The sequence below is a fragment of the Vanellus vanellus genome (assembly GCF_965231255.1).
Source record: "Vanellus vanellus genome assembly, chromosome: 22".
In the NCBI taxonomy this organism is placed as follows: Eukaryota; Metazoa; Chordata; class Aves; order Charadriiformes; family Charadriidae; genus Vanellus; species Vanellus vanellus.
The window spans coordinates 5,426,924-5,561,927 of record NC_138927.1 but is presented as its reverse complement, the minus strand read 5'-3'; the positions used below and the strand labels follow the sequence as shown (position 1 = coordinate 5,561,927).

Genomic DNA, 135,004 nt, shown 5'->3' with positions numbered 1-135,004 from the left:
TGGTGGTGGTGGGGGGTGTCTCACCGATTTGGGTTTCTTCTTGGGGGCAAGGTTGTCGTAGAAAGCCTTGGCCTCCTCCCAGGGTCGCCCCGCCGCGCCCGGTGCCCCGGCGGTACCCGGAGGCTCCATAGTGCGGCGGCTCCGGGGCACCGGCGGCTCCGGGCTCCGCTCCCGCTGTGGTGGTGGTGGCGGTGCTGCTGCTGCTACCGCCGCTCCTCCTCCTCCTCCCGCCGCTGCTGCCGCCGGTCCGTGCGCGGCGGCAGCAGGTCCGTGCGTACCGGGAGCTCCTGGAGCCGCTGCCGGGCCGGCGGAGCGCCCTTTATAAGGCATCCCATGAAGCTCCGGGGTTTCAGCCCATCGGGACACGGATTAACCTCTTCGGGATCGGGACCGAGCCCGCCCCGCCGCCTTCCAACCCCTCCCCCCCCCCCGCCCATCTCCCCTAAATCCCGGGGTGGGGGAGGCGGGAGCGCTCGGCGGCCGCTCCGGGGCAGAGTCAGCCCCGGGGGCAGCAAACCAGCGGGGAGCGAAGGAAGGGGCTGGGGGAGAAAGGTGCCATCAGCAGAGAGCCCGGGGAGCGCACGGGAGCGGGTACCCACGGGAGACAGCAGCTCACTCGCGGCCCGAGAGCCGTTGGGGTTTGCCCATCCTCGCAGAGCAGAGTGGCACCCATGGCAGGGGAGCGGGTGGCTGGAAGGGCACTAAAGGTGGTCAGCAACCAGGAGCAGGAGGGGAAGGAGCAGCCACAGCCGCTTTTGGCTGGGGGGTGGGTCAGAGGCATGCACTGTGCACTAGTTAATGGTGTGAGTGTGGATATTAATTAAGGCTCTTCACTACACGTTCTCCCATGAGTGGTGGTGGGATTGAGTCAAGCCAGAGCCCAGCTTTCAGCTCAGGTTGAAAACTGCACCATGACCAGCAGACCCCCAGAGGCCCTCAGGGAGCGGGGACTATGTCCCAGAGACCAAAACTCAGCAGGCAGGAAGGGCCAAGTGGTGGAGGGTCCCACCTCGTCTCACCTGGCACAGGGCAGCGCCTGGGAGCGGGTCACAGAGCCCCAGCACCCCGGCCAGAAACAGGGTTTTGCCCGAAACTCTGTGCTAAATGCTGACCCTCCCTACAGACCACAGTCTCACAGACACTCGTGTCCCTTCCCTGGAGACTGAGCAAACACACCCTCACTTGCACTGGGGTTCAATCAGGAGAGCAGTCAGGGGGAGCCAGGCACTGGTGAATAGGGCTGGTTCCAAGGCTCACCCAGCTGCCTGGATCCCGAACCCTTTGGGATGCCCTTCTGGGAGTTTAATATCATTTCAGCCTCAAAGACACCCTTTTCTGGTCCCTCCTGGGAAATACCTGACCTTCCTTTGGGGTGGCCCCAAAGGAAGCAGGAGCTTTGAGTGCCCTGGGATCACCGAGGCTGTTCCAAGTCCCTTCTTGAGCTTGAGTCGCTGCCTCGTCAGACAGCAGCCCTGGCGTGTCCCCGGGCTCCCACACAGTGGGGACAACCTGCCCCATATGTCCCTCCTTCGCCAGGCACCGCTGAGCTGCAAACGCACATGCACAGTCCCAGACAGCCCCAGGTGAGCACAGCAGCCAAACCCAAAGTGCACAGAGCTCTTCCTCAGCAGCACTCCTAATACCCACACTGCCACAGTTTTGGCATCCTCCCATCTCTACGCTCAGGTGCTGGCTGCTGCAGGACGGATGAGATGCTGGTGATTTGCAGGGTGGAAGCCGAGCCACGCACCTCCCCGCACACTGGAGCCAGGCGGGACGGGGTGAGCGACACCACAGAGCGGGAGCCAGCCCTGCCTGGTTAACTACAGAGAAGTATTTAAAGTCGGTGAGAGCTCCTTAGCAACAGGCACGGTCTCTGCAGGCTGCTGATGGAGAAGACCAGAGGAAAATACGTGCAGAGAAGATGGGGTTGGAGAAGAGGAGGCTGAGAAGAAGGACAAAGATACAGTGATAACTGGTCCTAACTGCTGATGGTGCTGGGATTGATCCTGGAACAAAGCCACCAGGTCCTCTAGATGTGCCCAGCCCTGAATGAAGGAGACAGCCAGGGTCCAACTCCTGGTTGACAAATGAAACCTATTTCCAGCACAGACTGAGGATGTCTGGTCCTACCCAGCCCCAAGAGATAACATCCCCTTCCCCAAAGCTGCCTGCACGGCTGAGGGGTTACGCTTTCAACCAGTCTTCAAGGCTCCCCAGACTGAGCCCCACTATGCTGTCCCCTTGGAGTGTCACAGGCTCAGATGAGACCCAAAAACAATGCTCAGGATTGCATTGTTGTCATCTCACTCTCCCCATAGCTGCAGCAGCCAGCTGCCCCCCAATAAGCCATTTGGGGGAACACCGCACATGGGGGACCATTTATTTTTCCATTAAAAAAATAGATAGCGACTTCACCATCTCCTAACAGATATTACAGTCATCAACACCACAACGTGCAGACTACATACCAATCTGTGACAATATTCCTGTCCTGGGGCAGGAGGGATGGAGGCAGCAGGCTGGGATGGGGGGAGAAAGGAGACAGACATGTTTCTTGTGGCCTCAGAGGCCTTCCAGGAGGCTCAGCAGGTACAGGACCCATCCACACCTCTCCACACCCCCAAACCAATACCCACCAGTCCCCACAGCAGTGCCACACACCAGGAGCAGCACCAGGACATGCCTTCAACACCTACACTCCTGACCTTGCCCCAGGGCAGCCCACAGAGGAGTCAGGCAGCCCTTGCCTTCGATTTGGGACCCCAGGCATCACCTCAACACCCAGGAAGGCCAGAAACTCCACAAAGCATCCAAGATACTGCTGGGGTAGTTGTGGAGGTCACCCACTTGCTCTGCCAGCTCACACAGGTGATGTGGTAGAAGGTGGCTTCAGGGATCGGACAATGGCCACATCCAGGTGTGGCCTTGGACACTTCTGCTCTCCCCTAAAGTCCCCTGAGCAACCCTGGCCGTTCCCAGCAGCAAAAGCAGAGGTGGAAAAGCTAAAGCTGGGCAGAGGGAGCCAAGGCAGCGAGCCCTCAGGGAGGGTGCAGCACCCTGCCCGAACACCCTAGGGCCAGCCCTGCAGGGAATTACCAGTGAAGGAGAGACCAGGGCCAGGGCTTGGGACTTCTAAGCCTCCCTGGAGGCACCACAAGCAATGACGGGAGATGAGCGGAAAGGGGAAAGAGCTGGTTTCAGTTAGGATCAGGGAACAGGCCAGGCAGAGCAGTGGAGGAAAGCAGGGAGGATGCAGCAGGGACATGGGAGCAGTTGGCCCTGGGGAACAAGGATGCTCACCATCAGCTGCAGGGAGTCCAGCTCCAGGATGGGAGAGGGTTGATTTGGGGGTAACCTCAAGCCCACAATACCCAGAGGAGACTCTGCCCTTTGAGGGAGACCAGCCCATGGACTGCAGGCTGCCCAGGACACAGCCAGGAGCAGGTGGGATGGGTGGCAGGAAGGATAGAGTGTGGCTCACACCTTGGGTCAAGCAGGTACAGGGGGGACTCGGCAGAAAACGGGGATGAAAACCATCACAGGGAGCAGAGGTTGGCTGCAGCCAGTCCAGCAATGAGCCCCCAGAGCTCTATTTCTGCATGTCACACTGCAGGAGGAGGACGATGGAGGGGTCGCTCTTCGCTGCCTCCTTGAACTCCTCCAGGGAGATCTGGTCATCCTTGTCCTTGTCCATCTTTGTGAAGATCTTGTCAACACGCTGCTGGGGTGTCAGCCCATCTTGGTTCATCCTCATCATGATCACAGTCCCCACCATCTTGTAAATGGCCTGGAGCAAGAAGAGAAGCAAAATACCAGAGCAGGAATGTTGGATGAGCGGAAGGTCCCAGGACAAGGCAGGGGACAGGACTGCTGCTCTGCTAGAACCCAGTTAGCTGCTGGTATAAGCTATGCTGCTGTACAGCTACAACCAGGTACACACCGAGTACCTTTCAAACAAGGCTCTGAGCAGGGAAATCCATTCTTTGGTGCCAAAAAGGGACCCAATAGATGTAAAAAGTCTGGAAAAAACAAGTTATCCCTCCTGATTTTAAGCACTGGTACCTCAATGATCTCCAGCATCTCCAAGCGTGTGATCTTCCCATCCCCATCCAGGTCATACATCTCAAAGGCCCAGTTGAGTTTCTGCTCAAAGGTGCCCCTGGAGGTGACAGACAGGGCACAGATGAACTCCCTGAAGTCAATGGTCCCGTCACCGTTCTTGTCAAAGGTGCGGAAAGCGTGCTGGGCAAACTTGGAGGCATCTCCGTAGGGGAAGAACTGCAGGGAGGAGAGAAGAGAGATCAAAACGGGGAGAAGGAGCTCAGTGTAGAGGCTGCACCCAAAGCAGCACCCTTGCCCTGGTAGGAGCAGGATGCTCCAGCCCTACAGGCAGTGCTTGGGCCCCCAGCCGGAACCCACCTTGATGTAGAGCTGCTGGAATTCCTCCAGGTTGAGGATGCCGGTGGGACAGTCCTTGAGGAAGCCCTTATACCACTGCTTCAGCTCTTGCTCGCTGAACTCCGTGCTCCTCACCAGGTCATCCAGCATCTCCGGGGCCAGCTTGCTGCTGTGCTTGCCCATGGCTGCCCCTGGGAGGGAAAACGCACAGCTCCTACAAACCAGGCACAGGGAGGGCTGGTGCTCCCCAGCCCTGCTCCACCCCAGAGGCTGGCCAACCCCACATGCCTCTTCCCTACGCCAGAGCCAATCCACCTGGCTGGCAGGTGTCCATGCACTGTCAAATGCCAGGACAGCAACTGTGGCACTGGGGACAAGCTCGATGCCCGTGCTCAGCTGTGGCCTTTGCCACTGGAGCCGCGCAGGAGCTGGCCCCGAGGCAGCCTGCTAGCGCAGCCAGCAGCATCACCTCAATCCCCCCTGTCTTCTAGGCTGGCTCCCTTTGGGCTGCAGAAAACCACTCAAAAGCCAACTGAAGACCCAGAACACCTCCTCATGTGGCCTTTACCATGCCACGATGTCCAGCTGCCCCCGTAAGGATGGGACAAAGAACAGGTAACATGAGTCTACCATTAAAGCAGGGAAAAACCTCACTGGCACCATTTTACTTGCAGCATGCAGCCGGCTGCAGCAATGCCCGACCCCGCTCCTGGCCAGCTCTTGGTGAGGATGGGGTCACAGCCAGGCACCCCTCTGCCGCGGGGCTGCCTGCAGCACAGCGCCCTGGAGTGCTGGCAAACCCGCAGCTGCGTGGGCAGGACGCGGAGCTGCTCCGATACACGCCGTGCCCGCTCCCACGCAGCCTTGGCTGCCGGCTTCGCTCAGCCTGAGCAGCAGATGGTTTGCTGAGAGCTCCTGGAGCTTCTCTCTCCATAGAGAAAGTTGAGTAGAAGTTCACCTGGAGCCCGACCAAGCACCACCTCCCTTCCAAGCATCTGATTTCCTGGCCATGTGGGCTTGGGGGACATGGGGGTACCCTGGGATGGGCACAAGCCTCCCCCACCCAGCGAAGCAGGGCTCCTCGTGCTGCCAGCCAGCCCCGCTCCCAGCTAATCCCACAGGCAGAGGCTGCTTCCTGCCCCATCATCCCACCAGCATCTGTCGCCGTCTGCCGCGGCAGCACTTAACCCACCACCCCTCAGCAGCCAGAGCCGAGGAAATGTCCGGACGCCCACAGAGCACAACATTTCCCCAGCTCAGCTGCGGAGATACACGAGCCCTCCCGGCGCTGCAGCCTGGCTCTAACCCACAGGGAACGATAAATCCCCACCATGTACCATGCTCATGTCCTCCAGCATCTCCCATCAGCCGCGTTGGCAGGTGGGTGCAGCCTCTCACTGGCACAAGGGGCAGCTTTTCCCATAACGGAACAGCAATGAGGACCTTTGCTACAAGCACCGCACCTTATCCTGCAAATGAAGCCCTCAAAGAGGCCACGACCCAGGAAGAGCATCCTTTGGTCCACAGACCTCGATTCTCTTTTCTGAGCAGGACACAACACAGGCCATGCCAGGGCAGGGGACAGCAGGGACGGCTGCTGGGCGCAGCAGCCAGAAGGGCCATCGCACTCTCTGACTCGAACCCCTCATCTCAAAGCACAAATATCATCACTGGTCACTGGCTGCTGGTCCCAAAACAGGACAAAGGGGGGTCGCTAAGGGTGTCCCCCCCGGGTCTGCACCCCGGGCAGCGCAGGACACCCAGCCCCCAGCACCGCCCGGACGTATCGGCGCCCCGGGAGCAGGGAAGGGGCGCAGGTCCCAGCCCCGGGGGATGGATGGGGCGGGCGGGCTGGGGGCAGCAGCACTGGCGGGGGTTGCTCTGCCCATCCCGGGGCGGGGGGGTGCAGCTCCGGGGCACCGGCCCCGCCACCCGCTGCAACCGGTTCCCGGGGAACAGCGCGGCCCCGGGCACCTGCCCCGACGGCAGCTCAGCACCGGGGAACCGGGTCCCAGCCCCGACGGCCCTTACCTGTCGCGCGGCGCGGGCAGACGGCGGCGGCTCGGCGGGTCCGGGCGCGGAGCCAGTGCCGGTACCGGAGGGGCCGCGGTCCAGCCCGCCAGCTCTGCCCGCGCCGCTCCCGCCCCTCTTGTAGCCGCGGGCCGCCCGCCCCCTCGGCGGCAACGTGCGCCCATTGGCTGGGAGCGCTGTCAATCATCAGGGAGGGGCCGCTGGAGGGGCGAAGGTGGGATACTGGGGGGGTACTGGGGTGTTGGGAGGCAAACTGGGACGCTAGGGGATGCTGGAGAGGAAGCTGGGACCGGGATGCAGGGAGGGATGCTGGCAGTGGGATAGTGGGATGCAGGGAGGGATGCTGGCAGTGGGATGCAGGGAGGGATGCTGGCGGTGGGATGCAGGAGGGAGACGCTGGCAGTGGGATGCAGGGGGGGATGCAGGCAGGGGGATGCAGGAGGGGGACGCTGGCAGTGGGATGCAGCAGGGATGGTGTCAGTGGGCTGCAGGAGGGGGATGCTGGCAGTGGGATGCAGGGGGTGCTGGGTTCAGCATGAGGGGTGCCGCTGGCCCTGCCTGCCTGGAGGTGTCTGCCTGGTCCCCAGCCTTCAGCACAGCTGCCCTGTGCTCCCTGCCCCTCCTGCCACTCTGCTCCTGCTTCCTCCTCCTCACCCACTTCTAGTTCCTGTCCCTGGGGGTGGCTGGTCCCAAAGCACCACAAAATCCCCTTCCTATGGTGTGCTTCAGGGCTGGAATGGGCCAGCAGGGGCCATGCTGCCTGCATCCCCCTGCCAGGCACCCAGCAAAGGGCCCCGCACTGCCTGTGCTGAGGGGACACTGGGACACTCGGTCCTCCTTGCTGGGCAGAGCCACGGCTGAAGCGCAGAGGGGAAAGGGCCGAGAAAACTGCTCTGGTTTCCAGAACCAAACAGAGCGTTTCCATGGCGATTGCTGGCGGCTCTTCCCAGTGACCTTGGCCATCCCGCTGCGATCCCAGTGCCACCTGGGCCTGGCTGCAGCAGCCCTTCTGCAGCTGGTGGCCACTGAGCCTGGATGAAGTCTCCAGCCAGCCAGGGCTGGTCCCCATCTCAGTCCCCAGTGGGGCTGTGGGGTGCCATGGGGTGCTCTGCTCTTCCCAATGTCTCAGCACCCCCCGGCCCAGCCCTGCTCTCTGGTGCACCCACCCTTACTGCAGGAGAGGACTGCATGAAGCTGCAGAATCTGCCCCAACTGGAGGCGAGAGGTTTGGAAAAAAAAAAAAAACCAACACAAATATTTGCAGCTGTGTATTTGCATCAGGGCTGCAGGGATTCATATCACCCGTCCGTCCCGGGGGCAGGAGTGCTGGGACACCCCCCAGGAGATATGACATCTCCGAGCTGTGCCTGTGCCTGGGGCTGGATCCCCACCCGCGGTGGGGGGTTTCAGCCCCACGGCTTTTTAGGTCACTCCAGCAGCCTCCACCAGGCGCATGGTTCTGTCTGGCCCCAAAGCCTCTCCATGAGCCACCCCGAGAGTGTGGGGGGATGAGCCCCCCCGCCCCATGCCGACAGGGCAACCTGCTGCCGGTTTTTACATGCTTAAGTAGAGAAGACATCAATTAGCACCACTGCAAACCGCCCGCGCTCAGGGGGACTGAAAAATTAATGAGGGCTTAATTGAAGCAGCATGGCTGCCAGGGCTGAGACCGGCGCAGCTCAGCTCATGGGATGGGGTGTGCTGAAGGGTCACGGGGCGGCTGGAGGAGGAGGGGGAGCGCCAGGCTGGGGGTGCGACAGGGACACCCTGGGGACAGGGACAAGGGTGGCTGTGGGGTACTGGGGTGTCCACATTTTTGGGGCTGCGACACCCCGAGTACTGGTGCCGGGGAGGTGTCTGGGCTCATGCGGGGCTGGTGGCACTGGCGTCCCTGAGCACATGGGCTGGAGCACCCGGCTGAGCCCAGCACCCAGAGCAGGGCACCCCGAGCCCTAACGTGAAGCCTGGGCTCACCTGGAACGTTCGCCCCGGGATCGCAGCGGGGGCACCAGGCTGTGCGGCGGAGGGGACCGGCTCTGCAGACAGCGCTGGCTCCGTGGCCGCCCTTTGCTCCCCGCTGCCACGGCGGTGTCACCCCAGCTCCCGGCCCCGGGGTCCCCGGGGTGCAGAGCTGCGGGGGCCTCACCAGTTCCTAAAAACCTCATTATCCAGCCACGCAGCGGAATGCAAAGGGCTGCAGCTTCCCCCAGTGGCTACGGGCTGCACCAGCACGGCTTGGGGGGGCCGTGCCCCACGGGGGGACCCCGCAGCCACAGCCCCCTGCTGCCCTGGGCTGCTGCAGCCACATCAGCCCCCCCCCCCAAAAAAAAAATGCTGGGAGCCGTGGGGTCACCACTGCTCGCCCTGGCCTCCCAACAGCCCTCGTCCCGCTGCACTGTGAGATCGTCCGCCTGCGGCACCGGCGGTGCTCAGGGCATCGGTAGCTCAGCCAGACCCTCTGTGACCCCCCAGCGCTCCTCTCCCATGAGTGTCCCCACAACACAGTCCTGGGCAGGACCCGTCATGTCAGGTGGGGTGAGCCGGGCAGGGCTGGGGACAGGAACAGACACTGTCCCATCAGGACAGTTCACAGTGCTCAAGACCAGTGCGACCCCACAAAATCCCCCATTTTCCAGTGACACACCAGGCAGCAGCCACATAGCCCGAGCACGGGGTTGGTGGGCCATGGGCACACACTGGGACAGCGGGATGGGCTCCGAATAGTTTTTCCCCTGGCACAGCCCCACCGGGGGGGGACACATCCATCCACAGGCAACTGTGCCCAGGGAGAATCCAGTGCCAGCCCCGCTGTGCGCAGCGTTTGGGGATGAGCTGTGGTTTGCAGAGAGTTTTGGAGTGAGATGGGGATTCCTCACTCACTTGCTCATTTCTTCTGCCGCTCCCTCTCTTGGAGCCGTGTTTCCTCGCCGGCGGGCTCAGCCTTACCCCAGCCTTGCGCCATCCCAGAGCAGGTCTGGTCCCTGCCCACTGCGCCCCAGAGCCGAGGCTTCGTGCCGGGTGCCCTGGATGGTATTGGGGTGCTGTAGGGTGGGCACCCATGGCATGATTTGCTGTGCAGAAATGCCCTTATAAAGGAGCAAAGAGCTGCTGTCACCCACGCTGCGTCCCTGGGGGGCATCTCTGGGTGCTGCTGGACCTGGGGTGACCACAACGCTGGGGGTCCCTCTTGATATCGCTACTGTGATGCCCAGCACTGGCTTGGGAAAAGTGGGGGGAAAGGGTGAAAAAGCCAAAATATTCCAATTTGGGGGTTCCCCACCTGCTTCCCACCTCCTTGGTCAGAGAACCCCCCACCCTCCATGGGAACAGCTCTGCACTGGCAAAAGCTCTCCAAACCCCTCTTGGCCCTGTTCCAGGGGGGGGCGAGGGGGGGTGGATGGCATTGCCTTGCCAAAATGGGGCTTCCAGGGCACATATCTGCTTTGGCCCCATGGAAGTGGCACTGGGTGGGTTTGGTGGCTGTCCCCCTCCCTGGAGGGGTGGAGGGGGGAGGGGCTGGAGGGAAGCAGCGCCGTCCATGATCTGGGGCAGGAGCAAAAGAAAATTTAGGGCTTCCCTCCCCCTGCTCAGAGTGGGATGCTGGGCTGAGCCGGGCTGGATCCATGGGGGCCGGGGAGGAGGCGGGGGGGCTGCTGGGGCATGCACTCACTGAGTCACCAAGTCCCCCAAAACCGGGGAGCAGCACCCCAGCAGTACCCAGAGCCCACACCCCGGCAGGCTGCAGAGGTTTGCCGGCCGGCACGCAGGGAGTTAAGCATCCCCGTCTCCCTCACACTTGAGACGTCACCGTCACCAGTGGCGTGGGGGGGGCCGGGGGGCTATGGTGGTCTTTGTGGTGCATTCGGCAGCTGGCGCAGGGCGGCTCACGCACGCGGCGGGTGGCTCGTCCCCGACACCCCACGCTCCGGCAGCATCCGCAGACAACCGGCAGCGGCCACCGCCTGCCCACGCCTCGAGCTCCCCACCGCCACGGTGAGCGAGGGCCGCCACGGGGGGGGGGGGACGGGGACAGGGATGCCACCAGGCCTGAGAGCAGGGTGGGGGGCTGTGGCAGCCGCTGGCTGCCTCCCCTGGGGACCCAAACCGGTAGCGACCCCTCACAGGGGTCCCTCTCTCCCTTTGCACCCCCACTCCGGTGCACCCAAACGCTTGCTGGGTGCCCCCAGGACTGGGGGTGATGGGGTGGATGCAGCCCTGACCCCCCCCTTGGGATGCTGCAGCCCCACGGTGGCCCTGGGTGGGTGCGGGGGCATGGCTGGGTGCTCACCCGCGCCGGCTGGGTGCCGCAGCTCAGCTCCCCGGCAGCCCTGCAGTAAATCCTGCTGCTCGCCCGCAGCCGCAGCAAGGCAGAGGGGAGGCCCCCCCCGGCACCCCGTCGGTCCCACTTGAGGGGGGCTCAGCCCCATGGGGGGACTCGTGCCTCCCTCCAGCCGGGGAGGTGCCCAAAACCGGGGGGGTGAAAGCCTCGGGGAGTCCTAACCCCACCCTGGGCACGGCTGGGGGTGCCCCGGCTCATCCTGGGGCAGGATCTGGCCCCGGTACCCTGATCACCGGGGTAAGGTGTGTCCCCCCCCGAAAAATCCTTCAGGCACCGTGCGTCTGACCCTGCAATGGCTGCGGCGATGCCAGTGCGGCCACGGGCGGGGGGCAGCAGCAGGAGGGCTCTGTGGCAGCGGTGGGTGCCCAGCGGGCACCCAGTGGGCACCCAGTGGGCAGGGGGGGGCCGTGGGGTGCAGAGCCACACCAAGGGGAAGGGGCACCCAGCCCCCAGCCGGGGATGCGGCGCTGCACCAGGCTGCGGTGCCCACAGCAATGCTGCACCAGCAGCAAAGAGGCACAGCCCCAAAACGGTCCTGGGTGACACGGGGATGGCCTGATCCGGGGGCATTGCTGCCCCTTTGGCATGACCAGCCTGGGCACCACCGCCTGGGGGGGGAGCGGTGCTCCTGGGTGCAGGATTTGGCCCTGCCTGGAGCAGGAGGGGGGTTTCGCCCCGTCGGCTGGGATGTCCCCATGGAGGTGTCACCCGCCACTGGGTCCCCGTGGGGCAGGATGCTCGGGGGGGAGCGGGCAGAGGCGGCAGAGCAGGGAGAGGAGCGGGTGCCGGAGCAGGGCTGGGGCACAGGGAGGCCACTGCAGGGAGGGACAAAACCCGGGGCCACCTCAGGTGTGGTGGGGGGGACACCCCGCTGCCTCCAGCCCCTCGTGAGCAGCCGTCCTCCAGCAGCACTCCTCCGCGAGAGCGATCCCGGGATGAAGTGACTTTCGCGGTGGAATTGGGGCACGCGGTTCCCCCAGTTCAGCCTCGTAGCGATGGGCAGCCCACGATGGAGCCACCCGGGGGGGACGTGCCGTGACTCCCAGGGCCAAGGGCCACCGCGGGTGTAGGGACTCGGGCCAAGGAAACAGTGCAAATCAGGGACTGAGCACCAAGCGGAGCCGTCCCTCCAGGCCGGGGGGGCTGCAGCGATCCCCGTCTCCCACCCGGCACCAAACCCCCGTGCCATGGCTCAGACCTCGTGCCGGGGTGTCCCCGCACCAGGTACTGTGGGGACCCATCCGTGCCCCCTCCCTGGGCACAGGCAGAGCTCAGCGGTGACAAATCCCAGCCCCAAGCCGCCCGTCAAGGACAACCGCGGCGCGGGCACGAGGACGCCCGCACGCCGATCACAGCATTTATGCAAATGCCTGAGCAGAGCGGGTGCGAGTCTCCCACCCCACCGGCTGCCTGGGGCACCCCAGGGTCCCCCCCCTGCATCACCCTGCGGGGCCCAGCACCCCTCCAAAACACCCCCAGGGCCCTGTGGGACAAACCCTGGGGTCAGTGCGCTGGGGCAGCGCTGGGTGTCTATACCCCCACTGTGGGGTACGAGCACCCACCACACATGGGGAAACTGAGGCAGGGGTGCACGGTGGGGAACCTGGGCGCCCTGCCTCCCCCACGGCACCTCGCGTTTCGGCGTCAGGCTGGTGCATCCCATGGAGCCCGTGTAAAGCTACTGCTTAATGCCCCCAGGAGGAGGAGGAGGAGGAGGAAGAGGAAGGCAGAGCCGTCGCTGTGGATGCCGCGGGGCTGCGCTGGGGTTGAGGGGAGAACAGCAGCCCCATCCCAGGCATGAGGCTGCCACATCCCTCCCCGCCACTGCCGCCTCCTCCGGCTCTCCCTCTCCCCTCCCCAGCCACGTTAATTAAACCCAAGCGCTTAATTACAACCTGCTGAATCCCGCGGCTGCTTCCCAGAGCCCACTAACACCGTGGGGCCAACCCCAACCCCCCCATATCCCTGTAGGAAACATGGGGGGTGGGAGAACCAGGGGAGCATCCCGGCACCGGTGGGATTTGGGTTGTGGCTCAGCAGCAGCATAAAGGGATCATCACGCAACGCGCAGAAAAGAGCAAACCCAACCAGCGGCGCCGGAAAGGCATCCCAGGGGGTCTTGGCCTCTCCAAGGAAAAATGGGGACAGATGGCTCAGCCCCAGGGTTGTCCCCGAGCCGCTGGCAGGTCCCCCAAGGGGTGCGGGGGGAAGGGGATGCTCAGCTGGTGCCTGGCGAGCTCCCAGTGACACCGGCTGCTGGCAGTAAAAAAATAATCGAGGCAAATAAGGTGAAGGGTGGCGGCAGCACGGGGGTCTGCAAGCCGGGGCAGGGGGCAGCCGGTGTCCCACCGCGCCTCCCCACCTGGTCCCCCACCGGTGGGTGCCCGGGGTGGGGAGATGCCCAGCGGGGCGGCCTGACCCTCTCACCCTCCTGCCCGCAGGTCCCCGCCGGCCCATGAAGTGATTCAGGCGGGTGGCACAGCCCCTGCTCCTGCCGTAGCCGCCGTCACCGCACCGGGCACCGAGGTAAGGACCCAGCACCGCAGCTGTGGGGTGGGGTGGGATGCTCCGGCGCAGGCAGCAGACCCCCAAACCAGGTCTGTGGGGCAGAAGTCCCAATTGGGGTCTTCCCCTGTCCATGGGGGATGCCCAGCTCCGTCAACTGGGGAAACTGTCACGACCCCGTGGGGGTCACCCGGGGGCAGCCGCCCCTTCCCCGGCCGAGCGTGGGGGAACCGGGGTGCCTTGGGGGAGGCGGCGCAGCCAGGGGCGCCCACAGGAAGCACGCTGCTTGCAAACCCGCACCCCGCTTCCCTCCCCGCCTCGGCAAACGGCAGCGGCAGAAGTGCCGGGGAGAGCCGCCACGTTTCGGCGGATGCTCACACCCGTGCGTCCCGGCCGGGAGGGTGCGGGCTGGGGACGGCGGGGCCACGGGGTGCAGAGCCCGGCAGGACGGGCACAGGTAGGTGCCATGGCAGCGGCGGCGGGGGCTCGGGCATGCTGGGGCGGCCGGCCGGCGGCGCCGGTGCTGTTCCACTCTGTTCTGTTTCTCTCGCTCAGGTCTGCTGGCCATGGGCAACCTGATAAAGGTATTGGGCAAAGATTTAGAAAACTGTCCTCATTTTTTCCTGGATTTTGAAAGTAAGTCCTGTGAGCAGGGTGGGCACGGGGAGGGGGCCGGGGCCGCCGCCACGGCTGCTCTCTGGAAGATGGGGACAGGCACGATGTCCCCGAGCAGCCCCGTGTCCCCAGGCGCCTCGGGGCAGCGCTGGACATGCCCTGCAAATGGCTGAGTGGGGCAGGGGAGCGGGACCCCAAGAGATGCCTCATCTCTGAAATTGCGGGGAGACATCCCTGGCTGAGTGGCGGGGATGCAGGATACGTCCCGGCAGCAGGATGTGGCTCATGAGGACCTCAGGCACATGCCTGCTGCTGATAGTCGATGGCACCAGGTGGCCATGTGGCATGTCCCCTGCCACCGCCACGGCAGGGACAGCCTGGGGGCCAGGGGTGCTGGGGAGGGAGGAGGGAAGGATCCGTGCCGCCTGCCCTGCCGGGAGGGACAACACGGTGATCACAGCCTGTGCCTGAGGGACGGGGATCGGGGACACCGGTTCAGCCCGGGGGGATCTGCCCCAGCTTTCCACTGGCCTGGGCTAACTGGGACAGGAGAGCATCGCTCTCGGAACTCCCAGGCTGGACACGGGAGTGTATGGAAGATGGTGGCCACCATGGCCCGCCCTTCCTCCCTCTCTCCCCCTTCCTCCCCGGGGCTCGGCTCAGAGCAAGAGTGAAGAGGGTAAAAATAGTGCAGCAGCAACCGCTCGCCCCGGCCCCGGCGGGGAGAGACCGTGCGCAGCTCACCACACCGCCTCCGGCACCGACACAGCCCAAAATAGCCGGGGCTGGGGTCACGCAGCCACCCCGCTCCCATGGCGAGGGACCTTCCTGGCTCCTCGTGGGTGCTTTGAGGCAGCACAGCCTTCACCCACCTCCAGCCCCCTCCGCAGCCCCCCGGCACCGGGACGAGGCTGTGGGGGCTCCCTGGGACCCCCTGTTTTGGGACAGGCTCCGCAGCTAGATGGGGGATGCCCTTAGCCAAGACTTCGGGGACTCGCTCACTGCTTCGCCCTCCTCGCTGAAGTCCGGCGGCTCTCTCCTCCCTTCGCTCCTTCCTCTCCATCACCCCATCCGCCAGCGCTCATCACCATCGAGGGGGGGGAAGAGGCTGCAGCCCGGGGCCGGGAGTAGCCGCGGGGTCACCGCCGGCCGGCCGGGAGCTCCCCGAGCCCCTGGGGAGCAGCTCGGGGGAGGACGGGGGCTCTGGCTGCCACCGGCCACTGCCCGCAGCCCAGCACCTCTTCCCCGAGCACCACCTCACCATCATGCTTTTTTTCCTCTTGTTTCTTCTCTTGCAGGTTTCACATGGGGAACCTTCTTAAAGTGTTGACTTATAACGAACTTGACCAAGGCCCTAATTTTTTCCTTGACTTTGAAAGTGAGATGGGATTTTTATTTTCCTTTTTTGTTTCGTACTTATTCTGAGTTCCACATCCACGCCATTTTGAGTTCTCGTCCCCGTCGCCCATCGCATTGCGCCCATCCCAGACGTCCTCCCCCCACCTTCGCCGTCTGGGGGTCTCCCCAGGGAGGGGGGGCAGACCCACGGCCGGGGGCTATCGCTCCGCACCTCTTCCCCAGGGCCGTTTGCAGCCCGTTGGGGCCAACCCGGGGCTGGGGGCTGCTCGGGGACCCCCCGTGAGCAGGACCGCGGTCGCAGGGCAGCCAGGACTCACCCCTATCTGCCCCCCTCCGCGGCTTGGCTCGAGCTCGGGCAAGGAGACGGACCGGGGGGAGAAACCGGCCAGGAAGGGCTGCGGGCTGGCGGGAGAGCTGCGGGACGGGGTGCTGGCACCCCACTCCGGCTCTCGCCGCCCAGGACCCCGCTCAGAGCCCTCCGGGTTTCTCTCCCCGGGGCGCTGCCCTGCAGATGCGCAGCCGACGGAGGCCGAGACGGCGGTGTGGAACCAGGTGAACGCTGTGCTGGAGGAGGCGCAGGCTGTCCTGGCTGAGCTGCAGTCATACACGGGTGCCGGGCAGGAGATTCGAGAGGTGGGTGCAGCCCCGGCGCCCGCTGCCAACACACCCACCCACCCACCCTGGCTTGGGACAACCGCTGGTGCTCTGACCCCTCCCAGGCCATCCAAAACCCCGGGGACCTGCGGCTGCAGGAGAGAGCCTGGAGCGCCGTCTGCCCCCTCGTCGCCAAGCTGAAGCGCTTCTACGAGTTCTCCCTGCGGCTGGGTGAGTGCCCCGAACCCCCGTCCCCCCTCCCCACATCCCCCTGTTGCATTCCGCATCCCTCCCCGGATGCAGGAATGGGGTAGGTTGGGGGGAGCCCTGGCTGTGGTGCGGATGCCGTGCTGCCCCGTGCCTCAGTTTCCCCAGCCGGGGCCGGGTCTGGGGAGTTGCACAGGAGCAGGATGGGGACCAGCGGTGCTTTGTCCCCAGAGAACGCCCTGCGGAGCCTGCTGGAGGCCCTCACCAGCCCCCCGTACGCCCCGACCCAGCACCTCGAGCGGGAACAAGCCTTGGCCAAGCAGTTTGCTGAGATCCTCCACTTCACCCTCAGCTTCGATGAGCTCAAGGTACCTCCCCATTCCCCCAGTGTGGGACAAGGGCTGGTGGGGGCCCGTGCAAAAGCTGTGACCCAGCACAGTCCCTTGGGACCCCTGAGCTGGCCGTGGCTCCCACCCTGGCCCCTAACGCGGGGCTGCCCCCGGCAGATGACCAACCCTGCCATCCAGAACGACTTCAGCTACTACAGAAGGACCATCAGCCGAAATCGCATTAACAACCTGCAGGTGAGAGGACGGTGCTGTGTTCCCCTCCCCTGCCCAGGGATGGCCTCCCCGGGGTGGAGGTCACAGGACTGGGGACACCCAGGGGGCAGTCAGCCACCCCAACGGCCCCCATCATCTCCCCCGCAGCTGGACGCGGAGAGCGAGGTGAACAACGAGATGGCCAACAGGATGTCCCTCTTCTATGCCGAGGCCACCCCCATGCTCAAAACACTCAGCAATGCCACCACCAAATTTGTCTCGGAGGTGAGCGAGGCCGGGGGGGACCCTCGGGGTGGGGGGACGCCCCCCTCCAGCCCTGGCACCATGCCGGGGTCAGGAGGGGGAACGGCAGCCGGGACCTGTTGGGTTTCAGAACAAAACCCTCCCCATTGAGGACACGACCGACTGCCTGAGCACCATGGCCTGCGTCTGCAGGGTGATGCTGGAGACCCCGTGAGTACCCCGCGTGGGGAGGGGGGGACATCTTGGTGCCGGGGTCCCTGTGCCACCCACCCGGGCTCAGCCGGCCCCTCTCCTGGCACAGGGAGTACCGGAGCCGCTTCACCAACACCGAGACCCTCCTCTTCTGCATGAGGGTGATGGTCGGTGTCATTATCCTCTACGACCATGTCCACCCCGTGGGAGCCTTTGCAAAGACCTCCAAGATCGATGTGAGTGGCTGCGGGGTGCGCTGGGGGGGGGGGGGTCATAGCCATCCCACTCATCCCAGTGCAGCAGTGATGCCCAGGGGTCCCTCTCACTGGATGTCCCCTGTGGGGACATCTCTATCTGAGCTGGTCCAGAGGGGAAATCATCCCCCCCGAGCAGAGAGGAGGAGGATGGGGAGGAAGGGGAGCAGCCCCCGCAGTGCATCTGGGCTCTCACAGCCTCTCTCATTCCCCCCACCAGATGAAAGGCTGCATCAAAGTCTTGAAAGACCAACCCTCAACCAGCACCGAGGGGCTCCTGAACGCTCTGAGGTGAGCTGGGGGGCCAGGGGACATGGGGGAGGGACGTGGGACCCCCCGCTGGTGCTGGGGGATAGCGGCAGAGGGGGTCGGCGTGCCATGGGGTGACTGTCACCCTCTCCATCCAGGTATACCACTCGGCACCTCAATGATGACACCACATCCAAACAGATCCGAGCCCTGCTGCAGTGAGCGCGGGGCGGCCGCCGGAGCCGGCCCCAACCCCGCGCACCGTCACCGTGTCACCTACATGACCATACTGCTCATTTTGTACAGAGAGAAAAGGGACAATAAGAAATACACAGAAATACAAAAAAAAAAAAAAAATCAAAACGGCCCAAGGCAAACCCCCCATGCGCTCCTGCCCCCCCTTCCCACCGTCTCCCCCAAATTAGCACCCGCTTCTGGACACAAGGTGTGGGTGACAGCATGGGGACACTGCGCCGGGGGTGCTGGGGCTGTGCAGGATGGACCCGGGTGGGGATGTGCCGATGGGGCCAGTGGCAGCGAGCGCCCGTGGCACGGGGGCACTTTGGGGAGGGGGGAAAGGGGCAGGTGTCACCCCCATCCCCATCCTCGTCCCCAAGCGTCCGGCGGAGGAGGAGGAGGAGGAGGAGGAGGAATAGGCATCCCTGCAGGTCTGCGCTGACTGGTGGAAACGGCTCGGTCTCACCTGGTAGATTTTTAATAAGAGCAATTAAATCTCCACTCACCTCTTCTTTTCTACATTTTTTTTTTTTGGGGGGGGGGTGGTGGTGAAATAAAATGACATTTAATCTGTTCGTGGCCGGAGCGGGGTCATCTCTGCAGCGTCCCATCCCGCGCCGCGCCGGCTGGAGGCTCCCGGAGCAGCTGCCGACTGGGAGGACTGGGAGGACTGGGAGGCTGCTGGAGGCCATGGCGGGCTGTGCCTTTGCCGGCAGATGGCCCTGTGACACCGTGACAAAACAGCCCCGGCGGCTCCCCCCACTAGTGCCAGCCCCACCGTGGGGGGAACCACTCGGCCTCAGTCCCCCCCACCCGCAGCCCCCCGAGCTGGGGAGGGGGTGGGGGGGGAGCGAGGGATCCCCCGCACCAGCCCTCGGTGGGGGCTGCGTCACCCCCCCAGGGACACCCCAGGGCTCCCCCCGCCGTGGCCACACTCCTGGGGCGCGGGGCCAAGTCCCCCGGGGTTTGGTGTTCCGCCACCCCCACGGCACTCTCCTTCCCGCGGCCTTTCCCGCCGGACAGGCGTCGGCACTGCCAGCCCCCCCTCGCCACCCCACGTCCCCCCCGTGCTGCCAGGGGATGATGGGCACCCCATGAGTGACACCAGGGCCCCACAGCCCCCACCTGCAGGGTGGCTCCCAGGCAGCATGCCCGTGCCTCAGTTTGCCCACCTGCGCAATGGGAAACTACCTCTGCCTCCAGGGTATGCTGGAGGGTGCATGGGCAGGGTCCCCGCAGCACCCTGGGCTCTGGACCCCCCCACTGAATCGCTCAGGGTGCCAACACGGGGACACCCATCCCGCCCACCCACCCGCTGCAGCGCAGCTCAGCTCAGCCCCTGTTGTCCCCAAACCTGCACAGGGACCCACCAGCACCCCTCAGCCACGGCAGCCCCGGGGGGATCACGAGCAGCACAAGGGGAGGATAAAGAACAGGGAAGACCTGGCAGCCCCCAGCCCTTTGGATACCGGCATTTCCTGGGCCCGGTGCCAGGATCCGGCTGTGCACACCCAAATTTTGCCGCCAAAGCTGCCAAACTCCCGCGCAGCGCGGGATGCACACGCCGTTGCACAACCTCGGCCAACAGCTCCTTTTATTTTTAGGCTCTTGCGACACGGCTTCCCTGCAGCCCACCCGAAACGCTGCTGAGGCACCGGATGGGCCACAGGATCTGAAACGCCCTGCCCTGCTCCCGCAGCTCTCAAAGCAATCCCGTGCAGCAGCTGTGCCTCAGTTTCCCCATCAGTTACCTTCACCCACCAGCCCTGTGCTGGCAGTGATGCAGCCAGCCCTGCCAGCCCCGAGGGCTCCCTCCCACCCAATCCCATGACCCCGGACCTTGTGAAATCCCCCCTGGTGCTCCACGGCACAATGATGCCACCTGGGAACAGAAGATGAAGCCAGGACGTGGCTCGGTTTGGTGGCTACAGCTGCCACGTGTTTGCAGGAACCGCCATCCCCAGGTGACACCGTCTCCCAGACGGTCCCCAGCCCGTCCGAGGCACCAGGGCAGGATCGTACCCTGCAGTGTGGGAACTGGGGTGTGAAGAGCCAGAACAACATCACCGCTCGGGACCTCCAACAGGAGTTAAGGGACAGCCGGACCCTGTAAACCACCAGTGAAGAGGGCCACAGACACCAGCTGGTCACCGGTGCCAGGCGAGATGGCAGCTGTGCCGCGGTGCCGGCCGGCTCCTGGCGCAGAGCCACAGCACCACCACCGGTAATGTCCCCCCCTGCCCCCCCCAGTGCTGCCTCTTCCTTACAAGGGGAGGAGGGCTGAGACCAAACTCGTGCCACGTCTGTGGGTTCAGCCCTGGCTGTCCCCCACGCAGCACCTTGTGGGGCAGAGCAGGCGGCACATCCCACCCCAGCGAGGGGCAGCACCGCGCCGATGAGAGATTCCCTGCCGGATGAACAGATGGAGCATTTTACAGCCAAAACAGGGTAAGAAAAGGGAAGCAAAAGGTGGAGGAAACAGAGGCAAACACAAGTCCTTGAATATCATGGCCTGACGTTGGATCGGAGATCAGCAAAGGGCCTTTGAGCTCTGGGGATGGTGGCCGCAAGCGAGAGCAGCGGGGCACAGCCGGCCCCAACCTTCCTGCGCCGGCAGCGAGTCGGGGCTGAGCTCATGTCGTGCTGTGCGAGGGGCTGGTGAAGGCTGGAGGCAGTAAGCGACAGGGATGCAGATGGTGGGACGCTGCCCATGTACCCCTCGCTGCCAGACGCGAGGATTGGGGCTGCACTGGCTGCCACGACCCCCGGGACCCACATCACCAACTCCGCCGGGCACCCAGCCCTGCCGGCGGCCGGGGACAGGAGCTCATACCACCACTGTACCAAAACACCAGTGCCCAAGTGAGGGGACTCCTCCGAGGACAGGCAGCACCGTGGGGATTATGCCCCATCAGCGAGAACACGGGTCTCTTCCAACCCGAGCTCTCCAGCTGCAATGCTCAGCTGGGCCGGAGCGCCGAGGACTTTAATTGATGGCGAGCCAAGCCACACCAGGCCTGGACTGTTTTCTAATCCCAGTGTAATTAATGACCTTATCTTTGGCCAAAGCCATTTAGATTAAGTGGCTGGTGTGATGGGCTCGGCGGCTCCGGCTGCACAGATGGAAGAGCTGCGTTTGTCTGGGGATTAGTGGAGGGCAGATGGAGTGAAGTGCCATTCCCCATCCCCAAACCTCTCCGCACCGACAGCAGCCTGAAACCTGAGATCACAACAACTTTCTCAGCGAGTCCTGGCCAGGACCTGAGAGATTTCACATTGTTTGTTCCTTCTGCAGGAGACCAAGACTGGGGAGGTCCTGCAAGAACAGCAGGAGCTGATCAAGTGCCGGCGCCAGAAACGGGTGCGACCCTTGCCAGGAGCTCCATCCCGGTCCCTGCCATGAGTCCTTCGAACAACAGAAGTACAAAGAACACCAGCTTCTTCCTGGGAGAGCAAATCATCGCTGAGCCCTGGTGCTGCGTAAATAAAAAGCTGTGCCCTCATCGACAGCCCCCACCTCTCCCAGAAAGCAAACTCACCTGCTTCTGGCCGCTGGCAGGATCAGGGCGTGCATCCACCTTCCATTTCCCGGTCCAGCCACAGCACAAACAAGCAAGTGTGACAGACCCGCGCTCTCCTGGGACACCCGGGAGCTGCGACCCCCACAAGAAGGCACCGCAGCGGGCGGCGCGGAGCAGGGGGGAGGCCTGGGAGACCCTGTCCGACCGCGGCTGCAGCAGAGCCTGTTACGGGCAGGCTCTGGAACAGAACAGGCAGACTAGCAGCTACAGTGGTAGAGGAATAACATTTATCTGTGGGGATAACAAAGTTCATATTAAACCGATTAAGGATATTAAATCCATTTCTAACAGTATGGTCATTTGACCGGACTCAGGAGACGGAGCAGATAATCCCACCCCCCATTCACAGAGCTGCCCCGATGATCCCAGCCTGGCCTGGGGAGATGACTCGACATGTCCACGCTCTCTATCAGAAGACCACGCTCGGCACATCAGCGGCGAGTGGGGCTTTACACCGGACCTCACCTGCACCTCATCCAGCCAGGCTGGGAGAACACGGTTCCACGCCACGACCCCCCGGCCGCGCGCTCCGGCGCTGGGCTGAGCCCACATCCACATGCGCTTGAGTCAGCGTGGACGGCAAACAAGTCTGGGCTCGAGAGGAGGTTCAGCCGGCGCTGCAGACAGACCCAGCAACACCAACCCGGTGCCCAACATTTCAAAGCCGATGCCCAGGTCTGCCCAGCGCTGGCAAAGAAAAGCCAACCTAAATTCCCAGCTCTTCTTTGCATATCCCCTTCAGTCTGAGCTCCCAAGCCACCCCACGCCCCTTCCAAACGGCCCAAGGCAGCCACCCCACGGAGCATCGCAGAAATAATTCAATGCTGAGGAACACCAACTGGAGGTTTAATCTAATCCCCACCAGGACAGGCATCTCCAGAGCTTGTGATGGCAGATCTGCCCACGCAGCCCTTCCCCTCGCAGGCTGACCCCCGAGAGATGTCTCTTGCCACATGGTGTATCACAAGCAGCTGAAGGAAAAAATTGTGCCCTACCACCCTCCCAAGGAGGAACCGTGTTGATCGCATTTAACAGGAGAATCCCAAGTGCCCTGGAAAAGGCCCTCCCGGTTTCACCCAGAGCGGCACGCCGGGAAGCGCGGTGGCGCAGACGGCGCTCGCGTCCTCCAGGAACGACACTGCGGAGACCAACCGCCTCGTGGATGCAGCACAAGGAATTCGCTGCTCAGCAACTCAGGATTCAAATGCGGGGCCGGTTCCCACTGCCAAACCACAGTGTAAACCCCCGGGAATTCAGCTTTAACTAGGACAGACTCATCTGTTGCAAACTCGATGAGATCATTTCCAAGTTCCTGTTTAACAGGTGCCAGCTCCTTCTGCACCTGCTACGTGCCTCGGGATCAGCGTGCATCCACCGCGCCGAGAACATCTGCTCAGCTCCCTCAGAAGCTGCAGAAAAGGTGACTGGAAGAAGCAGCCAGGCCCGGACCCCGTGCCCAGAGTAGGGGACCTGGGCCAGGTAGAAACAGAGAGCAAGAAAACTGCGCTTGCTAATAGGGAGGGGAACCCACAATAATCCTTCAACTTTATTTCCATATAAAAGAAAATAAAATATATATCCTCTCCACAATAAAGGCAGTAAGAGCTCACTCAGCTCCGGAGTTGCGCTCCTGGCCAAGCTGGAGGAGCGTAAAGTATTTCTGTCTCTGAGAACGACACGTTCGCATGCCAGCAGGATCGGCTCAACCATTCCAAGGATAATGCTGCGTCTCTGGAAGGAATTAACGCTTGGCATGGGAGGATGCTCCTAGCAGCCTTGCCCCGGGGCCCAGCCCTTTCCAGGCAGGGCTGGGGAAGCATGGGAACACGGCACGATGAGGCCACATGAAGAGGATCTGATGCAGCCGACGGCCTTTGGCCGTCACTTACACACCTGCCTCATCCCCCCCCCCAAAAAAATGACTCAGCTCATTCAGTTCAAGGCCACCCAGGACTACGGCGCTTCCTCGCCGTACAGGTGGAAGCGCGGCTGCTCCCCTGCGCCAGCAGGGCTACGGCAAAGGCACGCTGCTGTCCTCGCCCGAGGTCTCTGCGCCCCCACCGTCCCCCTCGGCCTCTGCAGCGCGGCTGGCGGCCTCCAGCTTCCTTCTCTTCTTCAGGTGGTGCAGGTGGGATTTGGATCGTGTGTGAGCTGGAGGAAGAGGCAAACAGAGCACTTAACTGCAGGGAATTTGGAGAAGGAAACACCCAACCTGATCCCCCCCGTGCAGTGCAGAGCACTCTCCCTTCCCATCCTCCCGCACAATTTATTCCCACAGAAAAGTGAACTCCCAAGCCCTGCCCTGGATGTTTTTCAGGGCACTTCTAGGCCAAACTATTGGGTCTCAGAAGGTGGACAACCCTTCCAAGCCTTCTCCTGACCGCAGGAAGGACTGGGAGAGGGAAAAAAACCTGGCTGTGTATATGCAGAAGACTCCCGGATTGTCAGGACCTGATTCTCCCAGCAAGTCTGCTCCCAACCGAGACACGACGCCGGGGAGGATGGGAGAAAGTGTTACCAAAGAGGCGGCACATTGCAGGATGCGGGTGAGGTTGTGCAACTCTCCGCCACTCCGTGGAGTGCCGCCAGCATCATTTGTAAGCCTAAATGCCGGCACCACAGCACCGGGGATATCCTGCACATCTACAGAGTGGATAGGGACGGAGCCCGCAGCATAATTGTGCTTTTGCGTAACTCCAGGGCAAGGCCACCGGCTACGAGAGCACTTCAGCAGGAGTCGGGCAGGAACAGAGGCGTAATCCCAAGGATGCAACTTGTACTGACGCAGCGGGGCAGCAGGAGCTGCATTTCTGTTTGAAATCACATAGTTAAGGACAGTAAAACCTCCTCCATCAGTGGTATTATCTAAGTAGAAGGCGCTTTGTCTAACCAGACCAATGCACCATCTTAGCAGGGCGGTTTTGCTATTTCCAAGAGATCAGAGCAGCAATTAAAGCAGCAAACTTTTCAAGCAGGGCCTTAATTAAACGCGGGTATGTGCTCACTGAATCAAGGCCCTCAGGTGTTTTCCAGTCATCCTCTTCTGCCTAAGGACAAAATTACATGCAAGGCTGCTGCTTTATCACAATGCTGTAGGGTCACCCTCAGCTCGAAATAAAGTCTCACCTCTTACAATTTGTCACAAGCAACACCAGAGCGTAGAGTGGCTGGAAGAAGCACTGATTGCTGCTGCTGTCTGGGGAGGTGTGCTCTTTTAAGTCCATACAAATTGTAAAATTAGATAAAATTTAAAAATCTTGCAGAGCCAGTGGGGTACTGGGAAGCAGTTCCCAGAACTATCTATAACTTAAGAAAACAGACCAGATTGCAGATCGACTCAGCTCCCACTACTTTTCACTTCCCTTTCAGCTTTTACATTTTGCAGTTACAAGTAACACCCAGGTTTTGGACCTTTTTTCTCCCACCATCTGGGGATTTGAGCCAAATTCAGCTGGATGCAGAGAACAACAGCTGGTCTCGGCTGAGAAAGGTATTGTCATCATCTATCAGAATTTGGGATGACATCCCTAGAGGATGTATAGTTGCAGCTGTAGTGCTTGGGGGGGGATCTTGAGGAGTTCCCACTCGGTCATAAAACTTGCTGGACCTGGAAGGAGGGCACGGACCCCGATAACTTTCAGAGTCCTCTAGTTCTGGAGTAGGCAGAGCTCCTTCAAAGCACCTCCCAGCAGAGACAGCCGAGACCGGCTAAAACAGCAATTACACTTACAAACCAATTTCACTACAATGAGCTTCCTGTTCTGAGCCAACTTCCATCTTTGCTTTCAGCAACTCCCTGGAGCAACACAGGAATAAGTGACCCCTTCAAACCCGACGACCAACGACCTGGGAAATTCATCCTTGCATTGTATCTGCATATACTGCATTCGGGCAACACATGGAGATCTACCAGTTTAATTTCTGCAGCCAGTTTCTCCACTGCTCTTTGTTTCTGGTTCTCAGCATGAGCCTCACAGCACAGATAAATTCACTGAGTTAATCTGATTCCAACTGAGCTCTTTTAAAGTAAGTCTATTGAAAATAGAAAATCCCTTTCTATTACCATTACAGCTAGGAATACTTTTTTTTTTAAAAAAAAAAACAAAACAAAAAACACAAATAGGAGATACTGTAGCAAAACTGAGCTATTAAAATATTGAGAAACTTCCGTTTTACACAACAGAATTTAGAGGAAAGAAATTTGTTCTGTGCTTTTTGACAAAGCATCTAAAGTGCTGAAAAGGACCCACAGCCCTGACTAAACACAGACAGCTCTGAGGTTTGATGCTACGTATAGATCCCCATGTCTGGCGTGACGGCGGAGAGCGGTAGTGTTTACTGGGTGCCGGGGAAGGGGGGGAAGCCCGACAGATGGCTGCTGTGGCACAGCTCCTGCACCCCCTCTGGGCTTGCAAATGGCTGCTTTCATACACGGGCTGTAAACAATCCTTGAAAGCCCAAGATCATGCGCTGAGGGTCAGCCGGCCAAGCAGAGACAGCCAAGGAAGCCGCTCTGCTCCAGAGAACTGCCTCGCTCCATCCCTCTGCGGAACTGCCCTCGCTGTGCCCCCTCCCAGGTCCTCTCCTCTCCCCCCTGCAGCATCCTACCTGCCCACTCCCTGTCCCCAATGATGACTCTGTCACAGAGCTCACACATGCGATGACTCCGTTTGTTCTCGTTCACATCGTACTCCATCTTCACAGGCTCTGCCGGGGGCTCACGTCCCTGTAGATTAAATAATGTCTCAAACTGGTTTCTGCTACAAAAATTTGCTTGGCTGTGTTCACTTTGGTAGAGTTTGGGATGTGAACTTGCCTTACGCAGACACTAAGGGTAGCAGGACAGACGCTGCAGTTTTACCGTGCAAGACAAGCAGAGTACTGGGCATTATGAGAAATTTTCAAGCTTAGACAACAACCCCCTACCACTGCGAGGAAAGCCCAAGGCTGGACATGTAAAGCAGACAGCCTGCTCATGGGAGAGACTAAGTGCCAAGCTATGGGGCCTGGAGACTACCAAGAAGTCTCACGTGTTAATTCCAGTTACCCGGTACCTGGATGAAGCTCTCCACAATTTCCAGAGCAGGTTTCAGCACATCCTCCTCCCACCGCAAGAGATCAGACACCTCCAAGCCATACACCAGTGGCACGTTGGGCCCGGGACCTACAGAGGTACAGAAAGGCAGGTCACCACGAGAACCTTCCCAGCATCATGTCCTAGCACCCATGAGGTGATGCTGTGACCAGGGAGGATCTGCTCTTTCCCATCTAGCTGTCCTTTAGCATTCAGAAGCAAATGGCACTAGCCTTTCCAGAGCCAAAATTGCCAGAGACCTCAGCTTGGGGGGCACCACCCTCGCAAACAGCAAGAACACCTAAGACCTCAAGCAAGCACCTTCATGGTTGTCTGCCTTCAGGACAGCACTATGAAATCTGAACATGCTGACAACCCATCATAACAGCAAACACTTCACCACGGCCATGGTCCACAGGAGGCTGCAGAAGATCAAAAGCTGGATCCAGGCACAAAGCCATCACACAAAGCTTACAAGGAGATGCAGGCATGGAGTCTGGATGAGGAATCTGCGGGCGCAGGTTCTCAACTCAGAGCTGTGATTGCTTGTGCGACTGCAGGAGTCAATGCTCCCGGCTCACAGGAGCAGGCCACGGTGGGAGATGCTTTACTAATTTCTCGACCTGACAAGGCACAGTTTCAAAGCCACCCCTTCAGCCTCCCCCAGCCCAGCACAAGGGCACGAGGTGCTCGCTGCAGCCCAGCCGGGGCGAGACAGCTGCAATCAGAGAGCGCCCACTCCCTCCGGCGCCGGTGCTGCCCTGCCGCGGCTCACCTGCCCGCAGACACCGGGCACACGGCCCCGCTCGGACAAAGCCATCAAAGGCTGCCGCGTGCCAGTCTCCAGCAGGTGCTGCTTTTTATTGCTGTAACCACAAACAAGCTCCCTATAGGGCTGATCTGAAGCACACCTGCCACCAGAAAGGTGAGCCACAGCCACCAAGCACATGGCTCCAGGAAAGCTCTTGCACCCCGTTCAAAGCCCATCTTTTGACTCGAGTTTCTCCCTGCCTTTTCTTTTTAATTTTTTTTTTTTTAATTGTTGTTTTGCCCCTACCAAGCACCTTTCAACAAGTGCCCGGCTCCCAGCTGCTGCTGCTGGCCCTGCTCCAAGGCTGGAGCCGGGACGGGGAAGTCCTGCTGGCTCCTTGCCACCGTGGTGAGCACGGCCCGGGATAAGGGCAGCCAATGCGCTCCTGCTCCTAATCTGGAGGGCAGCTGTCAACTGGGCTTTTCGCCCTGCGCAGGAAGCATGTGTGGGTGCATGGGGAGAGGGACCGTACTGGGCACTCCCTCCCTGAGCCCCTCGAGAGACGTCGGCAGGACAGGCTGCGGGGATGCTGCAGCCATCATTGTCTGCTGCTGCCCACCACGGGGCTGAGCCTTTGCCTGCTTTGTTCTGTCGAGGTATTAGCTGTCCTGATGGCACTTCTGTTGGGAGGGGAAGATCTTCTCTTGACAGGCAGCCAGGGGTGCAGGGGAAGCAGTGAGAAGGAGCTGGCTTCCCAAGTGTCTGGGCAGGAGGGCTGTGGGCAAGATAAACCTGGATGGTGCTGGGTGAGCTGTCTCAGGAGGGCCGAGTGGCTGCTCTCCTTCCCACGTGTTCAGGTTGCAATGAGGACAGAGCCTGCTGGGTGGATCCTGGGGGAATCTGGCCGGCAGCAGACACTTGCAGAGCCAGGACAGCCTGGGCCAGCCAGAAGAATCCAGGCAGAATGGTCTGATCTCCGCCAGACTCACATTCCCCCCAGCACATACTGCCCCAAAGCAGAGGAGCCACCACTCTCCTCTCTTGAGCCAGGAGCAGGGGATGCACGAAGGAGGGATGAGAAGAGATGCGAGAACAGGGATGGCGAGGCAGGGCAAGAACAGAGGACTTACGTCTCAGGAAGCGGTTTCGGACCCACTTGTTCTGCCTCCGGGCATATCTCTTGGTCACCTGCTTCAGCGCCTGGATCCCTTTGAAACAGAGGGAGTGAAAAATGAAAACAAAGGTCAGTGCAACACTGCAAACTGAGCTCAGAGCAGACTGAGAAGAGGCTGTTGGCTCCAGTAGGGGGAAATCACATAAGACAAAAGTTTGTGCTGGGTGGTGCCATGCTTGCTTAAGAGAAGTATTTCTACTGTCAGTCTGGAGGTCTCTGAGCCAGCAGGGAGAAGCGGTCATCAAGGCAAAGAGGACGAGCGCTACCAGACGGTGTAGGGGCAGTGGCAGTGCAGTGCAGAAGGGATGCACATATCCCTGAATGGACACTGGGTGGAAAGGGCCCAAAACCTGCACCCTGAAGTTTTTAGCAGGCAGGACAATCTCTTCAGGTGCTGCACTGCTCTCATAACACCTAATTGAATGCTTCTCTGCACAAACGGAGCCCAGGACTTCTTGTCCTAGCCCCAGTGGGCCCAGAGGATGGTTTACCACTGTACAACCTTTCAATATTTAGTACAAGACTTATCGTATCCCTCCACAATCATCTCCTGAGCAGACACAACAAGACCCTTCTGCACCAGACTTGTTTTCAAGCCTTTTATCATTTCTGTGGTTTCCTCAGCCTCCATCTCCACTTCACTTTGAACCCTCTTCCACACAGACCAACTCCACCTGGGACCTGCGCTGTGCTGATGAGCAGAGCAGCTCTCTCCTCTAACAACAGTGTATCTGTCCAGACGCTCCAGAATGACACATGCCATTGAAGAGAGCCTCACTACTGACTCATGCTGTCATCCGCTAGATCCCCAGATCCTTTCCCACCATCCTGCTGCTGAACCAGATGCTGAGTTCTGCTTCACTACTTCTTTCCAGCCCTGTTCTCCACCGCATTCACACCCCAGCTGGGATCCCATCACCCAGGTCACTGATGGACCAGCTCCAGATCTCAAATTAGGCTGTGCCTGGTATATCTTGCAAGGAGGCCTGGGGAAAGTGATGGAGGAATTGCCGTGGGTGTGCTCAGAGATGCTCTCCAAGCACTGAAAAAGGGAGTCCCTGCCCCCTGGGCTGGCAGAATTGGAAAACGCAGACAGAAAGGTGCAGCTCAACCCCAACAAGACCTGCCCCAAGGTTTGAGGTTGGTTCAGACCATTACGCAGAGTCACCTGGTGCTGCGTGGGGCTGAAGGACATAGGGCATGGTGCTCCTCTCACCTTTTTGCAGCAGCAGAGCACTGGTCTCGGGCGAGCAATTCCCCTCACTGACAAGGTACTCATGGAACTCCTTGAAACCAATGGACTGGAAGATGCCGTGCTGGTAGTCCTGCCTGGAGAACAAGACAAGAGACGGGGGTCAAAGCAGCTTCCTTCAGAGCAGTGGGAGACCCCAGCGCTCCCCACAATAGCTCAGATCTCTGCATCTCACCCTGCAGGCACCTCCGTAGGTGACACAAGCCCATGGACTCAGGGGACAAGCCAAGCCAGGCACACACAGGAACACAGACAGCTGCCTTTAGTGCCACCCCATGTCAGCTGCAAAGTGTGAACGCTCAGGCAGCACCAAGTAATTTTTATTGAGGGGAAATGTCACCACTTGGCTGGTATGGTCCAGGCAAAATTAATTTGACACTAAGACCTACAGGGACTCTGCTGTTTGACCAGCCCTGGCCTAAGGGTTCTGGCAGGGAAGGCCAGGAAGTGCTGGAGGATCTGGCTGGTTCAGACCTTTCCACTGATGGTGCCCCCGCAGAGGCAGGCACCCATCCAGTCTGCTGGCACTGCCGCAGGAGCAGGCGCTGCCAGGAGAGGGCTGGGAGCAGCAATACATCGGATCTGCTGCAGGGAGAGTCGGTCCAGGCCCTGCATGGGTCTGGCAGGTGGGACCTGGAGCAGAAAGGGAGCTGTCTTCTCACCCACCGGTTCTCGGCCACCTTCTCTTGGTTGTAGCGTCGGTGGAAGTCCCGCAGCTCCTCCAGTAGTCCCGCAGCCAGCATGTCATCCACTCGCTTCTCCAGACGCTGGTCCAGAGCTGGGAGGAGGAGAGCAGGACACACTCAGCCGCTCGCAGCCATGCCCTCAGGAGGCCTACAACTGGACAACGTGCTAGGACTCAGTTCGGCACTGCCAGCCTCCCAATCCACCTGAGGAAGGCAGAGCCCAGCAGGAGAGGGGACCAAGTCCTCTGTCACACCCACGGATGCCAAAGGTATTGCTGCCTTCTTCACGGAGGAGGCTGGGGCAGGAGCAGGGAGTCAGCTCTAACCCCACATCACTGTGCTCAGCCAGCCAGGAGCTGAGCAAAGCTCACTCTCACCTGCCTGGTCTGCATGGAGCCACAAGATGCAGGAATGGGGGTATTTCAGGGGCCCCCCTAAGGGCCCCCCACCTTCCTCCTCCTGCTGCTGGTGCAAGATTTCACTATGGGGGATCCCCGTCTCTTCAAACACTTGGAGGCTCCTGTAAGCAGAGACAGACAAAGCTCAGAGGCTGGGTGAGGATGAGCTTTTCCATTTCCCCAGCAGCCCTGGGGGTTCCAGCAAAGGGAACCGCAGACACTCGCTGCGATCCAACCCTCTCATGTGGGGGGAGGGCAGGTTTCTGCCCCCTCTCGTGCCCGGCATCCCGAGCACACCCAGGTCCTGGGGGTACAATGCAGTGCAGAGCACAGCGATGGCACCCAAGGAGCTCAGAGCACAGCCACCCACTCCTGCCTGGCACCGGGACAAGCCCTGCAGGGGACGGGGTTCTGGCTCCAGCCCTGCCCATTCCAGCCAGGCAGGGCTGCAGGGAAGGGGCCAGCATTGCCGATGCTGCGAAGCGTTACTGCCAGCTCAGCCCAGCCCAGTAAGGGAGGTGGAGGAAGCTGCTCGAGGTGCCCAACCCTCCATCCCCCCGCACCGTGCGAATGGGGTGGGCGGCATTCTGCTCCCCCTGGGCCAGGGCTCGGCTGGGATGGGCTCGCCAAAGCAGCAAGCCTGGTCTTGCTGCCGTGCTGTTCCCACAGAGCTCAGGTATGTTACTCATCCAGCACGGCAGCTTGCTCTTTAAATAGCTCCAGATAAACTCTGCTGCTGGGGCACCACAGCGGGAGCAGCCCTGGTGCACACAAGCCAGGAGCCACGCGTTGTCCTGGACCCCAAAGGCAGTTCAAACTGGGGGCTGCATGGCCAAAGGTCTCAGATCCCAGAGAGCTCCCCAACACCAGCGCTCCAAGGTCCCCAAGCACATTGCTAGGAAGCTAGGAGCAGCCACCTGGGATGGGAGAGCCCACCTTGCCGTGTTCCCAAGCACACAATTCCCTCCGAAAGGGGTGCTGGGCCCTGGCACTCCCTGTCCTCAGCATGCCAAGCTCACCTGGCCACTTTGCGCTTGTCATGGGGATGTAGTTTGGCTGCCATCTCTGGGTCTACCTGGCTCAGGCGACGATGGAGCTCAACTCCATCCAGCTGCTCCAGCTCCACTTTCCTGTCGGTGACTGGCCCGGGGGCCATGCTGGCCTTCTCCTGTGGGGCACAAGGCAGCCCTGAGTCAAGTCACTCATCCATGAGTGATCTCCCAGACCCATGGGGTGAATGAGGGGCTTTTGGTTTTCTCCTTGCCATAATCTAGCAGGGGGAGCACCATGCCCAGTCGCAGAGAGCCTGCCCTGAACGTGGGGTTCACCATTTTGGGGAGGCATATGCAGCCCCTCAACGGTACCTTGGTGTTGATAAGGACCTTCCAGAGCAGGGACTCAATGTAGTAGTTGGTTCCTCCCACGACAATCGGGATCTTGTCTCGGGCAAAGATATCTTCAATGTGCCACAGTCAGGGAGCTTAAGCAGAGATGCACGGCAGGGAGGGAGAGCTGTGGGGAGCGGCAGCCTGGGGCCCAGACCTCACTCTCCCAGCCCCAAGGAGCCAGTGAGGCTGCAGGACAGGGTTACAGGTGTCCCTCATCTCTCACTATCCTCTGCTACCTGTGCCACCTACCACCAAAACTCAGACACCCAGGGACTGCAATACCCAGCTCTGGACTGTTGCAGTGCAGCAGAGGTCTCCCCCAACCAGCCCTGAGAAGAGGTTGCCCTGAGCATTAACTGGAAAAAAGAAGCTCCAAGCTCCCCTCACCAGCAGTATCCTCTGAAAACTGGAGTTAGTTGCAATGTGGAGGGTCCAAGGCTGATGCAAACACTGATCTCTCTTGCAGGCCTGGCTGTGGAGGGGGGAAGTCCCTATCTGCTGAGCCAGGCAAGCTGCAGCGTGAAAGGATATCAGAGCCACGGCTTTGTCTCTGAAGTCCACCACTGTGTAGTTAGAGACAAGGGGATCCACAAAGCTGATCATATGGTGTCTACACAGACGCTGCTCCTGGGGAGAAACCTTGTTCGTGATGATGTCCAAGCCCTTGTACACCTGGGGAAGAGAAGAACCTGTCATTTACCTCTGCATCCCATGAAACCCCCACTGGCCACCGCTCCTTCTCCCACGCACAGCCTCTGCCTGCCCCTATCACCCCTCCAAGCCCCTCGACGGTCTCTGGAGAAGCACAGCACAGGCAGGGGCATGTGCCCCATTCAGGCGAGGCAGCAGGAATCCTGCCAACGCCTGCTCCTGCCAGGGCCAAACTGCCTCTCTCTGGTGTTTGTCCCTGCCCATGGGAGATGAACCGTGAGTCTGACTGCTCACGACTGCTTTCCTGGTCTGATATAACCCTGCAGTTAGGGACAGAAAGGCTGATTGAGCGATCAGAGAGAACGGTGTCAGAGCCCGGTCAGCATAACCAACCAAGCCCGGCTCCAAAGCGAGGGAAGTTGCCTCCAAGCTGCAGGCTCCTCATCTTCTGCTGTTGCAGCGAAAAGTTCAGGTGTGCCACTCTCCAACCACCCGTCTGCAGCACAGCACCGAGTCTCGTCTGGGGACAAGGATCGCTGCTTCCCATAACACACAAAGATCTCTCTGGATGCAACATGCAACTTCATGGAGCGTTCTAAACACACACAAACTGTCTCAGCTCATGCACACCATGAAAGCCTGGTGTACCACCTGCTGCCTGCTCTCACTGAGCTGGCCAGGCACAGAGACAAAGGCAAAAACACATCCGCGCAGGCCAATGACCCCAGGGGAAAAGACACAGTCCTGCACAAAGGTGCCAGGAGACACTGGTCATCACAACCAGCAGCATCTCGCTGCTTTGAGGTGCGTCTTCAATCTCGAGTTTGGGATATACAACCTTGAAGAGCACTGCCCAGAGAAGCTAGCCCTCAGCTAGACAGCTAAAAGCAGAGCAGAAAGAAAAGCCATCCAAGCCAATCCCTCGGGAGCATTCTTGGTAAGGAATGCGAAGGCAACCTGCGATCCCAGCAGCATGCATCCCAGCCACAGCCCAAATCCACCCTCCAGGCTGCATAAAGAAACAGCCACAGCCCAGCCCGCAGACCCAGACCGTGCAAGTACCGGAGCCGCCTCGGCTTGGCGTCTCGTCCCTACAACTGGGCTGGGTCCCACGAGCAGAGCCCTTTCAGATGACAGCATCTTTCACCCAGGAGAAGGGAGGAAAGCTCCTCACCCTGCTCCCCACAGCACACAAACACAACCCCCCTGAGCACGGGGTGCCCCGGACTGTCGGCGCTGCCCCAGGCGTGCCTGTCAGTGGGTACTTCGAGGCTCCACAGAGCTGCAGACAAACAGGGATCAGAGCAGGGACCCACACCCCCAGGGTGCTGGCAGTAGGCATGCGGTCGCAGCGCAGCACATAAAGCATTTCTGTCCAGCCCAGTTCTGCGCTGTGCCAAGGAGCGAGCATCCTCCGTGCCAGGCAGTGGCTAAGGCTCTGCTTCGTGCCACGGTCGCAGGGAGGATGCGTTCAGCTCTTAACGCCTCCCCGCTTGGAGCAGTCTCCCAGCTTGGGATAAACTGGCCTGATGGGAGAAGAGACTGACAACGGCTGTACTCATTTCCTCCTCCATCACCCAGAAACCACCCCAGCCAGAGGGCCAGACTTCCAGAAACAAATTTCCCCTTAATCCCCTCTGAGAAGCTGCCAAGCCTCCACCCACTGCCTCCCCTGGTCCCAGACCGAAAGACAAGGTGACACAGAGGAGACCGACGGGCAGAAGGCACGGAGTGGCAGCAAGGGACAATCCAAGGTTAGTAGAGCAGGGAAGCCCGATCCCTGCCTGGAGCAGTCATGCGAGCTGCCGGGGCGGCTGAACTGGCTGCAGCCCGGCAGACACTCCCCAGCCTGCTTAACTCTTCCACTTGCCGCTTGAAGGGCAAGTGCCAGCCCCTGCTCCCGGTCCCTCGGCAGAGAAACGCTCGCCTAGAGGCAGGAATCAAGGGGGGAGTGGGAGGGCAACCAAATGCTCTTCCTTTCTGCCCTGCAGAAACCCAGCTGGCTCCAGGGGATGGTGAGCAGACAGGAGAAGCCCAAGAGGCAGCTCTCTGCCAACATGCCCCGTGGCTGACTGCAGCCTATTGATCCCTTTCCCCGGGCTGAGCTGCCAACCCCGGGCTGAGCAGCGCCATTCAACGTACGTCTCCAGTCGACACCAAAAACCTTTGAATTTGGCGAGCTTTGGCTCAGTGCCTTCTTTCTGCCGGCAAAGGCCAGTCCAGCCCTCCAGCTCCTGCGACTCCCACTCATCTGCCTGAAATCACAGGCAACACAGAGGGCTGACGGGGCAGCTCGGAGGCCGCCGGGAGCTCCCAGTGCCCTGCGCGGGCAGAGCCGGGATTTACAGTCCAGGCTCCAATCCCCCAAGGTTCTCCTGGAGATTAAACACCCGAGAGCCTCCCCGAATATCTGGCAACAAGAGGAGGAGGAATGCGGTGTCAGTGTGTGGGCTGGGAGGAAACAAAGGCAGCCTTTTACACACACCCAGCAAAGCCCGGAGAAGGTTTCCACCAGCTGGCTGTCGGCACGGCCGCGCACCGAGACGTCCTCCCGACACTCATTTCTATTTTCAGCAAGCGGCTCAGATAAGCCTTTGTTGCTTTCTAAGGCCCCAAAACAGATTAGCGGCAGCCTGGAGCAGCAGGCCTCCGAGACACCGAATACAAGCTGGGGACTAAAGATGCTTAGCCTTGACGGCGTCCTCCCACCTCTGCTGCTGAAACCCCGGGCAGGTCAGCCCCACAGCTGACAGCACTGTGCTGCAAGGTCAGCGCCATCTCCTCTTTTAATAAGCGGAGAAGCTAAGGCAGGAGACACAAACACCAGTGATCCTCAGGAAGCGGTGCCTGTCGATCCTGAGCCCGCAGCCATGGAAGGTTGGCTCTCCCAAACCCTTGCTCTGCCACCAGTTTCATGCACAATCCCAAACTCTGTCCCTTTGTCCCCATCTGCACTAGAGGGGGAAAGGCACTGTCCTTGCCCTGAGTACAGGGAGCACAGGAACAAAGGTGACATGATGGCTGTGCAGCACGGGGACCCCAGACACACTCAAGCCACCTACACCAGAAAGAGCATGAAGACTTCACAAGGGCCAAAGGATGTCCCAGCTGGAGAGGGACACGGAGGACCCAAACCAAGCTAAGGCACAAGGAGAGCAGGATTCACTCCCCTCTCTGATCCCTGCCATGAGAAGGATGTCAGCAAAGGCTCTTAGGATGTCCTGACTTGACACGCTGACTGACAGATGTAGCCAGTGTGCTACAACAGTCTCCAGAGAAGGACAGCATCACCACTTCAAAGTGTGAAATCCAGAAGGGACAACGGGATCAGGAGCGGATGGGGCCCTCCAGCAAGCTGCCACTGGCATCGCGGCACGCTCACTGCTCAGCCAGGAATGAAGAAGCGGGACTGCCTTCACCCTGCCCGGCTTCCCCAGGGAATGACTTACTCCTAAAGGAAACTCACTGGGATGACAAACGGCAACAGAAAGGACAGAAAGAAAGATTAAGAGGCCATCAGATTAAGCAGAGCTCCTGAGCTGCATGCAGGCAGCAGCTAAATCTGTAATTTGACCACAGCAACTCAGGGCCATGTCGAAAACACCCTGGAGATAGAGGGGTGCCTGTGTGCGAGAACAGGTGGGCTCAGGGCTCCCCGGCCCCTTCCCGAGCCTGGCTCCAGCCCCAGCAGCTGCCCAAAACACTGCCAGCATTTGTCAGAGCTCCGCGGAGCCCGCACGGGGCGCAGCGATGAATGGACAGAGGGGGCCGAGGGCGACACGGTCACTGGCAGCTGTCAGTTGAGAATGAGCAATGGGATTTTTGAGACCCGGCGATTCTTCCGCAAGGACACCGGAGCCAGCTCTGCGTGGCAGAGGGACATGCAGCAGGGAGACAATATTCCACGGGAACAAAGCCAGCAAGAAAGCAGACCCAGCTGACTGGCTGCGGCCGCCTAAGCGGGGCACGGGGGTTAGTGGAGCGTGGTGGGGGAGGCGCAGACGCGAGCTGCTTGAGGCTGTGCCTTCAGGCAGCCGGGGCCGTGGAGAGGCAGGGCTCCCCCGCCTCGAGAGGCCACGCCGAAAGCACACTGCGTTATGGGATAAAAGTAGCGGAGCTGCTCAGCTCTCACTCCACAGTCACGCTAGAATGAGATTAAAAGGAAAGGAGGACAAGAGCCACTCGAGCGCAGATGCCATTGGGCGCCTGCAGCCAGAGTTCTCCCAGCGCCTGCATTCCCATAGTGGGACCTGAAACAACCAGAGCACAAAATACACGCTTCAAAACATCCACCAGCGTGAAACGAGAATCCGCAGTGTGCCAGTGGGCTCCAGCCACATCTGCAGAGCTCAGAATGCAGCAGGAGCCTCGTGTTGGAAGGATCGCTCAAGTCAACAGCCCTTTCCCTGATATTCAAGCCCACTGTACGCTGGGCTGGCAGTCACCACGAGGTCCAAGAACCTCAGCATTCAGAGGGCACAAACGGACATGAATAACTGAACAAAAGCTCTAGGGCTTGTCCAAATCAGGAAGGTTGGTACCAGTAAAACTGCACCAGCCAAGCTCTGCTCAGAGATGTTTCTGATGCAGACACTAGGGCAGAGCAACTCACCTTGGAAACAACAGCAGCCGCTTAAAAGCCGCCCCAGTCCGGACAGGGTCTGTGGAGAAAACCATCCCACAAGCAGTCCCACCCCGGGCTGGAGGAGAGCGAGATGTGCGCTGGCAGTGCAGAAGGCCACCTGCATCCCGGGCTGCATCCCAAGCAGCATGGCCAGCAGGGCAAGGGAGGGGATTCTGCCTCTCTGCTCCACTCTGGGGAGACCCCCCTGTAGTGCTGCCTCCAGCTCGGGGGCCTCAGCACAGGAGAGACATGGACCTGTTGGAGCAGGTCCAGAGGAGGCCACGGAGATGCTGCAAGGGCTGGAGCCTCTCTGGTGGGAGGACAGGCTGAGAGAGTTGGGGGTGTTCAGCCTGGAGAAGAGAAGGCTCCGGGCAGACCTCAGAGCCCCTTCCAGTGCCTAAAGGGGCTCCAGGAGAGCTGGGGAGGGACTCTTGATCAGGGAGGGGGATGAGGGGGAAAGGTTTTAAACGGAAAGAGGGGAGATTTAGATGAGAGATTAGGAAGAAATTCTTTATTGTGAGGGTGGCGAGACACTGGCCCAGGTTGCCCAGAGAAGCTGTGGCTGCCCCATCCCTGGAGGTGTTCAAGGCCAGGTTGGACGGGGCTTGGAGCAACCTGGGCTGGTGGGAGGTGTCCCTGCCCAGGGCAGGAGGGTGGGACTGGATGGTTTTTAAGGTCCCTTCCAACCTAAATCATTCTATGGTTCTATGTGATGGACCTGCCAGACCTTCATTAGGGAGCACATGTTAAGGGCTCACAACACTGGCAATGTCTGGTGGTTCACAATGGCTGGGCCGGGCAGCCGGGAGAGCAGCTGCCTGCAATCAGGCAGCACCGGACAAAGCTTTCACATCTCACGTGAATGTTTTGCCCCTGCAGAATTTTGTCAGTTCAGCTCAGACCTCAAATACTCTTTCCCCAAGAGCTTAAAGTTTTCCGATTGCTTGCTGCAAATGCAGAAGTTTTTAAATTTAGCTGTCTGGGACACAAACAGTGGCTGGCATCGCAGGAAACCAGGAGGTGGCCGCAGGACAGCGATAGTCGATCTCTGAGCAGCACAAAGGGCAAAGGGTGTTGTTGGCAGAAAACACCTTTTTAAAAAGTGTAACAAATGTGTTAAACATTAAACTTGATTAAAAGTTCAGGCATTCTAGAAAGAGAACAGTGCAAGTGTTGATTAGGAAGGAAAACATTTTCCTAAACAATAACAAAATCTCTGCGGTGCCTGGAATCTACATCTTGTGACAAAGCTCTTGTAGCTGAACGCAATTAGGACCAAAAAGATGAGGCTCAGTTCCTTGGTGTTCACTGACCCTGACTGCACAACCCATATATTCCATGCTGCCACTTGCAATAAGAGAGGAGACCACAGACAGCATCACCGGCAAGTAGCAAATATCATTTTCAATATTCTTTCCTGTATCTCCTCGGTGTCCCTTTGCTGGGTGACTGGGGAGGGGAGTGCTGGCTTTCGGCTGCCACGTTACAGCATCACCTACACTATGTCTGTAACACAACCTCTGGCAGGACAGCCAGCACCACTGCCTCGCTGGGATGCAAAGCACAATGCAGGGACTGGTGCGGACCGACGCGTGCCCCGAGGCCTCCATGCAGCCGCAGTTTCCCAGGCAGGACTTGCACCATGTCCCGCACAGTTGCCCACAACCCAACGTCCGTGTCAGCCGATCCGCACCTGCAGGAGCAATCCTGGGTATCGCTCGCTGCTGATTAACTCCAGCTGCTGCGCTCCCTTAGTCAACTGCTCCTTACACCTCCACGTAGCTCTTTGCAGCTTAAAATTAAAACACCCTTGCTTTGGTTGTCTTCCAAAAGATGAATTTATTGGTGAAGGGGAGGTTGGACAAACCCAGCTTTGCAGTTATGGCTGTGCCGCCAAGTTGAGAGGGCACATGCGATGATGGCACGCGATCCGCAGGAGCGGGAGGGCAGACTGTGACACCGCACACTCCCAAACAAACAACAGGGTCACTGGGGCCAGCCCGGGAGCATGGCCAGCAGGCAGGATCCGTCCCCCCGGCTGTCCCCCCCACGCACCCCTCCACAGGGCCTGGGCTCCCCGGGGGAGCCCAGCCTGCAGCCCCGTGGGACTGGGCCTCCCCCGGGTGCAGACCAGGCCCCGCTGCTCCCCCCACCCCCGGTACCAGGCCAGGCCTCCTCCCGGTGCCGTCCGCCAGGCCCAGGGCCCCGCCGGGGATCCCGGGCCTAGCTGCGGCCTTCCCCGGTCCCCAGGCCCGGCCGCGGCCCTCCCCGAGCCCCAGGCCCGCCCCCGGCGTCTCCCGGTTCCCGGGCCTACTCCCGGGCCTACCCCGGGCCTCTCCGGTCGCGGCCGTACCTGCATGGAGTCGGCGCTGACGATCTCCCCGCCGAGGCGCAGCCCTAGCTGCAGCGCCAGCGCCGATTTGCCGGTGCCGGTAGCGCCGAGGATCACCACCAGCGGCCGCGGCGGCGGCGAGGCCCGGCCCAGGCAAAGCGCGGCCGCCGCCATGGCCCGGCCCGGCCCGGCGGCTGCCATGGGGACGGGCGGGCGGGACGGGGGCGGGACGGGGTCGGGGCCAGCCGCGGGGAGGACGGGGCCGGGCCCTGTGCCCCGTGTTCCTCTGCCAGGCGGGGTTCCTGTCCCCGGCACGGGTCCCTCCCCTTGTCCCCGGCCCCGGCCCGCGTCCCCATCCCGGTCCCCTGCCCATCCCCACGGCCACGGCCCCTCGTGGGGTCCCCCGGGCACTCCCCGCCTTCAGGGCTCCCCACCCCGGGGCCGTGTCCAGGAGTGGAGTTCGGCCCCGTGGTACCGTTTTGTGGGGGTGGGATGTAGGATGGGGTGGGAAGGATGCTGTTGCCATAGCAACGGGGCAGGAAGACGAGGCGCAGGGCTGTTGCCGTAGCAACAGAGAGGAGCGCGTTGCCGTGGCAACCCGCAGCCTCCGCAAAGGCTGGTCCTCCCCCATCGCCACGGCAACACGGGGAGACGAGGAGCGGGCGACTGTCTCCGTGGCAACAGAGGGGAGGGAAGGCAGGGAGACGGTTGCCATGGCGATGGCGGGAGGAGGGTATCTCCGCGGTGCTGCTCTCCCTGGCAACACACATCCTTTGCCATAGCAACAGGGGGGCAGGAGGCTGCGGGCCAGGGACGGGGGCGGGCAGCCGTCTCCCCCCTCGGAGGGGAAGGGATTATCGCCGCCTCGGGGAAACTGTCCTAAAAATTTGCCAGTCCAGGCGTGAAGGCGGCACCGACCCCGTGGCAACCCCGGGCTGGCTGAAGCTGCCCCCTGGCAAAACCGGGGCTACGGTGGGAAATCAAAGATGGGGGGGGGGGGGGGGGGGGAGTTGCAAGGAGCAGGGTGATGTGCATTAAAAAAATAACTGTATCAGGTCTGGAAATGCAGAATTGTGATGGTTACAGGCGACACCTGCAAATCGCAGAACAAACAAGGAGGAAAAGCCCTGTGTGTTTATTTTGTTCACTTCACAGCACTGTCAGTTGACTTTCCTCATCCTTTCCATGGCATTACAAGAGGAGACATCTGGATTAGTAACCAGGGAAGTTTCAGGTAGATATATATTTATGTATGAGGGCTTTAAGCAGGAGAACTCAAAGGTATGTGCAAAACTGGAATTGTTCCTCAGTTTGATTTGAGACCAACTACATTTTCCACAGATGATGGTCTCAGCTCAGGTCACAGGATCTGCACATCATTTCCAAGAAAGAAAAATAATGTTTTAAACATCCTATGTGCCTTCAGCATGAAAAGCAAAAAGCACATCTTACTAAAAACCTCATTAGGAGGGTCACCTTGAGCTGAAAAAAGACACCAGTCTGCACGTGTCAGTGTACACACAACAAAAATAAACGTTTGAGGGACTGGTACATCTGGGCTTTGTTTCCTGCGCATGGGCGAGGTGTCAGATTTAGGTCACCCTGCTCCGAGTTTAAGCTGTGGTTCCCGTGAGTGCCTTTTAATAAAGGTCTAAACCACTTTGACATCGCATGATGCAACATGCAGAAAGTGTGAAATGTTGCTGGAACCGAAGGGAACGGGTATTAAAGAGCTTCCATGCAGAATCATTGCTTCTTAAGGCTGCTTCACCCTGGTGACTGAGTCTCCTGCAGCAGCAGCAGCTCTCTGCTGACTTCTCAGCAGTAACAGGATCCCACATCCCTCTTGCATTTAGAGTAAGACTTTTGCCACCAATATGAAGGAAACCCAAAAGCATCGTGTTCAGGGACAGCAGGGAGAACACACATATATATAATTTCATCCACTCAGTGGATCCCAGTATATGAAGTTCTCTGGTGCCCCTTGAAGTGAGCGGATTGCATTCCCCCCTCCCTATAGGGTTACTGCCAACCACAGCCCCGTCCCCTGACCCGTAGGGCAGCGATCACCCCACACCAGCTGCCCTGAACACCATTAGGGGGGTTTCCAGTTACACCAAAGCCTTCTCCGAGCCCAGCATGGGCTCTCTGCCCCTCCTCACCAACAAAGCCACTTAAAAGGAGGAAAAACAATCCAGGTGATTCATTTCCCTGGCCCCACCGCCATGACCACTTCTGTTTCGATTGCTGGGAGAAAGCCAGGACAAAGAGCTCAGTCTTACTGGCAGCCAAACCCCGATGCAAAACGTAGTCATTTCTGTTTGCGTCCATGTGCAGCCAGGACACCCCAAAACACGGCAGCCAGATCAGCCCCCCCCCCCTCCCGGAGCATCATGGCACAATGCACGGAAACCCACAGCCACCTGCATGGAAAAAGCCAACCCAGGCTGTTGCAAACTTATTTATTTATGAAGTGTGAGGTAATGAAGAAAGTGCTAAATCCGACCACAGTGTTAACTCTAACAGTTCTCAGCAGGTCAGCGGGGACCCAAGGGTGCCATCCTGCAGGAGCACCCCTGCCAGCACCCCTGGGAGGGGACAGGGGACTCTGCCACCCATGTACCCCACCACAGGCTGGGCAGCAGGATGGCACAGGCAGGGGGAAGCCTTGAAGGTAGCGCAGCCCCTCCGCGCACCCAACCTGTCCCCTCCAGCCAGGCTCCCTGCAAAGCCTAAAGCTTCGGTGGGGACTTTAAGTGGCTGCCAGTGAAGGGGTGCTCAAAAGAGTGGGGAAGGAGGGGAGGTGTCACAAGGATGCTCACAGGGATGGGAAAGGGGAAAAAAATCCCCTGTTATTGCAAATTGGTGGTTTGGAGAGCTGCAAGGGGGAAACCGGCCTCCACGAGGACTCAGCTCAAAGGTCCAGCGGGAGCCAGCCCCTTCCTGATCTCCTTAAAGTGCAGCAGGACTGAGCCCTCCCCTGCAGCAGGAACCCCCTCCATAAAAAAAAAAAAAAAGTTTATATATATATAAAAAAAGCAAACTCTTTACCAATACTTCTCAAAAAGTGGTACAAAAATACAGTATAAAAAACACAGCCTCCAGTATAAGACTTGCAGTTACAGCAGCAGTTTCTAGAACATAAAATCCAAGATAAGCTACTGTGTGAAGTGGTAAGAAAGTGAGGTACGGTCCAGCCGAGCAAGAGGATTGCCCACAGGGAGCTGTTAACCACAGTGAGAGACATCCTGATGTCGCCGTCTCCATGGAGATCCATCCAGAGACAAGCCCGGTGCGTTGGGCTCTCTGTGTCTGCCTCCACCTGAGCCGAAGCAGCCCATGGTTGCTCGGGATTTTTAGGGCAAGATGGATGCCCAGGGGCAGCTCCCAGCGGTGCTGTCAGTGGCAAACAGCAGAGAGGGGTCCAGGGGAGGGGGATTGGAGTTGAGCCCGTGAATTGAAGCAGTCACTTGGAAAGCTTCACAGGGGGGGACAGGGGAAATCTTGCAACACCCGGTGCCAAGAAACCAGCCCCAGGCAGGCGATGCCATGGCGGGGGCATGCTGTGGCCCCATTCCTGCAGCTGGGAGCGTCACCGCAGCCACCCCACGTGCAGCGACCGCCGCACGCTCCAGCCCCTTGAGGCCAACAGTTCAACATACAACCCCAAAAAATTAAAAAATGTGCAAATTGAGAGGGAGCCAGGGGGTCATGGGGACCGAGGGAGGGGCACGCTGCGTGCTAGTGCCCCTTGAGGTGAGCAATCCGTTTGAGCAACTGGGTCTGCCGCAGCCGCAGCTGCCGCTTCTCGGCCGCCATCCTCCTCTCAGCACTGATGAGAGACTGCAGGTACTCGGAGGATTTGCTCAGGATCACCACTTTGGGCGTCTTGGGGCAGCTGGCGAGCCCGGGCACCTGGTCCCGCAGGGCCAGGAAGCGCGAGCGCAGGTCATTGCGCCGCTTGCGCTCCAGGTAATTGTGGTTTTTCCTCTTGGCCACGTCCTCACTGTCGGAGCCGGGGCTGTTGCCGGCTTTCGGCAAGCCGGGCTCAGGCAGTGTGATGGCAGGGGCCGGCTCTACGGTGCTCAGTGACTCGTCCTCATCCTGCTGGGGTGGCTCCGGTGGGGGACAGATGTCCGGCGGTGAGCGGGCAGCGTAGTTGTGCTGCTGCTGGTGGACAGAGATGTGGAAGCGTTTCATACAGGGGTCCAAGGGGTCAGCGCGCAGCGTGATGGTGACCGGTTTCCTCAGGCTGAGTGATTGTCTCTTCTCCACCGTCACCACGTCAATCTCCTCACCTTCTGATCAAACAGACAAGCCAAAAAAAGGAAGTCACAATCAGTTGGGATCCCCTGGTCATCCCGACAGGGGTCCCCACAGCCCCCAGACGATTGTCCCACTGCCATCCCACAAAATTTTGCTCATTCACTGCAAAGTCACTCTTGTGATGTCCAGAAAGAATTACATGATTTAAATGCTGTTCTAATACCATCGCACAGGAAGGAGCTTTCCCTCCACATTTATATGCCCAGTCCCCTGAAATTGGGATAGGGCTTTAATTCTGCTTCACTTCAGCACCAGGCGCAACATGTGTCCAGGATAAAGGATCGTCGAGCAAGAAACACCAGAGTCCACCTGCCTGGGGGGGACAGGAGGAACAGGATGCTGGGGGCCTGGGACAGCCTAACTCCAAAGTTCATCCTGATCGGGTGCTTTCATGGCCCATTGGAATTGCAGATGAGGGACGCAGGGGCAGAGCTGCTCTTTGTTCCCCTTGGCTGCAGCTTCCCCCTTCGGTGACTTGTTACTTTTCACAAGTGATAAAACCCCATTCAGCCCAGACTCCCTGGGGACAGAGGGGACAATCCCACATGGTGCAGGGGGGGAGGGAGAGGTGAAGGGGTCCTTCCAACAGACTCGGTGAACCTCGAAGGCATCCCAAGCCCAGGAGTCAACTGGGGGGAGGGGGGGGTGTATTAGAGCTGTGAACAGCAAGACCCAAACAAAGCTTAACTGGACCCAAAGTGCCCTGCCTGTTGTCGTTGCAGCTTGTCCCGACCCAGCAGCACTAAGCTGGCCCCTGGGCACACCAGGGTGATCTGGCTCCAGACATGCCTGCGATCACTCTCACTTTAGGAATGCACTTCCACCTTTTTTCTTAGACTTTGGGGGAAAACACAGCCCCTCGCTAAAGGTCCCCCAAGATGCTCCAACCCCAACAGCATCTTGGGCAGAGCCTGGCCCCCACCCCTCCTGCGACAGGACCAGCGGTGGGCACAGGAGCTGGACTCCAGGGCACCCCTCTGGTTGTGGCCCCCAACCCACCCTTCCCCAGGCTCTGGGGGCTCTGCCCAGCAAGCCCAAACCACCCTGCTACTGGAGCTACTGGGGGGGGGGGACGGGACACTCGCTGCCCCCACATAGGCCGACGGCCGCGCTCATCAGTGTCACGACCCGGCCGGTCTCAGCCACGTGTATATACATACACTCACTCACACACACGCACCGCCGCTCATTAATAAAAGCCGATCCGCGGGGCCCCGCCCCCCGGAGCAGCCCATTGGCTACCTAGCGGGGCCAGCCGGCGGCCTCGCCATCCCATTGGTCGCTGCCGCTGCCCATCAACGCGGCCCCTCTCATTGTTTGCAATCTGTTGCTTTTTGTTCGGCGCCCACGTGGCGCGGCCGAATCCGGACCGGGACCGAGAACGGGACCCCACCGGGACCGGGACCTCCCCCATCCCCGGGCGGCCCCACCAATTTGGGTTAAGCCTCTTAACGCCCGCGACCTGCTTACCGTCCCCGGGCTCCTAATGGCATTAAGTCCCCCGTCCCGCGCCGTGACTCACCGGCGCAGGTCGCTGCCACCGGCAGATTTATTAACGGGGTCAAAGCACCGGGGGGGGGGGGGGGGCGCGTCAGCGCTTCCACGGCAGCCGAGTCATCTCGACTTCCGTGGGAGCAGGGGAAACCCCGCACGGCCCCCGCCGGAGCTACGGGACGGGTGGGTTTGGGGAGACCCCGGGGGGGATGTTTGTAAATCGGGACTGAAAATGAGTGGTTATGGCCCGAGATGCGGAGTGTGTGTGTGTGTGTGTGTGTGACACCACATTGCCCTTGGCTAGTGGGTTTCAGAGGCATCTGCTTCCCAGACCAACCCCCCGAGTAAACACGCCTCCCCCCCCCCCCCCCCCCCCCCCGCCCCGCGGGACAAGCAGACGCGCCCCGGGGGTGGTCTGATGGGAGATATTCCTGCCCATCCCACGGAGCCACCGCCGCGGGGGACGCGGCCGCTGCTCCGCAACCTGCCGGCTCCAGGGGATATTTCGCCTTTTGTCCCGAGGAAAGCCCGTCCCGGGTGGGCCCCGTGAGCGTGGGGGACAGGGGAAGCAGCCGAGGTTACGAACAGGCCGCACAGCGCGCTTCGACGCTCGAAAAAAAAAAAAAACCAAACTTTCCACTGCGAGCTGCAAACTTGCCCCTCGCCAACCTGCCCACGAGGGTCCCGTGGGGCCGGGACGAGCGAGTGGGGCCACCAGAGACCCACGCAGCGGGTCTGGGGGGAGCCCCACGCACCCTTCTGCGAGTGGCAGGGGCTTCCCGAGCAAAAGCCCCGCGGGAAGGGGAGCAGCCGAGCCCGCTTTGTTCATGGGGCAGGGACCGGGGCTCGCTTGGAGCCGCAACAAAGGCGCTGCCTGGCTGGGAGGCTCCCGGCACGCACATGTGTGGACACGCGTGGCCTCCACGCCGGGCTCCCCGCGGGTTGCGGTAAGGCTGGAAGGGGGGCCGGGCGGGGGACAGCCCGCACCTCGATCCCTTACCCGAATCGCTTTGGCCCTCGGATCCCGAGGATGCGGGGATCTTGCTCTCGGCCAGCGGGCAAAGGAAGACGGCAGCGGGATCCACGCACTCGCTCACCGAGCTGCTGAACCCAAAATCCTGGGCGAAGGAGGGTTTGTGGGGGGTGGCCCTCTGCGTGCCCGTGGAAAGTTTCTCTGTCATTGCTTTCTCCAGTCTCTCCCGGGCTGAAAACCCGCTCCACATGCAATCCTTGAGGATGAAAGCGCTCAGGTTCCCGAAGATCTCTCCCGTCCCGATGAGATACTCCGGCTCTTCCCCGGCCAGGCAGTAGCGGGAGAGGCAGCCGGAGCGCTCCTCCGCCCCCGAGCAGCAGCCTTTCTCCCCGGGGGTACCCAGGGGTGAGAGGGGGGGCGTGGGGACCAGCTCGAACTTCTTCCAGATGTCCTCGCTGGGCGCCGTGGAGCGGTGGAAATCCTCCTGGGCGTCATGGTCGTAGAAGTAATGTTGGTACGAGTCAAACTCCATCTCTGCATTGGCGGGGGGGGGATGGCAGAGCCTGGGGGGGTGGAAAGGCAAATGCAGGGGGGCAGAAAGAAAAAGGGGCAGCCTCTGCCCGATCTGCAGCTCCTCTCAGCAAAGGGGCACCCCCAGCCCCACGTAGGAGGGGGGGAGCCCCCACCCCCGGTGCACCCGCCCTCGCCCGGCGCTGCGGGTCGCGGCGGCACCAGCCACCCAGCCGGGACCGCGGGTGCATTGTTCCCCCCCGCTATTATAGCCTGTCTGCGGAGCCCGGCCCCGCCCGCCCGCCAATCGCCGGGCTGTGATTTGCATAGAGGGCGGGGCTCTGCTCTATTCCCCGCCCTCCCGGGGGGGCACAGTCTGAGGGATGCCATGGTCCTCCCCCCCCCCCCCCCGGGTTCCCCGGTCCTGCTAACGGGGATGCTAACGGGGCTATTAACCAGTGGCCACCCCGTGCGCTGGTGTGGGGAGCCCTCGCTGCCCCCCCAGAGCGTCCCGTCCCACCAGGTCCGGTGCCATCCTCAGCCCATCAGAAAGGTCAGAGTTTGGGAGCCCCCCACTCTGCAAGCGCTAAGGAAGGACTCCTGCAAGGAATATTTTGGCTGAGGGCACCCAGGCCAAGCGCAGCTGTGCCACCAGCCTGGGGACATCCAGCTTGAGCGCGATGGCAAAGCAAACTAGAGAAGTGGGGATAAGTCACAACAAGGTATCGCCAACTGCCAGAGCCCACCCCCGGGTGCCCTTTCCCATCCATCTCCCCTTGCCTGGCTGTCCCCCCACTTCCCCTTGGGCTCCCAAGCCTGCACCAGGGCACTGCCACCACCCTCTGCCACAGCCACCCATCGCTGTGTGACTGGTCCTTGCAGACACAGGCAGGAGAGCAAGTCCAGCCCTGGGCAGCAGTGTGTTCTGCCCAGGGTGTTTCCATGGAAGTGTTCCTACAGCCCCTTGCAGGTCCAGCGGGGGAGCTTTGCCCCTCTGAAACCAGCACCCGGAGGGGCTGGGAGCTGCCAGCAAAGCCGGGAGCAACAGGCCAGAGGGAAGCCGGGGATGGAGTGGGGCACAACAGAGCCCTTCTCACACATGCAGCTCCCACCACCAGCACTCAGCCCCATCATTGCTGCCCAAACTCAGCTTTGGTCGTGTGGCCCCCATCTGGCCTGGGGATTCGGAGAGACACGCTGTGTCCTCAGGAACCCTGGTGAGCCCAGTGGGATGCCACATCTCACCACTGCCAAGGTCTTTCTAGGAAGGGCAATAAACATTGTGAAAACAGGCTTTCACCTCATGCACTAATGACTGTAGCATCGCTACACACACACACATGCCGTTACAAAGTCCACCCGGGATGAGCAGATTCCCCCTGACAGCATGCACTAACTCACTTGAGCCCCAACACCCTGCTTTTGCCACCCAATGCAGTTGGGGCCACAGGGTCTGCCCCGGCTGGGGGCACTGGGCAAGGAGGGCAGGGGGGGGGCGGGCACTGGGGGCTGGGTCCTCGGGCTGTTGCACTGGCTCTGCAGGGAGCAATCAGCCCCAGCCCAGCGACTAGCATAGTCCAGTACAGCCCAGTGCAGCCCAGCCCAGTACAGCCCTGTGTCGTCCTTCACAGACCAGCACAGCCCAGTACAGCTCAGCACAAGCCAGCCCACCCAGTACAACCCAGCATAGCCCATCACTTCCCAGCACAGCCCAGTCCAGCCCAGTGTAGCACAGCATGGGCCAGTACAGCCAAGTGCAGCCCGCTGTAGCCCAACATGGACCAGCACATCCCTGTAGAGCTCAGCACAGCCCAGACCAGTACAGCCCAGCGCAGCCTAGCACAGCCCAGCTCTTCCCAGCACAGCCCAGCATGATCCTCCATAGACCAGCACAGCCCAGTACAGATTAGCACAGCCCAGCACAGCCCAGTACAGCCCAGTGTAGCCCAGCATGGACCAGCACAGTCCAGCCCGGACGAGCCCAGCCCGGCCCCGCATGAACCAGCACATCCCAGCGCTGCCCACCGCTGTCCAGCACGGCCCTCCCACGCCCCTCCCCGGTCCCGGGCTCCGGCCGCCGCCACCGGCGGGCGCGGGGCGCCACCTGCTGGGACACGGGCAGGGCCGGGGCCCGTGAGGGAACCACCGTCCGTAGGACGGCGGGGACGGGGAGGGACACCCCACCGGGCACCCCCGGCCCCGCTCAGCTGAGCCGGAGCGGGGTCCCGGAGGGGGGCGCCGACGGGGGCTGGCGCTGCCCGCTGCGCACAGCTCCGTGCCTCAGTTTCCCCATTGCCAAGTCGGCAGAGGGTACATGGGAGGCAGAGGAGCAGGGCTGGCAGCGGGCGCTGGGCTGGCAGCTGTCCCCAGGGTCCCCAAGCATGGGAGGCGCCCTAGGGCTGCTCTATCCCTTTCCTTGCTGGCATGGAGTGCAGCCGAGCTCGCAAAGCTTTGCCAGCCTCCTGCATCAGGGTCAGCGCAGCAAGAGGGTCCTGAGCCCAATCCTGTGGTTTCCCAGTCACAATGGTGCTGTGAGGTCCCCGCGATGGTCACAGCACCCTACATGCCCTCCTGGCCCATGCAGAGCAGCCCTGAGCATCCCAATCCAGCTTGCATGCCCTCAGCACAGGGGCAGGAGCTCCGGGACGCCCATAGCCCCGGGGAGCCCGGGTTGATGTTCCCTTTGTGCTCCGGACTCAGCATTGGCCCTGGTCCCCAGCCCAGGTTGGGAGCCCTGGGCTTGTCCCCGAGGTGTCCCCAGCCAGCCTTCTCCTGCCCCAGGGCTGCTCCCAGCCCTTCACCCTCCCTGGGAATCGCAGGTGAAGTCCTCTCTTTAGGAAACAAATTGCCCTGTTGGCATTAAGGGCAGGAGCTGAGCTGCCGCAGAGACTGCAGAGGCTCATCCTGCCCTGGTGCCGTTGGGGTCAGCAGGGATGGAGAGTCACAGCTGGGGACACAGCTGGCACTGCCCCAGACCGCCTGCTCCACCACCAACACATCCCTGGGCACAGGAGCAAAGGCTCCTACAACCTATAGCTCTCGGCCACGTCTCCTTCCCCCTCCCTGCTGGCCTCGGGGACCTCTCCAGCTTTTCCCAGGGTGAGGCAGGAGCTTGTCCCGGCTTCAAGGGGCTCCGAATGCTTTGAAGGTGCGAAAGCACCGCTGGAGAGGGCTGGAGGGGCCGCGCAGCCCTTTCATCCCGGTCTCTCCAGGCGCTCGGCAAACAGGACCCAAGAGCCTCTCGCTGCCAGCACCCACGCCGGCTGCGCAAACACCGGTGGGTGGGGGAGTGCCCCGGGGGCTGCGGCACTGCAGGTGACAGGGCTGGGGGGGGGCCACCGATGGGCCAGGCCAGCACCTCACCGTGCCCACCAGTTGCAGGGTGCTGGCACAGCTCCATGGCCAGCACCGAGCACGTGCCCCTTGCACTGGCACGGCTCCGCGGGAGTTGCTGCAGCCTGGCTGGCTGCTGGCACGGCTCCGGCACATGACACAAGGCAGTTCCCGGGGCCCCGTGCCCTTTGGATCCCCACTGACAGCAGGGCTGGACTTTGAAGCTCCAACCCCAAAGTGTTTCCCCACGGTGGATGGCCATCCTGAGCCTGATGGGTGTCCCAGGGGCACCCTGAGCTTGGCTCTGCCTCCGCCTGTCCCCATCCTGCTGCAGCAACAGCCTTCAAGCCACCCTGCTGTCCCCGCAGAGGTCCTGAGTCCCCAGGGACAGCAGAGGCTGTGAGACCCCATGCCAACACATCCCCAGCCCCCTTTCTTGTCCCCCTCAGCCTTTGCAACACGTTCCCCAGGGTGTCACATGGGAGAGGTGTGGGCAGCACAGGGCGGCTGCCTGGTGCTCTCATGCAACATGTCCCCTTTGTCCCAATGAAGCTGTCGGGCAGCAGTTGTGGGGGCCAGCTGGGTCCTTGCAAAACGCCTGCACAAGTCCCTGCGGGGTACGGGAGCACCACGAAATACTGCCCCACCATATGGGGCAGGGGACAGCGCTTACAGCCCTGGGGTCACATCAGCCCCAGCTCCCCGGGGGTGCAGCCACCTGCTCTGAATTTATCAGGCAGTGAAGCCCAGAGAAATGGGAGAAAAATGCACCATCAGCTCCAGCCCTGCTGCCTCTTCAGCTCCCCTGGATCCATTTTGCCCCAGGCATACCCTGCCCGATGCCAGGAGATGCCCCAAGCCCTGGAGAAGCTCTGCAGCATGCAGGTAGCACTATCCCCAAGCTGGGGAGCCACGCTGAGGCTGGCCCACAGCCCATGCCCCCCCAACAGCTCTGGGACCCACTCGCTGCCGTTTGCCCCCAAGCCCATGCTCCCTGTCCTGGCTGGCCCAGCCTGGCAGGGCTGTCTGGTTTCGGGTGCGCTCATGCTTGCTCAGCTCCTGCTCCGGGCTGTGCCGGATCCATGACAGTGAGGAGGCGTGGGTGGCGGGCGGGATGGCAAAGCCATTATCCACCAGAGCAGACCCCATCCCTATCTTTGTCCCTGAAGCTGAACCATGTCCCCAGAGCCATCATTTGGGTCCCAGCCCCTGAAGAGTCACCCCCAGAGCCTGATGATGTCCCCAGCTCAGGGATGGCGTATTGGGGTATTTGAGCTCTGGTTTTGCCTGCAAGACCATCACGCTGAGCTGGTCCTGGTGCCAAGGGTGACCCAGTGAGTGGCCCAGCCCCAACCACCTGCAGGTCCTTGAGGAACCAAAGCCTGGTGGGAGCTACTGCACCAACATCCCCACTGTGATCAGCCCTTGGCGGCTCATTTATTGCTGTGAAGATCCCCCAGAGCATCTGCTTGGGAAGAAGGTCTAAAATCCCCCACCGGAAATTGTGCAATACCAGACTTGGAGAAAATCCTCCTAATCCGGGGAAATCCTGGTCTTTCTACTTCTACTTCACATGTAAGGCAGAGCTGCACCTATCTGTGGTCTTTTTGCACAATCTCCAGCACAAAGGGCGGCTCATTGTTCCCCCTAAAGCCGCGTTTGCCCAGGAGGAGGTTTCTCAGAGCTTTGCTCAAGGACAGGAATGCCAAAAGCACCAGGAGCTGAGGAGCCCCTGGGACAAAGGGAGCAGAGCTATAGCGCTGGGACCAAACACAATGGGGAGCTAAGGACAAGATTACTCTGTCTCCAGGGTTCCTGGTCCCTCCAGGGTGGCAAGTGCCACCATGGGAGTCCCCTCTGCTCCCATGCGAGAGGCCTTCTCTGTGGTGAGGGAAACTGAGGCACAGAGCAAGGGCCCCACACCAAGCCTGCAGGGTGTTGACCCAAACATGCATCCCAGCAGATGAGAAGAAGATCCCTCCTTATACATGTCAGGGGAACAGAGCATTTTGGGGTACCCAAATCTGTGCTTTGGGGGTGATGCAGGTCTGGGCTCAGGCAGGGACACAGACTGGTGTGGATGTCCCCAGGGACACAGACTCGCATGGATGTCCCCAGTGGCTGCATTGATGCTGCCTGGGGATGCAGTAATTGCCAGCAAGAAGCTGTCCAGGGCCCTCTGCTCTGTGCCAGCACCCAGAGCCAGCAGTGAGCCAAAGCTACATGGCACTGCCACACACTCCTCTGGGCCACCCGGCACAGGAGGCAGCACAGACCCCGAAACCAAGACCCCTTAAACTTAGAGCTGCTCACCTCAGTGCAGGGTCACAATGCTTGTCCCAATCTCCCAAGCTCTGATGCTCAGGGAGGGCAGAGCCCGGCCAACTCATTACACAAGTGTGCCAGCAGATGTACAAGCCCAACCCTGATACCACGCTTTTTTCTCCTGGGGAACCTAGGGGTTTTCCAGCTCGCACCGGGGTGTCCGCTCTGGGGCTGCCTGGTGCCAGATGCACCCGAGCCAGCATGGCACAGCGGGGTGAGGGGCCCAAGACGGGTCTCTGCCGAACCGGCTGCGCAAGCAGCATCACCCACACCTTGCTCCCCTCTTGCTTCAAGGTATTTTGTGTCACTGAACAAATTTGGACAGCCTGAAGCCTCGCACAGGCCCTCTTCCCCGGCGGGTGGCATCCCTGAGCACCCAGTGGGATGGGGCGCAGGGCTGTGGTGTGTGGCAGTGCCGGGGGAATCCACTGCACATCTACGAGGGGCCGGAAACTGAGTCAGTGGTGACACCAGCTCAGTGCTCCGGTAACTGGGGATTGCCTGGAGCTGCTGTGCCACTGCTGTACCACCACTCCATGCCAGGGTCCACCCGCACCGCTCATCCTCAGTGCCCGCTTGGGCTCTGCTGCATCCCAGGTCCCTGCTCGGTGCCAGCTGCCTGTCCCTGTCCCCATGTAAGGGCAGCTCCAAGTCCAGCTCCAAGTGGCAATTAGGTGATGGCACTGGGTGCCACACTGGTCCCGCTGGCTCGGCTCCACTATGCAGCCCCATCTGGCAGCACATCTCAGGGTGATCTTTGAACTCTGGTGGCCTGAGCCAAGCGGAGTTGGTGGCTGTCACTGTGGTGTCACAGCACCAGCACAGGCGTACGTGAGCCCGCCGGTGGGCAAACAGCACCCAGCACAGCTGAGAGGCTCTGGGATCAATGTCCCCATGGCCATCCGGCACAGGGGACACTGCAGGTGGCCCAGGGAGAGGTGCTGGGGTCTGGGAGCCACTGTCACCCACTGAAGCTGTTGTGCAGCTGTTGTCCCCTTCAATGGGCCCACATGGAGGAGGGTTGAGAGTGGGGCCACACTGGGGCTGGCACTGAGGGTCTCCAGTCCTCAGCTCTCACTGTTTGGTGTCACTGGGCAGTCATGGAACAGGGAGGGTGACGATGCCTCCACCAGCCCTGTCCCCTCGTAGGGCAACACAGTGTTCGCTCAGCCTCTGCCATCACTGGGGACACCTGGGGGAGGGAGGATGGAGGGAAGGGGGGACGCAGGAAGGGAAGGGACGGAAGGATGAGATGGAGTGGGGGGATGAGGGATGGGGGAATAGAGGGATGTGGTGTTGAGGGATGAGGGGATGAGGAACAGGGGGACAGAGGGATGGGGGAATAAGGAAAGGGGGAATGGAAGGATGGGGGAACGGAGGGATGGAGGGATGGGGGGTTGAGGGATGAGGGATGAGGGGTGAGGGACAGAGGACACATGGGGCGAGGACGGGGCCGGAGCGAAGGGGCTGGGGGCTGGAGGAAGGGCCGGGGCAGGAGGAGGAGGAGGCCGCTGCCGGGGAGGCGGGGGTGGGCGCGGCCCCTCCCGGGGCGGGGCGCTGCCGGTACAAGGCCCGCGCGGGCGGCGACGCGGCCCCATTCATCGGGCACGGCATGGCCGGGGGCGGCGGTGCGGAGCGGGCCCGGCCCGGGGGGCTCCTGCCGCCCGCCTGCCGCCAGCCCCGCCGCAGGGTGAGCTCCGGGCCGCGGGGGGAGTGGGGGGTTCGGGGTGGGACGGGTCGGATCGGATCGGGTCGGGGAGGGGGAGCTCTTCCCGGCCGCACTAACACCGAGCCCGGTTGCAGGAGAGCCGGGAGCGGCTGTCGGTGTGCAGCAAACTGTGCTACGCCGTCGGGGGGGCCCCTTACCAGATCACGGGCTGCGCCCTCGGCTTCTTCCTCCAAATCTACCTCCTGGACGTGGCGCAGGTACGGCCGGGACCGGGTTGGGCGGGGGGGGGAGCGCCGGGACCGGGACCGGGGCTGGGGGGGGCCGGAGCTCCCGGTGCTGCTTTGCCCGGCGGACGGGCGCGCCCGGGGGTTACCGGCGCCCCGACTCCCGCTGGAAGCGGGGTGCGTGTGGGTATCGGTCACGCGGGAGTCGCGGTCCTGCGTGGGCCTCGGTCCGAGGGCTGTGGGCTCCGTGACTCGGGTTCCCCGGGCGAGAAACGGGCCGGTGGCGTCCGTTCTGTGGGACGAAGGATCTGTGCCACAAACCCACAGCGTTCTGAGTTGGCGTGAAATGGGGAGGGAGAAGTGCCCGAGGGGGTACCCTCGTGCTGGCGGTGGGGTGGGTTTTGGGGACCTTTGCTCCAAGACAGTGGGAATTTGGTGTGGAAAGAGTGTGGTGGGGCAGCGCTGGGAGGGACTGGGTCACTGTGCCTCAAATCCCACTGAACACAGGGGAGAGGCCGAGGGAGCCCTCCCCTGCTTCCAAATGGTGATGGGGTCACAGTATGGTTGGGAAGGTCTTGAGGAGCTCTGGAAGGGCAGACGAGGGTGCATGTTCTGACACAAGATCTTCTGGCAGCTGGACCCTTTCTATGCCTCCATCATCCTGTTTGTGGGGCGAGCCTGGGATGCCATCACAGATCCCATGGTGGGCTTCTTCATCAGCAAAACATCATGGACCCGCTTTGGCCGTCTGATACCCTGGTAAGAGCCGCTTGTAGCACCCCGCATCCCTGCCTGATGTGTCACAGTGCTTCCAGTCAGCTTTGGGTGTCCCTTGGCATGAGGTTTGCAGGGTAGGACGTGCTGATGCCCTGTCTCACTCAGGTGAGGTGCCAAGTGCCCCAAAAAGCCCAGCTGGGGCTTCACGTCTGTGCCTGTTACTCTGTCCTCCGTGTCACTGTGCCTAAAGCAGCTCCAGCCTCCCTTAGAGCTGCCCTGATGCCACGTTCCGATGCTGGACTTTGTTCCCGCAGCAGTTGCTGAGCCCTGGCTGGCAGCAGGGCCACATTGCCAGCAGAGCAGGTGGCGTCACACCCATAGGGAGGAGGGACGGGGGTGTGCGCGGTTGGTGCATGGTGGTGGAGTGCCGACTGACAGTCACGAGGATGCTCTTCGGGCAGGAAAACAGCTGTCATGGATCTGGGTGTCCGCACGTGAGTGCTTCTGCTGCCCTTGGGAGCAGGATTCTGAGTGAAGGGGTGCCAAAGGGAGTTGGAGTAGATGGGATGGGGTTTGTGAAGTTTCAAAGTGCCTACACCCAGAGCAGACTTAGGATGTCCATAAATGCCAGCCCCTGTGCGGGACAGGGAGCACCACAGGGTGCTAATGCTTAAGTGTGGACATGGTGGCATGTCCTGTGCTAAAATAACCCACGTCCTGGGTGCCTGTGGGATTGCTGAAATACAATGCAGCGAAGAGGGTGGGCATGGGGGGAGTGGAATTAGAGGGACGCAGTCCTTTTCCCCCCACAGATTATACCCTCAGCTTCTCGACTTTCCTGGAATAGCTCTGAGCAGTGGCGGTCGGCTGTTGTTAAAGTTCTACGCATGGCCTGAAATAGCTTCTCCGCAGCCGCACATGTGGTGGGGTCTGGGGTCTGGAGATTAGAGCAGGGCTGCCTGTGCGGAGCCGCCTGGGCGTGCAGGCAGGGCTGCGCGGGATAGCTGTGCATGCTCGGATGGCTGCCACAGCTCCGCTCTCTGTAATCTCACATCCTCGAGGCAGGGGGTGGGGATGGAGTGGCTGCATTCCTCCAAACGGCTCCTGCTTCGTTAAAATTAGCCAGAGCTTTTGACTTGCGCTGGGCCCCTCAGCAGTGCTGGGGCAGCCGGCTGCAAGGAGCTTGCTGCTATCGTATATGGCTCAAGGGCAACTGGCTGAGTCCAATTTGGATGGAGTTGAGCTGAGTTTAAACCTCCCGATCTCAGGGTTCGTTGGCCGTGGTGGGGCCGGCTCTGTGGGGCTGCACAGCTCCGGGCTGGTGTGGCTGTGGAGCTGCTCTCTGCCTCAGTTTCCCTGCGTGCAGAGCCAGCAGCTGCAGATGCTGCGGGGTGGTCTCAGAGGCTGCTGCCTAACCCCAACCCTCAGCACCCATGAGGTGTAACCCCCTCTGTGTGTGTGGGTCCAGAGTTTCTGCCGGGTTTTGAAGGGTCTGGTCCATGAGGCTGAGCCCCAGATGGCTGCTGGTGGCTTCAGCTCAAAGCTTGGGGCTGCTTTGGCCCCTCGGAAGGGAGAGGAGACCTTTCCCAAGGGCCATCACCTCTCTCCCTTTCAGTTTTCTTTTTGAAAGACTTTTTGTCACATTTTGTCCCAGCAACTCATTCACTAGCTGCTTCCTCCTCTCTGTCCTCGGGGACCTGCTCTGTCCCCAGCCCTGAGCAGGTCCCCGTTTCCTTGACCACCCCAGACTTCCCGGTGACTAAACTTTTCCTTGATGTGTTGGTGACTGAAGAGCCTCAGCTTTGACCTTCCTTCTGTGGGGCAGCAGCTGTTTGCAGTTAACTGCCGGCTGGGAAGGGGTGTGTGAGCCATGGCACAAAGGAACACACCATCCCGCTGTGGCCAATGAGCGGGCGAGCGCGTCACGGCAACCTCCTCCGAGCTTCTTAATCCCCTTGGCCTCGGTCAGGGGTAACTCAGTCACTCGTGTGCCAATGCCAGGAGCTGCTAGTCAGCCCCAGCCAGGGCTCAGCACCCTGATCCTGGTGCTGTGCCGGGCCCACGGGGGATTGGCATATCTGACGTACACGTGCTGGCGCCCATGGCGAGCGTGACGTGGTTCCCGCCGCGCGGTTGCGGTGACTCATTCAAAATTTCCCTTGGCTCCACGTATGCGTACAGCGATAAGAGCGTGGGAGAGGAGTGGCTGGAGCTGGCTCGCCCCTTTCCTCCCCCTGCCGGGGTGACGTGTGCATGGAAAAATGTGCATGTGTTGGATCCTCTGCAATGCCTCTAGATTTGGTTACTTGCTTCCTACCTCCCTCCCCCCCCCCGCCCTTTAAATTTAAACTTTGCGTCCTGTATGTCAGCCCAGACGGAAAGATCTCGCTGTACCCTGGCAGTAGAGCGGCGGAGAGCCAGCCCTGACCGTGCATGGCTCTGTCCCGTGTCCGGTTCTGCTGGCTTTGCTCCAGGATGTAGCCTCTGTCCAGTAGATTGTGGAGTGCAGGGAGCTTGTAAAATCCCAAGCAAAAACAGTCTCTGAAACAGATGTGGATGCAACCTTAACACCTGGCTCACTTCCCTCCAGGAGGAGGAATTCCTCTCCTGAGTAGTGGGGTGTCCTGGGTGCTCGTGGTGTCCTCAGGCTGCTGGTGCAGGGTAGAACTGTTCCCCGGCTGGGTTGCAGCAGGACGGGGGTTGTGAGATCAGCTGGGTGAAGCTGAGAGAGGCTCTGGGTGAATTCCTGCTGCGATCGCCCTCACTGGCTGGTCCTGCTGGGACTGCTGCCAGGGCCCAGTGCTTGAGCAATCCCCTCCGATCCTCTGTTGCGCTTTGCATCCCGTGTCCCTGGGTCTGCAGCTCCGGGAAGCTGGGCAGGGGTGGAAGAAGGAGTCAGCCTGTTGCTGGCTGATGCTTTGCCCCATCTCTGCCAACAGAACAGGGGTGACCCCAGGACCAGGGCTGGAGGGCGGGGGCTGGCAGCAAAGCCAAGCTGGTGAGAGGTGTTTGTCTGCTGGGCCCGTGGGGCCGTGCCACCTGGCTGCTCCCCAGCTCTTGCCGGGATGAGGGAGGCGATTACATCCCGCTGAACACACAGTGGTGCTGCCTGGGGGAGAGGTTGGGGCTGGGGGTGGAAGCTGAAGGCAGGAGCAGATCGGTCGCTGCTGTTGAAGCAGAGATGTCTGGTTTTGCAAATAAAGCTCTTCCCTGGAAGTCTGAGTCAGCTCTTCCCCTTTCCACCTTGTGAGACCTGAGCTGCTGCCTTCAGCCTGGTGTGAATCACCCCTGTGGCAACCACCTCCTGTTGAAGTGTTGGGGTAGGGTGGGCCACCTCAGGGCAGCTCAGGAGCCCCCAAAATCAGATGCCTGAACCCCACTGGCCACGTGGCAGCAGGGAGAGCTGGGCTGGTAGGTTTACCCAGGCACTGTGCCCTTGAGACTAACACTGTGTTCTCCCAAAGGATCATCTTTTCCACCCCTTTTGCCGTCACCTCCTACTTTCTCATCTGGTTTGTGCCGGACATCTCCAGAGGCCAAGTGATGTGGTACCTCGTCTTCTACTGCATCTTCCAGACCCTTGTGACGGTGAGTTGGGTTCTGCACACATCAGGGTTGGTGGGCGAGGGATGGAGAGGATGAATCCCTGCCTTCACCCTGCTGAGCCATGCATAGGGGCAGGTTCCTATCCCTGAGCTAATTCTCCTCGTGTCGTTGCAGTGCTTCCATGTGCCCTACTCGGCGCTGACCATGTTCATCAGCAGGGAGCAGAGCGAGCGGGACTCTGCCACCGCCTACCGTAAGAGTATTTCCTTCCCTGCCTTGCCATGGCTGGGGGGCAGCTGGTGCTCAGCTTTTTTGCTGCAGCTCTTGCTGGGGCATGATCCTCCTCCGGATGCCCTGCTGGAAGGGCTCATTTGATCACACCCAGCCCCGAGGATGGTGTGTGATGAACATCGTTCAGGGCTTGAATTGCAGCTGGTCCAGCTCTTCCCATTCCTCTTCCCTGGCTCCTCCAGCAAAAGTCCTTGTCTAGTCTGGTGAGAGCTGGGCTGATGGGGAGGTGGTCCTTGTTATGGCCAGGTGCCTAGAGCAGACAATGGGGGATCTGAGCTCCCAAGTCTTTCCTCCTGCTCTGTCATACAGCAGTGGGAGCAGCATGACCAAGTCTTGGCCTTGCTCCCTGCCTCAGTTTCCCCAGCAGACACTCCTGCCCTGTGTAGCAGAGGCTTTATCACTTGGCAATTTGGAGGAAGCCATAGGAGAGCTGGGCTGGCTCATTTCTTGTGGTGAAGGGCAATGAATTGCAGATGGGGAGGCTCTGCTGTGGAGAAGGGTTTTGCATCCATGCCCTGGGTGCTCAGTCCCTCTGGCCTCTCCCTCCAGGTATGACAGTGGAAGTGCTGGGCACTGTGCTGGGCACTGCCATCCAGGGCCAGATCGTGGGCAAGGTGATTACTCCCTGCATCGAGAGCCCCCTCTTCATTGGCAAGACCAACTCCTCGGTGGCCATGGAGGAGCTAAACATGACCCATGACACCGGGTCACTCACGGACACAGTAAGCTGCTGGCAGCCCCTGCCACACTCTCCGTGCCTTTTTGACTGGGCTGGCTTCTGGGACAAGCCCCCTCCCTTACTGCTCCCTCCTCTTGCACAGAGAAATGCCTACATGATTGCTGCGGGGGTCATCGGGGGACTCTACATCCTCTGCGCCGTGATCCTGTCGGTGGGCGTGCAGGAGAAGAGAGGTGAGGCTTGAGACATGATGGAATACTCCAGACTCATGGAAATGCTATGGCTCCTGCCAGGGGCTCCTCAGGAGCACAGCTGAGCTCTCGGCCCCTCATTTGTGGGTCAAGCACTGGAGGAGAGGGGCAGGTAGAGCTGAGGTCTGGGTATGGGGGCCAGGGGAAGGCGCTGCAGAAGGGCAGCACTGTGGGCAGGAGGCTAGAGCATCTCCAGGGTGCATTACAGCACAGCTCTGAGGACTTAGCTCACTGCTCTGCATGGTCAGAGATAAACATTATCTTGCAGTTTTGTCTGGCCAAGGTTGCTGGTGCCAACTAGGGCATCCTGAGGTGAGGTGACATCCAAAGTCCAGTAGCTTCTGTCCTTCCCTCCCTCTGCTCCTTCCCTTTCCTTCCCTCCCCTTTATCCTGGGCGAATCAGCCAGGCCATCCCCTCCCCTCCGTGGGGTGGAGGGACGCCCTGTGTGAGGGCAGGGAAGTCCCTGCAAGCTTTGCCTTGACTCCCTTGGGGTGGGATGCTTTAGGTAGACAGGGGCTTGTGCTGGGTGCTCAGCAGCAGGCATGAGGCACTGTACCCCTTGCACCCAAGGGTGCTGTTTCAGTGGGTCTAACGATGGGCTGATTTGCTCTGCTCCCCAGAGTCCTCTGAGCTCCAGTCGGATGAGCCTGTCTCCTTCTTCCAGGGGCTGAAGCTGGTGATGAACCACGGTGCTTACATCAAGCTCATTGCTGGCTTCCTTTTCACCTCGCTGGCCTTCATGGTAAGTACAGCTGGGCTTGGATGAGGGAGCGGGAACAGCAGCAGTGCAGCTTGGAGGTGGCCGGGGGACGAGCAGCGTGGGGCCCAAAAGGATCCTGGTGGGCTGGGAGCATGTGAGGCGGCAGCTCAATGAGCCGGAGCTGCCCCAGGCAGAGAAGGATGTGGCCTTATGACCTTGGATGGGTCAGTGAATGGCCGCTTTCTTCCCTTGCTCGCACTTTGAGTGCAGCTTTGTGAGGAGGAGCGCGTGCCTCCGGGTGGTTGGGGTGTCCATCCCCCAATAACCACTGTCTGCCTCCTCCACAGCTGCTGGAGGGCAACTTCGCCCTGTTCTGCACCTACACCCTGGGCTTCCGCAATGAGTTCCAGAACATTCTCCTGGCCATCATGGTGCGTACAGCCCCATCCTGGAGCCCTTCGGGGCTGGGACTGTGGTGGGACACATGGTATGGGATCCCCTGGGTCTTCTTCCCCAGGAGCTGGCATGGGATGGGTGCTCTGTGGGCTGAGGGGAGGGACACCGTGGGGCTGCAATAGTCCACCGTGGGGACAGTGACCGAAGGTCCCCCGGGAGAAGGGAAGGGAGAAGGAGCTGCCAAATGCCCTGCAAAGGCTGGGTGAGTTGGCAGGAACAGCAAGGCCTTTGTTCCCGTGTGAAGGCGGCCAGAGATGGGGGAGACCAGGAGCAGTGGGGGCCTTTTGTCCAAATCCTGCCACTTATCTCCCTTCCCCCCCCGCCTCGAGAAAAGGATCTCTGTGTTTTGCTCCATCTTCCTGGCAGTAAACAGTTCCTTGAGAGCCCTTTCCAGCTTGCCTCGTCCCTGGGAGCCCTTCCCACCCTCCCTGCTTGATGGGGTGGAAAGGCCCAAGGTGCCAAGGTCCCCACGGAGCCTGGCTCTTGGCCACGCTTTGTGCAGGCAGTGGTGACAAGATCAGGTCCCTTGCCAGCACCGAGGATCAAGTCAGGTCCTCCCTCTCTTTGGGCAGGTGCGCTGGCACCTGCCAAGCGCCCCGAGGATGGTGGTGCTGGGTACCAGAGTGCTCTGCACTGGGGAGGAGGTGGCCCCACACACTTGCTCCAATTGCGAGCTCTCCTTCCCGGGAGCGGAGGCAGGCGAGGGATGGGGTGAGGGCAGGAGCAGGCAGCGTGGCTGTGTGCCAGCCCCAGGAGCGTGTGGAAATCAGAGGTGCTAGAAAAGCTGGAAATATGATGGGGGGAGGCGGTGTCTGGGAGCCGCTCCTTGCTGGGAAGAGCTTTTACCCCAGATAAGAGCCTTGGCCAGCAAATGACACCACTGCCCCTTCTCTTCTCATAGCTCTCGGCCACCTTGACCATTCCCCTCTGGCAGTGGTTCCTTACCCGCTTTGGGAAGAAGACTGCTGTCTACGTGGGCATCTCGGTGAGTGGGTCGCCTTGAGCGCAGAGGTGCACATGAGGATGGTGTTTCCCACATGGGGTGAGCAGAGCTGTGTCCTCCGGAGAGAGCCTGGAGCTGGGCAGGGGCTGATTTGGTGCCTGTCTCTCATCTTGCTACTTGTACTGTCACAGATGTAGCCGAGGCCAGCAGAAATGGCCACTGCAGGGCTCTGGGAGGAAGGCTGCACTGCTGCTTCCCAGGCTGTTCCTGCCATCGGGGGGCTGGCATGCATGGGAGGGAAGGGGAAAGGCCAAGCAGTCTGGGTCAGGCACTCCTGACGCAACCTGCTTTCTGTCCCCTATCCAGTCTGCTATCCCCTTCCTCATCATGGTGGCTGTCCTGGACAGCAACCTCATCGTCACCTACATCGTGGCCGTTGCAGCTGGGATCAGCGTCGCAGCCGCTTTCCTCCTGCCCTGGTGAGTGCAAGGTCCTGGTGCTCTCAGTGCTGCAGCCCAAGAGCTGGGCAAGGTGCTTCCAGGGCCTGCTGGAGTGGTTATAAATCCTTGGGTGGCCTTTTTGCAGTGTTTTCAGCCTAAGATGGGGCTCTTGGAGGGAAATCCTCTCAGCAGGGAGAGGAGATGCTTTGTTGGTTTTGTCCTCGTGTTTACCATTCTGCTCTCCACACAGGTCCATGCTCCCAGATGTCATAGACGACTTCAAGCTGCAGCACCCCGACTCACATGGCCATGAAGCCATCTTCTTCTCCTTCTATGTCTTCTTCACCAAGTTCACCTCTGGGGTCTCCCTGGGCATCTCCACACTCAGCTTAGAGTGAGTTCTTGCATGGGAGCCGAGGGGCAGGGAAGGAGGAAGGGAGGGGGGCAAGCCATGCACCTCTGCATCCAGGCATCTCTGCTTCCTGAAGGGCTGGGAGGGAGGTGGGGGGGTCTAAATCCAGTTGTGGCTCCAAGACTCTCCCTGCAGGGACAGGTTCACCTCCTAGAAACTCAGCTTTCTTTGCCTGAAGGTCCCTTTCTGTCTGCAGCTTTGCAGGATACCAGACCCGGGGCTGCTCCCAGCCCAGCGAGGTGAACTTCACCCTGAAGATGCTGGTGTCAGCTGTGCCTGTGGGGCTGATCCTGCTGGGCCTGCTCCTCTTCAAGCTGTACCCCATTGATGAGGAGAAACGGAGGAAAAACAAGAAAGCCCTACAGGACTTAAGGTGAGTGTCAGCTTGTGCTATGGAGGTAACAAGCACACCCAGTGGGGTGTGTGGGGGCAGAATCAGGCCCAGACGGGTTGGGACACACTGTGACTTGTCCAGGAATCCTCCAGAACCCGTGGGTGGTGGGGTGAGGGAAGGGCTGGCTTATTTTTCCAATCCTGACTTCCAAAGAGATGGCGTGAAGTGTTTGAGATCAACAGGGAACCCGCCCCAGTTGCTAAAGAAAAGTCATTCGGGGACTGCACAAGGCGGTGACGTCCCTCTCAAACCCTGCAGAGGCTCCTATGCTCCAAGGCAGAGGTCTGCTTGGACACAGGGCTTGCTCCATGGCTCACCCCATGTCTCATCCTCAACCGTTTACCCTCAGGGAGGACAGTAACAGCAGCTCGGAGTCGGACAACACAGAACTGGCCAGCATCGTGTGATCATGGGCTGGGTCCGTCTGCTCACACTGGGGCTCTACAAAGACTCAGCCCCTCCAGGGCTGGACCAGCCTCGTGCTGCTGTAGGTGTGTGCCATCGAGGAGCGCCTGGGAGAAGCCGTGCAGAGCATCCACCAACTCAAACACGAGATCTGTGCCGGTCTCGTGCCTTCCATGGGATCCACAGAGTGCTGGTAGTGTACATTACACAAATTGACCCTGTGGTACTTGTGTGCCTCATGAGAAACAAGCACTATTCCCTGCCGGGTCCCGGAGACCAGAAAAGTCCGGAGCGGGATCGTTTTGCTCATAACACTTGTGCCCGCTGACTGTCTGTGCCTGGCCCATGTGGGGCCAACCGCCTGTCGGACTGGGGGTAATGGTTAGTGTACATTACACTGTCAATGTGACCGCGCCAAGGACGTGAGCTCACCTCTGCTGTCTGTACATACGACACTAATTTGGAAAGCTGTTCTTTTTTTTTTTTAGAGAGCCTAATTAACTTAATGATGTAAATATGAAACTATTTCCTATTTGTATATATCTGTACAGAAACTGAACTCGAGGACCTATTAATATTAATTTACATAAAAGTGGGGGAAGTCAGCAGTGTGGGTGTGGAAGACTTTCTTCGTTTGGCTCCTTTTTCTGTGGATGTCAGCAAGCCCAGGGTCCCTTTACATGCCATGGGGCGCAGGATTGACTTGTCCTGAGCCGAAGGTGCAGGAATGCCATAATCCAGGCAGGCAGCTGTGCCCGGCAGCCCCTTACCCCTGTGCGGCTCCTTGCTCGGTGCCTGCGCCGCAGCAACCAACAAAGGCTCTATTATTTTCTCCCTTTCAAGAGGGAACGGGGGTGGAGGGGGAATGAAATGAAAGCACTGGCTGCGGAGGCTGTGAACCCGGGGCTGGAAACAGGAGAGGCAGCCGGGGAGCGGAGAGAAAGGGAATGCGGGCTGCGGGTGACACTCAACACTTTCTCCCAGGGCAGAGCGCTGTGCAAGCGGTAATCTTTGTGGATATTTATACCTTGCTCTTGCATTCCCCTCTCTGCAGCAGAAACAGGGAGAGCGCTGCCCCCCCGGCTCAGTGGGAGCACTGCACTCCTGCGGCAGCAAGTGCAATGCAGAGGGTGAAAGCAGGCTGGGGTAAGCATGGGGAGGATGCACCAGAGATGAAGCAGCCACCCATAAAGTTTGGGGCAAATCCCCAGTGTGAGGGGACCATCATAGCTCTGCTGCTCTGTCCCCACGGCCACTGCGCTGGGGGACCGGGCTGTTGCCTTTTGTTAAGTATGTTTGTCACACTGAGGAGTTTGTAGGGTCAGTGCCTGAGTCAAGAGCGGCCCCTCTGCACAGGGGGGCTCAAGGGAAGCATGGCTCATCCTTTGTTCCGCATTTGGGCACAAAGGACTGGAATGAGGATGGGGTTTTAAAAATAGCCAAATGGATTAGACCTTAGCTGGGAATGCTTAACTGGGCCCCATTCTGCCACCATGGCTGGGTCATGAAAAGAAGCAAAAGGAATGATGCAAGGAGGCTGGGGGCTGGCTTTGTGCTGAGCAGAGCGCAAGAAGCAGCATCAGCCTTGGCCTGGGTGCTCCCTGCCCCCCCCAGGGATGGGGTTTGCAGGAAAGGAACAAGGGCAGGACAAAGCTGGTGCTCTCTGAAGCTCCTGCGGCAGAGCAGGTAGGTGCCATCTGCACCCTCTGCGAGAGGCGGAGGGTGGCAGCGCTCCAGCCAAGCACAGAGCTTGAGATTGTTGCAGATGTACTGACCCCTGCCCTGCTCCTGGCCGGGTTGGTGAGGAGGAGTGATCCTGGCTGTTGCTATGACCTGGCTGCCTCCAAGGGGTGTGAGCAGTGCTGCTGTCTCCAAGGATTTGAGAGATTGCTGCTAGCTTTTCTTTTCAAAGAGTTTCAACAGAAATCAGGGACATTTTATTCTTTGCCTCCTCTTTTTTTGGCTCTGTGGGGTTCAGGAGGTCTCTGTTCAGGTTTTTTGCAGCCAACTCAAGAGACTAAAAGCACACTGAGCTTGAACCGGGGCCCAGACATTCCTAGCTGAGCACACCTCTTCTATTTGAGGCTTTTAAGAAAATAGATGGGGGGGGGGGGGAATGACCATGGGAGTTGATAGCACTGAGCCCTGGGCAAAACTCCAGCCTTGAAGCTGAGACCATGTCTTGCTTCAGTTGTGATTACAGAGGGCTTTCACTCCAAGCATGAAGAAAGCCTCTCTGGCATGGGAAATCTTCCCAGCCAGAACTGCCTGGGGAGATGCTGCCTGTACCTACAGCTGGCCTCCAGCAGCAGCTGTGCTACAGCTTAATCCACACTAACCTTGATGATGAAGCAAATGCACCCAAGCATCTGTGAAGCACCTCCCTGCAGAGCTGGAGTTACATCACTGCTGTGTCCTCCGTGCCGGCCGGGTGAGCCATGTGTTGGGGCTGATGTATGGGCAGCAGTGGCCCTGTGAAATCAAAGCCAGAAGGTGGAAAATGCAGGGTGTCAGCTGCCCGCTCAGCACCTGCTGAGCTGATGCCTGTAATGGCATATGGGCTGGGGCTGTGCTGCTCGGAAACCATATGTGGGTGCTGGGAATCAGCCCCGATTCCCAGATGATGGGCTTTAATGGGTAGGGGTTACCCATCTGGTGCCAGGGGCTTGGGGAGCCTTCCCCTGAACGTGGGGGGAACCGCTGCCCATGCTGGAAGGGAGCAGAGGATTTCTGTTCTGCTCAGGGAACCTTCTGTTCACAAGGGAAAGAGCTTTTCATTGTGCATTGGTGAAGGCGCGTGTGAGCAGTGGGGCTCGTAGAAATAGCCCAGCAGGGGTGCAGGGCCATGTCCCAGCACTCGGGGCTCGCTCAGCAGGGAGGGCAAGCTGCTGCGGTCACCCCTCTCTACACTGACACTCATCAGAGTATGTTACTGCACCCTGTACACTTCCCAGGGCCTCTGGTCTAGCTGCAAGGCTCACCTTGAGCCCTGGGGAAACCTGATGAGTGCCAGCACCCAGTGCGTGGGGCTGAGCCCAGACTGGTGGACATCTCTGCCTCTTTTGCAGCCCAAAGTTTTCAGAGGGGTGTTTCACACCACAGGGCAGCACTGAGGTGAGACAGTGACTTGCCATCAGGGCTGGATGTGCCAGGGGGAAGGCAGAGAGCGGGCCGGGAGGTGATGGGGCACAGCCAGATGTTCACCCCAACCACAGGGCACTCATCCCGGGAGGTGACTGTGGAGGGAACAAAACCAAGCAAACATCAGTCGTGGCCTCCAAAGGGCAGCACGTCAATCTGCAAAATTTTACTTATATCCTCTGTTTGTCACCAAGAGAGGCTTTGCCAAAAGACAGGTTTCCACCACACTCCTTGGACAGGGCAGACAGAGGCAGCAGGAGGGGCAGTCCCCAAGGCGAGAGTGGCCATGCTGTGTCTGTTTACCCTACGGGACATAAGTGGAAGTGTGAAAAGTTGTTCCTTGCAGAGGGCAAGGAATAACCCCCCTCCTTATCCCCAGGGAAAGGGCAAAGAGTCTTGGGGTTATCTCACAGCAGGAAGAGATTTATGAAACATTCAAACCACTGCTGGTGCTTTTCACTGCAGTTTTCCCTTGGCCTCTGGGTTAGAGGGACCCATGTGTCCCACACTGCAGCAGAAACGGCCCAGGGCTGGTTTCACGGAGCCTTTAAGCTGAACCAAGCATGGGGTCCCATGGAAAGGGGTATCTCACAGCACAGCCACCCCGGTACAGTCTCCGGGGGGCTGGATCAGGGAACAGATCCAGCTGGAAATTAGCTCAGCCTGGGAAGCTCTGGAGAGAAGCAGGATTGCCGCAGCAGGACTACGCTTGGGACAGAGGTGCTGGCAAGCAGGTCATGGCAAGCAGGTCCACCTCCCTGGCACACTGACTCCCAGGCGGGCTGGGCTCCATCACCAGCTGGGGAAGGCAGAGTTAACCAAAGCCAGCTGAGCAGCTCGAGGGGCACAGGACGGAGGAGGCATTCCTGGGTACAGCTGTCCCCAGGGGTCACCTTGTCTGTGCCGCCCAGCTGAGGTCACTCACTTTTTCTGCAAATAGAGACTGAAGGCTACTGACCTGGTTTGGTGGGCTTTAGTTAATGTTTTGCAAAACCACTGTTTCCAAGGATGTAAGCAGCCAATACACAGCCAGAAACTGATGGGGCAAGACGGTTTCCTGCTACCCCCCAAAAAAACCAAACAAAACCTAGCGCCTTTTCCCAGGAATGAAGCTTTGCTGGGAATGAAATGCTGAATGCAGGCCAGCACTCAGGCTTAACCTTAACCAGAGGTGGCTCAGAAAGCACAGGACTGCCTTAGCCCCTGCCAGGACTGCGTTTGCTCCTGCAGAGGAGTCAGAGGTTGCTGAGCACCACAAGGACCTGGGCTGGAGCTCAGACAAGTGTCCTCCTCGCCACAACAGAGCAGGGACAAGTGCTCTCCTTCAGCTGCAACAAGCCAAAGGGTGCTGTCTGGGGAACACATTTAGCCATTTCATGGCTAAAAAAAAAGAGCAAATATCCCCACAACACTTGGAGGAAAGGGAGACGAGGCACCAACCACCTGGCATCAGCATTGGGAAGCTGTAAGCTTTTCCCTGGAGACAGGACAGTGATGGGCACAGGCTGGCATGGTTTACAGGCACTGGGATCTCCCACAGAGCACTGACCTGGTTTACAGTCCTCCTGTAAACAGGCAGCTCTTCTGTGACCCAGCCTTACCAGGAACTTGATCTTTGTTCTTTCAGGAACCACACTCAGATGAACAGACCCACCCCAGAAGCAAACACACTGGCCTGGGGCTGGATTGTGATATCCGCAGTGAGCAGTGCTCTTCCTTACCCTGTTCTCCGGTTATTTCTAGTTCCTCTCCCCAGCCTCGCTTTCTCCTCACGGATGCAGCTGGGGAGGATGGCCTGTGCTGCCCACCAGGATTCCTGCTGCCCTCCCACCAGTGAGGCAGGACGTGGCTGGTCCTTCACTACTGTGACCACTATAGGGTGCTATAAAATATGTCATTGACTGCATGGAAAAGAAGTTGTATCTTATTTTCTATTTTGCATCATGTCAATCAATCTTAAAGTGTCCGATCATGATGGAGAAAGCTGCAAGAGGCAGATCAGGTGTTGGTAGGGTGCAAAACGAGGCAAGAAAACCAGGCAAACGGCGTTGGTGACTGCAGGGAGCTGCTCGTCTCTGCTTTAGCCTAACTGGGAAGGATGATGTGAGGGCAGTGGTTCAGGTCCTGCTTGGCTCCCTCTGCTTTGCCAGGCCAGCATCTGAGGGCTGGGGGGGGGCTGCACGGAGGGGAGGGGCGATAGTGGTGAGTTGTGTCTTCACCAAGAAGACACACAACTCCTATCCACTGGCTGCTCAGAAAAATCAAACCCTCAAAAGGTTTTGAACGCCTCCCCAGCTTGCAGGCAGCATGAAACCAGAGGAGACAACCTCACTAGATGTCAGCAGAGCCACGCTCCTGGCAATTCCTCTCCCAGCCTTTGGTGGATCCCGCCTGCCCCGGCTGGGATCCCACAGATGTAGTCCGGATCTCCGCTTCGGCGGTGGACGGGCCCCACTTCCAGTCCGCGCTGCAGCAAACGTGACCATCTATGGTAGCGGAGCAGAGGGCAGGAAGCAGTGGTAAAGTCAGCCGACCTGCTGAGTTTTCTCCTCCTTCCTATCCTGTCAACATGTCCCAGCCCTCGCCGGGACAGGCGCTCTGTCTGTTTGTCTGCACAGACCCAGGCTCCCAGGACAGCTTCAACTCCCTCCCCGGGGCTGCTGGCACCCAAAAATGCAGAGCAAAGGTCCAGGTCCCTCACAGTAGGCAGGGACAACTGCTGCCCTTTCTCTAACAGTGGCAGCAAACACCTTTTTAGAGCAAGCCCTGCCCTAATGGTAAAAGCAGACAGCGGAGCCTTCTGTGGGAACAATCCCATCTTGATTACACAGACCTCTTCCTGACTGCAAACTATTTTTCCCTTGGCCACCCTGTTCTTGGTCTCTCCAGCAACAAACCTGGGACAACAATATTTATCCACACTCTGCCAAGTGCTTCAAGACCCTCGGATCAAAGAGGGTCTGCGAGCACAAGGGTCCAAAGTGCTCTGTACTGGGGGAAGCACGGGAGCCTCGTAGGAGTTGTTTGACATTTGGGATGAGCCAGCACACACCAAAAGTAAAACCATCTTTGCTGCACAGAGCCAGCAATGACAACCACAGAGCACCACGGGTCCAGAGCCCCCCAGGATTTACCCCAGGAGCTGAGGGTGTAGCTCTTTCGATCGTCAGCAGTTCCCCAGCGGCACCTTTCTCCCATCTCGCACCCACCACACGCAGCTCAGAGGGGACTTGACCTCAGCCCCCCTTGACACAGTCAGATGCAATTCTGGAGGATTCGATGTCTCCCTTCCACCTCCTCCTAGCCCCAGCCCAGGCCATCCCGCTCCCCAGCCAAGTTCTGCCCCTGCAAGGCCGGGAAGATCCCCTTCCCCGGGGGGGGGAGCTTATCCCATCTAGCCCCCACCCTGGGGGCCCAGAGTGCATCCCCCAGCCACATCTCTAGGGCCCCAACCTCCAACCTCCAGCCTAACCCCTCTCCCAGGGGTGCCCGCCCCCTCCCAGCACCCCAAACCACCCCCAACCCCTCTCAGGGGGTCCCAGACCTCCAGAGGACCCCACTGCCCCAACAGCCCCTCCTGAGGGGTGTGCAGACCTCCCCCAGACCTGCCCTGGGGGGGTTCCAGCTGTCCCCGTGGGGAGCTCTCAGGCCTCCCCAGCCCCTCTGTGGGGACCTCGGGAATCCGGGAGCCCCCCAGCGCCTCTCCGGGGGTGCCCGTCCCCCCTGGAAGTCCTGGGCCCCTACCAGACCCTCGGCCTCCCAGCACCTCCGTGGCCCCACCCCCAAGCGAGACCCCGCCCCTCCAACACCACACCCGCCCTCTCCGACCACGCCCTCAAATCCCATTTGCCAATCACAGGGCGGTGTTTGACCGAAGCTCCTCCCCGCCGGCGCCGCGCCGCGCCGTGCGCACTTCCGGCGCGCGGGGCGGGGGCCGGAAGCAGCGGGCGCGGGGGGTGCTGGGCGGCGCCGGAGCGGGAGCGGCGGGGAGGTGAGCGCCGGTGCGGGGGACGAAAGGAGGGAGGGTACTCCGCGTTGGGGCTGCGGGCTATGCTCCGAGGCCGGTATCGGCGGGAGGAGACTCCCGGGGAGGCAGTCACCAACGGCCGCGCCGGGCCCCGGGGCTGGTCGGGGGGCGCCGGTGAGGGGTCGGGCCCACCCGGGTTGGGGAGGGGAGCTCTGTCCGGCTGCCGGGGCCGCGCTGGGCGGGCACAGGGAGGCGGGAGGGGCTCCTGTCCGGCTGCTGGGGGTAAACCCGTTAAACGTGGAGGTTTCGGGTTAATTTAGTCACGGAACGGTGAAAACTCCCCGACGCGGCTGTTACCGGGGCCTGCCGCCCCCACCGGGGATTTCTGCGCGGAGCGGAGGCGCTTCCTGCCCGGCCCATGGGGGAGTCTCTGCGCCCGAATTCTGCCCGGGGGACGCAAATTACCGGGGTCGGTAAATCCCGGTACGTCGTCCCGGTGGAGGGGCGGGCTGGGGGCCGGTACCTGCCCCCACAATCCCGGCGAGAGGTGTTTGATCCTGCCCGCTGTGGTTCTGTCCACTGAAAAGGAAGGGGTCGGGGTCTGCCGGCGGTTTTCGGTCCAGAGCCGCCTCTCCCCGGTGATGTGGTGAGCGGGGGGGCCGGTAGGTTCCCGGGGCCGGCAGCGCCTGGGTGACTCACAGAGGGAGGGGTGTGTGTGCCCAGGTGACATATCCACCTTTCTGCCACAGGACTGACTTGCCGCAGCCTCAAGCGAGGATATTTGTGTAGTTTGTGCTTCCTGCTGCCAGGTACTCTCTCCGTCTCACTGGGCCGGGGGTAGCTCTTGGCTTTAGCCTGTTGCTGACTTCTCTTTTGCATTTTGGTGGTGATTAGGATGGGGTAAATGTGTAACTGATTGCTTTGGATTTTGTGAAAGTGAAATGAAAAAAAAACCCAACACGGGCGTTTCATGTGTCAGGTCACGTCAGGTTCTGGAATTCCCCAAGACCTGGGCTGTAGATGCAGATTGCTGAAAAACCAGGAATCGGTGACCTCGAGAAACTGCGGTACTCCCTTTCTCTTCCTGAGGCGATCCTTGTGTCCCCAGAAAATTGCTGAGCTTTCTGAAAGCCAAAAATACCCCCTATTATTCATGTAACAAAGTTCAGCCAAGCAGCCTCTGCTTGAGCAGGCATAGCTCAGGAGGGATGCTGACGAGGTTCAATGCTCTGAATTCCTGATATGGAGCTTGGTACTGTATCCAATTTAGCTTAGATCTGAGATCCTCTGTTACTTCCCTGGTGGATTCATCGCCCTGACGGGGAATGGAAATGAGAGGAGCATAGCAACAGTCTGGCAAGTGCAAATCTCCTGTTTCACATAATTGTGATGAACAAGGAGTCCTTGCGCTTGCTCTAGTGCGGAGCGAAGTGATCCTTTAACCATCTCTTAGTGCTTGAGTAAAAATGCCAAATAACATTTTTAAAGACTTCAGTAGGATTTGTTATTTGAGAGAGCTTAAGTAGGGTCCAGAGGGATTTTTTTTTTTTTTTTTTTGGAAGCGCTTTTGGTTTTCTAAATAAAGTAGATCTGAAATACCAGAAGTAGACACCATGGGTTCTGGAGCAATGTCAACAAGTATTGTTGTACTATAAACAGCAGAGATCTCTGTCTTGGCAGCCGCTGGAAGTAGCAATAGCTGTCTTGTGTTTGTGGCTGGTCCTGACAACTGACTAAAATCGGGCATTTGAGTCCTGTCTTGCTTCACACAGTTCCTTTCTTGATAAGCTGAACTGTTTAAAAAAAATAAAAATAATTCTTTGGGCTTTTGGAAGATCTAAATGTTGGAAGTCATCTGGTAGTTGATCCCCTGAGATATTCCAGTGTCATCTCAGAAATAAATTGTGGTATGTTCTTAATTTAGTTGTCCCATCTTTATCCCTTTTGCCTGTAGAAACAGGAAGTAGCTGATGCAAATTTCATGTTGCTGACTGCAGTTTGTCGGCCTTCATAACAGCTGAATCTGAACAGAGGCGTAGGTTTGACTTGCTTTGGCTATAAAACTAACATTTGTGTCTTCCAGAGTGTCTAAATGAGGACTCAGGTTAGTGTGCTGTCTCAGACAACCGGAAGAGTTTCATTTATACTGGGTTTATGAGAACTTGCTCACTCCTCTGGGGACTCGCCTTTGGCTGGGACATGCCGACTCCTTGATACTCTCCAAACAGGAAACTCCTCTCACTGTGGTGTTGTACAGGATCGGCTTTGGAATAGCTCATGTTTTTACAAATAAAATCCCTTCCCTTTATTGCTCTGCTCAGTATATCAAAACAGTCTAGGTGTAGATGAAAGCCTGTTTGCTGTACAGCGTGTTCAAAATCATGTTCCCAAGCTTTGATGGAAGTAAAGGCTCGTTAATAGACTAACCAAATGCGCTATGAAAATGAATGGACTTTCTGGCCCAGGGTGAAATGTGCGTTTGCTGCGAGTCCATAGCTTCTGCTCCATTGGTAATCAAAGTTCAATTGAATTTAAACAAGACCTAGATTTAAATCCTGCATTATAGTCCCAAAAGGGAGAGCTTCATCTCAACTCCACTTCTGTCAGCTGGACAACTCTAACCCCCCGCTGCACAGCATAGCATGAAAGCCTTTCGTGTTCCTCCTGAGCACAGGACAATGTGCTGAACAAAATGACTCTCCAATGATCTGTGTGTCTCAACTTCCTCTTTAAAGAAGTCAAATGAGATCCCATTTTATTACTGAGATCTGTCAAGTTAGTTTGTTACTTACTGACAAATTATTCTGCATTCAGAGTGATTAATAGACAAAACACTACTTAGAGCCCAAGCAGGTCCACTTTGTGATCATTTGAATTTTTTTTTTTCCTTGCTAAACACTAATCTCTCTGGATTGCAGACTCTGGCTGTTGATGGTAGTTACAACTAAGTCTTTTTCTTTCATTTTGGATGGGTATGTAGATAGCAGAAAGAGCTGCATCCACAGGGCAAAGAGCATAGTAAGGGTGAGTCAAGATAGCTTTAGCGAGGGGTGACTGAGATATAGGTACCTGCTCTAGGACTTTGTGCTGCCTGCACTTCGTTCTGATTTTGCTGCCAATTTACCAAGTTACTTATCCTGCGAGTTGTCCTAATGCTGCCCATTAAACAGAAATTAAAATGAGTTCACCATCTGCCAGATAGTGCTAGGTTTACAAAGCTGGTATCGAGCACTGTGAGTTTATGGCTTCTGTCAGGGAAACCCACTGAGGCCCAGGAAGGACGTGTCAAACGGCAACGAGACTGGAGGGAATCTGAATCTCGGGCAACACTTTCTTGTTAAAGGACGTTAATCCCGACAGCGTATCTAGAACTGGTGCAATATGCTCCTCGCAACAGCATGTTTTATTGCTGGGGGTCAGAAGCAGCTTTCCATCTGTATTTTCTGGTTTGTAATCCTGATTTGAAATGCAGTTTGCGACTCGGTAATGGGGCTGATCAGATTAGAGCCTCGCGTGGAATGTGGTGGGGATCAGTGGTGCAGAACAGCAGCTTTGTCTGCCCAGCGCTCTGTAAACCTGGTGTCCTTCCTGAAACCCCTGCGTTACAGCCCTCTATCTTGCTGCCCTCTTGAAGCATAGGAGAGTTTCCTTAACAGGTGGCTCTTTTGGGGGGAAAAAAAACACCCTTCTTTTAGAGTGCTGAGAGCGGGGGAGGCAGAGCCCTGCTCTTGGCTGCGCTCCCACTTGAAGACGTGAGCCCCATTCTGGATGCGTCGTCCTCGGCTGCAGCAGAGCGCTGACGATCCTGTGGTCAGGATTTCTACATTGTACAGAATAAAAAAAGAGGTATTCATTACTGTTGATTATATGGGTGACCGCCCACAAATTTCAGCCTCTCTGAAGTTTTTTGTATCTGGAAGCCATCCAGTCACTGCTGTTGTGTTTTATGCACAGTATCTCCTCTGGCTCACCCTTGCACTGAGGAGGAAACCGCTCTCTTCCTCTTGGAAGGGGGATGGCCTCTCCCCTGGCCCCCTCTTCCATCAGTGCTGCTTCTCCTGATGCAAGCAGCCGAAAAAGGGGTAGAAAATGGCATTATTTGTCTTGTGACATCAGTGCTGCTTGTGACTAATGCTGGATCTGCCCCACATCCTCTGGAAATTGGGTGAAAACATGCACTTTGGAGCAGGGCTGAGAAGGCTTGTGAGCAAAAGCAAAACCCTAATTAGAACTTCAGGTTTCATTTCTGAGGGAGATCTAGTATCAGTTTGTCGATGTGGCTGAGTAAACCCTGTCTTCCTTTTTGGGTAGGCTGGGGAACGCGTTGGGAAAGACATTCTCCTTCAGGCAGGGTTTTGAGCTCTTGCAGGCTGTTGCAATAAGAAGGAAGCTGTGTCCAGGCCGTAATTGTGATTCACATTGTAAAATCTTTTGATGAGTGGTGATAAGATAAAAATGCAGTTGGTGACTTGCTACTCCCTGCCTGCATTCCCTGTGCATTAGTGTGCTTGGAGCGTGACTTGTCTTGCTCTTCGGTGCAGAGTCTCTGCAAAGCAGTAATTAATGGAAAGTTTATATGACACTTAAGACTTTTCCAGATGAGATGCTTCAAATGACTTATGTGCCTAAATCTCCTTCCTGTGCAGTGCTTGCAGAGTAGATTCTGCAGTTCAGATACCAAAGCCTGTAGAGGGAGAGGATGAACAGGGGCGCATTGTTGTGGAAGCAGCTATGCCTTCAGAGCTTGTGCAGCTGCTCATCTTAGTGTGTGCCAGGGTGGCTCTTTTTGTACGCTGATGCTCTGTGCTGTAGCAATGCTGGAATTGTAGATGATCCTTGGAGGAATTCAAGACTCCGGGAGGTCCCTGTGGATGTATTTGCAGAATCAAAGCCACGAGTTCTAACCTGGAGTGCATGAACTTCCAGCGAAGCAGTCGTACTTGATTTGCTATATGGTCACAGCTGGGACTTTGGCCAAGAACTGACTGCAGTGAGATTCTGTGCAGACCTTTGTTTTATTGAGTGCTGTCAATAAAAGGTTAGAAGATGTAAGTTTCAATATCTTTATATGTGTAAGAAGTCCTTGCAATGGAGTAAGACCATGTGGCCATTAAGGAGCGACAGTGGCAATAAAAAGTGGTTGTGTGCATGGCTGTTGTGTAATCCGAATGTCCCTGCTAATCTGAGGGTACCCTGCTGCCCATCATCAGGGTGCAGAGCTAGGTAGAAATTATTCTTCTGGAACTGGTAGAGCTTGTACCAGACAGCTGATAAACCCTCTTAAGTGTTTGGCTTACAAGTTTCATGTTGTCAGAGGACACAAACAATTGTGTTCTGTCTGTGCAGGTTGTGGACAGCAGCAGATATGGAAAGACTGGTTGAACGGTTGGAGAAGGCTGTGGAGCGCCTGGAGACGGTGTGCCAAGGACCTGGCATGTGTGGAGATGGCTCTTCCAAAGGTAAGGCCCAAAGCACCTCCCCAGCAGTGTCGCCCCATGGGAGTCCCTGGGCTGAAGCGTCAGCTGGGCAGTGTGGCGGTGTCGGACATCAGCAGTAGCTGTTGCAGAGGGGATGGTCCTTGTGCAGGGCATGCAAAGGGTTGTTAGATGAACTGGCTGTGCACAGAGGGGAAGTGAGTTTCACAGCAGATGCTGCGCAAACGCAGAGAGGCCTGCGGTTACTGTCTTGCTAAGATAAGGGCTTCCTGTGGCTGCAACGCTTCCCTCATCTGCGTTCAGCTGCGTGCATCGGGCTGAGCCTCCTGTGACCTTCCCCCCAACGTGAGCTGGGGGGAATGTTGAGTGTGGAGTGGTTGGGAGATATGGCCCAGGAATGCAGTGCGTTTGTGTGAGTGCTCCCAGTCCAGGAGCCCACCCTGTGCCTCTCAGTGATGCCTGTGCTCTGGTTCCTTCTCTGCAGGAGTGGCTCAGTACGTGCAGGCTTTCGATGCCCTTCTGGCTGGCCCAGTAGCTGAATACATCAAGATCAGCAAAGAAGTTGGCGGGGATGTGCAGAAGCATGTAAGGACCCATATTCTCCCTCCGCTATAAATTGATGCTGCTTGTTCTTCAGGGCTGTTAAGGGCCAAGTTTGCTGTCAGTGTTTGCATTCCTTTAGCTCTGTATTCTAGGATGTTTATAATCCCTGAGGATTCAAAAGAGATGCAGATGCCCAGATAACCTCCAGCAGATTGCCACCTACACACACTATGAATCAAACCTACTTCTTGAAATCTTTGTTAGTTAGGTGCCTAGATCTCTTTATGGACTTTGGCGCATGCCTTTAGGAGGCCTATAAACTACCCAGCCCAAGACCTGCTACACTCTTGTAAGTTTTCTCTGAGGATTGGTGTCTCCAAGAATATGTGCTTTGAGATCAGCATAGCTGCTTTCTTATAGACAAGGAACTGTGGGCAGCAGGAGCTTGAATGACAGCGTTACGCTCGGTACAAGGGAAGCTCCCTCATGTTTCTCTCTATTCTTAGGCTGAGATGGTTCATGCAGGCTTGATGAGTGAGAGGGCTCTTCTGGTGATGGCATCTCAACATCAGCAGCCATCAGAGGTAAGTCTGGGAAATCACTCATGAGAAACCTTGTACACCCTTACCTCAGAGTCAGGGATGACTGCAAGTGTAGGGGAATCTAGGCCATTAGAGTTGCTCCAGAAGAGGAACCAGATTAGGACTGGAGGCACTTGCATCCCTGAAGTGGGACTTGCTGAAAGCGTGAACTGTTGCGGGTACTCAGCCTGTACTGGGCAGAATTCCGGACATTGATTCTTAGAGCTGCAGAACTGGCATTTTCCAGTCATTAGAGCAACAGGTTTTCTGTAGCTGTCAGAGCAGCTTGTGAGTGTCATCTCAAAGCGTCTGTCTCGAGTTTCACCTGGCACCAGCACTGCACAATCACTGTTCCCTCAGCTGCAACCTGCAGACAGGAACTTGTCTGAGACAGGAGCCACAGTGGGATTTGCTTAGAGGGCACTTTTCATTATGTGATGCTTATAGACTTTGAGGCATTAAACTCCTCCTAAAGTATAACAGACACTTGTCTCTATTGAATGGCCTCTGAATAATAGCTAGGCTTTTAGGATTGATTTGTCCTTAGCAAGTAATTTAACACTTTACCCTAGGCTGCTGCTTCTCAGCAGGATGTGTGACTGAGAATGTGATGCTGAATGCGTTGGCTTTTCCCTGCTGAGAACTGTTTTTCCTGAGCAACAGGATCCCACCTTGCTTTTCTTTGCAGTTATTATGTGGCTCAGTCATGGCTTCTACTGTTACATTGTGCTAGCTGCATTTCTGTGCTACTTTCCTATTCACTTTGAAATATATCTGCATTTTTTTCCCCAAACTCAGCATTGGAGTGTTGTTTATCTTTCCCCAGGCTTGCTGAGACGCTGCTCTGCATAGCCTTTAGTCTGAGAATCTGCTTACAAATTCCACTGACACATTATTTAAATAAAGGATTATGAACAAACAACCACCTTACTCTAGTGTAGGTCTTTGTGCAGGCTGTCTTGCAGGAGTCTAGTCAGTTCTGGAGAAGCCAGTTTAAAATGCAAAATGTATGAACTCTCATTGCTTGTGGTGAAGAATTTCCCCATCCTGTTACCTGACAGTGGCACTAGGCTGGAACTTCTGGAAGTGTAGCCTGTCTGGTCGTCCTTGGAACCTCTCTGTTTTCATCTAGAGGATAGCAAAAGGAAATGCCAAGGCTTTGAAAAGCAAGTTTTGCCCAAATTTGTCCCTCACTGCTGCCACCAGCAGGAGAATTTCTGATCGTAGGGGAAAGAAAAGTTTCCTAAGAGGCATCTCTGGAACTGTTTAATTGGCTGCTCTGCTTTCACCTCAGAAGACTTCTAAGCGCTTTTGGTCAGCATTCCAAGCAAACAACACACAAAAACCATTTTTATCATCCAAATATTAAGGGCTTGGATTGACTTGAGAAGTAACTTAAATCCAGAAGTCCAGCTTGATAGGGTGAGTTGAGAATTTGCTGCAACTCCAATTGTAATGCAGGCTGTAGATCCCAAACTGCAAAAACCTGCTTAGCACCCCTTTTCTCTGAGGGTTTATAAAGGAAAGGAAAAATTTGACAAACTGTCTTGGAACAAAAGAATCCAGGAAAGGCAAATGCTATTTCTGTCCTCGTTACTAACAAGCTTTGTCAGTGTCTCTTGGATTGAACATGAGTCACAGTTCTTGGCGTACTCCCATAGTACCAATCCAGTTGGGAGCTATGACTTCAGCCCTGGAGGAACTAGGCTGTGGGACTGAGCTCAGCTCGCAGGGAGGGTCAAGCCTGGACAGGAGCTGTAGCAGTAACTTGTGCCAGTTGGAATCTTCCTCCAAGTGACCATCATCTCAGCAGAGCTGCCCATGAGGATGTGCAACCATTCCAGAGCAATACTAATGTTCTTCACTGTTACCGTCCCTCTTGTCCTGCAGAATGCATTTTCATCGCTTCTGAAACCAATTTCAGAGCAAATCCAGGTGGTGCAGAATTTCAGGGAGAAGAACCGTGGTAGCAAACTGTTCAATCACTTATCAGCAGTCAGCGAGAGCATCCCAGCCCTGGGCTGGGTGGCCATGGTAAGAACACCAGTGGGAAGTGGTTTCTTTGGGCTGCTGGGAAGAGTCTGGCTTCCTGGTCAGCTGCTCCATGCCAATGTGTTCTTTCTTCTTAAGGCTCCAAAGCCTGGTCCTTATGTGAAGGAAATGACTGATGCTGCCATGTTTTATACCAACCGGATTCTCAAGGAATACAAGGATGTGTAAGTTCACCTTCTCTCTTAAAGATGTCATTGAACACCACAGCTAACTGGGTGTGTAGGGGCTACTTCAGTATCTAACCACAGCTGCCTTGGTCTTTAAAGGCAGGGTATGTTTATAAAGCTTCATGTAGCTGTTCTTTCCTGATCCTTAGGGACAAGATTCCTTGCATTCATGTTGCAGCTGGAATCTCTGGTAGCAAGTGTATTGCTGCTCTTCTCTTAGCATCATCTGGTGGCTGAATGTTTCCCAGGGCAGCATGTTGTGCCTCAAGAATGGGTCTTGTTTGAAGTAATAGACTCCTCAATTAAAATGCGTTACAGTGCAGACCAGGCCTGTGGCCTTCTGCCTGCAGGTGCAAGATTAATACTGGAGCTAGAACGCAGTGCTGGAAGTGTGAGGCTGCTGTGCTGGTTCAGCTGCATCTTGCCTGTAGGCTGAGAGGCGGAGAGATGTAAAGGACTGTTTGTAGTCCTTGGGTTTTAATGGCAAATGCACCTGCTCGCTCCTCATGATCTCCTTGTGTCCTCAGTGATAAAAAGCAAGTGGACTGGGTGAAAGCTTATCTGAGTATCTGGACAGAGCTGCAGGCCTATATCAAAGAGTATCACACCACAGGGCTGACTTGGAGCAAAATGGTAAGTGCTGGCTACCTCCACAGGAGCCTCTTAGATGAGTATTGCATGATTATTGCAGCAGATATGGACCTTGTGCAATTGCCTTTCCTCTTGCTGGTCTCTTACAGGGTCCTGTAGCAACAGAAGGGGCTAAATCACCATCCGCTCCCCCAGCCGGGGCTGCGCCTCCCCCACCAGGCCCTCCTCCCCCACCTGCTCCTGCCCCCACGAGCTGCAGCACAGATGACTCTGCCTCCCGTTCCGCCCTCTTTGCCCAGATCAATCGGGGAGAAGGCATCACCTCTGGTAGGTGGAAATAGGTGGCAGAGGGAGGGCAGCCGCGAGCGAGAGTACTGTTGTGCTGCAAATCCTTGTTTTGCTGCGGTCTCACAATACACCTGCTTCGGAAGTATACTTGCAGTAACAAATGACTGTCTGGTCTGAGGATGAGGCTGGGAGCCAGAAACAGCCCTGAGGCAGTTCACAGGGATGAAGGGAGCGCATCCGAGTTAGAATTTTCAGCCTCAGGTGTAGCAAGAGGTTAATCTCTGGCTGGAACAGAGAGAGGGAGCCTTTTGGTTGCCTGCATGTCTCAAGTACACAAGGTGCAATTTTACACCTATTCATATTTACAGAAAACATCCCTTTTGTGTGTTACCTGGCAAGCGTATCAGGCCAGACGTGAAACAAAAGCGCGGTGCTTGGCTCAGGGCTTTTTCCAGCTGCAGTGTGGAAGAGCTGGTGCCTTCTGGTTCTACATCATGGGTTCTCATCAACATTGTGTCAAGTGTTTCTTGCTCCCTCTTTCACTTGCTGTCACTCCTGCTTGGGCTCAACTTAGGCCCAGTCTCGATAATTTATTTACATTTTGAAAAATGTTATCATGATGATTGTTGTAATCACTGATACGTGGTGTTAGTGAAACTGCATTCTTGGAGGAGAGATGGAGCTCAGGTTTGACTTCTCTTGCAGGCTTAAGACATGTTTCAGATGACATGAAGACCCACAAGAATCCAGCACTGAAGAACCAAGGGGGTCCAGTGAGAAGTGGACCCAAACCGTTCACTGCTCCCAAACCAGCCTGTAATGCTAATCCCTCCCCAAAAACCTCTCCGAAGGCACCTGCATTGCTAGAATTAGAGGGCAAAAAGTGGAGAGTGGTGAGTGCCTGGTGTTGGCATGAGTGGGTTGGAGGGACGGGAGGTTTGCAGCAGGGAAGGAGGGTCTCCTGAAGACATTTTTTGTAAGAGGCACCTGCCTGAAGGTACATGCAGTTTGCTTTAGAAGGGGCCACACGGCCCTACTGTTCACATGGATTCATTGGTCTGCATTCCAAAAATAAAGTGCGTTTTTCCTGCCTTTTCAGGAAAACCAGGAGAATGCCACTAACTTGGTAATCAGCGACACAGAGTTGAAGCAGGTAGCATATGTTTTCAAGTGCACAAATAGTACACTCCAAATCAAAGGCAAGATCAACTCCATCACCCTCGGTAAGTGGAGAAACCCTGAAAACTGCTTCTGTATGCTGGTCTGTTTGCAGAAAGCTGAATCTCCAAAACCTTTCTGTGAGCTATTCTGTCTTTTCTTTGCAGATAACTGTAAGAAGCTAGGTCTGGTGTTTGATGACGTGGTGGGCATCGTAGAGATCATAAACAGCAGGGACGTTAAAGTTCAGGTGAGTGCCTGTGACCTGTTCTCTGCCTGGAGTGTGACTGCTGCACTGTACAACAGGGTGTTTGTAGCATCTGCTGCTTTGAGTTCTGTATTTCCAGAACAGGAATGTGCATCTGTGGAAAACATTCATGAAACGCCATCTGTCCTACTGCTCTGCAGCTCGCCCTGCCCAGCCCTTGGGAAAGGGCTGAAATTTGCCTCACTGAAGCTCTGTTTCAGGGCTCTAGATAAAGGATTAGTTTCTGTGAGGAGGCTGGCAGTAGAATCTACTCTGATTCCAGTTTTGGTGTCTGATTTGGTGATCAATTTGCCCAGTGTTCACTGTAGTTTTGTTCTAAAGAGATGAGAACAAGAAATAACTTTGTATTTTTGCCAAAGATGGGACTACTTGAATCCAGTTTGTCTGCAACAGGGGGGTTGGAGTCAAATCTCTTGGCTTGAACACAAGCACAAAAGAGAAATGTTGTGATTGCCCCGCTCAAGCTAATGCTCCTCTAACTGCTGCTTTGACCACCCTGCTAGGTAATGGGTAAAGTGCCAACGATTTCCATCAACAAGACAGACGGTTGCCACGTGTATCTGAGCAAGAACTCCCTAGACTGCGAAATTGTCAGTGCCAAGTCATCAGAGATGAACGTCCTTATTCCCACAGAGGGCGGTGACTTTGTAAGTGTTAAGTTTTGAAGTCATTGTGGTCTGTTTGGGGTTGGGGTAGCGCAGGGCAGGGTTTGTGTTTCGAGCCCTGCAGGGGATGTCACAGTTACAGTGAGGTCTGGAGGGACAATTCTAGACTTGGAAGTTGTGAACGATGATCAGATGCTAAAACCAGCAGATCAAGTTGTTTGTCTTTACAGTGAGATACTTGCTGTTTTGTGAGAGTTTCTTCTTCCTTGGGATCTTTTGGGAGTCAAACAGGCACCATTTGTGGTACAGGAGGGAACATGGCATGTAGCTAAGAAAAGAAATGCCTAAAGCAGTGGGAGTAGTTACTGGTCTCAGTCATAAACTGCTTTTTGACAACAGATTTCTATTTTTATCCTCCAGACTGAATTCCCTGTCCCAGAACAGTTCAAGACAGTGTGGAACGGTCAGAAGTTGGTTACCACTGTGACGGAAATTGCTGGCTAAGCAGAAAAGCTCCAAGGCTCATGCCTTCCCCTGGCCCTGCTGTGGGACAAATCTGCTTTCAGATGATTCTCTTAGATTTCTTGTACCTTTCTGCTCTCAAACTGCTTCTTTTCTACCCGAGAGACACAGCTACCTGCCATCACTGAAATACCTCTGGCTGGGGTTTGGTGTAGGTGGCGGGTCAGTTATTGTCCACATCTATTAGCAGGAAGGTGTATTTTTTTTCTCCCCTTGTCTGATCTAACTGCACCAATTGATCAAGTCAGATTTTCGGTGAACTTCACAGCCAGTACTGGCAGTTGGCTTTCAGAGTGTTGTTCAGTTTTGGGTTTTTTTTTTTTGTATTGCCTTTAAGCAAACTGTTCATGTGAGAGAGGAATGTTGTCCCCTTTTTAACAAATAATGGTTTGTGTCAGGGTCCAGAGTACCCAGTTGCTATGGCAGATGTCTCAAGAAGGTCCTGGAAGCTGCCAATTCCAGCTCTATTTACTAGTTGGTGGCATTACAGGACATGGGAACGGCTTTGTTGGACCAAAGGCTGAGGACCTGGGCCGTAGCATTCCACCCCAATTTCTCTTTCATCATTCCTACTAGCTCAGTGTATTTCTGATTGTGCCATGACAGGAGGCTTTATATTAACCAGTGCCACGGGAAGACTGCAGTTACCCCCCCAGCAGTCTGGCTGGTAGCTTGGAGCTGAGCCCCTCTTATTCCAGAAGCCCTCTGCTCTCACAAGGGAATCTTTGCCCCAGGGCTTCCTTCTCAGAGCAGCTGAACTCAGGTTCAGTCTTCCAGGACAGTTCTTCTGAACCTGTCCCCTTCTGCAGAGGAAGGGTCTCCATTCCAGGGTCCGTAGTGCAGTATTATAAATACCCGGGTTCGATCAAGTCGGTTCATCACTCTCTTCCTTATCTGCAATCAGTCCCCGTAAAGTGAATCCTCTCAGCCTCCCCTTTCCCCCATTGCTTGGCTCTTTACTTTGGTGGAAGCTTGGAGCCTCTGTTCCAGGGCCCTGAAGCAGAGTGATGGATCTAAGACACAGTACTGTACTGACCCATAAAGGGAGCTGCACGTGCTTTGACCTTCATTTTTCCAACGCCTTGGGTGGCATAAGCATATCTTAAATGCATTTCCTCTGTAAAGTGTCAATGTTCTTTTTCTCTAGGACAAAACTTACAAAAAAATATGCAATTTTTTTATTTTGAGACTGTCCTGTGACTTGTACTCGTCTTCTCCTGAGGCTTGTGAAAAAACCTTTCTTATGTACTTAAGATTATACAGAAGATAGAATAAAGTTAATGCCAACTTGCTCATTACAGTGGTTCTTGTTTACTCTTTGGGGGCACGCAGGACCTCAGGTAGGACAAGATTCCCTTTGCTGCCTGACCCTGTTGAAGCTACTTTGAATGCTTTCCCCATGAGGAAGTACAGACTTTCCTGCACTCCCCTCAAATCGATTTGTCAGTAGCTGTCAAATCTCACCTTTTATTTGGTTAAAGTTCTTTATTGATTTCAGTTGCTGTACAAAAGTGCATAAAACAAGCCATTAGTTGAAAACTGTTCAAGCTGTTAATACCAACTTAATTCAAACCCCTCCTTTTTCCCCAGAAACCCCTAAATTTGGCCCTTTTCCCCATCTTGAAGGATAGGCTGTACTATCTTTCTTCTGCATACAGCCATGTAAGTCTACTTGCTGATCCCCTTAAGAGATACAGTATTCTTAACACTAGTCATTTTGGTTAATACTGCCATTGCATCCTGCGAGGAAGAGGTGACAGGGAAAACAAACCTCTCACACAGCTAATGGTTTTGCCATCACCAAGTGACCGGCACAGCCCCAGCTCAGAGAACTGAAGTAGACTTACCAGGGCCTGTGCAGGATGGAGCGTTTCAGTTAGTGCAAGGTTCAGTCCACCCACATTGGAGCGTAATTACATCCCGATAAATCCCTGTCTCTTACTGCAGCGTAATAGGTGCCACCTCTGCACACTGTGGAACTGCTGAGCTAAACCCCCTCTTCTTCCCCTTCCCCAGATCCCCGCAGGCTTTTATGCAGAAAGTGCTGTTGCACAGTAGTAGCTGCATTAACTACAGTGGTAGACCCTCCCCAGTGCCCTCACAGCATGCCTCCCCTTAGCTTCACTGGAGGAAGGGGAGGATAGTACTGTAAAACCACTCTTCTGAGAAGTGCAGGTGATCCCCTTTCACCCCCAGGAACACCAGCTTTCCTGCTTTGTCCATCTCCTGCAGCCCCAGGCGATCCTGCAGAGAGAAGCATGACCTGGAGTCCTACCCTGCCATGGCCAAACACTGGCAGTGGCTGCGGAACCCAGCACAGGGAAAAACATTGATGGTCAGAGACAGTTGTTGCAGCTAGAGCAGGTTCCACCTCTGCTCTTCAAAGCTTCTCCTCATAGAGGGGGAAAAAGGCCTTTTGGATGACTTTTAAAACAAGGCTTCAAAAAGGAGCAGAGTTAATTAAACACATGCTGAAGGGGATCTTGAGTCAGGCATGAGACCACCACTGTAATTCCCACTGCCAAATTGGCGTGGAAAGAAATGCCTTTCCAAACAGCTACTGGCAAGAGGAGGCCATGCCCCAGGATGGCAGAGATGGTGAACAGAGAAGAGCTGTGGGGTTTAGAGCTCCTCAGGGACACTATAGAGTAGAAATAGCATAAAGCCCTCAGCCCCCAGCAGAACATACCTCTGTGTACAGAGAGGTCTCCCTCAGCGGGATGGTCTCCTTGGCTTGGCCGCTTTTGTAAAACCCAAACCACTGTCAGAATAAAACCAAGGAAAACAGTTGCTGAAGGGCTCCCAGGAGAGAAGCAGGCTTTCACCAGCTTCTTCTGGAGACAATGCAGTATCAGGCCTATGTTTGCGCTCAACCTACTCCTCACCACTCCCAAGTTGTGCCACCAAAGGACAAACCAGAAACGAGTAAGTGAGAACCAAAACACCGCCCAAAAGCAGGTCCTGCCCTGCCTGCCTTACCTCAGAAATCGGAGGGTCGACCATGGTATCATTGAGAAATTTCACCATCACAAACTTTTTCAGAGCCATCAGGTTTTTCTTGTACGTCTCATTGATACCCTGGATGAAAGCAACAGAGAACAGCTCCAAGTCACTGGAAAGCCCACTGAGACAGGTTGGGGAAACTGCTCTGACTTGCCGTGCACCTGCAAAGGAAACCCTGGAGTGCACCAGCCTAGGAGGCAGGAATGCACACTTCTGTTAACAGCCTCCCTTGGCTGTGCTCACAGCATTCAGCCTCATCTCCAGGCTGTAAAGAAGAGGTTGGTGTCCCCTGGCGAGGGACCACTTGAAAGGTGATGGGTGGACTGAGCACATGGCACATCTATACCAACCACTCCGAAAGAGTGCAGTGACACAGGAACTACTCTGCCATGGACAAGTCTCATTCATAAATCTACCAGCAAAAATACTTTGTACACTCCTGGGATGCAGGGCAAAAAATGCTCCACTTCGAACTCCAGCAAAACTATTGCCAGGGAGAGCTAACGTGAAAGAACTCACTGCTAAGGCTTCTGCTCTCCTGCTAGCAATTAATCATCTGCCAGGTCCTTACCCTCTCCTGATTTATGTCAGCCAAAAAGATGCTGTTTTTCCTGTAGTCCTCCTCCTTTAGAGGGTCATGCCAATACTCCGCTTGTACCAAGCTGGAGAAGAGAAAAACCAAAGATCAGACCGGAAACCCAGAGCTTCTCACATGGGCCCAGCCCCCGTCATTGCAGCCTGATGAATATACTCACTGCTCTTGAACAGCTTGTGTGTAGGCGCCCAGATCCAGCGTCTTTCGGATCCAGTCACAGATATGGGAGCTTTCACCAGGACAGCGTGGAAAGCCATACACGCCTGGGGTATGGAGACATGTAACAACTCGGTGAGCCAAACTGAAATCCCTTAATCCCTCCGGCTGGTAAAGAACCACCCTCTTACAGAGCAGTGGCAAGAATTACCCAGGGAATCAGGCGGCCTTTAATCCTGCAATCTCATTAGACAGCCCTCCTGCCCCTGGGCACTATTACACACAAAGATAATGGATAATGTTCTTGAGCAGAGGGTATTGCTCTGGAGAATGGGGCATGCAGACAAGTGGAATACTGTCCAGCTCGCCTGGTGTGTTCCCAGGAGGTCTCAAGATGGTTTCCTACAAGACTTCCCACTACACTACAAAGAAATAGACTCAAGCCATGGAACTTCTCAGGGAAGAGTACTTGAAATTCATTGCCAGCCACTCTTAATTGTACACCTTTTAAATTCCATTTCATACTGCCTCTTTAATCTACTGCAAAAAGCACCTCCTTTTCCTTGGGGCTTTAGCCTTCCAGATGCCAATTGTAAAGTATCCTTGTGACCCAGAAGGTTTATTTTCACAAAGGTTTTGCTATGTAGTTAGAAGTTTCTTCTCCCAAAACAACTAATCCCAAGCACTTCCAAAGTATATAAGAATTCTACCCAGTTAGTCATCTACTTACAAAGGTCCCTTCTCATTGCCAGTTAAGCAAGACCAAGACAGAAGATAATGTAATCAGCTAACAACTGGGCCAAAGCAGATCACCAGATTGAGGCATGAACAAATGGACAATTTAATTCATAAGAAAATAGTCAGATTTTATGAAGATTTTGTTCCTCCCGCCAACAAGACCCCCCCACCCTTCAAGATGGTTAGGAGGTGTGACAGCTTAAGAAGAAACTACCTTGGTGCTGTCCCCCAACAGAGATCAAATTGAGCATGGGAGGAGAAGGACACCTCTGGGCCACCGCCCTCCTGTGGAGAAAGATGAAGGAGCTGAGCTCATCGTGCCCAGGCCACCAGTGCTGGTTCACAGGCAGCTCTCAGCTTGCCACTCAGTGGGCTCTGGACACTTGGGTAATGTTTGCAAACGGAATTAACCCTTCCTGGTAGAGGAAGGCTACAGGCAAACACATTCTTGCCTCCTTTGGACTGCTCCTACCTTTATGAAAGAGTTTGTCCATTTACATCTGCTTAGTATTTCAAAACAGTTTTAAATCAGAACCTAAAGCCCAACAGAAATCACTGGAAATGGAACAGAAGTGTAAACTTACAGGAACTGGCCTCCTTGGGAGAAGCCCATTGCATTGTAGCCTCCTTTCAGGCGAGGGTCCTTTGCGAGTTGGCTGCACACCTCTCTCACTTGATCATTCACATTCATAAAGAAGCTGTTCTCCATATCCTGATGGATTAGCCAGATTAGCATGTATAACTTGTACCTTTACAATGGTTTACGCTATTTTAATCTCTGCAAATAGGCTGCTAACAGTTCTGCTTTTGGAAGAGGACCTTAACTTTCACAATATGAGAGAAGTGAAATTCAAGTTTTGAGATTTCCCTTCACCAAGTCTTTGTTCCTACTCTGCCTGAGAAAACTGTCTCACACAAAACAGTGACATTTCCCCAAACTTCTCAATAATTCAAGTCCTTTCAGATTTTGCATATATATATATGTAAAATTAAAAAATAATAATCAAACTTCACCCATTTTTTCCAGGTTGCAAAAAATAGCATACATTGCACATTATCATGAGAGACTATTTAAAGAAATTCCATAGGGCTACACAAAACTGTCAAAAAATACAAACACACAGAAGTCTCTATGCTTATTATACTGATTTATAGTGAATAAATGGCTGTAAATCAAAAAGGGCAGCAAGGCATAAAGCTCTGCTTTAGCACAGAATCTTATCACAGGCCTTTGCGTTACCTGGAGAGGTGAGAGAGTGCTAATCAGTGGATCTGCATATTAATCCAATTTAGACTAGGGATTTGGTTTTCCCCTGGTTCTTTTCTGCAGGTATTATCTAGACTTTATTGGTTTCTATCTGTCAAAGCTGTTTACTTCACAAATCAAAAAAAAAGCACTACACAAATCCTTGTAGAACCATGTTAATAACAAAGACTGCAATAACGCACCTTCAGTTCCACACACTGGCCCCCACCCTGCCAAGCAGAAACACGAGTGACAGCAGACTTAGTTACCTGTATCAGGTTGCTTCCAATCTTGAGAGACAGAACATAAATCCCTGGTATTTTATTCTCCACTATTTTTTTAATGTAGCCCATGCTTTGTGGATTGCAGCAACTGTCTCCTGTGAAAGGGAACACCGCAACACACCATCACGCCACCGCCCAGGCCCTCACCTTGCCTCGCCTCCACAAGCATACCAGGACCACCCTGCTGCAACGAGGCCAGGAGCTGCCAACGCACACAGAGGCCCGGGGGGAGGAGGGTCAACACCTCCCGGCCTCCGCAGAAACCCGCAGGCCGGAGAAAGGGGACATCGGAGCGGGGCCGACGGGGGCCTGCGAGCTCCCCTCGGGCCTGCTCGGGTCCCAGCACGGCCCCATCCACAGGCCGACCCAGCTAAGCCCCGCCGCCCCGCCCCGCCCCGCCCCGCCCCCAGAGCCATTACCGGAGGACCGGCCCCACCCCCCGTTGCCGGTCCTGGCTCACCCATGCCGTGCCAGATAACCAGGGGGACGGCGGCAGTCGCGCAGCCCAGGCACAGCCCCAGCAGCACCAGCACCGCCGCCCTGAGCGCCGCCATCTTGACTGGGCACATGACTCGCGCGCGGCACCGGTCAGGCGGCGGGGGCGGAACCCGACAGGGGCGGGACCCGTCGTGGAGGGCGGGGTCTGCGGCGGAGGGCGGTGCTAAAGCCGGCGGGGCGTGGCCTAGCGACGGCGTGGCGTGCTCTAGCGGCGCCAGGCGTGGCCCCCGGCGTTCACACCCGGCTCGCCAGTTCGAGCCCTGGCGTTGCTCCATCCCACCCAGGTCCCTGAAATCCCAATCCCCGCCCCGGGACACGGAACTAGGAGACCCACGGTCCCTTCTGGGCTGGGGGAGACACCTCTCCCCGTACGTGAGCTACCCCGCGGGGAACGGGACGGGACGGGGCGGGGAAGGAGGCTTCCTTTGCACCAGCCAAGGGAGGGCAGAGGGTACCCTTGGGATGTCTGCAGGAGCACCCCGGGGTGGGAGAGACCCTGCTGCCTTGCTGGGCTGTTGTGGTCGAGGGTTATAAACCACGGATGCAAATAAGGCCATCACAGGGAGGTCTGCTGTAAATCACTGTGCTTGCGAAGCGCTTGCACTGGAAGCGCAACCAGCAGCCGGCTCTGCTCTCACCGTGCCAGTAACGGTGTTGTGAGGAAATGCCAGGGGTCATTGCCAGGCTGCTCTCGTGTTTGTTGATGTTCAAGATTTGCTTCCTAACAGGGCTGGATGTTATCTTGAGGCAAAGCAGCAGGCAGCTGCATTGCTGGCACAAGAGTATGCAGTGCCACATGGACAACGCGCAGGCAGGGGACAGGTCAGAAGCAGAGCAGGATGAAGCCCCTCTGCTTGCTCAGCAGCCCTACTCCTGCACAGGTAAATACATTCCCCAGAGAGGAGCGGGCTGAAGTGCTGCCTCAGCAGGGGCTGGGAGCCAGCCACTTCAGGCTTCAACTTGTCCCCTCCACCCTTGGGCAAGTCCTCTTGACTTCCCGCCCCTCCGGTCTCCTTCTGGAGATACAAACTGCCATCCCTGCAAAGGAGGAGGGCAGGGGCTCAGTGGCAGATGTCTGGAAGGTACCTGAAAAAAGCCATTTGTTGCTGCAGTGAGGTGATTTCCTGGTGACACGGATCTGTAGGAGGGGGTGAGATTTAACCCGCAGCCTCTCTGACCAGCCCTGGTTTGTGGGTGCTCTCCCTCCATAGGGCTCTGCTCTGCTCGCTGTAGTCTGGCCCTGGTCCTGCATGTTTCTCTCTTCATGGCATACGCGCTCCGGGTCAGCCTCAGTATCGCCATCGTCGCCATGACTAACAGCAGCCACCCCCACGGCTGGTCTGGCAGTGCTCCGCACGGCTCCTACCCAGGATTTGCTCACAACGTAAGTGGAAAGCAGATGCAGATAACTGAAAGACGCTTCCCGGGCTCAGTTTGCTCTTGCTTTTGCATGAGGACAGATTTGGAAGCAGCAGAGAAAAGCCTTGAGGACCAGGAGGGTGAAGAAGCTGAGAGCTCGGTTTGTTGTACTCAGGGCTGCGTTTCCTGGTTGCTTCTCTACTTCTGGAGGAGTCTGTGCCTGGAAACCAGAGATCTCTGTCTGACAGATGTGTTCTCTCTCCTCCAGGCCCCTGTGTACAACTGGAGCACTGAGACTCAAGGAATCATCCTCAGCTCCTTCTTCTACGGCTACGGCCTCACGCAGGCGCTGGGCGGGTATTGCTCGGGGCTGTTTGGGGGAAAACCCATCCTGGGCAGTGGGCTCCTGCTCTCCTCCGTGCTCACCCTCCTCGTGCCCCAAGCAGCAGAGCTCGGCGTGAGCTTCCTCATCGGGCTGCAGGCGCTGCTGGGCTTGGCTGAGGTCAGTTGTGGCTCCAGGTGCTGCCAGGCTACGAAACCTGCTCTGGTTAGCTCTGGCTGCACTCCCCATGTCCCTTCCCTCCACACACACTTATCTTTGCAGGGAGTGATATTTCCAGCTCAGTACACACTCTGGGCAAAATGGGCACCTCCACTGGAACGCAGCAGGCTCATGAACATCGCTGATGCAGGTAAGACACAAGGACTTTCCCCTGCCACCAATTCAGTAAGTAAAGGACCTCCTCTCATCCCTTCTTTCCAAGCCAGTCCTTGTAGCAGCCTCAAGTTCAAGGCTACGGGTCCTTGGCAAAGAAGCATTAGCAGCGTTCAGCCTTTCCACCTCTCCTCCTCCCACCCTGTGTCTTCTCTGTCTCCTCGGCTCAGATCAGCCTGAGGCAGGAGAGGGAACCTGGACACTGAAGGGAGCAAACCTGGATACATGTGTGTTTGTTGCACAGGCATGTCATTTGTGCCACCACATTTTACCATCACAAATCATGCTGGAGGCTGTAGGTCTGTCCTCCTTGCTGCTGGTCACACAAAGGTACCTGGGTATCAAAGTCCCATTAAAATTACTCTTCTGGTTTCTGATCCCTAGGATGCACTTTTGGGACTTTCATTGCTCTCCTCATGGCTGGGATCATCTGCCAGAGTTTGGGGTGGCCTTTTGTCTTCTACATCTTTGGTGAGTAATGGCCCATCATGTCCCTCTGCAGACCGTTTGGTGGTAGAGCTCCCAAAAGTTCCCTGTCAGAGCCCTGTGGGACCAGCTCTGTCCTTACCAGTCCCACACAGAGCTCTGGGCTCCCCTCTCACCTGCCAGGCCAGGATGAAGCCATTTGTTGGAATACTATTAGGGAATGTGCCTTTGCTGAACCATTTGCATCATCAACCCAGGCCCCTCCACTATGAGCAATGGGTTAAGGGGAGTTCTCCATTTCCATCTTCTTGCATTTGTCATTTCGCTAGCACCAGCCTCCATCCCACTGGCTCTCAGCTCTGCTGCAGCTCACCATAAGAGGAGCTGGCACTGAGACCCCTGCTCCTCACAGGTGGCGTTGGCTGCACCTGGTGCCTCTGCTGGTTCCTTCTAGTGTATGAGGACCCTGCACATCACCCATGGATTAGTGCCAGGGAGCAGGAGTACATCATGTCATCTCTGGCTCACCAGGTACACACAAAGCTTTTAACCATGACTGACCATGCTGCAGATGCTGTGGCAAAGGGACTGCTCTGAAGCAGTTCAGCTGGGTTCCTTACCCAGCGGCCAGGGCTAGTTCCAGTCTTCTCAGCAGCAGGTGGAGAGGCTGAGGAAAGCCTGGGCAGCCCGCCCAGGGGATGGGAGACAGGAAAGGAGGAACTGGCTGATGTTTTATTCCTTCCAGGGCAGCTCTCATGGCCGCTCCCTCCCACTGGTGGCCATGGCTAAATCACTGCCTCTTTGGGCGATCACCATTGCCTGCTTCTGCACAGACTGGCTGTTCTACATGCTGCTGACCTCCATGCCCACATTCTTGAGTGATGTACTCCACTTTGACCTCAGAGAGGTGAGTGCTGCCCTGCAGCTTAGGCTGGTCCCTGCAACAGCAATGGGACTTGGTCCCTCTGTAGGCTGGGAACATGGAGGTGTCTCAGGGACATCTCTTCCTGAAGAGTGGTGACTCTGGTACCAAGGGAGCTGCAGTCTCGGAGCTCTTGTCTCCATTTCTTTTGTGCCATGGACATGACAATGCCTTGTTCTCCACTCTGCAGAACGGGCTCCTCTCCTCCCTGCCTTATGTTGGGAATGGGCTGGGGCACATCCTGGCTGGGCTGCTGGCTGATTTCCTTCTGGCCAGGCGAGTGCTTGGCACAGCAGCCGTCAGGAAGCTCTTCTCAGCACTTGGTAAGGACAAGCTTTCATCTGCCATCCAGCCTGTCCAACACACTTGTATGGCCTGTGGTAAAACACACCCCCTTTTCCTCCCAAGGGATGCTGCTCCCAGCTGCCTTCCTGGTGGCTGTGCCTTACGTTGGCTGCAGTTCCATGGTTGTGGTCCTTCTAACACTGGCCTTGACAATAATCAGCATGACAGGGGCAGGCATCAACATTAACCACATCGATATAGCCCCCAGGTAAGTGAGTCTGACCTCTGTGCCCTCCCTGGCTCTGCATCCTTCCTGTTTCCAATCCCCCAAGGCTTCTGCAACTCCTACTCTCACTTCCCTTATGTTCTGTAGCTAGTGGCATTGTAAGCTAAGGAGTAAAATAAAGGCTTAAAATCCCCCCAGTCTTGCAGGGAAGATCCTAGTGTTGATCAGCATGTCAGGCAGTATTCATGCAGATGAGGGAAGGGACTGGCAGCACCTGCTCTCTGCCTCACTGCAGAGTTTCCGCTATGCCTCACTCAGGAAATTTTTGCTTCCTCTCCCCAGATATGCAGGGTTCCTGCTGGGAATCACAAATACTTTTGGCATAGTCGCAGGAATTATTGCTCCTACGGTAGTTGGACTTCTCATCAGCCAGGTAATTTGGGGCCACAAACCACAAGCACATCCATGGAAGAAAACACAGATCTGCTCTCAGAAACGGATTCCTTTTTTTGCACTGAATCAAAAATTACTGCAAGCCAACTGCCTCTCCCAACAAGTGAACACATGTGATGTAGCACCCGTTCAGACAGAGCTCTGGACAATTTTGAGGACACGGGGATGACTCAGAAAGCAGGAAAAGCTCCACATGGGCCCCATCTGCGTGTACTTAAAGATGGGGAGAGGGTCGAGGGAGTGGGGTGAGGAGGAAGCTCTGTGCCAGGCAGGAAAACTTCCTGAATTCAGCACAGCACACATTTCCAAATATGCCAAGGCAGGAAATACATCTCCAACGAGAGGATGTCTGGCATATGTCTTGAGTGAGCAAAGCTCTTCTGTTGCTGGTACTAATAGCAAGCAAAGGATGGAAATGAGTTTAATGCCAGTGAACTGGGTGGCAGTAGTTGGGTGATCACTACATGGAGATAAAAGGAAGGGTGATACCATCATGATGTGTTCTTGCCCCCCCTCAGGATCTTCAGACTGGCTGGAGGAATGCCTTCTTTGTATCTGCAGCTCTCAACCTGTTTGGCCTGATCTTCTACACAGCCTTTGGCAGCGGGACCATCCAAGGCTGGGCTAGGGAGGACGCTGCTGTGCAATGAGAGCCATGAGCATGGGAAGGTACACAAGGCAGTGGGCTGCAAACAGGCACGGGTCAGGTGGGGGTCCCTCCACTACTCTCTTCTCATCTGTGCAGCAAAGCTCAGCCATGTGTTCCTGCCTGCTCCCGGGGCCCTGGCAGCATCCTCGGGCAATGGCATGAGCTTCCAAGCCTGCCTGCACTCTCACACTTCAAGTTACCAGCACCTTCACCCAGCTCTGTCCACCTTCTGATCCCGGGCTAGTCCCCTGGGGAGGCACCAGCCCTCCGACCCGCGTTGCCCGCTGTGCGTTTAACCCTGTCCTCAGCCTTTGCCCACGAGCAGGAACACTGCAGCATGGACAGATCCTAAACAGCAACTACAGAGACCTGGTAAAGCTGGCTGTCAGCCAAGCTCTGTAAGGAGCCTGCGGCTATTTCCAGTAAAGCTGTTCTTAGATGAAGTAAATTGATAATGAAGTAGTAATGTTACTTTTTAAATAGCGGTTTCTCACGCCCTCTGCACAGAGACTCCTAACACTTTTTTCTCTTCTTAATGAGGCAAGCTGATTATTCATTCATCCTTCATCCCCTTTAAGAAACAACTGGGTCAAAAAATAAGTGAGGGTGTTAACAGAGTTCAACCTGGCAGCCCTGAGCACAGCGCCTGGGAGGCAGGGAAGGGGATAAGCAGGGAAAGCCTTGAGCTGGTGTCATCCTTACAGAGAGCCTCATCACAAGCATTCAGCCCAGGACATGGCCACTGAAAGAGATGTTTGGACCCCAAAAGTGGTGTGGGTTTGGCTTGTCCCCTTCCCAGAGAAGCTGTGTTATGTTTTGCTCCCAGGGGGTGTGGGCTGTGACTCCTCCCTTGCTCTGGACTAAGTCAAAATGATACAAAAAGAAGATCCAGATCCCAGGCAGAGAGAAACTCCCATAAGCTACACCCGAAGCTGCTTGGGAGTCAAGAAGCTCCAACACCTTCTGGTGTGGTATCTCCCAGCAAAACCACTGCAGCTCATCCCTCCCGGCCTCAGCAGCAGTCAGGGCTCTGGGCAGGACCCCAGCCCCCTCAGCCACCGTCTGCCCCAGCGCTCTCTGGAGCGGGCCCCACAGCAAAGGCAGCAGCACACGGTGGTGCAGATCGGGCCCTGGCTGCGAGGCACGGGGTGAGGGCAGGCAGGGCTAGCGGGCCCTCCGCATCCCCGTCCCTACGGGCCGGTGGGACAAAATGGCGGCGGGGGCTCCTCGGGTACCACGCCCGCCCGCAGTTGTCCTGGCAACCGGCCGCGCCGCCCTCCGGCCGCCAGGGGGCGCCACAGCACAGGCCGCGCCCTCCCGCGCTGTCCCATAAGACCCCGCGGCGGGGGCGGCCTGATCTTTTCCCCGCCTCCAACATGGCGGTGAGTGGAGGAGTCCGCAGGCCGCGGCTGGGCTGTGCCATCTCTATCCGCCGCCATCCGCCCTCGGCGGGGCCCGGCAGGACTACGGCCCGCGCGGGCGGGAGCGGGGGAGGCGGAGAGGGAGAGCTGCGGGGCCGATATGGGCAGGGAGGAGCCGGTGGGCCGCCCTGGGGAAGGGGCTGCCATGACAGGCCGCGGCCTGTGCGGTGGCTGGGCCGCTGCGGCGGTGCTTGAGAGGCGGCCGCGGGGCTGGGGTTCGCCCCGGGGCGGAGCAGGGCTCCGTGTCAGGCTGCGGTAGCGGCTTGGTGGAGCCTTCTCCGGCCGCCGGGGCGAGCGGTGGGCTATCGATCGGGACCCCTCTTGTTAGCTCCCCTATATCGTTTCTCCGCAGCAAGACCAAGGTGAAAAGGAGAACCCCATGCGGGAGCTGCGCATCCGCAAGCTCTGCCTCAACATCTGCGTTGGGGAGAGCGGGGACAGGCTCACCCGAGCGGCCAAAGTGCTGGAGCAGCTGACGGGCCAGACCCCCGTCTTCTCCAAAGGTGAGGGGCCTGTTTTCCTGCCGGCTGCCGGGGGGGGGGGGGCTGCGTGTGCTGGGGGCTGCGGAGGAACAGTTTGTTTTTTTTTTTTTTTTTCCTGGTTTCAGTGGTTGTTTTCCTTCCTCTGCTGAACATGCGGAGGGTGTGGTGGCAGTGTGGCTGCCAGGGAAAAAGCTTCTTGGCAGATCCAGTGTGGGGACGTCTGCTCTGATGTCGTGGGAGAACTGGGGGTGGGGGCTTAAATATCAGGGTGCTGGTGGTCGTTTCGATCAGTTCGGTTCTGCCTCCAGACTCGGGCCGCTGCTTTGCCTGCATCCCCAAAGAGGGCATGTGTGGTTGCCTCGGTTCTTTTTTCTTTAAGTCGTTTATTCAGTCATCTTAAGCAAGCTCCAAATCCCCCCGGGTAGGAATTATTTAAATAGCCTCTAAGTGTAACTATTGCTGCCTACAGCACGATACACTGTAAGATCATTTGGAATCAGGAGAAATGAGAAGATTGCTGTTCATTGCACGGTTCGCGGGGCCAAAGCAGAGGAGATTCTGGAGAAGGGGTTGAAGGTGAGAATTTGGCTGGTCTGGATCTTTGATTTGTGAAAGAACAAAACCTAATCTGTACAACCTGAAAAGATATGTTCTTTGAAATGTTGCACCTGATCTAGATACAGGTCAGTTGTGGATGTTAAGGGTTGGAGTAGCAGCTTTGTCTGATACAGACTGCTGTGTTTGCGCTGTTTCTCTCTGTCTGGTTGCTGTTTTGTCCTTATTTAAGAACCAGTGGGTGCAGTTGCAGCTTTCTTTTGAGGTTCTGTCTTGGCTGCTGTGATTTATGAGCAGACTTTGGGACCAAAATCTTAGGGCTAAAGACATAGTAGCATGTAAGTGAGTTGTGGGTCTGGTAGCAGTTGCTAGAAGACATAGGACTTCTTACTCTCTTTGCAGTCAATAATGAAATAGTGACTGACAACAAATGTTTCAGGTGCGAGAATACGAGTTGAGAAAAAACAACTTCTCGGACACTGGGAACTTTGGCTTTGGAATCCAGGAGCATATTGATCTGGGCATTAAATACGATCCCAGTATTGGTATCTACGGCTTGGACTTTTACGTGGTGCGTATTCCCTGCTTCCTTGCAGCTCCCAGGCTTGTGTGAAAGCTCTAGAAGGAACCTAGAACCATAAGTGGCTCACATTAACTTGCTGCCCAGTGCTGGAAGATGGAAATGTCAACAAAATCTAAGTTTAAACTGAGGTTCCCAGGGTTGCTGTAAAATCCTCGATTTACGACATGTCTCACAAAGCCTCTGCAGAAACAAATACTGTTGCTTTTACTGGTACTCGTGAGATAAGACTGAAGCAGCTGTGCTAGGCATGGGAAAGGAAGGAGCAGCAGTGGAAAGTGCAGCAGGGGCTTCAGGAATGCAGGCTGAAAGATGGACTGCACTGCTGGAAGATCATCCCTGTGTTTAGAGGGTTGGGGATGGGTCACATAGTGGTGGTGGGTGGCGCATTTCGAGTTGTTCCATTCTGCTGTGCCTCACTCTGAATCTCTGAAATAGAGCGAAGCTGTTTCATTCATGTTAGCAATGCTGTTCAATGTATCTTTTTGAGAGCTGAGGCCTTAGGGTATGGAATAGTGTGTCTTCCACACTTGTTTTCGTTTCTTTAAGTCTGTGTATGTGCTAAGTTGTCCAACCTGGGAGCTGTCCCTGTCAGTTTACCTGGCTGTGAGAAGTTTTCAGTTTACATTGGGACTGTAGAAGACAATGCTTTCGGTCTTGAATGTGACTCAGACAATGAGATATTACTGATGCAGAAATTCTAGCCTTCCCTCCTAGAAAACCGTTAATTTTAAGAAAATAGATGCCAGAATGAAATAGTGCTGTGGGTCTCCTCTCCTGGCAGGTGCTGGGCAGGCCTGGTTTCAGCATTGCTGACAAGAAACGCAGGACTGGCAACATTGGAGCCAAGCACAGAATTGGAAAGGAAGAAGCCATGCGCTGGTTTCAGCAAAAGGTAAAGTCCCTCTTTATTTTTGTATTCCAAGAGTTTCCTAGCAAGTATTGGCAAAGCGCTTCACTGCAGAAGGGTTGGAACAAGTCACTGGGTAGGAGGAGATCTTAATCGCTGCTTAAATAATTTATTTTTACTGCTCTGGGGCAGTAGAAGCTGTGTTTGAGCATGAATGCTGTTCATGCTCCTTTGTGTGCTGAACTGAAAGAGCAGCTCGCAGGATAGCGGGAAGTATCAGCTCTTGTGTAAATCTGCCTTGCGCAGTTTTTGGAGGTGTTCTGTGTGCATGGATCACAAGTGATGAGGCAGGGTTAGGACTTGTTTATCTGACGGAGCTCCTAACTCAGTTGCCCGACCTGGAAGATGGAATGATCCAAGTAAAACAAGTTCTTGGGTTTATCTGTCCGTAGTGCTCTGTGACACAGAGTGGATAATGAGTGGGAGATGCTGAAAGCTTGACTGGAAACGCTCAGAGATGGGGACTAGTGATATTTTTTTCAGAGGTGGAAGGGGTGGGCAGTCTGTCTGGAGGCTCTTTACTGGCTACTCTGCCTAGCTGCACACTGGCCATAGCCTGCACAGGGTGGCTCCAGCCAGCTCCTGCTGAATGGCCCTTTCCCTTCTCACACCTGGTTCTGCTGACTGTGGTGTAGTTACCTTCAGGGGGCAAATCCTGGGGCAGTAAAAGGGATGAGTACAGTTCTTGTCAGATCAGCCTGTGAAGCGTGGGGCTGCTTGTTTTGCTGTGCTGATGAGCAGAACTTAATGGTTATCTGAACAAAGCCCTGCTTGGAAGTTAACAGCGCAGCAGCAGAGTAGAAAGGCAGTTAGCTGCTCGCCTAGGAGAACTGGTGTTTCATCTCAGTGTTGTCTGGCTGGCTTGGCATGAAAATGATGGCTCAGTTTTCACCACAGTGGTGTACCGCACCTTTACCTGACAGTGCTTTCTCACTTGGTTTGTTCTTGTTTTTCTTCCTTACAGTATGATGGTATCATCCTTCCTGGTAAATGAGCAGTTCCTGTTACACAAAAGCAAATAAAATTTTCTAACCCCTAACTTCTGTTGTGAATTTTGTGGGGGCTCCTCTTGACCTAGGAAGCTGCTATGAGCAAGGGTCACTTGCACTCGAAAGGCAGCAGAAAGACATGGACTGATGCTGTGCACTTGAAGAGAATGTGATGGTCTCAAGGAGCAGGTGTTGTATTTACATGGATGCAGTCTCCACTTCTGTACTGTCCAACTGCACAAATAACGTGTAGAACTTTTACTAGAGTTTGCAGGTGGGCATAGAAAGAAAAAGAAAAAAATACGCTTTTTGACCACTGGAGTTGTAGAGCAGAATTTCTGGAGGGTTAAATTTGTGAAGGGAACAAGGTAAGTCAGTGTGCCAGTTCTGATCCTCCACAGACCAACCTGCAGTCTCAAGGGCAGCTGCTCTTTAATGAACGAGGGATTCTGGATTGGCAGAAGAAACTTGGTTGCTCTGGGAACTATTGGCAGTGCAAGTTCAATGGGAAGCCAAAGGAAATGGCTCTTAATAAAGCAGAGCCATAAAGCCAAAATGTGGCTGAGAGTTCTTTGTCAAAGCAAGCATGAAGGGACGGGTTGGAAGGGGCGGAGGGGATGGGCAAGGCCGGTGGCACTGGCAGTGCCAGGACAGCTGGTGAGCTTCCTGAGCCGAGATTCAGACCTGGTGCCACAAGAGGGGGCTGAGATCAGCCAGCAGGAACCCCCAATCCACACTGCTTCCATGGGTGATGAGTGACCTCGAGTGCCTGTACCTGCAGCTGGTAGAGTTGTTTCTACCCCACAGGTTGTGATGCTCTCCATGTGTTGTGGAAATCCTGAAGCAATTATTGGATGTGCTTGGAATGTAAAGGATGAATCTTGACTGGTTCACAAAAATGTTTCTGGAGTGTGAACTTACACTGCTATAATTACGCAGCCAGACAGTTTTGCCCTGTAGAAGAATGACCTTTATTGTTTAAAGAGAAAATTCCCTGCAGGAGAATGCAGCTCACACAAGTGGAGTTCAGCAGCACCCTTGTCTCTGCCTCTAGTATTCGGTCCTCTCCTGTGTCTTAGAGTAAAAAATTATAATAAAATCGAGGAACAAACCTCCATCCAACTCTGCACACACTCCACCATCAGTGATTGTGCAGTGTTGTCTCAAAGACTAGACCATTTCCTTGTTGAGTCTGTTGGAACCGTAAACCAGACGAGCCTGCCAGAGCTGTTCAGGATGGAGCCATCTCCAAAACACACAGGGCAGCATGTGCTGTGCATGCTAAAATGCACAGAGGGAAGTAGAACTTGAACAGAAATTATATTCTGCTTCAGTATAGCTTTATGCTTGATGTGAACTCTTGAAACTGAATTCTCAGAGCAAGATCAATACTGTTATGTGAACTGTAACTGATGCAAGCTGCTCAGTTTTGGTGAGTTGCGAAAAGAAGTGAAAACCGGCCTGCTCTGCTGAAGCTCTTGTCTTGGAATCTTTGTGGCATGTTGGGGTTCCTTTGAGGGGCTTAGGGGCTTCCTGGATGCGATTTCGCTTTGTTGTGTAAAAAAGACTGGAACAAAAATGAGCATTTGCCCGGATGCTCAGCAGCATGTAGCTGCCTTGGCCTGAGATGAAGGTAAGTAGCCTCTCTAGGATCACATGTAAATGTGCTTCAGTAACAGGACCTGTTACCAGAAGATGCTGGCCTCAGCGTGTGACTGTCCTGTGATCTCTTGTAATGACCACGGGCTGGAGACCACGAAATAACCACCCCTCTCTTGCCTCCTGCTCGTCACAGGTTATCACAACTCTGGGGCTGTAATTCTGACCCAGCAGGGCAGGGGTTGGAGTTCTGTGGTGTGGTTTGACCTGATACACACAGCCCAAGAGCCTGAGTCTGCTCTGCAGCGCTGCAAGGGGTAATCTGCAGTCCCTGTGCCCTCTGAAAGGGCAGCCAGGGTTTTAATACAGAATAGTAACTGTCTCCTGTCTCACTCAGACACAGTGACAGGGAGGGGCCCTGGGCACTGAGCAAGCGCTTGCCCCTGGAAACTCAAGTTTAGGAAACTTATCGCCTCCTTTTACAGGTCAGATGCTGCTTTTGCAATAATGGTGAAGCACTAATTGAGTTCAAAACTAAGCTGTCTGCTTGATGGTGTGAGTAACAGCACCTGGCTAGGAATATATCTGGGAGAGCTCCTGGTTTAGATGTGAAGGGCTTCTGTTCCAGCTGATTTTCAGGGAACCATTTGCCTCTGAAATCTGTAGTCTCATTGCATCCTTAGGCACTTCCCCCATACCCTCTGCTTGAGCTAGAGCTCAGCGCTTGGAAGTGCAAGAGATCTTGCTGTGTTGCTCCAATAGTTCTCTTCCTTGCTATCAAGATTATTAAATGTCTTTCTGTTGAACAACTGCTATGTGAGCAACGGGGTCTGTTCTAGACCTGTCACTTCCTTGTACTTAACACCAATAATACTACAGTTGTTTTGAAAGTGTCTTGTGATACTATTCCTACAGTAGAATTTCTCCTGAATTATTCTAGGGGTTTTTTTCCTCTTCTTTTTTTTTTACAATCCATGCTGCAATACAGTGCTCCAGGCTGAGGAGGAAAGCTCTTCTGTCCTGCTTGCTTCTGTGTTTGTCCTGCGTGAACAAACCCAGCTTAAGCTGAAGGATAGAGATGCAGGCAGCTCAGAAGACACTTTCCTAGACTCCAAAACTTGCCATGGTAGAACAAGAGTGTCTGAGACTTTGCAGTGACTCCAAACATCAGCGTGCCTTCCCATCCAGCTACCCCACACTCCTCAGCTCTGTCTCCTTCCCTAGCTGCTGGCATAAGCCACGTGGCACCCAGGGCTCTTTATGTGCTGGCTGCTGCTGAGGCCACAGAGCTGGCCCGGGACCTGGACCTTGGGGAGCGTGGGAGGATGATGGTGCAGCATGAGACACCCACGGTGGCCTCGGGGAGGTCCTCATCCTTGGCCCACTCATTGAGGTCAGGATTGTAGCACTGCACACATTTCTGATACCTCTTCCCACTCTCATTCCAGCCACCCACCAGGCACAAGCGCCCCTCCAGCAGAGCCACCCCAGCTGTGCTGACCCCCATGGGCAGGGGCGCCATGTAACTCCACTGCCCCGTGAGTGGGCTGTAGCACTCTACAGGCATCACGTCCACCCGCTCGCCCTGGGGACCCAACTGGCTCCCACCCAGCACATACACTCGGTCTGCCACAGTGGCCGCGCAGTCCCAGCCCCGGGGAGTGCTGAGCCTTGCCTGCTCCCTCCAGGTGTCGGTGCTGGGCTCATAGCAGCATACGGTGTGAGAATAAGCATGGCTGATGTAGCCACCAGTGACCAGGAGCTTGCCATCAATGACAGTGGTGGCGTGGCAGCAGCGGGGTGTCTCCAGGCTTGCTTTGCTCTGCCAGCTGTTGGTGGTGGGGACATAGCACTCGACAGATGCCAACGCACCCTCGGCATTGCGCCCTCCGACAGCATAGAGGAGCCCATTGCAGGTGCTCAGGCTGAAGTGTGTCCTCCGGTGCTGCATGCTGGCCAGGTGCAGCCAGGTGTTGAAGCGCGGGTCGTACCTGGGGGAGGAAGGGCAGGTCTGTCTGGCCAGGGCTATCAGAACCGTAGGGAGAAGAGGGACTTGCCAAACATCTGCTGTCAGAGGAAACAAGTCATGCTCTAGAAGAACCTCTCTGTCTTCTCCAGCAGTAAAAAAGCATCTGGACAGGCAGCGCAGATGGAGATGATGGCACTGCACAGGACTGGATCCTACCTGCAACTGCTGGGGTTGTTGCCACTCTAACTCTTGAGACGGCTGAGCATTGCTCCTGCCACCACAAGCTCCAGCCTGGCTTGGAAATGGCAAGTGCTATGAATCTGATGTGTTCCCAAGCACCGTAACTGTCCCAAGATGTTGGGTCTTGGCAGGTAGAAGAGGACCTAGGGACAGGTCTTTCCTGCCCACCCTGCCAGGCCAAAGCCAGGCATGCGATAAGAAGCTGGCTCCTTGTGTGCCCACGAGATGGCAGAGGGTACTGGACTGCTGTGTCCTCAGTGATGCCACAGGGACTAAGGCCAGGCTGGGAAAGGTTGATAAGCTATTGGCCAGAAATAGAAAGGAGACCTGCCAGTGGGTCCCTGAAACCTCACTCGGTGCAAGAGACGGAACCCAATGACAGCTCACAACTGAGGGGTGGTGATCAGGGGCCGCAATGGGCTGGCCTTGAGCAATGCCAAAAACATTGCGTGTGGAGCCTCAGGTGGCTGAGCCAAGCCATGGGCAGAGCAACTGGGAAGTTCAGGTTTAGTTTGCAAACAAAGTACTGCATGTCAGGTTGCCATGGTTACTACTCCTTTCTTTGAATAGTAATCCCTTGGCGATGCAGTGACAGGTTTATGGGGATTAAGAAAAAAAACCTCATCATTTAAATAATGAAGAGAGAAATGAAGGCAGAGAGAAGAAAGCCTGAAGGGCAATGGGAATCCTACAGACAGTAAATTTACCTTAAAATGAATCCAGACAAAACAGAGGCTGGGTTGAGACTGGCACTGGGCTAAAAGGGGAGCTCCCCAGAGTAACAAAATGGGTGACTGCTAAATAATGAGGGCTCCCATTTCTCCAGGAGCCTCCCAGCTTCAAAGAGGCCCTGCCTTGCCCTCATCCTGCACCAGTGCTGTGTGCTGCTGGAGGATGTGGACAGCATAGCCCAGGGATCAAAGTCTTCAGGGGAAGCCCAGGCTGGGGTTATGCAGACCAAATCCCTGGAACTTGTTTCCAGGTCTTGTGTCTCGCAGTCCAGCACCCTGTGCTGGGCCTCGCTAAGTTTGTCCCTCCCTGGCAGTTTGGCAGCATTATCCCGGAGGCCAGACCTACCTCCTGGTTACTGACAGCCAAAAGGAACCTTTCTGATGTGCTCATCCCTCACCTCATGGGGGATGCTGGGGCACAGGCAAACATGGCACAGCTCTGAACCCCTCCCCAGGGTGTGTGTGGCCAGGTGGAGCCCATCTTACCTGTTGAGGCTGCTGACAGCATGCTTGGCCTGGTTCCTGGCATCGTTTTGGTCTTCACCACCCGCAATGTAGATGAATCCATCCATCACCACCACACATTGGTTAAAACTTTTTGCTGGCATCTCTGTGAGCTTGTTCCAGTTTCCCTCTGCGTCCCTATATCTGATCTCCCTGCTAAGAGCCTTCTCGGTCAAAGCTGGACGACCTCCAACTGTGACAAGCACTCTCTGGCCTCCCCGTATCCTAGTTCTCCGAGACTGAAGGCTGTTTTGCTGGTGGGGGAGCAGGTGGTAATTCATAGCATCCACAAGGAGCTTGTGGCACTGCGGGTCTTGCATCATGCGTGGCACAGGTTGCACATGGTTCACCAAGTCTGGAGCTGAGATTGTGCCAAATCGAATGTTGCTCAGGAGGTCAGCAGCATACCGGACCCGTTTTGGGTCAAACTCCAGCCACTTGACAGCAATCTGGAAGGCTGCTACCTCGCTGGGTATTTGCAGGCCATCATCCATGAGCAGCTCATTGATCTGATCGAAGGGGAGTTTCATGAACTGGTCGGTCTTGGAGAACTCCAGGAAGTTTTCCCGAATGAATTTCCGTGTGGCTTCTTTCACCTGGTTGAGGCTGTAGGTGGCCGAGATGTTGGCAATGTACACGCAGTTCTCCACAGCCATCTCCCGAATGAGGAAGTCACTGCACATGTTCAGCAGTGCTGGCACTTGCAGCTGGGTGGCCGCAGCGATGGTGCTGCCGATGGTGTACAGGGAGAGGCTCAGCTTCCCTGTGTAAGCGTAGGTGATGACGGTGGTCAGGCCCAGTGGGGACACATCACGGAGCTCCACCTGGTGCAGCTGAGGGTCTCTCTGCAGGAGGTGGCGGAAGTACTCGCTGCAGGAAGCCAGGACGAGTTTATGCACCTCGAAGGACTTTGTTTTGGTGGCAATAGTGAGATCGCAGAGGAACCGCTTCTGGCGCATCTCGTTCATCCCCTCCAGAAGGCTGGCTCCATGGTCCAGTGCTTCAACCTCTGTGGCTGTGCAGTGGAAGCCATTGGAGCCACTTTCGTATAAACTGTTCAAATGATTGAGGCATTCGACATCTAGTAAAGCATCTTCCACCATCACTGGGGTGATGGATGCATCCTCTTTATCCACCTTGGGCTTCTTGGGGGTTTTCTTTTTGGGTGCCATCTTGGTAGGATCAGAATGGGACCTGGTGAGAAAGGAGAGGTGAGGAGCCTTGTAGCAGGGGTACTGGTGCCCTTTTGCTCTTTAAGACATTTCAGTTAAGCAAAGGAAAAACTCCCACTGACTCATATACTCTTTGGGTCAGGCCAAGGGAAAGATGGAAACTGCCCCCTAAGCCCTGTACGCCTCTGAGCTGCATTAAAGGCATTGAGGGCCATGACTACGAGAGAGGATCCTCAACTCTCAACCAGTACCAGCACCTTCGCTGTGTTAAAAAAGGACTGGGGATTTGGGGTGGTTGCCTTGGGAGATTGGGAGCACCCACTGGTTCCTGGGTGTGGGGCTGTGCTCAGCCCCGCTGACAGATCTGCTGTCTGGGGTTACACAGACTCCAGACAGAGCAAGGGGGCGATCACAGGGTGTGTTTCACCTGACTCAAGCATACGTCAGATGGGGTGAATCAAGCCCCAGCAGCTCTGGCAGAGGATCCCACACAGCAGCGTGGTGAGATGAACCCCAGCACTGCAGGACCACATAGAAAAGGGTGTTCATTTCCCCCTCAGCCCCTTGGGGACTGCAAGGCTCTGCTGGGTAACCAGTGGGGCCAGATGCCCTTTGGGGTGACCAGTTCAGAATGCAGGTGAAAGAGGAAAATAAAACAACTCAACAACAACAATCCAGCTTTTGAATGTTCCCAAATTCCAGCTTGAAACTCCAGTCTGAAACTCAGCAGTGACCTCAGCTCCTCTGAGGGAGCTCGGAGCAGCCAACATAAGAGGGAACAAATCTGCCAGCCAGAAATAGCTGTTACTGCGCTCTCTCACATGTCTGGGTACTGTTTATTATGCTTGGCCATAAGGATCAGGTTTCTTGGAACTGAGTAATCATCTTGTATTTAGCACCAGGCAAATCAGAAGAGGGGCATTATGAGATTTCAGCAAAAATATGGAGAAAGGAAAAGTTTAGTAAAAGTCCCTGCCAGGAAAGAGGATTCAGGGCTGAGTCTGAGGGGGAGAGCAACAGTGGTGGCCCAGCCGAGCTCAGCTGTCCAGGGTGAGCTGAGGGAGCAGGGACGACACAGATGCCCACAGACCTTGCTCTCTCCTGGCTTTGCGCAGAAGCCAAGAGGATTCAGGAGAAAAGTCCTAGGCACTTGAGCCATCCCTGGAATTGCGGTGTTTCACGGGGCTACCCCAATTTACACCACTGAAGGTTCATCTATCACAGTGTCATATCCTGGAGGGGGCATCAGTCCTCCCGCAACTGGGACGCAAATGCCGCTCTCTCTGTGTGTTTGGATATGAAACTGTTTCTGATACGCAGCTCATGCTTGGGAAAAGGAACTGGGATTTACCCTTTCAGAGAAACAACACTATGATGTTTCCAAACATGCATTTTGTTCAGACTATCCATTCCCTAGGAAAATTTGCAGTTTCAGCTTTTCAGTTGGATTTGAAGTCGCAAAATAGGTTAAAGATTGGAATTTCCCAGGAAATTAAAATGTTTTTCCAAACCTTCTATCCAGATCCCTCAAGGGATGATCTCTGATCTCTCTGAGATACAACACTGCAAGAACCTCTTGCTGCCCAACAAACCCAAAGAGGAGCAGGACTTGCCCTGGAGGGAGGTGGCCGTCCTGCTGCCCCCACACTGAGACCAGTCCTAGAGGGACAAGTGCCAGGTCGAAGTCTGCAACCTGACAGGGCAGGAGGGTTTGGCCCTGTGAAATAAGTGACCTGGGTGTCAGCTCCCACTGGGCTGCATTAAGGATCTGCCCAATCCCTTCTGCTCCCCAGACTGCCTTGATTTTGGCCTTTTTTTACAGAAACAAGCATGGTGTCTGCAGCAAGCCACTGTTTCTGTCCATAAAACTGCTCACCTCCCTTTCAGGGGCTCCAGACCCCATTTTAGAGAGATGACACCAGTGCTCAGCAGCTCCTGTAGGCCTGATGTGGAACCCAGCATCACAATAAGACAAGCTGATCTCTGAAAGTCGTCTTAACACCTTCTGGAAAGCCATGCAATGTCCCTGTCCACCCCACTTGGGAATCAAGGAGGGAAGTTGTTCTGGGATAAAACAGAGGTCTTCTAACTGCCTTACACTTCATACAAGTACAATTGAGTCACAAGACGTTTTGGGCTCGTACTGATGTCTGTGGGATCCTGCCTGTCGCCTTTGGGCACCTTTGACAGACTCCAATTTGAAGCTTGTGTTTGTGTTATTCCAGTGTCTGGCTGCAGGAAGGCAGGGCGACCTTTATATCTGCATTTAATTTAAAATGGAACATCATCGCTGCTTCTGATTGAAATACCACTGCAGAGACTTGAAAGGGATATTTCCCTACAGATTAATCCTGGATGCTGGATTAATCTAAGGAGCTGGAATGGTTTAAAGAGATTTCAAAGGGCCCAGACAGAAAGGAGGGAAAATAGGGCTTTTTTCTAGCTGTTTAAACTTCTCTTAAAAGACAGTAGTTGTCCTCACTTCCTTTCAGTGCTGCTAATCTCAGCCCTGCACCATATTACTGAGCTAACAGCAAAGCAGGACCTAAGCTGGGTGATACTGTGCCTCCAGGAAGTTACGGCAGGCTTATTTTAATATCTAACCAAAGAGTCCCTCTCCTTCATCTGCTGCTGCCCCCAGCCCTGGGTTCAAGCAGGGTCTGAGTTACAGCAAACACCAAGCTGGCCTGGAAAACTACCTGGACACTGCAGCTCTGGGCACTATTTTGCTGCCAATAATTCCTCCAGCCCCGTTTTAGAAAACAACAAAGTCTTTCCCCATGCCATTATTTCCATTATTCAGCAGTTCCCGTGCCCCATGCAAGGTCTCTGCAGATCCTGCTTGGTGAGCCCTGGTTCTCCATGACTCATCTATGGGCTGGGTCTGCTCCTTACCTTGCTGTTAAGACCGGTTAGTCCAAGGGGAAGCTCTCACCAGCACAGGGCTCTGCAGGCTGAGAGATAGAGACCCTCAACTTTCCCCACGCAACATCCTCCTCCCTCCTCTCCCCTCCCAGCCAGCTGACTGCTCTTATCACTTCCACATACACAGCAGGCTTTTGGGGTGATGTGAGGACAGCCGCCCTCAGCCGAGTCCCCAGAGACATGGAAAGGTCTGGATTCAGGTAGTGCTGCTCTGGCCAAGGGCACCGTCGCAGCCAGCGACAGGAGAAGGCTGTAAACCAAAGGCTGAGCACGTCCACTGCCAAGGCAGAGGCAACAAGGAGGCAGCCAAAGGCCTGGCTCCCCTCCAGGAGCGATTTGGGGATGAGCTGGGGATTCATCGCCCTGCTGACTCCTTCCCCACTCTCCTGAGTGAGTGGAGGGGACAGCAGCTCCAAGCCCCCGGCCTAAGGAGCCCCCGGCCTGGGCAGCTGTGACCCCACTCAATTTGCCTTTGGCCACAAATGACCCTATATACCTACTTTACACTCACTTGCAACAGCGGTGGTAGAGCCGTTGGCCATTGGGAGACAACGGAAACAGGTATGAAGAGACATTTGTCTCAGGAAAGGCTGTCCTGACCACGGTGGGGCCGGAGGTGGCACCACTGCCCCACTGACGGAAGCCTATGGCGGCCGCGCTCCCCTCAGCAGGGCCCTGCCAGCACCCAAGATGGCTCTGCTCGCCACCGCTGCCAGGCTCCAAGATGGCACCCTCTGACCTCTGCCCTCACCCGCCATGGCCGCAAGCGGCCGGGGTAGCGCTAGCGCCGCTTCCGTTTCCCGCCCTCAACCAAGATGGCGGCGGTAGTGGGGAAGCGCCGTGTTGCGAGCGGGCGGTGAAGCCGCTTCCGCCGCCGCGGCCTCTCCAGCAGTAAAAATGGCGGAGTCGGTGCTGGAAGTTGTGGGCAAGCTGCAGTCGCGGCTGGCGGGCAGCTCGGAGCCCAAGAAGGTGACGGGTGTGGCGGCGCGGCCGGGGCTTCCCCTTCCCGGCAGGGACGGCGCGGCGGGGTCTGGGGTCGGGAGGGCCCGGGCCGCCCCTCGAGGGGCCCGGGGAGCGCGGCCGGGCCGGGCTGGGCCGGGCCGGGGTTGCCCTCCGCCGGGGCCCCGCTGAAGTTTCTTGTCGGGCCGTGGCCGCGGTCCGTGGGGCGAGGCGGGCGGCCCGCCAGCTCCGAGCCGCGGAAGTGGGCCAGGCCCGGGGGGTGTCCCCGGTGGGAGGCTCCCGCGCTGCTGCCAGCCCGGGCCGGGGTCGCAGGCCATGGCTGCCCCGCGGGAGGCCTGCTGTGGCGGGCCGGGTCTGTGTGCAGGGTCCCCCCGTGGCACCTCGTTGGGGTGCGGTTTGAGAGGCACGCAAGCGGGCAACGGGAGAAGGTGCCATAAGAGTCTGGTGACGTGTTGGTGGTGGAAGAGCTGCAGTCGCTGGTGTGAGCCTGGGCGGGAGGTGAGAGGGAGGCGCAGCCCGGCCTTGGGACCGTGGCAAGGCCACCAGGGTCACCGGGGAGTTGGGGTCGGGGCAAGAAGTGGCCCAGTCTTAACTCAGGCCTTGGTGTGGGTACCCCCTCTGGCCTTGGGGAAGTTGCTCGATGCCTCTTGCCCGTCTCCACCATGGAACGTGTCAGCTGCTGAAATCTGCTGCCCACAGCAGCTGTCGCCAAGTGGCAGCCGTGTGCGTGCTGCCATGATCCGTGCTTGTGCTGGGATCTTTTTGGGGACATTGAGCTGTGCCTGTTGCTGGCAGCAACTCTCCTGCTGGGCACCAGGATCATGAGCCGTTTTTTCAAGGGAAATTTTGAATTGGGGTTGAGCTGAGGTGTGGGCCTGCCACATACTGTTATTTCATTCTCTAGGCTATCATTTTATAGGGGGACCATCTGTTGTGAGTATTTACAGGTATTTGATTCATGTTTCACTTCATTCAGAGGCAGTAGTGAGGGCCGTAAAGCCACTCTGCACTCAGTTTTGTTTAACTGAGGCAAACACCTGGAGAACTACTCGCTTTCCAGGCCCTCACACCACCCATGAAAAAGGATGAATCCTAAAATTCTCAAGTGTTGACCCTCTGAAAGGGAGGCCACTGTACCCAGATCCAGCCTTGCTGGTGATCTGGTTCCTTTTCTCAACCTCTCAGCCAAGACCAGAGCAGGGTTAAACTAGTGGGGCCCTGAGTGGAGCTGAGGGATGGATGAGTAGTCAGTTCCAGGGGTTCTTGGGCTCTGTGGTGCCGAGAGTACATACAAGACTTCCAGCCTTGGCTCAGCACGCTGTGCACAGTGAATTAGCGCTGCCGTCTCCTGACCCCTGTGTCAGCTTGGGCCAATAACTCTTGCCTGTGTTTCTTGGGCATTGTATGTCTTTGGGCACCAGTTGCACCGGCTGACTCCTTCTCCGATAACCTTGCGCTGTGAAGTCCTTTCTTTCTCTGTTCATCCTATGCAGTTTTGCAATGGCAGGAAGAGGTGGTAAGTGCTCGCAAGCTGTTCCTGGCCAGGAGAGTGACTTTAAACCCTTCCTCCGCAGAAAGGTCCCGGGACCTGTGCTCTCTTTAGTTCTGATACCTTCTCAACTATAGCCTCGGCAGTGTTAGTGTTTCTAGGCTTGAATTTAGTTGCCGTTGCATCATCTTGATAGATTGTGCATCTTCTGAGCAGCTCCATCTGTCGCAAAACAGCTTTCACTCTTCTGCTGTGACCGTTTCCACTACAGTTCTGTAGCAGCTGCAGCTGTACCCTGTCAGCAGGACAAATCCCCGGCACCTCTGGGTGCTGCCCACACATTACACCGTTTCCAGTCTTTGGTTTTCTTGCCTTGTCCCTTTGAAATGTTTTGTCACTAAGGAGAAAGAATGCGAGTTGGGTACAACTCTCTATTGCCTTTCTGAAAGGTGTCAAGTGTTAATACTGGTTTTGGGTAAAAATCAGGCTGCTGACGTAGAACTATATGAGTGAAGCTTTGGGCACTGCTGTAATGGTTTGGAAATGGTCTTTTTTGTCTAGTGGAGAAGATACAAACTCTGCTGCAGGACCGAAGGAAGAAAGAGTATAAGGGAAACACAAACATATGAGCATCTTCACAGAGAGGATAGGGCCAGGCTGTATTGTAGTAATTTCATATTAATGTGTGTTGTTAGTGTTGTAACGATCTGGCTGACTTCTTTAAGAACAAGAAATCTGTCCACCTGTGTTAAACAAAACTTTACTGGAGCTAAGCAAAGTCTTTATGCTTTGTGTCTTGTGGCTGATTGACTGAAACTCTGCCTTACGCTGGTGTGTTCTAGAAGAGCTTTCTGGTATGTATTTTGTCTGGTGTCTAGCAAGATACAAGCCTTGTATTTTATGTCTTCTGCCTGGTTGCCTTTTTCTCGTAGGACTTGTAGGATCTCAGTTATTTCTGCGTTGAGCTGCCAGATTTGAGTGTGCTTGGCTGATTTCAGCTGAAGGCAGTGAGGTGTACAGCATCAGCTCATTTCCATCAGAAATACAGACTAGTACCAGTTCTTAAGCCTTGCTGCATTGGAGTTGTCTCACTCGATGCGTCTCATGCACGTGGACCTGTGGTCCACAGAGGTTGCAAGCAAATTGCGGTTTTGCTGTGCTCTATGAACACAGTTCCCAAATATATCCCTACTCGTATATTGCCGGCTGTGTGCCACTTGGTCAGCATCAATAAGCACAGGTTTTGATATCTTAGATTGTCAGAGAAGTGCGTTATTGATGAGGCAGGTAACAGAAAATGCCTCGTTACATGACAGCTTCATTTTGAGATTTTATAACTTGGCTGGGAAGTCTGCTGACCTTAAACTGTGTTAACGTTTCTAATGAAGGTGCAGGTGTCAAAGCTTGGTAAAGTGGCACTTAGGCAAAGGTACGTGTATGGTGGCCTCTTAGAAAGCCAGCTCTTGCTTTTTATTAAGATGTGTGGAGTTTTCCAAGCATGGACTGCAGCGGGTGTGTAATAAGCCAGTTCCCTGTGAGACGTGTTCTGGATCAAATGTGTGGGTCCCCTGATCCGAACCCAAACTTCCCCTAGCAATACAAAATCCTCATCTGAGCCCTGTTGAGAATAGTTCTTTTGTTCTTGGAATTCAGCCCTGAAGGCAACAAATAACTAAAGAGCAAAAAGAGCTGTTGAAGATGCTTCAGTGGGGTGTAGCTCGAAAAAACAATTGGGAGGCTTTAAGGATAGCCTAATGAGTTTTCCCTTGGTTCTTACTCTCAGGGTGGGATTTTTGTAAGCTGCAAAACAGCCTCTCTAGGAAGGTAATCAGCTGACAGAAATGCTGTTTTTTTTAATATCACCCCATTTTACTCTTTTTCTATCCAGTACAAGATCCACCCTTCTTCCCTTCCCTTCCTGCCCCCTCCCAAACAGGGCCTTCGTGCACACTAGTCCAAGCCCCTGCGTTACCGATGCCTGAAGGATCTTGGCCTTCCCGGCGGGATTCCAGCTGGTGAGCTCTGGCAGCCCTTGGCCGCAGCGGTGTGAGGGGAGGTAGCAGAGGTGGGCTGTGTCTTGACCTCTGCTGCTTCTGTTCAGTGGCTTCACTTGCCAGTCGGCTTGTTGAGCCGCAGTGCTGGCAGTGCTGGCAAAGTAACAGCAGTTCTGAAAACTGAGAGGATGTGGGGATTTTTAGAATAACTGGCAGCTGCTTCTCCCCCCCAGCCCCTTTTTTTCCCTTCCCCATCCATTGAGGCAGGTGGAGGACTACGGTATCTGCCCCAGACACTGTCAGTCCCTGGGGAGCCTCTGCATTACTGTGAGCCTGGAGTTACAGGGACAGAGGGCTTGCAGACCCAGTTAGCTGTGGATGCAGCACAGCCAGAACTATTGCATCCCCCTCGGCATCCCCGCTCAGGAGTGCTCAAACCCACCATTACTGTTGGTATCAGTGTTTCACTCTTCCAAAACAAACCAGAGGCCATGACTGAAGGTTTCAGTTAATGAATTCCTAAAGCTAATGGAGATGGGGCAGTGGTTTCTGGTGAACGGAAACCATTTGGTGATTCTGCTTAAGCTAGATGAATCCTTTTCTATGTGTCAAGGAGTATTTTCTCTCTGAAAGTAATAGCACTCTTCAAATAGGGTAAAAGAAAAAGGAAAGAAACCTCTAAACCTTTTTTGATCCTCGCATGGTGGAAGTGGAGATGATTAGAATAGCTTAGGCCAACAGTGCTAATTTGAGCATGAGCACAGTGCTTTAAAGAGCAGATCTTCTGGATCAGGGACAGCCCTTTGTATGGCATATAGCACAGCAGTGCTGAACAAAGCCTGGGCTGTATAGGGACCATAATAATGGGAATGCTGATGAGGCTGGTCTGTGGCTATAGCTGAGCTGCGGGAAATAACGTGAGGGGCAGCAGAGCTGTCAGATGCGTGCTGCCCTGTACTGTAACTAAGAAGTCGGTAGACATCTCAGTGAAGCGATGTCCCAAACCACCTGGGTGGGAGAGGTACAAGTACATCCCTTCACCTGCGGCCCCTCATCAGGTGCAAGTGGGAGAGGGCTCCTCTTCCCTCCCTGGCTCACAGAGCAGCCGTACATGTTGACACAGCCTCGCTTGGCAGCGTGTGTGTGGGGGAAAACAACATTTTCACTGTTGTATGGCAAAGAGTAGTGAAAAGAGTGGGGTGGTTGTGGAAGGGATCAGTTGCCTTTATAGCACAGACCGTAACTGAAAGGAGAGACGGCCAGCAGCACTGACAGTGGAGGCTCTGCAGGGGAGATATGGGTTCCCTCTTACATCTTTAGGAGTATCTAGACATTTTCCTTCCCTCAGTGTCTAATTTGCAGAACTTCAGAAAGGTCTTTTAATATTCTCCCCCCCCCTCCTCTCAACAAATGCTGCAATTCTCGACACCAGCTTCTGAGAGTTGCGGGGTTCTGAGTACTTTCTTCCACTTGCTGGGCAACAGAATTGTGTGTGTCTGTTTCTAATGCTTTAAGCCAAAGATAAGTTGCAGTCCTCTGAAGAAAGCATTAATATTTGAGTGCGTTTTAAGACTCTCAGATGGGCCCTTGTGGGCTAAGAGACGATAATTTCATTACAGTTGTTCACCTTCTCAAGAACTTGATTTGGAGCAAGACAGAAGCTGACTGCCACTTGGATCTTTCTAACAAGATCTCATGCAGTGCAGAATTGTCTTCCTTTCGAATCACGGTCTCTGGTTCAGTATGACATTTCTGAACGCTTACCTCCTTGTCTCTACAGCTGCTGAAAAGTCTGAAGAGGCTGTCTGAGTTGCCCATCACAGTTGACGTTCTTGTGGTAAGAGCTGGAAAATCTCTCCCGCTTTCCTCATGTCTGTCAAGTCACAGGATAACTGTTTGCCACAGCTATGCTGCTTTCCTGGGAACAGGGCTTGTTGCATCAGACACCTGCTACAGCCTGGTGTCACAGGCGTGATTCTGATGTGGTTATAGAGATAAAAGGCACGGGGAAGGAGCGTGTTAGAGCAAGTGTGGAGCCCTGGAGGACAGTTTGTCATCCTCCGTTCTCCCAGAAGCTCAACACTTCACCGGGATCCGAGGGTCGGAGCACTTCCTGAGGATCACCGCATCAGCACAAAATTGGGAAGTGCTGATTCGGACAATTATTCGCGACTTCTGTCTGCAAACTTACCCACAGTCATGGTAAATGCTAACTTGGGTTACTGCTACAAATAATTAATGCTTGCTAAGGCAGAGTTAAGCGGTCTTTGATTTACAGAACTGTAGTAAACGGGATGATGGCTGCATAAAACATCATCTGTTATTTGGGGTACCTTTGCCGCTAGATGAAGGGGGTTTATTTCTGTGGCCGGGACGGGCAGCGGGTAACTTTAGGCCCTCTGTAGGAAGATGAGCTTAGGGGAGAATGCCGAGTGTTTTGCTGAGATGAACTCATGTCCTGGCTCTCTCCTGAAGGAGACAGGTGTTGGGAAGACTGTGAACAGTTTACGGAAACACGAGCTGGTAGGAGACTTTGCAAAGAATCTCGTAGCCAGGTGGAAGAAGCTGGTGCCAGTGTCCCAAGAGGCAGACAGGTAAGTGAACCTGTTTGGTGATCTTGATGGATGAGCTTTGTGTATTTTTGCGGCGGGGATGATAAACTTCCCCGACCAAGGTAATACAAGTGAAGGCTCTGGGAAAACTTGTAGGCCACGGGTGCTAACTCTGCATGGAGGTTTTGCCATCTTTTGGCAGAAACTTCCTGCCTCTGCTGGCTGCGGAGCGTTGGGCTGCTGGTGGCCGCAGTTTTGGGTGAACGTAGGGGGCAGTTTTCAAGACTTGGCAGTTGGATGAAGCGATTAACAGCAGAGGCCAGCAAAGTGCCTTTATTACAGCAAGAGCTGCAGTCGGCTTGTTTCCCGGGTTATGATGCTAAAGAGAGGGAGTTGTAGGCCGCAGTAAAGGAAGTGGCTTGGTTTGAAAGGCGCTTTTATGTGCAAAAGTCCTATGGCACCCGAAAGTTGATGCTAGCCAGCGTGTTGCAGGAACACAGCTGTGTTGAAGTCAGCAGAGAGATCATTTAGATGCAGGGGATAAAGACCCGGTCATTGATGATAATTTCGATGGCTGTGGTGTCCCTGCAGGCCTAACTGGCGACCTGGGGGACATGTTTCCCGTAGGCACCACGCAGCCAGCAGTGTGGAGGCATGGAGATGGCTCTGTGCACATCTGTCTCTGCTTCCCAGGGAACTGTGACGCCTCTCGTCCTAACACAAATGCTGACTGAATTCCTGCACTAGAGGTGCACTTTTGAAATCCCTGAACGTCGCTGTGCCTGAGAGCATTAGTGGTGTTCTTGCCACAAAACTACCGACCACAACCTTAGTCTGCTGTAAGAGAGGTTCCCGTCCACATGGTCCGTGGGGAGGGGCTCTTCTCATTCATATTGGGATGCTTTTGTCTATTTTCTATTTTTTTTTTTTTAATCCCTTCAGAAATAACCTAGATTCTGAAGAACGTGACTATGAGAGGAGCAGTTCAAGCAAAAGACATCAAGGACCTTCCCTCAGAGAAGATGAAGAACCTGACCCAGAGTATTCAGAAGCTTTCCAGCCATCTTGCAGCCAGTCCTATAGCCCAGCTCATAGGGAAAAGAAGTCCAAAAGGTATCCTAAGCCTGAGAGAGCCCATGAGACTTATGGCTGTAACAGCCAAGAGGGGAAGGGTTGGGGCAGATCTTCCCCATTGCTCTCTTCAGATCAGGAGTACTCGGACTACGGACAAGCTGTGTCTTCTGAGCCAAGTGAGAGCCCTCAGGATGTGTACACAGACCCTTATGCCTCTGAGGAGCAGGAAGAACCAACAGTATTTCATCGGAAAGCCAGTAAAGGCCACAGCTTTCAGGAGAAGCTGGGGGCAGGCCGTGAGAGGAACTCTGGTGAGTTCTGTGACAAAGGGAATGTGAGTCGAAGCAAAGAGCACAAGTCTTCTCACAAGAAGCAGCGACTTGATGTCAGAGTGGAGGACAGGACCTCCGCCTTCAGCCCTGAAAGATTGCACAAGACCTCTTTTAAAGAGCAGCTCCAAGAAGCCCCCGTGGCAGGAGGCAGCAAGGAGAAGCAGAGGCTGTCAGAGGGCACCAAGAGGGAGAAGAGCCGAGAAAGTGGTACCTCCAGAAAGGAGAAGTTGCACATGTTGCCGCACTTGGAAGAGTCCTTGGATAACCATGTTAAGAAGCAAAAACATCGGGACTCTGAAAGAAGCAAATTGGAAAAGGCCAAGCTGAGCCTGGAGACCTCTACCACAGAGCGGGAGAAACGGAAGGCTGAGAGTGAGTCATCAAATAGGATTAAAGAAAAGGGGATTTTTGGTAGCTTAAAATCTTCAGAGGGGAAGCGCAAATCCTCTGAGGTGGACAAAAAATCGATGGGCTTTTCCTCCAATTTTGGGGAGGGGGAAGCAGAGGATGAATTTGAACAACCTACAATGTCCTTTGAGTCGTACCTTAGCTATGACCAGCCCCAGAAAAAGAAAAAGAAAGCAGTCAAACCCTCTGTGTCAGCTGGTGACAGAGACCAAGGGCACAGCAAACAGAATGGATCCAAAGCCAGTACCAACAGCTCAAGCTCGAGTCAGAAAAGTCCAAGCCACAAGCGGACAAGTGAGAAAAGGGCAGAGAAGGAACAACCAGAGGCTCCTAAACCAAAGAGGGTAAGGTTTTGAAGGATCTTGTAGTGAACCAAGAAGGTGGGATCAGCTGCTCTTGGCCCTCTGCCATCTGGGCTGTCTTAGTTTTCCCCTTGGAGGTGCTGGCTGTGTTCTGCATCAGGCTGTGCTTGTGGTGTCTCATTGGTATCTAGGTCTGTGACTCCTGATTTCTGCTGGGAGACACCGTGTTCCAAAAATGCAATAGGCAATACGCTCTTTATTCAAAACTGGGGAGAGTGAAAGAGAACACTTTCACCTAAATACTCGTATGAAAGCATATTGGATGTGATACATTTGTTAAGCATACAGAATATATTTACATGTGACTCAGCTTAGAATCTGGCCTAATAGACAGTGCATCTCCACCTGCTAGCAAGGTTCCTATGTCTCTCTTCTCAAGTATTAATGCTTCTCTAAAATGAACCTTTTTTTTATGTATATCAGTGCTGCAGTTCTGTTAACTAAATCTGTTGGTCTCCACAAATGGGAGAGAAATGAGTGGACTGGTGTTACAACGCACATAATTCTAGAAGAAAGACCTTCTTCAGTGAAAGATTGAAAAAAGAGGCATATTCTTGTACATACTGATTTCCACATGCGTGTCAGGGTTTTGTATATAAATAGGAACTAATATATAGAACCTTGACTGCTGAATGTTTTTAATCAACTTTGAAACACTTTGCTTTTCAAAAAGCGGTTTTATAATCTTCACAGCCTTTTACGATGCTGTGAAGGTGCCCCATATCATAGTTTTAGCTTTCCTCCAGTTTGGGAGGTTCCCCTCTCCTCCGCCACTGCAGAGTGCTTTGTCAGAGGCGGGGAGGAGGAGAAGAGGCAGAACAGGGAAATGAGTGTTTGAGATGAAGGAAATGTTCCTGCCAGCTTTCTCTCCTGTTTTTTTCCATTACTTCTTTGCATTGTTAATCTGACTTGGGTTCTTGCTGGAGGCCTTCAGCACTGAACCCAGGAGGGTAAAGATGGGGATGGCTCTGAGTGGAGGGAGCTGAGAGAATCTATCTGATCCCGAATTTTGGCGTCTTTGTGTTGACAGCCGAGACAGAGCCACAGTGCTGTGGCAGAAGGGCAGGCTCCCCCAGAGGCCCTTTCCTGCTGCAAGCTGATCCGCACTGAGCGGCTTATTCAAAATATCAAACAAAACGCGGTTCAGCGCTGTTTGTACGCTGGCAGGATGCTACATCCTCCTGTATTCTCGGCTTACGTGCATGTACATTGTCTCCTTCCAGATACTTTTAGATGTGGTCCCAACGTTACCAGACATCCCACTGCCACCGATCCAGGCCAACTACCGCCCTCTTCCTTCAATCGACTCCATTACCTGCTCCCAGACAAAAAGGAAAGGTATGTTGGGCAGGCAAATAGGTCCTGACCTGAGATGAGGCAGATGCTCTGTTGACCCTTCTGGAGGCCTGGGCTTTGGACTTGCCCTTCCCAAACTCAGTTGCAGGTGTCGTAGAGAAGCCCTGGCCCTTCCGGTCGCTTCTGGGGGACTCTGATTAGTGTTTCCTGTGCCATTTCTCGGGGTGGGCTCTTCTTTGCTCTCTTCCCTTCTTACTCCAAGTCTTTCACTCTACAGCAGTGTCCTCGCCCGTTGAAGAGAGTGAAGCAGGTTTTACAGGCCGCCGGTTGAATTCAAAGATGCAAGTGTATTCAGGCTCTAAAACTGCCTATCTCCCAAAGATGATGTCTCTGTATCAGCAGTGTATCCGCGTCCTCAGTAACAACATTGACTGTAAGTACCTTTCCTCGTCTGCCTTAAAGCCACGTTGCCATGCAGATAACACTGCTGTCTTGGTAACTCATTTGGACCTGTCCCAGCGGCATCGGGCTTGGAGCATGTGAGCAGTTAGTTGCCCCTTGTCGCAAGGCAAGCTAGCGAATACGGGACACCTCTCCCGGAAAGCTCAGGTGCTGCACAATCGGCAGCCAACATGCTGGCAATAGTGGTAAAGAGCGCCTTGCGCAGGCACTTCTTAACTTGGAGAGACTGGTGCCTGGTGACTCACTGGGGCTATTGCACCCACGGTTCCTTTCTCCTTCCCCTCACACGGTGCCGTGGCGTGCAGCACTGCAGTTGTTTCCAGTGCATCCAAGGGGTCAGGGCCTTCCCTTGGCAAGGAAGGAGCAGCATCAAATTCTCTCTGCATCTCCCTTCTCTCTAGCAATCTATGAAGTGGGTGGTGTCCCCTTCTCAGTGCTGGAGCCGGTATTGGAGAGATGCACCCCGGAGCAGCTCTATCGCATTGAGGAATGTAACCATGTGAGTGCCTGGGCCCGGGGAAGGGCTGGTGACACACGGGCGTGACGTTCCGTCCTCATCTGCAATAGCTGAATAGTAAAGAAGAGTGCTCTTTACAACAAGATGTGGCTTTTGCTAGTCCTGAGTTCCTGGAGTTGCCACATGCCCACCTCTTGCTGCAAGCTGCTCCCGAAGCTGTCTTGCCCTCGGTGGTGTTCCAGTGCCACTGACGCTAGCTGCTGCTGAGGGAGAGGGGAGTGAAGGTGTCAGCCGGGATCCCAGCTTATGTGTGGGTTTGTTTCAGGTCCTCATTGAGGATACAGATCAGCTGTGGCACAACCACTGTCTCCGAGACTTCAAGAATGAGAAGCCAGAAGAGTTTGAGTCCTGGAGGGAGATGTATCTTCGACTTCATGATGCACGAGAGCAGCGGCTGCTCATGTTAGCACGGAACATCGGCTCAGCTCATGCCAACAAACCCAAAGGTAAAGTAGGGCTGCATGATGAGAGAGGGGCCTGGGACTGCTGCCTTGCGGATGTCTTGGTATGGGGAAGGTCTTCTGGAGTGTCTGGTTTCAATCTAGTCCAATTTAGGACTTGCTGAACTCTATTCTTTATGTGGTGGCCTTTGCTTATTGGCTTAGCAGTCTCTAGACTTATTCTGTGGTTTTGATGACGCAGTATAGCCAGAGCAGTATTTTACAGCAAGTATATGTAGGGCTGCAGAGACACCTCCTGCTCTGCTTGAGTGAATTCTGCATGCTGGGGTTGAAGAACATTGGGGTGGGCAGAAGCATTCCTGCTCTTTGGGTGAACCTAATGATAACTTCTGACCTGATTGGTTTGATTTCTCACAGCCCATGTAGTGAGTGCAAGAGGTTCAGACATTAGGGAGGAGGCTGTTGCCTGAGCTTTGGAATGGATGAACTGGGGAGAAGTGGTTGGATCTTGCTTTAATAAGACAGGCACTCAGGACCCTTCTTTATAATATGCTGGATCTAAGCAATGTTTCCTTCTGGCCTCTTATAGGTCGAGTGGCCAAAATGGCATTTGTGAACTCTGCAGCAAAGCCCCCTCGGGATGTACGAAGGAGACAAGAGAAGTTTGGAACTGGAGGAGCTCTTGTGCCAGAGAAGACCAAGTGAGTGTTTCTCAGTAGCGCTGGCTGTGCAGGGTCTTTTTTTCTGGGGGCTCCTGCCAGCATCCCCCCTGAAGCTCTGCATCCTGGCAGGAAAGCATACTGTATGTCCGGAAGGTGCTTTTGCAGGGAAACTTGTAACTGTAATAGTCTGTCTTGCTGGGAAGCACGCAGATCTTGGTCACCGCTGGTTCCGTGCGGTCTCAGCCATGCTTCTGGTAACCAATGTGCCTTGTGTCTGAAGAATTGGGTCAAACCAGAGTGAGTCCTGTCCTGAAATGTCTCTCCCATCTGTTTCAGAATAAAACCAGTCCTCTACACATCCAGTAAGAGCCACACTCGTGTGACTGAGGAGCAGTCCTATGATGGGCCCAGCACCAGCAGCGCCCACTCTGTCCCGTCTTCAGGTAGCACCTTCTCCTCCTGTGACCCCAGGAAACCACCCGTGAAGAGTAAGTACAAGCCGCAGAACACCCCTCTGCTCTCCTAGAGCTCCTCCTTTACCAACACTCGAATGTGCTGCTTCTGCTGTAAGAGAAATCCTGGCTAGGCAGCAGGGGTGATGCTGGGGGCCTCTCTGCTCTCTCTGAGGAGAGGCTAAAGGCTCTTCACACTCCTTACACGAGACAAAGCATAGGGAAACGTCCGACCCAGCTGCCTGCTCAGTGCTGACTGTCTCAGCCTGTCCTAATGGTCCGGGTGCGGCAGAAACCCGGCCTTTCCCCTCCTGCTGTCCTTGCGTGTCTGCCCGGCTGTTTGGAACAATGACATTGTAGTGCAGCTCCCTTGGGAGGGAAGCAGGGAGAGTTTAAGCAGAGATGGGTGTCCTGGCAGTGCAGAAAGCCCCGTGGGCTCTCCTCGCTCTGTGACCTGACAAGAATACGATAGGCTGTGACCAGAGAGCTCACGCTTACGCCTGCCCTGCGTCTGCTTTGCCAGGGCTGCAGCTTGGAATTGCTTTCTGCTCTCCCAGCCTGTGACTGCCGCTTTAATGAGTGGGGTTTTTTGGTTGATTTAGGTTTTTTTCATTTTTCTTTCTCTGTTGCAGAAATTGCACCCATGATGGCAAAGACTATCAAAGCTTTTAAAAACAGGTTCTCCCGGAGATAAGTCAGCTGTGCAGATCTGGGACGTTCCTCTTGTGGGGGAGTGACACAGAAGGGGAGAAGGTCCCCAGACAGCCCTTTTCTTTGAACTCTTGGGAGGCTGCAGCTGCTGGGAGAAGCTTCGATCTGCACAAGACGACAGCACAGTATTTTATCTTTTATTCTGGTTCCTTTCTCGGTGTCAAGCTCCCCTCTTTTCCCCCATCCTTAACATCCTGTTTCTAGCTTTGTTATCTGTCAAAAGAAGGGTGTACAGAATCTCCCGACACAAGAAAATGTGAAGTCTTGGCACCTGCTGAGAGTGGAAGATCCAGAGACTATTTACTATTTAACCTCTTAATAAATTATAAAATGGTTTTAATTAATATTTTGCCCCTCTATCCTGCTGGTATTATTTATGTCACTCCCAATACCACCCCCACTGCCCCCTCCCCCTCCCCCCATGCAGTACAAAGACCAGCCTCACTGTGACTGGAGCTGGCCGGAATCTGTCTGTCTGAGTGGACACTGAGTGTCACGGGAGTCTTTCCTCATGATCTGGTACCTGCTGGGCCCAAAGTCCCACTTGGACCCTCTGGGACAGGTCGGACCGGTGGCCCATCTGCTCATTGATCCTTTCACAAGTGCATCAGATAGTCCTGAGGCTTTGCTCTCTATTCATGTATGTTGATAAAATCTTAGCTCTCTACCTTCTCTCTGCTGTTACTGTCAGTCTTGTACAGATGCTTGCATTGCTGTGCAGGGATGCCAAGAACCACTGGGGACTTTTTCTCTGCTGCTGTTGTCTTCTGCTGGCTACTGGGAATAAAATTCCAAGGGGTTTTAGGAGTTATCTTACAGTGCACCGAGTCAGATTTGAACTGGGTTTTTTTTAGACAGAGAGTGGACTTTGGCTGCATCTTAAATTCAAAACAATTTTTAAAGATCAACTGTTTGGAGGTTCTAGCAGGGGAGTGCAGCTACCCTATATGCTTGACTGACGAATGGCGTGTCTCTACCGGGGAAGGTCGTCCTCTTCGACGGAGCACGCAACTTCGGGAGGGACGCACGTGGAGTGGAGAGGGAGGAAGGGGACACCCCCCTCGCCAGCCGGATCAGCTGAACCTGCCCTGGCGATCCGTGGGGTGACAGATGTTGCAGCCAGATTGCCCTTGCATCCAAAGATTGGACCAGATGATCCTTGAGGTCCCTTCCAACCTGGTATTCGATGATTCTGTGGTATCAGTGAAGGCATCAGTTTGCCTCTTTTGGTGGAAAGAAGGAATGCTTTTCTCTTGTTTTCTGTGCGGAACTGGGAAGGGTTTACTTCCAGTTTGGAAGCTGTTGCTTAAATCCCGTCTTTTTCCTGTATAGATTCCTCTGCTGCCTCTTTGGAAATACCATGGATTTTAGTCTTTGAACCTGAAACCACTTGACCGGGGTTGGAGGGAAGTGACTAAGGGAATGTGGTTTGTTTTCAGTGTGTGCCCACTACATAGCAGGAGTTCAAAAAGCCGGGTTGGGCTTGGTGTCTGAGGAGCTGGAGCTCTGGAAGGAACGGGTGTGCGATGTGGCCCAGTGGATGGGGCCACTGGGGTTGGTGGGAGTGTGAGGAGGTGCCCTGGAGCACAGCTCCCCGGGAGAGTCAGGAGCCCAAATGCTGCATGAGGGCTGTGATTTCAGGTGGAGTGGCTGAGGCCGCAGGCGAGAGCGGGGAGCCGGGCACCACCAGGCACTTGCTATTCCGTGTGAAGCCTTGTTGTGGTGAGCGGTTCCGCCTGTGGGTTCCGTCTGCCTCGATGGGGAACTTGGGCAGAGAATGGGGCTGGTTAGAGCCAGGCCGTGTGGCGAGGGAGCGGGGCTCTCTGTTAGCGCTCCGAGGTCCCGTTGCCTCGGAAAGGGGTGCGATTCTCCTGCTGCAAGCCATATTGGCTGCCCCAGGACTCGGCTGTGCAGGTGGAAAAGGTGCTGGCAGTGGAGGGAGGCTGGTGGTGGTGGCCGCTCTTGAGAAGCTCTGCTGTTGGGTGCTGCCAAATCCTGACCTGGTGGAACTGTGTGTGTGCACGGAGAGGCGCGAACCTTGCTGGGAAGAGCCCTCCTTGGAGAGCTCAAGGAAAATCCCTGTAGACTGCTGCTTCCTGGGGGTTTCTTTCTTTCTTCCTCTCCTTTTCTTTTCTTTTCTTTCTTTCTTTCCAACCATTCTGAACACCTGTCTGTTGTTTATTTGTTCTGTTCTTGTCTTATTTTGAAGGTCTTGGACAAATGGTCTCAGACTCTGATGTGCTCTAAGTTTGTTCCAGTCCCAGATGCTTTAATGTTACCGTGCAGCATTTCCGTGTGTGTTGTGCTGTAAAATAATGGCTCCTTACTCTTGCATTTTTGCTCTATTTAATTTTGCTGTATTTTTAATTAGATACCAATATATTCCCTTCTGCAGAGCATTGTGCTCCCCTTTGTTTCTCCTCTGTCCTTGGGGCAGGGGCAGAGGGGAGGAAAGGGGAGTCTGGCATCGTGTTGAGGCCACAGGGGAGTCTTGAGCAACGGGTCGGGGTGAGGCCTGAGGACCACCTTGAGCGCTGCTCAACTGCCCCTTAATTAATGCTGCAGCCGGATGCTCGGGTGTGGGTACTGCCCACAACACTGCTGTTGGGGGGGGCATACCTTGCCTCTCCAAGCAGCCTCTTTGCTCCGGGCTTTGCTGCGTCTGTATTTTAGCTGAGCTGGATGGCGGGAGGGGGATACTGAGGGTCAGAGGGGACACTGTGTCTGAAATGACTCTGCTCCGCACTGAGCGGGTCCCACTGGTGCTGAGACCGATTCCAGCTGCTTTCCCTTCCCTTCCCTCCCCTTCCTTGTGCTCCGATGCTGGAACCACACCAAGGGATGAGCTGGGCCCCAGCCCTCGGTGGGGACAAGTGGAGGGTCCCTGCCCTGGACAGAGACTGGATGCACAGTGCTTGCTCCCTGCCACCCCTCGGGGCTGGAGGTGACACAGGTGCCATGTGTCTATGTTGCACTGCAGCTGATGGAGCTGAGCAGAGCTGCCTCTGCCCCCGTGGCCGCTCTGCAGGTAGTGGGACGTGGAAGGTGGGCAGGCGGGGAGTGACAGGGGCTGATGGGGGGTGGGGAGGTGTTTGGTCCCCAGCTGTGTACAGACAATTTTCTATGTTTCTTTTTTTTTGGTGGTAATTAAGATGAATATTTTAATGAGATGAGTTCTATGAAAAGAGGAAAATCATGTCTCAATAAAAGCCAAACACTGGAGTGTGTCTGCTTGTTCTTCTGTGTGAGCAAGAATGGGGTGGGCGCTGGGCCGGGCATCGGGGCACTGATTGACTGGACCCTAACAAGAGCACCAATTGCCATGCCTGTTGTAGCTTCTGAATGGAGGGAGAGCCCCCTGAATACTTCTTTTTTTTGTTGTTGTTCTTTTCCTTGTTCTCCAGTGTACTGGGGTCTGGGTTCCTTCCCGTACCCATCGTGTATCTCCCCTGCTCTTGTTATTTCTTCAGGCTGTTGGGTATCTGGAATATGATGATACTTTGTGGTGGTGTTGGTACTTTCTCCCTTAGAAGATGAAGCAAATCCAGTTTCTCATTGTTGAGAAGAATGCAGGTAGTGCTAGGGGCTGGGGAGGAAACCAATGACTGACCTTGGATTCCTCCCTCTCTTCCCAGGTTCAGGAACATTCCTCACATGTCCTTTGATGGCACAGCCAGGGAACAGGAGCAGACATTCAGCCTGAACTGGGATCCAATGGGCAACCTGGAGTACCCTCCCATGGATGATGCTGATCCACGGGCCTGGGGGTTGTGGACGGCTGCTTCTAACAAGCACAGGCGCCGCACTCTATCCAGCCTGCGGGTGTGCTGCTGAATTTTAGGAAAGTGTGAGCAGAGGGCAGTTCCTTCCCTTGAATCTCAAAGCTGCCTGGACTAGGATTTGTGTTCCCAGCTCCATCCTCCTCTTGTCAGGTGAGAGCTGTGGTCTCCCTGGAGCCAGGACGTCTTGGGGTGCAGAATCATCCCAGTGTTGCGTCCCCTCGCCCCAGTGACGGCTTGTTGCTGGCCCGCTCGCCACAGGCGTGAGGGAAGCTGCTGCTCCTCCCTCACGCTCGGCCCTTTGCTCCCCAGTCTGACAGGGATTAGGGACGGAGCTCCGCAGGGTGTGGGGCCGTGGCACTGTGCTGAGAGGAAGTGGCGAGGCAGTGGAGCAGCAGACTGTACGCACAGCTCCGGTTAATGAAACCCACCGTTACTGTTGGTATCAGTTTTTCGCTCTTCCCAAACAAACCAGAGACACGAACCCTTTGGTCATGGCAATGAATTCCTAAAGCTAACGGAGATGGGGCAGTGGTTTCTGGTGAACAGAAACATCTGCAGAGGCCCACTGAAAAGCACTCGCCGAGACCAACAGCTCCAGCACAGGCATGTCCGCAGCGGGGCCGGCTGATCTTGGTGAAAAAGGGGCTTTTTCTGAGCTTTTTTGAGCTGGGGAGGCACAGGGACCTGCAGGGCGCCGGCAGCTCGGGCGAGAGCAGCTGATGTGAAGGGCCGGGACCCACTGCAACAGTGGCTCCGCCACTCCCATAAGAGGCAGCCCGAGGGAGCGCCGCGACCAGAGCGGGTGGTCGGGGCGGGCGGCGGCAGTTTGCGCGGCAGGGTGCGCAGGAAGGGCGCTGAGTGTGCTGCTGGTTTCTAGAGGTGGGTTCACCTGGGAAGAGAAGCTCAGGCATGGTCTCCACCCGCCGGGAAGCCATGTCCTCAGCACCTGCCAGAGCAGGCGCAGCAACACAGAGAGCGCTCCCTCAGAAACACACAGGCAATCAGACCGCAGGGAGAGCCGCAGCCTCGCACAGCGAGCACATGGTAGGAGTAATAAGGGCTGTGTGAGGTGTGAGCAAGCCGATGATCTGCTGAGCCTGGTGGCAGAGCTCAGGGAGGAAGTTGAGCGAGTAAGGAGTATCAGGAAGAGTGAGAAGGAAATAGACTGGTGGTCCCAGGCCTTGAGCTCCAGGAAAGAGAGCCCGGGCCAGACACTGGAAATAAAAAAAGACCACAGGGATATCCTCTCCTTGCCCTGTAGGGCTGAAGGGACGGAAGGCAGTGGCCTGCTGGAAAATGGTGAATGGAGGCAAGTCTGTGGTAGGGGCAGCAAGCGAGCCCCCTCCTCGCCTGCCTGCCCTCCCCTTGTACCACTGTACAACCGGTGTGAGGCTCTGGGTGTGGTAGAACAGCATAAGGACAACGAGGCTGACAGTCCTCATACATCACAGGAGCTGCCAGGACCGGAAAGGCCTACTCGCCACATTAAGACCACCTCTACAAGGAAGAAAAGGAGGGCTATAGTCGTGGGTGACTCAGCCCTGAGGGGGACAGAGGGCCCAATATGTAGGGCAGACCCCACTCTCGGGGAAGGCTGCTGCCTCCCTGGGGCACGGGCACGGGTCAGGAACATTACAAAGAGACTCCCTGGCCTGGTTCAGCCCTCAGACTACCACCCACTGCTCCTGTTCCGGGGGGGAGGCGACGAATGTGCAGATCGGAGTGCGAGGATGATTAAAAGAGACATCAGGGCCTTGGGACAGTCGCTAAGGGGATCTGGAGCACAGGTCATTTTTTCATCCCTACTTCCTCTTGCGGGCAATGACATTGAAAGGAACAGACAAGCTCAGTCTGTTAATACGTGGCTCCGTGGCTGGTGTCACCGCCACAATTTTGGGTTTTTCAACAATGGAATGGCCTATATGGCACCAGGCCTACTGGCAGCAGATGGGGGTTGGCTCACTCAAAGGGGGAGAAGGGTTTTCGCCCAAAAATTAGCAGGGCTCATTAACAAGGTTTTAAATGAGATTTGATGGCTGAAGGGATTATTGCTCTCTACTCATGTATGTTCATAAAATCTCAGCTCTCGACCTTCTCTCTGCTGTTACTGTCGGTCTTGTACAGATGCTTATGTTGCTGTGCAGGGATGCCAAGAGCCACTGGGGACTTGGGTCTAGGACTAGGGGCACAGGCCGGTCCCTCCTCAGAGAACTGAAACCTTTGGTCATGGCAATGAATTCCTAAAGATAATGGAGCCGGGGCAGTGGTTTCTGGTGAACGGAAACATCTGACAGGGCTGTCTGAATTGCCCATCACAGTTGAGGTTCTTGTGGTAAGAGCTGGGAAATCTCTCCTACTTTCCCCATATCTGTCAACTCACAGAATCGCTGTTTGCCACGGCTATGCTGCTTTCCGGGCAATGGGGCGTGTTGCTTCGGCCACCTGCTACAGCCCTGTGTCACAGGCGCCATTGTGATGCGGCTCTAGATATAAAAGGCACGAGGAAGGAGCGTGTCAGAGCGAGTGTGGAGCCCTGGAGGACAGTTTGCCATCCTCCGTTCTCCCAGAAGCTCAACACTTGACCGGGATCCGAGGGTCGGAGCACTTCCTGAGGATCACCGCATCAGCACAAAATTGGGAAGTGCTGATCCGGACAATTATTCGCGACTTCTTCTGTCTGCAAACTTACCCACAGTCATGGTAAATGCTAACTTGGGTTACTGCTACAAATAATTAATGCTTGCTAAGGCAGAGTTAAGCGGTCTTTGATTTACAGAACTGTAGTAAACGGGATGATGGCCGCATAAAACATCATCTGTTATTTGGGGTACCTTTGCCGCTAGATGAAGGGGGTTTATTTCTGTGGCCGGGACGGGCAGCGGGTAACTTTAGGCCCTCTGTAGGAAGATGAGCTTAGGGGAGAATGCCGAGTGTTTTGCTGAGATGAACTCATGTCCTGGCTCTCTCCTGAAGGAGACAGGTGTTGGGAAGACTGTGAACAGTTTACGGAAACACGAGCTGGTAGGAGACTTTGCAAAGAATCTCGTAGCCAGGTGGAAGAAGCTGGCGCCAGTGTCCCAAGAGGCCGACAGGTAAGTGAACCTGTTTGGTGATCTTGATGGATGAGCTTTGTGTATTTTTGCGGCGGGGATGATAAACTTCCCCGACCAAGGTAATACAAGTGAAGGCTCTGGGAAAACTTGTAGGCCACGGGTGCTAACTCTGCATGGAGGTTTTGCCATCTTTTGGCAGAAACTTCCTGCCTCTGCTGGCTGCGGAGCGTTGGGCTGCTGGTGGCCGCAGTTTTGGGTGAACGTAGGGGGCAGTTTTCAAGACTTGGCAGTTGGATGAAGCGATTAACAGCAGAGGCCAGCAAAGTGCCTTTATTACAGCAAGAGCTGCAGTCGGCTTGTTTCCCGGGTTATGATGCTAAAGAGAGGGAGTTGTAGGCCCCAGTAAAGGAAGTGGCTTGGTTTGAAAGGCGCTTTTATGTGCAAAAGTCCTATGGCACCCGAAAGTTGATGCTAGCCAGCGTGTTGCAGGAACACAGCTGTGTTGAAGTCAGCAGAGAGATCATTTAGATGCGGGGGATAAAGACCCGGTCATTGATGATAATTTCGATGGCTGTGGTGTCCCTGCAGGCCTAACTGGCGACCTGGGGGACATGTTTCCCGTAGGCACCACGCAGCCAGCAGTGTGGAGGCATGGAGACGGCTCTGTGCACATCTGTCTCTGCTTCCCAGGGAACTGTGACGCCTCTCGTCCTAACACAAATGCTGACTGAATTCCTGCACTAGAGGTGCACTTTTGAAATCCCTGAACGTCGCTGTGCCTGAGAGCATTAGTGGTGTTCTTGCCACAAAACTACCGACTACAACCTTAGTCTGCTGTAAGAGAGGTTCCCGTCCACATGGTCCGTGGGGAGGGGCTCTTCTCATTCATATTGGGAAGTTTTAATCTAACTATTTTAGGGGCTTTTTTGTGCCTTCAGAACTAACAACCGTGTTCAGAAGGAGAAGCAGTGGGACTGCAAGCAAAGCAACAGGGAAACAGCCAAGCTGAGCCTGGAGACCTCCGAGAGAAAGCGCAAATTCTCAGACGTGTGGCAAAAGTCGGTGGGCTTTTCCTGCAATTTTGAGGAGGAGGAATATGAACCACCTACAATGTCCTTTGAGGAGTACCTCACCTACGACCAGCCCCAGAAAAAGAAGAAGGTGGTCAAACGCTCTGTGCCAGCTGGGGAGAAAGACCGAGGGCACAGCAAAGGGAGCACATCCAAAGCCCGTACCAACACCTCCAGCTCAAGTGGGAAAAGCCCAAGCCCCAAGCAGACAAGTCAGAAAAGGGCAGAGAAGGAACCACCAGAGGCTCCTAAACCAAAGAGGGTAAGGTTTTGAAGGATCTCGTAGTGAACCTGAAAGGTGGGATCAGCCGCTCTTGGCCCTCTGCCATCTGGGCCGCCTTAGTTGTCCCCTTGGAGGTGCTCAACTTTGAAAACACTTTGCTCTTCAAAAAGCGGTTTTATAATCTTCACAGCCTTTTACGATGCTGTGAAGGTGCCCCATATCATAGCTTTCCTCCAGTTTGGGAGGTTCCCCTCTCCTCTGCCACTGCAGAGTGCTTTGTCAGAGGCGGGGAGGAGGAGAAGAGGCAGAACAGGGAAATGAGTGTTTGAGATGAAGGAAATGTTCCTGCCAGCTTTCTCTCCTGTTTTTTTCCATTACTTCTTTGCATTGTTAATCTGACTTGGGTTCTTGCTGGAGGCCTTCAGCACTGAACCCAGGAGGGTAAAGATGGGGATGGCTCTGAGTGGAGGGAGCTGAGAGAATCTATCTGATCCCGAATTTTGGCGTCTTTGTGTTGACAGCCGAGACAGAGCCACAGTGCTGTGGCAGAAGGGCAGGCTCCCCCAGAGGCCCTTTCCTGCTGCAAGCTGATCCGCACTGAGCGGCTTATTCAAAATATCAAACAAAACGCGGTTCAGCGCTGTTTGTACGCTGGCAGGATGCTACATCCTCCTGTATTCTCGGCTTACGTGCGTGTGCATTGTCTCCTTCCAGATACTTTTAGATGTGGTCCCAACATTACCAGACATCCCACTGCCACCAGTCCAGGCCAGCTACAGCCCTCTTCCTGAAGTCGACAGGCCCATTACCTGCCCCTCGAGAAAAAGGAAAGGTATGTTGGGCAGGCAAATAGGTCCTGACCTGAGATGAGGCAGATGCTCTGCTGACCCTTCTGGAGGCTGGAGGCCTGGGCTTTGGACTTGCCCTTCCCAAACTCAGTTGCAGGTGTCGTAGAGAAGCCCTGGCCCTTCCGGTCGCTTCTGGGGGACTCTGATTAGTGTTTCCTGTGCCATTCCTCGGGGTGGGCTCTTCTTTGCTCTCTTCCCTTCTTACTCCAAGTCTTTCACTCTACAGCAGCGTCCTTGCCTGTGGAAGAGAGCGAAGCGGGTTTTGGAGGCCGCTGGTTGAATTCAAAGACACCAGTGTATTCAGGCCCTAAACATGGCTGTGTCTCAGAGACGGTGTCTGCCTCTCAGCAAAGTGTCTGTGGCCTCGGTAACAACATTGACTGTAAGTACCTTTCCTCGTCTGCCTTAAAGCCACGTTGCCATGCAGATAACACTGCTGTCTTGGTAACTCATTTGGACCTGTCCCAGCGGCATCGGGCTTGGAGCATGTGAGCAGTTAGTTGCCCCTTGTCGCAAGGCAAGCTAGCGAATACGGGAGACCTCTCCCGGAAAGCTCAGGTGCTGCACAATCGGCAGCCAACATGCTGGCAATAGCGGTAAAGAGCGCCTTGCGCAGGCACTTCTTAACTTGGAGAGACTGGTGCCTGGTGACTCACTGGGGCTATTGCACCCACGGTTCCTTTCTCCTTCCCCTCACACGGTGCAGTGGCGTGCAGCACCACTGCAGGTGTTTCCAGTGCATCCAAGGGGTCAGGGCCTTCCCTCGGCAACGAAGGAGCAGCATCAAAACTCTCTGCATCTCCCTTCTCTCTAGCAACCTGTGAAGAGGCTGTTGTCCCCTTCTCAGTGCTGGAGCCGGTACTGGAGAGAGGCACTCCAGAGCAGCTCTATCGCATTGAGGAATGTAGCCATGTGAGTGCCTGGGCCCGGGGAAGGGCTGGTGACACACGGGCGTGACGTTCCGTCCTCATCTGCAAGTATAGAAGAGTGCTTTTGACAACAAGAGGTGGCTTTCGCTAGTCAGAAGCCTGTGGAGTTCCAGATGGTTCCTGGAGTTGCCACATGCCCACCTCTTGCTGCAAGCTGCTCCCGAAGCTGTCTTGCCCTCGGTGGTGTTCCAGTGGCACTGGTGCTGAGGGAGAGGGGAGTGCAGGTCTCAGCAGGGATCCCAGCTTATGTGTGGGCTTGTTTCAGGTCCTCATCAAGCACATGGACCATCTGTGGCAAAAACACTGTCTCCGGGAGTTCAAGAACGAGAGACCAGGGGAGTCTGAGTCCTGGAGGCAGATGTACATGCGACTTGACAACGCACGAAAGCAGCGGCTGCTCACGTTGGCGTGCAGCATCAGCTCAGCTCACACCAACAAACCCAAAGGTAAAGTAGGGCTGCATGATGAGAGAGGGGCCTGGGACTGCTGCCTTGCGGATGTCTTGGCGTGGGGAAGGTCTTCCGCAGTGTCGGGTTTCAATCTAGTCCAATTTAGGAGTTGCTGAACTCTCTGTTCTCTAATGAGAGAAGCACTGAGGAGCCTCCTTGATCATAAGCTGGATCTAAGCCATGTGTTCCCTCTGGCCTTCTACAGGTCGAGTGGCCCAATTAATCTCTGTGGACTCTGCACCAAAGGCCCCATGGGACGTACGAAGGAGGCAAGAGAGGTTTGGAACTGGAAGGGCTCTTGTGCCAGAGAAGGCCAAGTGACTGTCTCAGTAGCACTGGCTGTGCAGGACGTCTTAGCCTGAACTGTCACTCCCATCTCTGTTTCAGTATGGAACGAGTGAGCGAGGAGCAGTCCGCGGAAGGGCCCAGCACCAGCAGTGCCTGCTCCGTTTCATCCTCGGGCACGGCCGTCTCCTCCCCTGACCTCAAGAAACCACCCGTGAAGAGTAAGTACAAGCCGCAGAACATCCCTCTGCTCTCCTAGAGCTCCTCCTTTACCAACACTCGAATGTGCTGCTTCTGCTGTAAGAGAAATCCTGGCTAGGCAGCAGGGTGATGCTGGGGGCCTCTCTGCTCTCTCTGAGGAGAGGCTAAAGGCTCTTCACACTCCTTACACGAGACAAAGCATAGGGAAACGTCCGACCCAGCTGCCTGCTCAGTGCTGACTGTCTCAGCCTGTCCTAATGGTCCGGGTGCGGCAGAAACCCGGCCTTTCCCCTCCTGCTGTCCTTGCGTGTCTGCCCGGCTGTTTGGAACAATGACATTGTAGTGCAGCTCCCTTGGGAGGGAAGCAGGGAGAGTTTAAGCAGAGATGGGTGTCCTGGCAGTGCAGAAAGCCCCGTGGGCTCTCCTCGCTCTGTGACCTGACAAGAATATGATAGGCCGTGACCAGAGAGCTCACGCTTACGCCCGCCCTGCGTCTGCTTTGCCAGGGCTGCAGCTTGGAATTGCTCTCTGCTCTCCCAGCCTGTGACTGCCGCTTTAATGAGTGGGGGTTTGGCTGATTTGGTGTTTTTTTTTCTTTCTCTGTTGCAGAAATCGCACCCTTGATGGCAAAGTCTATCAAAGACTTCAAAAAGAGGTTCTCCCGGAGATAAGTCAGCTGTGCAGATCTGGGACTTTCCTCTTGTGGGGGAGTGGCACTGGAGGGGGAGAAGGTCCCCAGACAGCCCTTTTCTTTGAACTCTTGGGAGCCTTAACTTTGTCATCAGTCAAAAGAAGGGCACCAGCAGAGCGTGGAAGATCTGGAGACTATTTTACTTTTTGCCCTGTAATAAATTGTACTTTGGTTTTAACTCAATAGTTTTCCCTTCTATCCTACTGGTCTTTTTTTATCTCGGTCCCAGTAATCATTGTCCTCCCGATCCAGTACAAGGACCGGCCTCACTGTGACTGGAGCTGGCCAGAATCCATCCTTCTGAGTGGACACTGAGTGTCATGGGAGTCTTTCCTCGTGATCTGGTACCTGCTGGGCCCAAAGTCCCACTTGGACCCTCTGGGACAGGTCGGACCGGTGGCCCATCTGCTCATTGATCCTTTCACAAGTGCATCAGATAGTCCTGAGGCTTTGCTCTCTATTCATGTATGTTGATAAAATCTTAGCTCTCTACCTTCTCTCTGCTGTTACTGTCAGTCTTGTACAGATGCTTGCATTGCTGTGCAGGGATGCCAAGAACCACTGGGGACTTTTTCTCTGCTGCTGTTGTCTTCTGCTGGCTACTGGGAATAAAATTCCAAGGGGTTTTAGGAGTTATCTTACAGTGCACCGAGTCAGATTTGAACTGGGTTTTTTTTAGACAGAGAGTGGACTTTGGCTGCATCTTAAATTCAAAACAATTTTTAAAGATCAACTGTTTGGAGGTTCTAGCAGGGGAGTGCAGCTACCCTATATGCTTGACTGACGAATGGCGTGTCTCTACCGGGGAAGGTCATCCTCTTCGACGGAGCACGCAACTTCGGGAGGGACGCACGTGGAGTGGAGAGGGAGGAAGGGGACACCCCCCTCGCCAGCCGGATCAGCTGAACCTGCCCTGGCGATCCGTGGGGTGACAGATGTTGCAGCCAGATTGCCCTTGCATCCAAAGATTGGACCAGATGATCCTTGAGGTCCCTTCCAACCTGGTATTCGATGATTCTGTGGTATCAGTGAAGGCATCAGTTTGCCTCTTTTGGTGGAAAG

At 55.9% G+C, this 135,004-nt stretch overlaps 12 protein-coding genes and 1 long non-coding RNA gene across 15 annotated transcripts in view; 6 read left to right on the top strand and 7 right to left on the bottom strand.

Annotated features, from left to right (window-relative positions):
• NT5C1A (5'-nucleotidase, cytosolic IA) overlaps positions 1–232 on the bottom strand; it is a 9,526-nt gene extending 9,294 nt beyond the window's left edge. Inside the window, exon 1 of the mRNA XM_082494273.1 lies at positions 25–232. Within this exon, the coding sequence (XP_082350399.1) occupies positions 25–129 (105 nt within the window). The 5' untranslated portion in view covers positions 130–232. The remainder of the gene's footprint in view (positions 1–24) is intronic.
• Positions 233–3,592: 3,360 nt separating this feature from the next.
• HPCAL4 (hippocalcin like 4) lies at positions 3,593–4,584 on the bottom strand (the record flags this gene model as incomplete). 2 transcript variants are annotated; one of them, XM_082494180.1, is made up of 3 exons in its annotated part: positions 3,593–3,790; positions 4,066–4,281; positions 4,423–4,584. In XM_082494180.1, the coding sequence occupies 3 exons, from the start codon at positions 4,582–4,584 to the stop codon at positions 3,593–3,595; spliced, it is 576 nt and encodes a 191-aa protein (XP_082350306.1). The 2 variants fall into 2 exon arrangements, with proteins under 2 accessions (XP_082350306.1, XP_082350307.1); XM_082494181.1 differs by lacking the exon at positions 4,066–4,281.
• A 9,258-nt stretch (positions 4,585–13,842) lies between these two features.
• On the top strand, positions 13,843–17,908 carry LOC309680494 (CYFIP-related Rac1 interactor A-like; the record flags this gene model as incomplete). Of its 2 annotated transcripts, XM_082494135.1 has the most annotated exons (11): positions 13,843–13,930; positions 15,207–15,269; positions 15,762–15,883; positions 15,970–16,075; positions 16,283–16,419; positions 16,558–16,635; positions 16,762–16,878; positions 16,988–17,067; positions 17,159–17,285; positions 17,524–17,594; positions 17,711–17,908. In XM_082494135.1, 11 exons carry the CDS (start codon positions 13,843–13,845, stop codon positions 17,772–17,774), a joined length of 1,053 nt encoding a protein of 350 aa, XP_082350261.1. In that variant the 3' UTR covers positions 17,775–17,908. The 2 variants fall into 2 exon arrangements, with proteins under 2 accessions (XP_082350261.1, XP_082350262.1); XM_082494136.1 differs by lacking the exon at positions 15,207–15,269 and having other exon boundaries at positions 13,843–13,912.
• A 4,976-nt stretch (positions 17,909–22,884) lies between these two features.
• TRIT1 (tRNA isopentenyltransferase 1) lies at positions 22,885–39,901 on the bottom strand (the record flags this gene model as incomplete). Its single annotated transcript, XM_082494074.1, has 11 exons — positions 22,885–23,521; positions 25,979–26,096; positions 26,425–26,534; positions 28,326–28,403; positions 29,586–29,698; positions 30,288–30,399; positions 30,685–30,827; positions 31,725–31,873; positions 32,070–32,168; positions 32,625–32,765; positions 39,722–39,901. The coding sequence occupies 11 exons, from the start codon at positions 39,899–39,901 to the stop codon at positions 23,382–23,384; spliced, it is 1,383 nt and encodes a 460-aa protein (XP_082350200.1). The 3' UTR covers positions 22,885–23,381.
• A 3,540-nt stretch (positions 39,902–43,441) lies between these two features.
• Positions 43,442–47,025, bottom strand: MYCL (MYCL proto-oncogene, bHLH transcription factor; the record flags this gene model as incomplete). Its single annotated transcript, XM_082494336.1, has 2 exons — positions 43,442–44,001; positions 46,521–47,025. The coding sequence occupies 2 exons, from the start codon at positions 47,023–47,025 to the stop codon at positions 43,442–43,444; spliced, it is 1,065 nt and encodes a 354-aa protein (XP_082350462.1).
• Positions 47,026–54,497: 7,472 nt separating this feature from the next.
• Positions 54,498–64,397, top strand: MFSD2A (MFSD2 lysolipid transporter A, lysophospholipid). The gene is made up of 13 exons (XM_082494323.1): positions 54,498–54,587; positions 55,189–55,313; positions 58,736–58,859; positions 58,992–59,070; positions 59,658–59,830; positions 59,930–60,020; positions 60,660–60,781; positions 61,087–61,170; positions 62,097–62,180; positions 62,505–62,617; positions 62,829–62,972; positions 63,187–63,363; positions 63,734–64,397. Exons 2-13 carry the CDS (start codon positions 55,255–55,257, stop codon positions 63,789–63,791), a joined length of 1,308 nt encoding a protein of 435 aa, XP_082350449.1. The 5' UTR covers positions 54,498–54,587; positions 55,189–55,254; the 3' UTR covers positions 63,792–64,397.
• A 2,773-nt stretch (positions 64,398–67,170) lies between these two features.
• Positions 67,171–70,705, bottom strand: LOC309680555. Its single transcript, XR_014269959.1, has 3 exons — positions 70,675–70,705; positions 69,258–69,416; positions 67,171–67,234 (listed from the first exon to the last, which is right to left on the bottom strand). It is a non-coding gene; the product is annotated as an uncharacterized lncRNA (long non-coding RNA).
• A 182-nt stretch (positions 70,706–70,887) lies between these two features.
• CAP1 (cyclase associated actin cytoskeleton regulatory protein 1) lies at positions 70,888–84,405 on the top strand. Its single transcript, XM_082494179.1, has 13 exons — positions 70,888–70,921; positions 76,244–76,356; positions 76,817–76,917; positions 77,382–77,459; positions 79,347–79,490; positions 79,587–79,672; positions 80,203–80,308; positions 80,416–80,593; positions 81,260–81,447; positions 81,654–81,777; positions 81,880–81,962; positions 82,484–82,627; positions 83,006–84,405. The coding sequence occupies exons 2-13, from the start codon at positions 76,263–76,265 to the stop codon at positions 83,087–83,089; spliced, it is 1,410 nt and encodes a 469-aa protein (XP_082350305.1). The 5' UTR covers positions 70,888–70,921; positions 76,244–76,262; the 3' UTR covers positions 83,090–84,405.
• A 168-nt stretch (positions 84,406–84,573) lies between these two features.
• PPT1 (palmitoyl-protein thioesterase 1) lies at positions 84,574–89,698 on the bottom strand (the record flags this gene model as incomplete). Its single annotated transcript, XM_082494056.1, has 9 exons — positions 84,574–85,351; positions 85,797–85,868; positions 86,087–86,185; positions 86,682–86,772; positions 86,866–86,968; positions 87,814–87,884; positions 88,184–88,311; positions 89,115–89,224; positions 89,590–89,698. The coding sequence occupies 9 exons, from the start codon at positions 89,696–89,698 to the stop codon at positions 85,229–85,231; spliced, it is 906 nt and encodes a 301-aa protein (XP_082350182.1). The 3' UTR covers positions 84,574–85,228.
• Positions 89,699–90,423: 725 nt separating this feature from the next.
• Positions 90,424–94,632, top strand: LOC309680519 (sodium-dependent phosphate transport protein 3-like; the record flags this gene model as incomplete). The annotated part of the gene is made up of 11 exons (XM_082494161.1): positions 90,424–90,508; positions 90,839–91,011; positions 91,255–91,488; positions 91,591–91,678; positions 92,086–92,172; positions 92,582–92,658; positions 92,873–93,034; positions 93,240–93,372; positions 93,458–93,602; positions 93,903–93,993; positions 94,575–94,632. The coding sequence occupies 11 exons, from the start codon at positions 90,424–90,426 to the stop codon at positions 94,593–94,595; spliced, it is 1,296 nt and encodes a 431-aa protein (XP_082350287.1). The 3' UTR covers positions 94,596–94,632.
• Positions 94,633–96,016: 1,384 nt separating this feature from the next.
• Positions 96,017–99,649, top strand: RPL11 (ribosomal protein L11). Its single transcript, XM_082494057.1, has 6 exons — positions 96,017–96,044; positions 96,436–96,586; positions 97,035–97,141; positions 97,560–97,691; positions 98,485–98,595; positions 99,575–99,649. Exons 1-6 carry the CDS (start codon positions 96,039–96,041, stop codon positions 99,602–99,604), a joined length of 537 nt encoding a protein of 178 aa, XP_082350183.1. The 5' UTR covers positions 96,017–96,038; the 3' UTR covers positions 99,605–99,649.
• Positions 99,650–101,661: 2,012 nt separating this feature from the next.
• On the bottom strand, positions 101,662–108,818 carry LOC309680427 (kelch-like protein 31). The gene is made up of 4 exons (XM_082494038.1): positions 108,710–108,818; positions 104,625–105,836; positions 102,874–103,189; positions 101,662–102,239 (listed from the first exon to the last, which is right to left on the bottom strand). The coding sequence occupies exons 2-4, from the start codon at positions 105,812–105,814 to the stop codon at positions 102,135–102,137; spliced, it is 1,611 nt and encodes a 536-aa protein (XP_082350164.1). The 5' UTR covers positions 105,815–105,836; positions 108,710–108,818; the 3' UTR covers positions 101,662–102,134.
• Positions 108,819–109,636: 818 nt separating this feature from the next.
• LOC309680651 (elongin-A-like) lies at positions 109,637–122,908 on the top strand (the record flags this gene model as incomplete). Its single annotated transcript, XM_082494322.1, has 11 exons — positions 109,637–109,708; positions 114,963–115,019; positions 115,658–115,776; positions 116,677–117,892; positions 119,134–119,248; positions 119,484–119,639; positions 120,070–120,167; positions 120,451–120,631; positions 121,176–121,287; positions 121,585–121,736; positions 122,333–122,908. The coding sequence occupies 11 exons, from the start codon at positions 109,637–109,639 to the stop codon at positions 122,392–122,394; spliced, it is 2,340 nt and encodes a 779-aa protein (XP_082350448.1). The 3' UTR covers positions 122,395–122,908.
• Positions 122,909–135,004: the final 12,096 nt, after the last annotated feature.

Bases quoted from the DNA above. Each gene is read 5' to 3' on its own strand.
- LOC309680427 (XM_082494038.1), bottom strand. From the start codon at position 105,814: ATGGCACCCAAAAAGAAAACCCCCAAGAAGCCCAAGGTGGATAAAGAG. The intron at 103,190-104,624 runs GTAAGATGGGCT...TTCCTCCCCCAG, and splicing joins GCTGTCAGCAGCCTCAACAG to GTACGACCCGCGCTTCAACA. The intron at 102,240-102,873 runs GCAAGGCTCAGC...TTGTTCACGCAG, and splicing joins CCGACACCTGGAGGGAGCAG to GACAAACACAGAAGCAAGCA.
- CAP1 (XM_082494179.1), top strand. From the start codon at position 76,263: ATGGAAAGACTGGTTGAACGGTTGGAGAAGGCTGTGGAGCGCCTGGAG. The intron at 76,918-77,381 runs GTAAGGACCCAT...CTCTATTCTTAG, and splicing joins GCGGGGATGTGCAGAAGCAT to GCTGAGATGGTTCATGCAGG. The intron at 81,778-81,879 runs GTAAGTGGAGAA...TTTTCTTTGCAG, and splicing joins GATCAACTCCATCACCCTCG to ATAACTGTAAGAAGCTAGGT.
- MFSD2A (XM_082494323.1), top strand. From the start codon at position 55,255: ATGGTGGGCTTCTTCATCAGCAAAACATCATGGACCCGCTTTGGCCGT. The intron at 59,071-59,657 runs GTAAGAGTATTT...CTCTCCCTCCAG, and splicing joins GGACTCTGCCACCGCCTACC to GTATGACAGTGGAAGTGCTG. The intron at 60,021-60,659 runs GTGAGGCTTGAG...TCTGCTCCCCAG, and splicing joins GGGCGTGCAGGAGAAGAGAG to AGTCCTCTGAGCTCCAGTCG.
- RPL11 (XM_082494057.1), top strand. The intron at 97,692-98,484 runs GTGCGTATTCCC...CTCTCCTGGCAG, and splicing joins ACGGCTTGGACTTTTACGTG to GTGCTGGGCAGGCCTGGTTT. The intron at 98,596-99,574 runs GTAAAGTCCCTC...TCTTCCTTACAG, and splicing joins TGCGCTGGTTTCAGCAAAAG to TATGATGGTATCATCCTTCC.